Source organism: Heterocephalus glaber, unplaced genomic scaffold (genome assembly GCF_053883595.1).
Source record: "Heterocephalus glaber isolate CG9 unplaced genomic scaffold, H.glaber_assembly_v1.0 deba00001452, whole genome shotgun sequence".
Classification (NCBI taxonomy): domain Eukaryota; kingdom Metazoa; phylum Chordata; class Mammalia; order Rodentia; family Bathyergidae; genus Heterocephalus; species Heterocephalus glaber.
In genome coordinates, this window is record NW_028258302.1 from 19,665,122 (window position 1) to 19,806,893 (window position 141,772).

The 141,772-nt window shown below is 46.6% G+C and overlaps 2 protein-coding genes and 1 long non-coding RNA gene across 38 annotated transcripts in view; 2 read left to right on the top strand and 1 right to left on the bottom strand.

Moving 5' to 3' along the window:
• Positions 1-5,176: 5,176 nt before the first annotated feature.
• Positions 5,177-87,933, top strand: Usp48 (ubiquitin specific peptidase 48). Of its 2 annotated transcripts, none has more exons than XM_013074360.3 (28): positions 5,177-5,538; positions 5,725-5,931; positions 27,848-27,968; positions 29,251-29,407; positions 32,937-33,064; positions 33,369-33,493; positions 34,153-34,261; positions 36,604-36,737; positions 37,842-37,924; positions 43,203-43,382; positions 46,769-46,894; positions 47,645-47,794; positions 52,293-52,490; positions 53,871-53,985; positions 55,677-55,807; positions 60,040-60,111; positions 63,522-63,646; positions 63,805-63,927; positions 64,196-64,257; positions 64,622-64,732; positions 66,597-66,727; positions 67,122-67,228; positions 69,270-69,374; positions 74,208-74,363; positions 78,479-78,604; positions 81,012-81,060; positions 83,823-83,849; positions 85,090-87,933. In XM_013074360.3, the coding sequence occupies exons 1-28, from the start codon at positions 5,525-5,527 to the stop codon at positions 85,110-85,112; spliced, it is 3,195 nt and encodes a 1,064-aa protein (XP_012929814.2). In that variant the 5' UTR covers positions 5,177-5,524; the 3' UTR covers positions 85,113-87,933. The 2 variants fall into 2 exon arrangements, with proteins under 2 accessions (XP_012929814.2, XP_012929815.2); XM_013074361.3 differs by having other exon boundaries at positions 5,178-5,538; positions 46,766-46,894.
• LOC106009886 (uncharacterized) lies at positions 69,378-77,663 on the bottom strand. 3 transcript variants are annotated; one of them, XR_002396961.2, is made up of 3 exons: positions 76,495-77,663; positions 75,675-75,793; positions 69,378-69,634 (listed from the first exon to the last, which is right to left on the bottom strand). It is a non-coding gene; the product is annotated as an uncharacterized LOC106009886 (long non-coding RNA). The 3 variants fall into 3 exon arrangements; XR_001183866.3 differs by having other exon boundaries at positions 76,446-77,663; XR_002396960.2 differs by having other exon boundaries at positions 76,442-77,663.
• Positions 87,934-94,338: 6,405 nt separating the features above from the next.
• Rap1gap (RAP1 GTPase activating protein) overlaps positions 94,339-141,772 on the top strand; it is a 61,400-nt gene continuing 13,966 nt past the window's right edge. For 4 of the 33 annotated variants that reach the window (XM_087215636.1, XM_087215638.1, XM_021263010.2 and 1 more), the window contains exons 1-9: positions 131,742-131,861; positions 134,107-134,142; positions 135,155-135,202; positions 135,897-135,935; positions 136,411-136,596; positions 139,638-139,741; positions 140,010-140,088; positions 140,478-140,531; positions 141,579-141,662. In XM_087215636.1, the coding sequence (XP_087071762.1) occupies positions 131,787-131,861; positions 134,107-134,142; positions 135,155-135,202; positions 135,897-135,935; positions 136,411-136,596; positions 139,638-139,741; positions 140,010-140,088; positions 140,478-140,531; positions 141,579-141,662 (705 nt within the window). In that variant the 5' untranslated portion in view covers positions 131,742-131,786. Of the gene's footprint in view, positions 94,452-108,816; positions 108,982-109,199; positions 109,325-111,047; positions 111,084-127,807; positions 127,902-131,739; positions 131,862-134,106; positions 134,143-135,154; positions 135,203-135,896; positions 135,936-136,410; positions 136,597-139,637; positions 139,742-140,009; positions 140,089-140,477; positions 140,532-141,578; positions 141,663-141,772 lie in introns of those variants that run through there. The other 29 variants (XR_015452811.1, XM_087215649.1, XM_087215642.1 and 26 more) reach the window with 23 other exon arrangements.

Consider the following 141,772-nt stretch of genomic DNA (forward strand, 5'->3'; position numbering starts at 1 on the left):
TTTTTTTTTTTTTTGAGACAAGGTCTCATTATGCAGTTCAGACTGACCTTGACTTCCCTCTGTAGCTGAGGCTGGCCTCAAACTCGGGGCAATCCTCCTGCCTCAGCCTCCCGAGTTCGGAGATTTCTAGACCTGTGTTACCTACCACATCTGGCCCTATCTATCTATCTATCTATTTATCTATCTATCTATCTATTTATTTATTTATTGGTACCGGGGATTGAACACGGGTCCTTGCGCTTACGCAGCAGGCGGTGAAACCACTGAGCTAAATCCCTGGGCCCCTTGTTATTTTTTGAGAAGGATCTTGATAAATTTCCCTGGCTGGATTTTAAAAAATTTATTCATTTATTGGTACATTTTATATATACATATTGATAACATTCATCATAGGGAATTTGTACCTGTACATGATATATCTTGATTCTTTTTTCCCTCCCATCAACCCCTTACCCTCATTTACAAAAGCTTTGTCTCCATTTTTTCTTTTCCTTTCCTCCCTTTCCCCTCTCTCCCTTCCTTGTTCCCCTTCTCATTTGAACATTGTCTTCCCATTTCCCATTATCTATCATACATTTTGGTCCTTATTTACACTTTCGGTTTCTCACACCAGAGAAACAATGTGGTATTTAAATTTATGCCATGCGTGCCCAATTTATCTCACTTAAGAGTATAGTCTTAGGAAACATCCATTTAGCTAAAAATGTCTCAAGCTTATCCTTTTTTTTTTTTTAAGCTTATCCTTCTTTATGGCAGAGTAGTACTCCACTGTATAAAAAAGTCATGTTTCCGGGGATTTAGCTCAGTGGTTGCACACCTGCCTCAAAAGTGCAAGGTCCTGAGTTCAATCCCTGGTACTAAAAAAAAAAAAAAGCCACGTCTTCTTTATGCGTTCATCAGTTGATGAGCATGTGAGGTGTTTCTAAGATTTGGCTATCACAAACTGTGCCTGGCTAGATTCATACTTGCAATCCTCGTGCCTCAGCCTCTCTTAGTGATGGGCTTATAGGAGTGTATGACCACACTGGTTGTTATCTAAATTTTAGAGAAATCAGGAGAATCATATTTGCCGCAAACCAGTTTCAACTGGTATGATGAAACTCTTTTTTAATTCTTATAAAAAAGAAAAAAAAATAACCTGAAGTAACCAGATGTTATCAACTCTTATTTTTCTACTGTTCTGTCTCCCAGTCCCCACCTTGGAAGGATGTAATTTTGAAATGATTAATCGGTTGGGCATGGAGATGCACATCTGTAATTCCTGCACTTGGGGAGGCTGAGACAGGATTGCTCTTAGTTTGAGGCCAGGCTAAACTGCATAGTGAGACCCTGACTCAAAAAAAAAAAAAAAATTAATCCTTTTTTTATGCTTCTTTGAGCCCTTGTCTGTCTATAAAAGCAACTTTCTCTGCTCAACTCCTTTGGAGTACTTACTCTGTTTTATGGAGTGAGGGATTGTCTGATTCTAGAATTATGAATAAAGCCAATTAAAATATTTAAATTTGTTGTAATCTTGTGTTTTGATAGTGGTTTTTGGTAGGGTAATAGAGGCAAGAGCCTGATTTAGAACAGGTTTAAGGAGGAATTGGAGAAAAGGAAATGGAGAAAAACATAAATAATTCATTCTAGGAGTTTTGCTATAAAGGAGAACAGAGAAATGGGACAATAGTCGTCCTTGTTAGTACAGTGGTGAGTATCCCTGCCTGTCATACGGGAGGCCGGGGTTTGATTCCCTGATGGGGAGGAAGCCGCCCTTGCCAGGGATTTAGCTCAATGGTTTTGCCACCTGTTGCATAGGCGCAAGGACCCGAGTTCGATCCCTGGTACCAAAAAAAAGAAAAAAGAAATGGGACAATAGCCGGAGGGGGATATGGGAGTCAAGAGATGGTTACATTTGGGAGAAATTATAGCATATTTGAATACTGATGAGGACTCAGGAGGCTAAGGAGGAGAATCACCTTGAGTTTGAGGCCAATGTGAACTACATAGTGAGACCATGTCTCAAAAATTGAAAAAAAAAAAAAAAAGAGGAATACTGATGCAAATGATCCAATAGATATTGAAAAATTCATAATGCAGGAGCGGCATCCCTGAAGATTCAGGTTCATTTCTGTTGTCCAGACATGAATGTCCTCGACCGGCATGAATTGCAATTTATTAAAAATTTAACTTATCTCCCTTCTATATCTGCTCCTTCATATATATAGTTCTCTATTTCATTTGGCAGAAATTAAACACACACATACACTAGAGATTGAACCCAGGGTCTTCACATTGAGCTAGAGCCCCAGCCTTTTTTACATTTTATTTAATTTTTATTTATTTTTGGTAGTGGTGGTACTGGGGTTCAAACCCATGCTATGCAAGCGCTCTGCCACTGGGCCACATTCCCAGCATTATTATTTTTTTTTTTGGTACCGGGGGTCCAACTTGGGACCTTATGCTTGCAAAGCAGGTGGTGGAACCACTGAGCTAATCCCTGGTCCTATTTTGTTTTTTTGAGAGAAGGTCTCGCTTTGTAGTTCAGGGTGGCCCTGAACTCCTTGTATAGCCCAGGTTGGCCTTGCACTCATGGAGATCCTCCTGCCTCAGCCTCCTGAGTGGTGAGATTCCTAGTGTTTTTTGAGACAGGGTCTCACTAAGCTGCTAAATTGACAGGATGGGCTCAAGCTTGAAATCCTCCTGCCTCAGCCTCCTAGAATACAGGCATTACAGACATGCCATCACACCCAGCTGAAATTCTATATATTTAATTACCCACCTTAGAAAACTACCATATAGTAGTGACAGCAGGGTGAATAATCTTCACAATTTCACCATATGCTAAGTTTAGGCAATGGATGACAAGGAGCTGTGAGCACTGAGGAAAGGTCTATGACACAGACTTCAAGGGCAAATAAAAGAAAGGGTTAGAAATCCTGGCCCTGAGGTGGGATAAAAGAAATAAAAGATAAACAGAAAAAAAACAAGGAAAATCATAATTCAAAACTTGTCCTTTTAGGAAGACTGTAACTTCAGGACACAAAGTTACACAAGTTTATCCTGTAATCCACAGGTTTGTTTATACTTCTTTTCCTCAACTCATCACACCTCAAATCCCTTGAAGATAATATAAATCCATATTAGTTTAGTTGATAAAGGGTAGAAACTTGATGTTATGATAAAGTAACACTATAATCCCAACACTCTGGAGCCTGATGCAAGAGGATCCCTGCAAGTTTGAGGCCAGACTGTGCTACATAGTGGGTTCAAGGGCAGCCTGAATTACACAGCAAGACCCTATCTCAAAAAGCAAAAAAAAAAAAAAAAAAAGGAGATTTCAAAGAATGTATTTAGGCAAACTATATTAGATCACTCATTTTAAAAAACAGGCCAGGCTCATGCCTGTCACTTGTGAAACTAGTCATTTGCTTTCTGTGGGTTGACCATCTTTTTCTTTTCTTTTCTTTCTTGGTACCAGGGATTGAACTCAGGACCTTTTGATTGTGAGGCAGGCGAGGCACCACTGAGCTAAATCCCCAGTCCTGGACCATCTTTTTCTTTCTGTAAATCAAGAGGGAACTTCCTATAATTTCACAAATTCCATAGGTTTTTCACCCCTTCAAGAAAAATAAATATTCCCACCTCCACAAAATACTTTCTCTTGAGTGAATACTTTTTAAATTCTGGCCAGGGATTTAGCTCAGTGGTTTTGCTGCCTGCTGTGCAACCACAAGGACCCGAGTTCGATCCCAGGTACCAAAAAAAAAAAAAAAAAAAACCACTTAAATTTAAATTCTGATTAATCAATCTCTTTTATGCCTCTTACTGATTTGTTGTAAAAATTATTTTCCTGCGATGGAAGTCAGCAAACCTGCAAGCTGACCCGTAGGGGGGTTGAGTCAAGGTTCCACATCTCTGCTTTGGGGACCTTTCTGGACAGTTTGGTGACAGGCCTGGTGGGGTGAGTGGCTGTAATTACAGAAACTTGGGAGGCGAGGGGGTAGGATCACCAGACCCTGTCTCAAAATAAAAACATAAAAAAGGATCGGTGGCTGTAGCCAGTGGTAGAGCACTTGGAGATTATCTATATACATGCCCACAAGTCTGATCAGTATCAAGTTGTAGCAATTCTTCTTCTCTTTTCTTTTTTTGGTACCAGGGATCAAACTCCAGACCTTGTGTTTTAGAGGCAGGCAGCGGAATCACTGAGCTAAATCCCTGGCCCAACAATTCTTTGTCCTAAATACCTTCCAAATTTGTCTCATTCCATAGCTACTACATTGCCCCAGTTCAAGGTTTCATTATTGTTCGCCTGTATAACTGCAACAGTCTCAAGAGGTTTCTGTCTCTGACCTTGACCCAGACCGAAGAATCAATACAAAATTCAAATTTCCATTATATCATTCACCAGCTTTTTTGGGAGGGGGTTAGCTGAGACAGGTCTTGCAATGTAGTTCTAGGTTGTTGTTGTGTTATTTGTTGTGTTTTGTTTGAGACAGGGTCTCCCTGTGTAGTCCAAGCTGGCCTGGAAAGAAGGGCAATCCACCTGTCTCAGCCTCCCAGAGGCTGGGCTTACAGGCAGTGCCACCACACCCAGCCTTACTTCTTGTTTCTATTGCTCACCTCCCCACACTCTTAAGGGCAGGGATGGCTTTTTTATCCGGCCTTCAACTAAAGTCTTCTGAACACGTCCAAGGTTATCCAGCTGGTAAGCAGCAACATCAGAAATTTCTCCTTACATCCCTGCAGGGCGCCCATTGAAATTTAAAGTATCCTCTGTAGCACTGCCCTTTACCATTTGCAAAATGTTTTGATTAAAGATACTCTTCATATCCTGGGGCAAGAGGTACAATACAGAAAGGAAATGTTTTTAAACCCTGGAGCCAAGGAGGAGATGCACAGAAAGAAAAAAAAATCTAAGAAATGATCACACAGATAAGGGTGCAGAAGAAGAATAGAAGAACGCAGGTAAAAAAACCCCTATGCGCAGCCCCGCCCTGACACCTGGGGGTAACCCCCCCCCCAGCACTGCGGCTAAGCCCTCCAATTTCCAAGACTACATACCCCAGCATGCCTCATGCCTGGTGAGTGGCAGAAGCATGCCGGGACACGTAGTCCCGTTCTAGGTAGCAAATGAACCTAGACCGTCTCGTGACGTCAGCAGAGTTCAGGAAGTAGTCGGAACCGACCTAGGCTCAAATTGTTTCACAGAGCCGACCCTGGTTTCTTTGGCACTCGGTTTCTACAGTAAACAGGCCCCACCCTACAGTTCTGGAGGACCTATCGTGTGCGTTGGGTAGCTTCTCGCGCGAATCCTTCTCCGTTAAAAAGAGGAAGTACCGGCAAGAGCAGTCAGCCTTCTGGCCTCTCTAGGCGTAGGCTTTTGGAATAGTGGTACGCAGGGCGCTACTCTGAACGAGCTGAGACTGTTTCCTCCACTGCCGCCTTGAGGACGTGGCAATCCTTCCTCGGACAACCGCTCCTACTTCCTCCGATCATCCGGTTACCCGCGCGGGAGGCGCAGGGACTGCTGGGAACGCGCATGCGTCCTACGAGGTGGGGAGCCCGCTTCCAACCTCCGCGGACCGGCGGGGGGGGGGGGTTGGGGTTGGGGGGGTGGTGGCGCTTTGCGGCCGGTCGTGCGGGCTGGGCGCGGGCGGGCTCGGCGGCAGCAGTGGCGTGTACAGGTGATTGACTGGCCAGCTGGCTGAGGGAGCTCCTCCTGGTCCTCTTCGCTGGCAGGCGGCGGAACCCATTTGGGAGGCAGAGGCAGCAACCGCGGCCGGGCTCGGGGGGCGCTCCTGGGGCCAAGGCCATGGCCCCGCGGCTGCAGCTGGAGAAGGCCGCCTGGCGCTGGGCGGAGACTGTGCGGCCCGAGGAGGTGTCGCAGGAGCACATCGAGACCGCCTACCGCATCTGGCTGGAGCCCTGCATCCGCGGCGTTTGCAGGTGAGGCCCGTGCACCGGACTTTGTGGCCCTCGCCGGCCGGACCTTGGAAAGCTGGGGCGGGGTGGGGGAAGGAAGACGGCGGCCCATTGCGTACATTTGGGAGGCGCGGAGAAGAGCGCGGTGGAGGATGTTCCCTTTGCGCTGTGCGGGCGACCTGGAAACACAGCCTTCCCGGGCTTTGGGAGGAGGTGATGCGGTTGAAAACCTTTTAGAAAGGGTGCTAGTTCTTATCTAGAAGATGGCGGTGGAGATGTTGCAGGTAGGGGTGAGAGCTTAGCAAACGTGGATGGTTGATTTTGGTCGCAGCTCGACATTTTCCTTTGCAGAAAGGGAGTTACTGGATGTGAGATACCTCTTCTACTGGTTTTGACCCCGCAGCCCTCATCATAGTATTATGACTCTTTGGTCATTGGCATCCTTCATCCTTAGCTGAACTTCCCTCACTCTTTGACCTAAGGTTGTGGGTTTTTGTTTTGTGTTTTTGTCCTGACTTCGTACCATTTTATCCAGTAACATGGTTGAGTTGTGCAAGTGCTCTTCTGCTTGGTCCTTGAAGTTTGCCTTAAAAACCTCTTTTAGATAGAATGTCTAGGCATCCTGCCGGTTTTTTCTCCCTTTCCACCTCCTTATGCGGGAAATAGTTTTTGTTGTGGAATGTTGTTGAATTGACTTGGCCAAGCCGGGCATGCTCAGTAGCCGTAGCCGCCTTTTTAAACAGGCATTTAAAAGTACTTTTGGAGTTTTTTACTTTCCGCTGGGGGATCCAGAAGGAATGGAAGTTACGGTCTCGGGCTTTGCAGTTGCCTTATTTGAATAGGGAAACAAGTTGAGAAGTTTAAATAATTCCAAGCACCCGGTACTCTCCTTACCTAGGAGGGCAATTCTGATTACTAAGTGTAATTACCGGAATGACAGAAATGTGTGTAATAGAATTTTTTTCGTGGTTGTTTTTTTTTTGAGACAGGGTCTTACTGATGTTGAACTCAATTATATAGCCCAGGCTAGCCTTGAATTTAGAATAGGCCTGCCCCAGTCTCCTGAGTGCTGGGATTATGGGCAAATGTTGGGATTATAGGCAGGCACCACCACGCCCAGCCTAATAGAATTTAAATGGCTCTGTTGAAATACATTTCACGTGTCATGTGATCCCCCTATTTAAAGTGTACCACTTGGTTTTGCTGTTGCTCCCATATGTAATCCCAGCACTCTGGAGGCTGAAGGAGGAGGATCACCTTAGCCTGGGCTCCCTCATGAGTTTAAGACCAGCCTAAACTACATAGTAAGACCCTGTCTTTAAAAACAAACAAACAAAAAAAGTGGGGCCGGGGATTTAGCTCAGTGGTTCCCCTGCCTGCCTCGCAAGCACAAGGACCCGAGTCCCGGTACCAAAAAAAAAAAAAAAAAAAAGGAACGTGTACTGTCCCATATTTTTTCTACATTGATAAATTTGTTCAGCCATCACAATTTTGGCCCCCTTAAAAGATACCGTGTTGGGCTGGGGATTTAGCTCACTGGGGCCGCTGCGTGCCTTGCAAATGCAAGGTCACAAGTTTGATCCCTGGTACAGAATGAAAAAAATACCCTGTGACCATGTGTGGTGGTGCACACTTCTAATCTCTGCACTCCAGGAGCCTGAGGCAGGAGAATAGGAGGATAAACTTAGCCTGGACAATGTTGGTGAGTTCAACTTTCTGGGTTTGTAGCTCAGTCCAAAGGCTTGGGCTTAATTGCTAGTACTTCAGAAAAGAAAGGAAAGGGAACTCCCTTGTATTTTTGGTTTTTTGAGACAGGATCTTACTTTGTATACAGGATAGCCTTGATATACACTGTGTAGCCCAGGCTGGTCTCCAAATCACAGCAATCCTGCTTCAGCCTCCCAGGCCTGCACCACCACACCGTGCAGAACCTTGTGTTCCTTAGATTAGCATTGAGTCCTCCCTTGTCCCTGTCCTTCACCTTCCTCCAAGCAACCACTGATCTACTTTCTGCTTTGTCCTATTCCAGACGTATCATGTAAATGGACTGATACAGCATGAGGCCTTCTGTGTCCTAGCATAATTTTCCAGAGATCATCTACATTGTAGCAAGTATCACTGATTACATTATGACTGAATAGTATTCTGTATGAATATGCTACATTGTTTATTCATTCTTCAGTGAATGAATATTTCAGTTCCTTTTGGGTATATACCTAGGAGTAGAACTGCCAAATTCTTTTTTTTTGGGGGGGGGGGGAGTACCGGGGATCAAACTCAGTCCTTGTGCTTGCGCTGCAGGCGGCAAAACCACTGAGCTAAATCCCCGGCCGACAAAAGCTTTTAATTTTGATGTTGTCCAATTTGTTATTTGGTTATTTTTTGGTAGTGTAAGAAATCGCACTTCAAAGATCCCCAAACAGTTTTGTCTTTTTTTGGTTTTTGGTTTTGGTTTTTGGTACCAGGGATTGAACTGGGGACCTTATGCTTGCGAGGCAGGGGCGGGAACCACTGAGCTAAATCCCCAGCCCACAGTTTTATGTTTTTGAGACAGGATCTCCTATGTAGCTCAGGCTGGCCTTGAATTTGTGATCTTCCTGTCTCAGCTTCCCAAGTGCTGGGATTGTATCACCATGCCTCATACATTTAAATATCATAGAAGCTCTGTTTTTACTCACTTTCTCCTTTAGTCATTTCTCCTGATTCTGCATTAGGAGATTAAGGAATTAAGCTGGATGTGCTGGTGCTTGCCTATAATCTCAGCATTTAGGGAGGCTGAAGCAGGAGGATTGGAAGTTTGAGTCCCACCTGGACTATTTATCAAAACCCTGTCCCAAACTGGTGTGGTGGGGTACACCTGTAATCCTAGCATTTGGAAGGCTGTGACAAGATCACTGAAAATTGGAGACCAGCCTGAACTATATAGTGAATTCAAAGCCAGTCTGAACTATACAGTGAGACCCTGTCTCAAAAAAAAAAGACTCTATCCCAAAATAAAAGTAAAAATAGGGTTGGAAATACAACTCAGTAAAAACTTCAATTCCTAGTATATCCCTAACCCCAAAAGTGAAAATTTAATAGTATTGTACTGTTTTAATGTTTAACACAATTATTTTTGTTGTCTTTAACTACAATTTTTACGTGATATCAGAGCTGAAGGAAGGAGAAGTTCAAACATGGGATGGAAACAATGTGGACTGAATCCTACAGCCACAAAATCCAGCAGATATTGTGTATCCCCCCACCCCCATGCTGGACATTGAACCCAGGTCCTAGTGCATGCTCTGCCACTAAGCTATATGCACAGCCCTGTGTATAGTATCTTAGTTTTTATGATCAGATTGGTTTGCTAACGGTGAGAATTGTGCTCAGGTAAGTTCCTTGAAGTAAAATTGAGTAGGGGATGTGCAGGGATGGCTTCACTTCACATTCTAGCACTTTTGGGTCTTAGGAATATCTTGTTTCCCCTCCTACCCTCAACCAACAATGTTTTTAATCACCCTTGCCCCAGGCTAGGGATTAAACCTGGGCCTCCACAGAGAGCTGCGTCCCCAGCCCTTGTGTATTTATTTTTAGTGGTTTTTTTGAGACAAGGCCTCAACTTTGTAGTAGTTGAGGCTGGCCTTGAGCTCACTATCTCGTCCAAGGCAGTCTTCAAACTCTCAGTGATGCGTCAGCCTCCCAAGTGCTAGGATTATAGGCATGCACCACTATTTAATTTTTATCTCCAACAGAGTCTTATTAAGTTGTCCATGCTAATCTTGAACTTTGATTCTCCATCTTCAGTCTCCCAAGTAGTTGAGATTGCAGGAGTTGGCTATCACACCTGGCTCTCCGGCTTCAACTTTTATTTTTTCAGGCTGTCCTTAACTGGCTGTGCAACAGCCTGCTGAGTGCTGGGATTACAGGTGTGTGCCACCACGCCCAGCTCACCTTCAGTATCTAATAGCACAGGATAATCTCTTATTTTCCTTCTTGTGCATGCTGTATTTTTCCTTCCAGCCTAATCAATACTATTAGTTTATTAGGTGCTGTGATCCTTATGAAGCCCGTGCCCTGTCTGACCTTGGTCATTGCTGTGGTGATGATCTACCTTCCTCTGCCTTCCCAGTGCTGGGATTACAGGCGTGGGCCACCATGCCAGCTTCTTTCTGCTCTTTTAGAGAAGACTTCATCTTTAACCAATTGTTAAGTGAAAATGAATGCCAGTGAGCTACACCCTTGACTCCAATTTGAATAAGTATTTATTGAATGCCTCTTATGCCTTGTAAATATTTATTCAACAGAAATTTTTGGTACCTACTGTGGACTTGGTCATCTAGTAATCTAGGGAGACTCTGGGATAAAGTCTCAGAAATTTAAAATCCCTCATGTTGTAGTAACAGGTGGGGGAGATAAGCAATGTAGTTGTTTCAAAAAGAGAATGTCATAGCACATATTTTAAGTTGGTAGTATACATTTTTCCATATTAGTGTGTGTAGGTCTTCCTTAACACCTCCCACCACCACCACCACTGAACCCAGAGTCTTGCACATGCTGGGCAGTCATCTACCACTAAGCTTACATAACCACCCCTGCCTTATTCTTATTCAAAAAACAAATTTCATTATGTATATTCAATGCACATTACAATGTTATGGATTCAGACAGTAAACACTAGAAGCACAATGACATATCCACCATTTTACATAATTACTGTTTGTGTATGTGAGGTAAGAGCAGCTAATATTTAATGACACAGCAGGAATACCAAATAATTATCTGCCCTTTTTTCAGTTTTTCAGATCTTAATTGGGTTTATTTGCAATTTTAGAATGAGGCAGCAGGATGGACCAAAATAGTCTAGAATAGCCCCTTTTTATTTTTTATTTTTTTGAGATAGGGTCTCAAGCACATGCCCTACCCCTGAGCTACATCACCCTTTTTTTCCTTTTGAGTCATGATCTCCATATGTAGTTTAGGCTGTCCTTGATCTCTCAATCCTCCAACCTCACCCTCCCAGGTTCTGGGATTATACAGGTGTGCTCCACCTCTCCTGGCTTGCCTTACTTGTTAGTAGCTGTATAATATTTCACTGTGAGAGATGTGTTACACTTACTTAATCATTTCCCTTTTGGTGGGCCTTTGGGCTTCTAGGTTCTGATATTTATTACATGGTGCTGTTATGAATGTCCCTGTAAGTGTGTGTGTGTGTGTGTATATATATATATATTATTATTATTATTATTATTTTTTTTTTTTCTGGTACCGGGGATCAAACTCAGGTCCTTGCGCTTGCACAGCAGGCGGCGAAACGACTGAGTTAAATCCCTGGCCCGAAAAATTGTTGATAAAGGGCATGATGTTAAAAAAAATTTTTTTTGAGGTACTAGGACTGAACCAGGGCCTTCACATTGGGATACCCCCCCCCAGCCCTTTTTGTTTTATTTATTTATTTGGTACCAGGGATTGAACTTGGGACCTTGCACTTGCAAAGTAGGTACCAGAACCACTGAGCTAAATCCCTGGCCCTTTTAATTTTATTTTGTAGGACTGGGAATTGAATCCCTGGCCTTCACACTGAGCTGTAACCTTAGCCCTTTTATTTTTTATTTTGAGGCAGGGTCAGTGAGTTGCTAATTTTCCCAAACTGGGCTTGAACTTGAAGTCCTCCTGCCTCAGCATCCCATAGTGCTGGAATTACAGGTGTGTGCTACCACCATATCCTTCCTTCCCCTTTCCTTTCTTTGTATTGGGGATCGAACTTGCGACCTTGCTGCACCACTGAGCTAAATCCCTGGCCCCCCAGCTTTATCTTTTGTGGTTTTTTGTTTTTGTTTTTGGTACCGGGGATCGAACTCCGGACCTTGCTCTTGCAAGGTAGGTGCCAGAACCACTGAGCTAAATCCTGGGGCCCCCAGCTTTATTTTTTGAGAGTCTTACTTAATTCCCCAAGGTGTGTGTGTGTGTGTGTGTGTGTGTGTGTGTGTGTGTGAGAGTGTGAGTGTGTGAGAGACGGGGGACCACCACTAGGAAGAGCTCATTTTCCATTCACTGAAAAAGCAAAAATCTAAAGGCTTCAGTTGATCCTGATAAACTGTCTTGATTGAAAGGCATAATACCCCCTGCCTCTCAAGGGCAAGGTCCCGAGTTCAATCCCTGGTATCAAAAAAAAAAGGCATAAGAGGATCTTTGAAAAATGAAGATCAGGTATTTTTCTGCTTTAATTTTTTTTTTTTAAGAGTAGTCTCATGTAGTCCAGCAAGACAGGATCTCACTAAGTTGCCCAGGCTGGACTGGAACTTTTTTTTTTTGGTACCGGGGATCGAACTTGGGTCCTTGGACTGGAACTTTTAATTCTCTTGCTTCAGACTCCCAGTGTGCTGAGGATTATAGGCCTGTGCCACTGTGCCTGTCTATTTTTTTTAAGTGCTTTGTCAGCATTTCCCATCTTTGAATAACTAAGAAGTCAAACCATAAAGAATCCCCCTTAGGTTTTAACGGTTAAATATGTCTCATCAAAGATGGGGAAAGATTATTTGCATTGCCAATTAGTATCCCCTTGCCTTGAGTATTTTTACTTACATACTAGTTTTGGAGGTATCTTTTTTTAAAATCTGTTTTGTTTTGGTTTTTTTTGGTACCGGGGATTGAACTCAGGACCTTGTGCTTTCGAGGCAGGCAGCGAGGCAGGCAGCAGGCGGCAGAACCACTAAGCTAAATCCAGCCTTCTGTTTTGTTTTTGAAACAAGATCTCCTTGTGGGTGGCCTTGAACTATGTAGCTCAGGCTGGCCTACTCACTGTGATCCTTCTGCATCAGCCTCCCGAGTGCTGGAATTACAGGTGTGTGCCACCAGTTTGAAAGAAGTAAAATTTTTAAAAAATTCTAATTGTCGTGTAAGATTTCAGATCCATGAAGGTGCAGCATGCTTATTCCATGACTGAGAATACTTTACTGAAGGTTGAAGTATTGCATGAAGTTTGTTTTATTTTCTGTGCCCCTAGGGCTTCAAACATACTTCACACATAAGCAAAATATTCTACCACTGAGCTACAACCCCAGTCCCTTTATTGTAGGCAGCTAAATTATGTAGAAATTAATAAACAGTCAGGGGCTGGGCTCTCAAGTCAGTTGAAAATAAAGATATCAGAATTGTGGCTGGAGGAGCATGTGAAGCCCAGGCCTATGTGCCTCCTTAAGGGATAAACAAAAATGTGGGGTTATGGTAATTAGTACCACCTGGTCCGGTAAGTCTGGATAGGTATCAGTCCCCCAGATGAGTGACCAGAGCATCTGGGACCCATCCTTTTCCAGAAATATCTTTGTTCTTTCCGTGTACCCTTGCTACATGACTCCTTTCCCTATTGTGATGGTGAACAAACTACAACCCAAACCCACTTATTTATGGTAAAATGCCAACACTGCAATTAAACCTGAATACTGAGGTTTTAGTTTAGAAAAAACAAATCCTACATTATTAACATCTATTATTTGAGAAAAAAAACACCAAAACCAACATGGGTGCTGTAGGTTCCCCCGCCATTGCCCTATTGGACCAATATTAGCTAAGCTGCTATACTTATAATCCTATAGGTTGAGTGTAGTTTGACCTATGTTGTACCCACATTGTGACTTTGCTGTATAAATCACCCCTGACAAAGGGCCTCGGAGGCCACCCCATTCAGGACTCCTGGAAATCCAGGAGCTATTCTTCCTTATTTCCAATAAAACTCTCCTAGCTTGTTCCAGTTGGTTTTTTTCCTCGATGTTGTAGGGCCACGAACTTGGCACATTTGACATCTAAGGAAGGGGTTGGGAGGTATATTTTCTCCTGTCACCTTGTCTCCTCCACACTTTTTTTTGGTTTTTTTTGAGACAAGGTCCCACTTTGTAGTTCAGGCTGGCCCTGACCTCACTATGTAGCCCAGGTTGGCCTTGAACTCACAATGAGCCTCCTGCTCAGCATCCCCAGTGCTGGGGTTTCAGGCGTGCACTCCCATGCCCAGCGCTTGTTTTCCGTTTTGGATGAAGACCAGTATAGGTTTCTTTTTTCTCTTTTCAGTTTGAAATCATGACATAAGAAGGGACCCTCAGTGGCAACTTCTGAAACTCTTAATGTTGACCTGAATTCTTTTTTTTTTTGGTACCGGGGATCGAACTCGGGTCTTTGCGCTTGTGGGGCAGGCGGCTTGTGGGGCAGGCGGCGGAACCACTGAGCTAAATCCCCAGCCCTGAATTCTTTTTCTACTAGAGGACTTTTTAATACTGTCATAGTAGTTAATTTGCTTTTCAGATTTTTTTTTTTAAAGACCCCTGTGAAATTGAAAACTTCAGATTAAAGCCTCTATTTTAATACTGTCAGATGTTTTATGGCAGCTTGAATCTTAGGAGATGAAAGAGATAAAAAGTTCCTTATATTTAGAGACTTTTTTGGTGAAAGAGGAAAATCTTGTAACTGCAAAGAAAAGCAGCTATGGGGCCTCCTGCCTGGGACAACTGTATATTGGGGAGGAGGCTTAGCCAAAGTCTGAGGCCCTTGTGTCCTGTTTGCTTTTTCTTTCTTTTTTTTTTTTGGTACCAGGGATAGAACTCAGGTCCTTGCGCTTGCTTGCAAGGCAGGTGACGGAACCACTGAGCTAAATCCCCGGCCCCTTGTGTCCTGTTTGCTGCATGCTTACTTTCTCTCATCCTTTAGATTAGGTCTAAAGTGTGAATGAAATTAGGTAAAGTAAATGACGCATTGTGAATCTTTAGATGCAGAAATTTTCAAATCATCCTTTACTAGTGATTGCTATTCCTTTAAAAAAGATTTTATGGGGCCGGGGATTTAGCTCTGTGGTTTCGCTGCCTGCTGCGCAAGCGCAAGGACCTGAGTTCAATCCCCAGTACCAAAAAAAAAAAAAGATTTTATGTATGTATGTATGTATGTATGAATGTGTGGTTCTGGGGATTGAATCTTGGGGCCTCTCCCATGTTAGACAAAGTACTCTGCCATTGAACTACATTTCCAGTCCAAAAATTAGTTTGTTTTTTTGAGATGCAGTCTTGCCAGGTAAGCACAGGCTGGCCTTGAACTCACAGGGATCCTCCTGCCTCGGCCTCCTCAATGCTGGAATTACAGGCATGAGTCACCACACCCAACTCCCTTTGAGGTATTCTGTTTTCTGATTTGACCTCTGCCTTCTCTGTAGCCTTCTGGGTTTTCCAGCTTTTCTCCAAACCCTCCAGGAGTGCTAAAAGACTTTCCTAGCTTGGCTTTCTTGACCTAGCACTTACTTGCTTCTCAAGCCTTGTCTCTTAAGCTATCCTTTGTCCAAAATGCTCTTTACATCTGCATCACTTAGTTTCTGCATGTCCTTGGAGACAGCAGGGTTGGCAATAATCATCGCTTCCCTCCCATGAGATTTCTGCTGCAGCATTCAGTACCAGGTGCTGTCTTCCCACTTCTTTGCCAAAAGTTGTCCTCTAACCTGTCTGCCCCAGCATCTGCTGTGAGCTAACTTTGATGCCAGTTTTGGAGACAGGGTCTCATGTAGCCCAGGCTGGTCTGAAACTCATGGCAGTATTCTTGCTTCATTCTCCCAAGTGCTTAGATTACAGGCATGTGCCAGCACACCCAGCACTTCTTTTAACCATGTTTTTTAAAAATTTTTTTTTCGGTACTGGGGATTGAACTCAGAACCTTGTACTTGCTAGGCAGCCACCGTGCCACTGAGCTAAATCCAGCACTTTTTTTTTTTTTTTTTGGTACAGGGGATCAAACTTGGGACCTTGTGCTTACGAGGCAGGCACCTGAACCACTGAGCTAAACCCCCGGCCCTCCCTCACCTTTAAAAACTTTAAATCATATATAATTCCTGTACTCAGGAGGTTGAGGCAGGAGCATTATGAGTTTGAGACCAGCCTGCAAGCTCAAGGACAGTGTGGGCTATATATACAGTGAGACCTTGTGTCCCAAAACATTAAATCATGCCTAGTTTTGAATAATTTGGTGTATTACGTTGTGCCATAACTGGAAGTTTATGTATGGCCAACAGGAACAGTGAAGCAGTGAACCAACTGAAGGCTATACAGCCAATTTTTCACACAAAAATGCTGTTTTATTTTGTTTATTTATTTATTTATTTTGGTACCAGGGATCGAACTGGGTCCTTGCTCAATGGAACCACTGAGCTAAATCCCCAGCCCAAAAATGCTATTTTAAAAATTCATGGACTTGGTGTGGTGGCACACGCCTGTAATTCCAGCACTCAGGAGGCTGAGCCAGGAGGATCAATCACTTGGAGTTTGAAGCCAGTCTGGGCTATAGTGAGTTCAAGGTCAGCATGGACTATCTGGTAAGAAAGTTCATGACTAGGTATTAACAAGAAACACTCCCAGTTCGATCCCCCATACCAACAAAACAAACAAACAAGAAACATTGTTCTAGAGATGAGTTCTAAGGCACCATCCTGACTTGCCATAAAAACAGAATCTTCTATCTCAGAAGAGGGAATGTTAACAAGAGGATCAGAATCTTCTGTTTTGGTGGTTTCTTCTGTTCACAGATCAAGTTTGAACTGTCTTTTTTTTCTTGGTACATTTTAGATATATGTAATGATCACATTCATCATAGGGAATTTGTACCTGTACATGATATATCTTGATTCTTTTTTCCCATTCCCTAACCACCCTTCAACCCCTCTTTTCCTCATTTATTTATTTTTTTTAAATTTTTAAAAAAGTTTTTAATTTTTATTATTTTTTTTCTTTTCCTCATTTAAAAAGCTTTGTTTCCACTTTTTCTTATTTTTCCTTTCCCTTCCTCCTTTTCCCCCTGCCCCCACCCAGTTCCCCTTCTCATTTGAACATTGCCTTCCCATTTCCCAATATCTGTTGTACATTTTTGCCCTGATTAACACTTTAAGTTTCTCATGCAAGAGAAATAATGCAGTATTTACATATGTGTGTCCAATTTATTTCACCTGAGAGTATGGTCTTAAGGTGCATCCATTTAGTTATAAATATCTCAAGTTTATCTTTTTTTAAAGTTTATCTTTATTGCTCAGTAGTACTCTTGTATAAAATACTTCTTTATCCATTCGTCAGTTGGTGGGCATTTGGGCTGTTTCCAAGATTTAGCTATTAGACACTGCCGAGATAAACATGAGTGTGCGTATATCACTGTGATATGCTGCTTTTAATTCTTTCAGGAAGATACCAAGAAGGGGAATATAGCTGGGTCAGATGAAATCTCTGAATTGTCTTTCAATTGAATCTTTTGCTCTTCTACCTCCAAAGGTTTTTCTGAGGCCAGAACTACAACCTCATCTTCATTTTCATGTAGAAAACTATAAATCACATTGGGTCTGAGAAGAAATCACATTGGGTAGGAGAAGTGATTATCCTTCATTTTGCAGCCATTCTTTCTCACTTGTTCTCTTCTTTTCTGTCCAAAGAGTTCTTGTCGCGCTGAGCTTCTTTATTGCATGGCATTTATATGAACATCTTCATACTCTGCAGCAAAGACATATCCAATTGCAAAATGTGCCTCGGTGTATTCACATTTTTTTTTCCCTGTACCAGGCATCCAACTCAGGACCTTGTGCTTGTCAGGCAGGGGTGGTGCTGCTGAGCTAAATCCCCGGTCCTGGTATTCACATTTTGAGAGAAAGTCTGAATCAGTAATTCCTGACAATTCCCCTAGAACAAACTGCTCCTAAGATGCCTTCCCAGTACTTTTCATTGTTAAAAGTGGTGGAGCCACCAGGGCTGAGGCCAGATGCTCCCCAGAAATGATATGGGGTAATACAATAACTCCCAACCTGCTAGATGTCTGACAGGCTGAGTTTTGTTTCCCAACATTGAAGAATGAATTATAAAGAACAACGGAGGTTAAAAGTAGGAAATACTGATTGAGAGGAAAGATACAGCTCCCGAGAGGCAAGAGGGGACCAAAAGTGGGTGGCTGAGGACCCCACTTCTCAGGGGAAGTTTTATAGAGCACAACCATGTGGGTACAACATACAACAATTACAGCTATGATCAACCAATCAGATAATAAGTATAGTTGCTTAGGTAACATTGATCCAGTGGGGAAGCAAGTCCTGCAGTAAGAGTACATGGAAGAAACAAAGAATTTTTCAGGAAAAGATGAGTCCGAGAATGAGGGTTTGGGTCACCCATGGAGATGACTGATGTCTTTCTAGGCTTCATTAGACCAGGTGTTACCTCTTATCTTAGGCCTGGCCATTTCCTCTTTTGTGTTTTATTTTTAGTTTTTATTGGTACTGGGGATCGAACTCAGGTCCTTGGGCTTGCACAGCAGGTGGCGAAACCACTGAGCTAAATCCCTGGCCCTAGTCATTTCCTCTTTATCTTGAGGCCTTGCCTCCAACAGATATGCCTCCAGCCACAGTTGTAATGTGTTTTTACCTTTGTCCTGATCTCTGGAGGGCCTGGCCTGTCTGACTGCCTGTAATATTTCTGCCGAGTGTAGCTGTCTAATACTAAAATGGCTTCTTTGTACTTTCCATTGTTACGGTGGTGGAGCCATCCGCTCCCCAGCTACCTAGCTCCCAAGGCACCAGTGTGGGGCCTCCCTCCTGCTGGCAGCATGAGGAACTCAAGACCTCCATCTTCAGCTAGGAAGCTTGTCTCAGGCCTTGCTTAGCTTTAGACCTTTGTTAATTCTGCTGCTTAGGAATCTCTCTGACCTAAAATTGCAGCAAAGGTCTAGTTAGCATGTCATGCTGAACTTTTTGGAATTTATTCCTTCAGCCACTTGGTGTTCTGATATAGTGTAGATGTAGAGCAAAATACTGTTTGGGATTCGTTGAATTCATCCTCATACTGTTTCTTTGCCTCTGTGATTCCATCTTACCTAGACATGTGCCTAGGAGAATTATTGAAATCCTTAGTGTCATTTTTAGAGACATTTTCTTTTATGTTTTCCTAAGAGGGATGTGATACTGTGATTCCTACACTTATATACTGTGTATTTTTGGGCCATGTATCTTTTTTTTTTTTTTTTTTTGTACCGGGGATTGAACTCTGGACCTTGAGCTTGCGAGGAAGGCGGCAGAACCTCAGCTAAATCCCTGGCCCCCATGTATCATTTCTGATACACAGCTCCTAAAACTCTTGGAATCTTGGAAATGTTAGTGTCTTTTTGTGTGCTAATGAGATGACCGTGACTAGGGCTCCCAGACAGCCTCCAGATGGGTGTGGGTTGGCAGGGCAACCCACTGAGTGATTTGGAAGAAGGCTGGAACTTTTAGCTCCAGCCCTTGACCTTGGGGGGGGAGTAGGGAGGGACTGAAAGTTGACTAATTACCAATGGCTGGTGATCTAATCAGTCCTGCCTGTGTAATGAAGTCTCTTTAAAAACCAAAAAAAAAAATGGGGTTCAGAGAGCTCCAGGGTTGCCGAAAGAGTCCACATCCCCAAGAGTGATAGTGAGGGTCCTGTATTCCAATGCTTGTCTTTGCAGTCTCTCTCTTAAAATAAGCCAGTAAACACAAGAAAATGGTTGCTCTGCGTTCTCTGAGCCATTTCAGCAGATTACTAGAGGAGAGTGGGTTACGGGATCCTCTTGAGTAGCTGCTCAGACCAGAGCACAGGAGACCTCCAGTTGGCATCTGAAGTGGGCCCAGTGGGATGCTGCCTTCACTTGTGGAAGTGGACACTCACTGTAGGTGTGTGGTGTCAGAGTTGAATTGAGTGTGTAGGACACATAGCTGTTATCAGAATTTGTCGGGGTGGGAAAAACCCATGCTTTTGGTATCAGGCATGTGTTCTTTCTGTGTGAGCATGTAGGAACAATTTCCTCAAGAGGTTGTACCAAGTTACTCCTGTCCTGCCTGGGTAGTGACTCTTCATTTGGCTCTGGTTCAACATCAAATGTTAATGTTGGATAACTTGCTGATTTGATAAGTGAAGACATCTTTCATGACTGATTGATTGATTTTGGTACCGGGGATCAAACTTGGGACCTCGCGCTTGTGAGGCAGGTGATGGAACCACTGAGCTAAATCCCCGGCCATGGCTGTTTCATATAGGCTTTTTTTTTTTTTGGTACCAGGGATTGAACTCAGGTCCTTGAGCTTTCGAGGCAGGCGGCAGAACCACTGAGCTAAATCCCCAGCATGGCTGTTTTAAATGTGGATTTCTCTGGAGTTGTTTTAACCTGCATTTCTTTGTCTCTCTTTATGTACTGGGGATTGAAGCCAGGGTTTCCTGCATGCTCAGAAAGGGCTGTACCACTGAGCTGTAGCCTCAGCCTATGTATGTATATATGAATGTACGTATGTATTTTAATTTTTCAGTACTGGGGATCAAACTCAGGACCCTGCTCTTGGGAGGCAAGCTCAGCGCCACTGAGCTACATCCTCGGCCCTGCCCTTTATTTATTGATTGATTGATTGGGTACCGGGGATTGAACTCCAGGAATTGAACTCTGGTCCTTGGGCTTGCGCAGCAGGCAGTGAAACTACTGAGCTATATCCCTGGCCCTGCCCTTCCTTTCTTTCCTTCCTTTCCTTCTTTCTTTGCTTGCTTGCTTCCTTCCTTCCTTCCTTCCTTCCTTCCTTCTTGCCTTTCCCTTACCCTTACCCTACCTTCTCTCATACCGGGGATCAAACTTTCTGGTCCTTGCACTTGCGCAGCAGGTGGCGAAACCACTGAGCTAAATCCCCAGCCCTCTGCCCTTTATTTTTTTTTTTGGTACCGGGGATCGAACTCAGGTCCTTGAGCTTGCATAGCAGGCATTGAAACCACTGAGCTAAATCCCTGGCCTCTGCCCTTTATTTTTGACACAGGGTTTCTTTCACTAAGTTGTCCAAACTAACCTTGAACTTATGATACTCCTGCCTCAACCTCTCCAGTAGCTGGGATTTACAGGCATGTACCATGCCCAATTCCCCTCTTTTTCTTCACTGGACATATAAGAAGGTTTGGGGGAGGAGAGGCAAAGTCTTTTTTTTTTTTTTAAGAAGTAAGAGGCCTGTCTTAAGACCAAGTGGATTCATTGTCTGCCTTTGGCTTGCTAGATTAGTAATTAAGCTTCACTGTTAAGCGTATTTGTTAGTATTCCTAGATATAGGAGGCAGAAACTTGAAACTAGCATAACCATAAGGGAAATAGCTCAGTTAAGTAATTTGGGGGAGGATTTTACAACAAATTTTGGATAAATCACAGATCTGGTTGGAATAAGGAGTCATTCGCCATTCCCAGACCTTTTTTCAGCCCTGCTTCTCTGATTATGTGGCTTTACTTTTTGTGGTAGTATTATAGACAGCTAAGTTAGATAGAAATATTATAGGCAGTCAGTAGGGATAGGCCTTGAGAGAGTTAGGGCAGAGGTAAAAAAAACATCACAGCTGTGGCTGGAGACACATCTGCTAGAGACCAGCCAGACCTCTATGCTTCCTCAAAGGACAAACACCGAGCCTAATGCAGCCTAGGTAGGCAATGTCCTTGTTCTTTCCAACCACACTTGTTATGAGGCTCGTTTTCAAATTTGACCACTTAGCTAAATGACTTATACTTGTAATCTTATTGGTTGTTCATAGCTGTAACCCACATTGTACCCACATGGGTTTTGCTTTATAAAATGCCCCTGAAAAGTGGGGTTCCAGTGCTACCCATTCAGGACCCCTCCTGCCTCTCAGGAGGTTTGCTCTTAAATATTTTTCTGCTCTTGACCTCCGTTGTTGCTAGAATTCATTCTTCCATTTTTAGAGAACACGAACTCGATATATTAGACATCTAACAGGTTGGGAGATACAATATTTTCATCTTTCATCTCCTGTATCATCCTGTATCAGTAGAGGAACAGCCAGGCTTCCCAAGCCATTTCCCATGCAAGAACATCTTACCACAGAGGGGGGCAATCCCCTTTCCCTTGGTTCCCATTTGAAATATGAACCTTGTTAGGTTTTACTTTTTTTTTTTTTAAAGGCATGGTCTTGTTATGCAGTGCAGGCTGGCCCCAAACTGGTGGCACTGGCGGCGATCCTCCTGCCTCAGCCTCCTGAGTGCTGGGATTACAGGTGTGCACCACCATGCCAGCCTTGTCTGTTAGAAACAGTCTCCTAGGTTTATCTCCTGCTTTTGTTTAAATTTACACTGTTTAAAGAACACGAAATTTGTTATGGGAGTATTACATTCCATTCATTTTATACTTTGGAAACAAAAACATAGATATATTTTTCTTTTTTTTTTAAGAGTAGGAAAAATTTGAGAGAAAGAAAGCTTCTAAGAGAGACAGAAGGGGGACCAGAATGTTGGTTGTCTCAAGAACATAGATATATTTTTTACTTTAAGGAAGTAGGTGCACCCTTGATTACACGTCTTCAATATGTACAACTTAACTCTGAATGAAGTATAGAACAAACTTGGGGCCTTGGACACTTAATGGAGAGGTTTTCTGTAGGCCGCTCTGAAGCCCTCTGTTGCTGGCCTTCCTCTGTGCTTAGGTTGAGCTGGAAATAGCAGCTTCTAATTGGAAATGTCTTCCTGACTTACACTTCTTACATAGATTCTCCACCCCAGCAAACAAAACAGCCAACACGAGGCCCACAGTATTTAAGAGGGTTAGCTATAATTTGGAAAGCTTTGATCCTTTAGTTTTTTTTGGGTTTTTTTGTTATCAGGGATTGAACTCCAGTCCTTGCGCTTGTGCAGCAGGCAGCACAGGTGGCGAAACCACTGAGCTAAATCCCCAGCCTTGATCCCTTAGTTTTAAGCCCCTTTTTATTGTTGTTTTTCCCTTTTATTGTTTCTCATCAGATGTGTGGCCACAAGGACCCAGAACCATGTGTTTGGGGATGGTGCTTTATCTCAGCATCATCTCACCTGTGCGGTTAATGATTGTGTTTATTGAAGACCTATTCAGTAATACTCAGCAATTCATTTAAAAAGTCAGATGTTGAGGGGAGGACATTACTTGGGGATTGAAATTAGGCCTTCTCCCATGAGCTGCTACTTGAACATTTTTTTAAAATTTTGAGACAGGGTTTTGCTAAATCAGTAAGTTACCTGGGCTAGGCTCAATTTCTCAATCCTCTGGCCTCAGTTTCCCAGGTGCTGGAATTACACCCTCATGCCACCTGTCATTAAGAAGTATTTTAAGAAGAACAGTGCTAGTAGTGTAGGGCCAAATAATGCAGATTGCTTCTAAATGTTCACATTAGCTTTTGAAATCCTTGCTGTGACTTTTAGACCATAGGCTGTATTTGTTTGCCTTTTCTTTCTTTTTTTTTTTTTTTTGAGACAGTATCTCAGAATGTAGTTCAAGCTGGCTTTGAAGTTTTGATCTTCCTGCCTCAGCACACACCACCATTCCTGGGTTTTGTGTTTGCTTTTTTTTTTTGGTACCGGGGATCAAACTCAGGTCCTTGTGCTTGTGAGGCAGGCAACAGAACCACTGAGCTAAATCCCTGGCCCTTGTATTTGCTTTCTGAAGCCAGTTTTAGCACTGGTGAGTGTGCATGATTTTCTTTCCAGTGTGGGAGGGGGAAGGGTAAGGACAGGAGTGCTTGCTTCTTGCTTCTTGCCTGTATTATTTTTCTGTCCATAACAGGAGACTGTTCTGAACAGTTCCATTGGAGCTGTTTTCTGAGAGAACGTGTGTGTTTGATCAAGTTTGTCCACCCAGCCAGGTCTTCTGACAAACTGACTACCTTCCTGTTCGAGGACACAAGGAACAAATGAGACCTGCTATCATCACACTTTGGAAAAGGAGATTTGAAAGAATTAACAAAATAAGTACATACTTTTTTTTGGTATCAGGATTCGAACTCGGGCCCTTGCACTTGCAAGGCAGGTGGTGGCACCACTGAGCTAAATTCCCGGCCCCAATGTGTGTGTGTTTTGTTTCAGGGGAGGGACCAAGGGCCTTGTGTGTGCTGGGCAAGTGGTACCACTGAGCAACACTCCCAGTTCCCTTGTCATCTTTACTGGGGAAAAAGAAAATTTCCTGTAGGATATCCTTGCTGTTGTTTCGAGGAAAGATTTTAAGACATTTATATCAGTCTCTGAATCGTTTGTTTTATAGCATCTTTGTATGGAAGAGAAAATATAATGTGTATGTAAGTAATTTTTTTCCCTTCTCGGCATTGTAACTTTTCTTTTACTAGTCTGGTTTGCAGGTGAATTATAGGCACAGAAACAAAACAGTCTCTCTTAGGGATTCACCCTCCCCAAGTCCTACTTTTATTTTTTTTCGGCAGTTCTAGGAATCAGACCCAGGGCCTTACACATGTTAGACCCCTATCTGCACCCCCTTTCACTTCTTTAGGAAGTTAATTTTAACCTGGTGCTGACAATAGTTTTTAAATTGGCCACACTTTTTTAGGGGGTGAGTGGGAATGAAGATTGAGCCTAGGCATTTACTCTACCACTCAGTCACATCTCTAGTCCCTTATTTGATTTTTTATTTTTTAAAACAGGGTCTCACTATGTAGCCTAGGCTGCTGACCTTTGAACTCACAGAGATCTTCCCGCCTTAGCCTCCCAAGGGCCAGGATTACAGGCATGTGTTACCATGTCTGGTCCATATTTTGTTACTGATTTAAAAAAAAAATTTTTTTTCATATTTGATTTTAAAGCCAGGAAAACAGTGTGTTTACACAAAACATTCAAAGCAGTTACTTTGGGAATGTATGGTACATTGCTCTCTTAACTCTGGACAGTATAAAGAGCAGTGATGACACTGGGCCTGGTGGTGGCTTGCTCCTGTAATACTATCTTCCAGGAGGGGAGCTGGAGGGAGGAAGAAGGGAAGTTTGAGGCCAGCTGGTACAACTCAGGAGACTGTCTAAAAAGGTTTAACTCTACAGCTCAGTGTGCCCTGGATTCCATCCCCCTACAGCAAAAGTGGGGGAGCACAGGGACTCTTACCCTGCCCTGCAGCTACTTACCTGATCTTCTCAGGTGGTTTTTTACAGTGTATCCTTCCATCTACCCAGTCAGGTCTGTTACCTCCATTTGTAAACAAAAGCTGTCAATATGAAATTATTTTGTCCCTCCCCCCTTTTTTTTTTGGTACGGGGGATCAAACTCGGGACCTTGTGCTTGCGAGGCAGGCAGCAGAACCACTGAGCTAAATCCCCGGCCCTGTGCTCTTTTTTTTTTTTGAGACAGTGTCACTGTACACTTCAGACTGGCTTTGAGCCCACTACATAACCCAGGTTGGTCTCCTCGTGGCCATCCTTCTGACTTAGCCTCCTGAGTGCTGGGATCACAGCGTGGAATACAGTGCCCCACCTAACAGTATTCCTTATAGCCAAAACAAAAAAATAAGCCAGACCTGGCAGCCCACGCCTGTAATCCCAGCATTTGTAAACTTGAGGCAGGAGGATCCACAAGAGTTTGAGGCCAGCCTGGGCTACATAGCAAGATACTGTCCAAAAAACCCAAAACAACAACAACAACAACAAAAAACCCCAAGCCCATATATGCTGCATTGTCTTCACATCTTCGTATTCTCTTTTAATCTGGAATGGTTACTCAATCTGTTTCATCACATTGATGTTTTTGAAAAAGTACAATACTTATTTTGCAGAGAGTTTCTCCAATTCCATCTGTTTGCTGTTTCCTCTTGATTAGATTTGGGCCATGCATGGTGGGCTGGAACAAACACTGAGGAAGTGGTGCTGTGTTCTTGGTACCTTCCACCAGCAAAGTGGGTGCTGTCCTTTACAGCCATTACTGGCTACACTGACTTTGATTTATTTCTCTGCTGGAAGTTACTCTATTCTCCTTTGGCAATTAAGTAACTTGTGCTGAAATACTTGAGATATTACAAATATTGTATTTAGTCATTGATGTTCATGTCCAAGTTTTGTGTTCTGATGGATGCTAAGTGTTGATTTTTTTCAAAAATTGTCTTTCCATGTTGATACTGGCTTTCTTCTATAAGGATGAGGTTTTTCTTTCATGTACCTCATCATTAAGCCAGAGACTCTTGAACATTCATAGGTTATAATCATATTGTAGGTTATAATCCTGCTCTTCATTTTGTTCTATTTATTGTTTGTTTTTACAGTACTGGAGATTGAAGCCAGGGGTGCTCAACCACTGACTACGTTACATCCTCAGCTCTTTTTATTGTGAAACAAGGTCCTGCTGCGTATCCCAGGCTGCCCTCCAGCCTGCAGTCCTCTGGGGTCAGCCTCCATGTAGTTGAGAACACAGGCGTGAGCCATGGCAACAACAGCTCAATTTTTTTTTCCCCAAATTTGGCCACTGGGGCCTTAGAAGCTGTAAGCCTTTTTTTAAAAAAACATGTCCACATCACTCTTTGAGTATGTGCTTATGTTTGCTACAAAGTGGGAGGTTTGTCTTCTAATTTCCTTAAGGAGCCTTAGGTACTTCAATGAAGAGTATTTAGAAATTAGGGTTTGGTTTCAGACCTGTTAACTCGCCGCTCTGAAAAAGAAAGCCTCCTTGATGTTTGTTCTTTTATCTTTAATGAGCTTGCTAGTGGAAGTCACTGTCCCCATACCACCTCTTGCCCCCTCATATTTTGTTCAGTTGAAATGTTTTTCACTCTGTCTTTTTTTTCCCGAGTTAAGGTCTAACTGGGTAGTTCAAACTGGCCTTGAACTTACTATTCGCTTCCTTAGTGCTGCGATTACAGGTATACGCCACCACACCTGGCTAAAATTTTTCTCTTTGCTGAATTTAGGAATTCAGCTATCCTTGGAGATTTGTATGTATTGTGAAAAACATTACCATGGCCCCCCAATTCAACAGTGTATGTAGGGGTATATCCAGAAGAGTTTCACATGCCCCTCCTTTTTATCTATTCTAATTCATGCTCTGTACTTAACTAATTCTTACTCTGGTTTGATTACTTTTTCTGCTTGTTTCTTTTTTGCTTAAATGAACAAATCCATGCCTAGTTTCTGATTTCCCCTTATTTCTTACACAAAGAAAAATATACCATAGATCCTTTTTTCACCTTGGTTATTTTTCACTTAATATGTCATGAGAATTATTCCACACTTACACCTTCATATTTTTGTTTTATAGTTGCATAGCACTCCATCATGTAGTTACACTGGATCTTCAGTGAGAATTTTGGTTTGTTTTCAGTATTTTGTGACTAAACAGTTGCAGTGAGAAACTTAATCCATGTGTATTTGCGTTGTTGGAGGTGTATTTTCAGGTTGAATTTTTTTTTTCTGGGTTGAATTTTTAGAAATTAGATTGCTAGGTAGGTCCTTGTGTAGTTTTTCTCAGGCGTTGCAGAAATCATCCATGGAAGTATCAATTTTCTTTTTTTGGTACCGGGGATAGAAATCGGGTCCTTGTGCTTGGGGGAAGTACCAATTTTCATTTCCACCAGCGGTATTTACATGCCCATTTCTCCATAGCTCCACAAGCTGAGTGTATTTGGAGGGGAGGGGGCTGTGAGAAAGGGGCTTGCTGTGTAGCTCAGGTTGACTGAAGTCATGATCATCCTGCACTGGGGATTTATTTCAGTGGTGCTATGCCTGCCTGGCAAGCACAAGGTCCTGGGTTTGATTCCTGGTACCGAAAAAAACCCATGATGATCCTGCTTCAGCCTCCTTTGTCCTGGGATTACAAGTGTGAGCCATCTTGTTCAGTCTGAGTGTCTTGTTTATATAGTTTCTTGGTTTTGCTCATCTTAGAAATGAAAAGTATATGAGAATGACATCTATCTAAAGTTCACAATCCATTGGTTGCTAATATGTTCACCAGGTCGTGTAACTCACCACACTGTTATATACTGCTCTTACTGCTGCTGTTATCATGTTATAATAAAAATGCTAGGGATGGGACCCAAGGCCTTGTGCAGTCTATGCAAATGCTGTACAACTGAGCCACATCTCCAGCCTCACCGTGCAATCAGTTATAAAAAGTTCTGTAACCATTAGTAGCCATTCTACTTCTCTCTCACTTCCACTAGGTACATTAAAACTAAGCAATAACTTTTCTTTTTCTTTCAGACGCAACTGCAAAGGAAATCCAAATTGCCTGGTTGGGATTGGTGAGCATATCTGGTTAGGAGAAATAGATGAAAATAGTTTTCATAACATCGATGATCCCAACTGTGAGCGGAGAAAAAAGGTAAATGATGGGTGGTATTCCTTGTTTTTGTGGCTGTTGTGTCTGAACAGAAACCACTACTGATTTCAGGTAACCTGTGCAGCTGTAAGTTAAGTAGTTAAGAGTTAAATAAAGGCCAACACTCTTGAATTGTAACAGTTCGTAACATACTGTCTCAGTCATTTCTCTCTGGGAATCAATACCTGACACCTACAATTTAAAAACAAGTTAATTTTGGCTTATGCTTTCAGCCTACTGGCTCCAAGGAGAAAGGGCATGGTGGAAGGGCATAGGCAGAGGAAAAGCTGCATCTTGGCTGCCAGGAAGCAGGAGGAGAAGAGAGGAAGCGGGAGGGAGCTATATACCTTTGTAGGTCAGGCTCCACCTCCCAGTGCATTTACCTGCTAAACTTAGTAGTGGACTACTCTGCTGATGAGTATATTCCTTCATGATCCAATCACCTTCCCCCATCTCTGAGCCCAAGGCTTTTGGGGGACATTCAAAGTTTAAACCCTAACATGCTTTATAAGATAACTGTACCTCAGTATATAGTGAGCAGTTTGAAAAAATCCTGATTCTGTATATGCCTTAACATTATATTCTTTATTTTTAACTTAAAATATCTCTAAAGGAGGTAGTAATTCAAGGGAATAAGCTCCTGTAATGATATAACTTCATTTTCTAAGACTTAAATATTTCGTAGAAATCCTTATAATATTTCAGGATTTTTTTTTTTTTTATTTTTGGAGACAGGGTCTCACTCTGTAGTTTAGACTGGCCTTGAACTTACTATGTAGCCTAGGCTGGCCTTGAACTTGAAGCATTCCTCCTGTCCCAGCCTCCTGAGTGCTGGGATTATAGGCGTGTACCACCACGCTTGGCATGAATTTCTTAACCTTTGGAAAAAGTTGGGCCCAGTTCACTAACCCCGTTCCCCATGTCCCAAATCTAATGTCTAGGGCTTACAATGGAACTTTTCTACTGAATGCTAGCAGTTTTAGGAAGAGTGCAAAGGTGTATGTATACATGTTGTTTGAAACTGATCTTTTCTAGAATCTACTGTTCTAATACTAGATGAAGTGGCCAGAGAAGACAGCCTGCCAGTGACAGGCAGTGATGCTCCCTGAAGTCTTCTCCATGCCTGTGGGCAACCCACTGTGGGCTTTTGGGGAAATCCTACCTTGAGCCAGGAGAGACTTAAGGTGGTTATGTATTGTGGATTGTGACAGTCTTACCAATCTGTAATCTGAAAATTTAATTTTGTTTAAAGGGAAATAAATTTTGTGATCCCGTATTTCTGTAGAACTCATTTGTGGGCCTGACAAACCTTGGAGCCACTTGTTACGTCAACACATTTCTTCAGGTGTGGTTTCTCAACCTGGAGCTTCGGCAGGCACTGTACTTGTGTCCCAGCACCTGTAGTGACTACATGATGGAAGATGGTGTCCACGAAGAGAAAGGTTGGTGGGCATGGGCAAGGGAGAGCACACTTCCGAGGATGTTGACAGCTAGAGCCCTTCTGAACCAACCAAAAAGAAGGGAACATGGGTACTCGTTATAAGGCAGGCTGGATGCTAGGTTCTTCCTAAACACAGGATTAACTCCCCTGCATATATTTATCATTTTTGTGACAAAATGGCTGATATTTCAGACGAAGGAAGTACATTTTCTTGTTCTTAGCATTCTTTACAGGTATAATTTGTCTATGTAATACTCCGACTACAGGCCCTTATTTTGGGGTGATAGATAAAATCAGTAAGACAGGAAGTTTTTTTTTTTACCTAGTTTGAGACTTAGTAAATTTTTCAAGGTGACCACAATCTTTGGGGCTGACTACCAAATACATGAGCAGATTTACCTGAAATTCTGTAAGATTAAGATTAAATTGGGCCAGGGATTTAGCTCAGTGGTTCCGCTGCCTGCCTCTCAAGTGCAAGGACTAGAGTTCGATCCCAGGTACCAAAAAAAAAAAAATTAAATTCATTAACTGACAAAATCAGCCATGAAAAGTTCTACTCCCCTTACTATGAATTTGAACAGAGACAATTTCTGTTTTTACTAAAACTTACATATTTTATTTCATGTACAGTGTGGATTGTTATTAACAAATGACATTGCTTTAGAAATCTGAAAAGAAGTTTCCTCTTTGAGTTGGAGATTTCATGGAATGAACCAGATTTTTCTCTTTCTCGAAATGAGAGGTTTCTAGGCCGGGTTGCAGTGGTGCAGGCCTGTGATCCCAACACTCGGGAGGCTAAGACAGAAGGATTGCCATGAGTTTGAGGCCAGCCTGGGCTACACAGTGAGCTCAAGGTCAGCTTGAACTACATGTGTTTTGGATAGTGTGACTATCCAAAAAAGGGAGAGGGGGTTTTCTAAGATGCAGGTCTTTGGGCTCCAAGTTGGGAATTTATGTTTCTTGTCCCCTTCTGGAAATCCTACACTGTAATTTTTCTTTGGAGGCAGGGTCTGAATTGTGTAGTTTAGACTGAGCAACATAGTGAGACTCTGTCTCCAAAATAAAAATAAAAAAGACTGGGGATGTAGCTCTTGGGTTTCAGCCCCCATTAGTGCCGGGGTGGGTTAGCTGTTTGCTCAGAGTTTTCTTCCTACAGATCTGATTTTTTTTTTTTTTTTTTTGAGACAGGGTCTCACTGTGTAGTTCAGACTGACCTTGAACTCACTGTGTAGTTCTGGCTGGCCCCAAACTCATGGCAATCTTCCTGTCTCAGCCTCCTGAGTGCTGGGATTACGAGTGTGTGCCATCATGGTGGCTCTGTGTGTTTAGATTAATGATTGTATAAGTACTTTGAAGTAGATCAGTTTAAATTTATTGTTTTTATTTTTTAATTTTTGGTACCGGGGATCGAACTCGGGACCTTGCACTTGTGAGGCAGGTGCCGGAACCACTGAGCTAAATCCCCGGCCCCAGTTTAAATTTATTAATGAGAGGATAGTAACATAAGTGAAAGCTAGATTTCTGTGTGATAAGATGATATGCCATGGTCTTCATTGGGCATGGTGGCCTTTAATGTATATCTTCAAACAATTAGTTTTATTTTGTTTTTTACTTGGTTTTACTGGAGATTAAACCTAGTGTCTTTACACATACCCAGCTCTTTTATTTTTCATTTTGAGACCAAGTTTATAAGTTGTTGAATTGCTCATGTTGGGGTCAAATTTAAAATGATCCTGCCTCAGCCCCCGCTGAGTACTGGGATTACAGGCATGACCACCATGCCTATTTTAAACTCAAAAGTTTGTATATTTTACTAAAGTCTTTTAAACCATATTCTCTGATAAGAGCACACCTTTCTGATGCCAATGTTAAGGCACAGTGGAAAGGATTTCTAAAAGTTACAGGATCTGAGTTATTTAGGACCTTGCTACCAGTTCAGTGAATGTCACTTTTTCAAAATTCTGGGAACCAGGCATATTTTAGATTTTATTTTCTTGATATAGGGTCTTGCTATGTAGTTCAGGCTGGCCTTGAACTCACAGCTATCCTCTTGCCTCAGCCTCCCAAGTGCTGGGATTACAGGCATGCATCACCACACCCAGAAATATTTTAGATTATAGTATTAAATTATTATTTGCATAGTTACTAGCTCAGCATCCCCAATGTTGAATTCCACACTGCTCCAAAATCCATAATTCTTGGAGCATGCCAGTATCATGCTGAAAAGCGTTTAGATTTTGAATCTTTCTTTAATCTTGGATTTTCCTATTAAGGAAAACTGTGTAGAGTGTTCCAATCTGTAAAATGAGAGTTAGAGTTAACACAAACTTGAGTACCTTTTTCTGTGTGTGTGTGTGGGTTCTGGGACTCAAACTCCGGACCTTGCGCTTGTGAAGCAGGTGGCAGAACCACTGAGTTAAATACCCGGACCTTGAGTACCTTTTAACAGCCTGCAAAAACCCTCAGACCCTGTGAAGCAAGATTTTATTTTTATTTCCCAACTGATAGATGGAGATACTGAAAGTCACAATCAGTAAGGAAAGAAACACTCAAGTCTGTCAGGAGACAGAAACTACACAATTTGAACCAGAAAAGAGTCATAGAGAAATATTGACAGAAAGTTAGAGTGACAGGGGATTGGTTTTTAAGGGTTAAAGAGAATTTTTAAAAAATAGCAGATACCAGGAGCAAACTCTGTTGAGCACCAAGAGAACCTCTCACCCCAGTGGCATAGGCCTGAGATTCCAGTATCTTTGGACAGTGCATGGCAGGGACTCCTAGATAGGAGAAAAGGGGAGGAGATGCCTCACGGGAGGTCCTTGCTGGAAACAGAGGGTGCTGGGCCCGTGAACCCCCTCTAGAGTTACCCGAGAGGGAGTCCAAAGGTGACCCACTCATTCATTGGTCACTGAGGACACTGGTTGAGGTTGTCAGAGGAGGTACTCCGGGAGGCTGTTGGCCACTGTTCACTGCAGGAACCTGGAGCCTTGGTAAAAACGGATCTACAGGAGGCTGGCAGTGCCGTCAGAGTGGGTACAACTCACCCCTCCAGTACCATGCACTGACAGAGTTGACCTCCTGGTAGCTGGCAGCAGATAAACATTTGCAAAACTCAATCTCAGCATAGAGCAGACAAAGAATGGTAGATGGCAGTGCTTGACACTACCTATTGTTACTTGTTTGGTTTGTGGCAAGCCACGTTAATGAACGTACTGAATCACCTTATGCAGAGGGCAGTGTGGTTTTCATTACAAGAATGATGTTCAGTATTTGGTATAAGGGGTTATAATTGTGATAATGCACATACATGTACAGTGTGTGCAGCCTCTCATCTGTAGATATAGTGTATAATGCAGCTGTGGAGGCTCCACTTTAGAAAAGATGTTTGCTAGCTCTTTCTCACAAAGTCTTAGAACCATGTTAATACGGTACAGTTTGAGTGTAAGGGTGTTTATTAATGTTCTCATATGAAAAAGAGGTAGGAATTTTTTAAAAGTAACAACTTTTTAAAAACATTTTTCTTTTGATAGATTATGAACCTCAAACTATTTGTGAGCATCTCCAGTACTTGTTTGCTTTGTTGCAAAACAGTAACAGACGATACATTGATCCATCAGGGTTTGTTAAAGCCTTGGGCTTAGACACGGGGCAACAACAGGTAAGAACTTTCCTTTAAAAAGGAAAAATTTGAAAGATACTCAGGTCTTACTTAGAATATTTGTAAAGGGAGGTGAAATAAGATCTTTTAGGAAAAGTATTTTTCTGTTCTGAGTTATTTGAGCCTTTATTTACTATCTAGTATATTTTACATTATTCTCATCTTCATTTCTGAGAATTCATACATGAACACAGAATGCCTCAAATTACCTGTAGTCTTTATTAAAAAAAATGCTATGTTGCAAGTACAAGTAGTTTCTGGAAAAGAGCTACACCTTTTCTTTCTCATTAATCCAAACTTGTAGGATGCCCAGGAATTTTCAAAGCTGTTTATGTCTCTATTGGAAGATACTTTGTCTAAACAGAAGAATCCAGATGTACAGAACATTGTGCAGCAGCAGTTCTGTGGGGAATATGCCTATGTAACTGTGTAAGTCTACTTTAACTTTTTCATGGTACATTTTACTCTAAGATAAGTTGCCCATATTACCTAGTTTTCAAGTTTGTTCAAAGTTACAGTGTTAGTGGGTTATCAAGGGTCCTGTAATATTTATAGTGATGCATTTCCATGGAAACATGTAAATAACCCAGCTTGATCATTGCATTTGTACCCATCCAGATGTTGGGAGCTATGTTTAGTTGAACTCTTGCCATGTACTTTATTTCTGTGTTGTGTGAGTTGAAAGAATGAGATTGGAGCCAGCATGAATACTAAACAGCACCGCTTTGAAAATTTCCCAGTTATAAAATAACATGGTCACACCAACAACTGTTAGTTTTCATTTTAATATGTAGTATAAATGATTACCAAAGAGGACCATCAAAGGTTTGTATTTTTTAAATTTATTTTGTTTTTTTAGACAAGGTCTCACTATGTAGTTCAGGCTGGCCTTAAACTTAACTATGTAGCCTGGGTTGGCCTTGAACTTGCAGTGATCCCAGCTGCCTCAGCCTCCTGAGTGCTAGGATTACAGGTGTGTGCCAACTAAGATTTTACATGCTTTTCCATCTTTGTGGGATGTAATATAGTAGAATGTGATGGCGTTTTTTATTCTGACTTGAATTTATTTTATCACTCTTTTATTGTAGTTGCAATCAGTGTGGCAGGGAGTCCAAGCTGTTATCAAAGTTCTATGAACTGGAGTTAAATATCCAAGGCCACAAACAGTTAACAGATTGTATTTCAGAATTTTTAAAGGTATTTACATTTTAGAATATGTATTATTTCTGTTCATTAATAAATGCTGTTCTGAGTGGTATTTGTATGTAATGTAGGGCTGGAGATTTAGGTCAGTGGTTCTGCCGCCTGCTTCGCAAGCAGAAGGTCCCGAGTTTGATCCCTGGTACCAAAAAAATAAAAAAAATAAACACCAGTTGCTGTATGTAATGTATAGTTCCACTCTTTCAGCATTTCTGTTGTAAGAATTGTATCTATAATGATTTAAAAGAAAATTACTCAGACAGGTTGCATCTTTGTTTTTGTCAGTTGCAGGTTAGCTTATATATGTTAAATTATGTGTCTATATGATTAAGAACAGTAGAGTAAGGGAATCTAAGGTCTGCTACCATAAAACTAATTCATCTTTTCATTTTAACGAGAACTCTAATGTATTAAAACTGAAATTTTAATGTCAGTATGTTCATTTTAACCCTATCCACTCGGTATTTTTAGTTTCTGCATATTTAGATTTATACAGAGATATAGAAGTGGTTCTCTTTTGTTCTGAGTGCTAAAAGGAAACCTTCGTTATCAAGTTTGAACAGACACATAGCATAAAGGCTTAATACACAGCTTCCTGCCATAAAATGTTTGTGCTTGTCCTGCTCCTAGCTAGCCATTAACATGGTTGAAGGAGACATCTGTTGATTGATTCATCTGAACACTTTGAGTGCTTACTTTGTATCAAGCACTGTTTGAGCTGTTGAGGATGACAAAAAGATAAAATAAGCCTTTATGGGTACAGTGCAGTCTTATGGGTACAGGGGAAAGTTGATAGAAAAAAATGTATAAAATAAATAGTGTGTCAAATATAGTAAGTACTGTGAGAGGAATAAAGCAGGAGGGGGGGGGGTTGTAATAACAAATAAAATGATTCAGTGCAAAAGAGTGAGGAGCGAAACAATCAGGAAGAAGAGTTCCGAGCAGGTGAAATACTGAATACAGAGCTTGACATGAGGATGTGCCTATGGTTAGAGAACAGAGGGGAGTGAGTATGTCTGAAGTGGATAGCAAGGGAGAATGCTAAAAAATGAGTAGTTGAGGTAGCTAAGAGCCATAGCAGACAGACCTAGAGTTGTGAGAGGTTGACTTTTACTGTAAGTGGGATTGAGGTACTAGAAAGGCTGTAAACAAGGAACTATGTACAGTCTGCCTTAACAGGACAGTTGTGGGTGCTGACTTCAAGACTGGTTGAAAAGGAAGGACGAAGGGCAGACAGGAGTGCATGGTAGCCTGAACTGAGGGTTAGTTGAAGCGCTAGATACCATAGTGTTTGGCTCTAAGATACATATTTTCAACATAAAGTGTGTGTGCCAAGTAAGAAGGGGAAGAAGAGTCAAGGATTACTAAATTTTGTGGCCTAACAATGCAGAAGAATGGAGTTGCCATCAGGATTGGGGAGGAGTTTCAAAGTTCAGGCTAAGGGTGGGTAGCTCAGTGGTAGAGCAAACGCCTATCCTGTGGGAGACCTTGTGTTACATCCCCAGCACTAGAATGAAAGAGAAAATGTTTGGCTTTGAGGATGTTCCACTTGAGAGGTGAAGTTCAAGGAGAAGTGAGAGCTTTAACATCCCCAAGGGAATGGGGAAGGACAAGGGGCAAGCACTGAGCCCTGTTCGAATCTTAGGGCGATAGGAACAACAAAGGGAGTGGCAGAGGAATGACCAGGGAGTTAGGAGAAGACAAGTGTGATATCCAGGAAGCCAGGCAAGAAAGTGATGGTACATACTGTATAACTTAGAATAACAGCTACTATTTATTGGTACATTTTAGATATACCTAATGATAACACTCACTCAACATAGGGAATTTGCACCTATACATTATACATCCTGCCTCCTCCGGCCCCGCCTCCACTCCCTTCGCTATGTACAAAAGCTCTGTTTCCATTTTAGAAAGGAAAATATGTAAAGAAATCATTGTCAGGGCCTCAGTGGTGCCACCGCCTGCCTTGAAAACGCAAGGTCCTAAGTTCGATCCCCAGTACTCCCTAATCATTGTCAGCTATTCCACTGGATCTCTCTATGCTCTTGTAGCTCATGAGTGTGGTTCACTAATTTAACCAAATATACACATCTCTATGTAGTTTCTACCCATCTTTTCTTTGTTTTAAAATTAATTTTACATAAAAGTATGCGAGATTTCTTTTTTGAAACCTTAACATTTCTAAAAGCATACATTTTGGAAATGAGCACTTTAAGTGTTATATACAGTTTAGGGAGCTAGTTATTAAATGAAATTATGCCTTCAGCGGTTTTATTGCTTGTTCTGTGTCTTCCATCTTTTGCTTTCCTAAACTAATGTGTCTTATTCCTGATCAGGAAGAAAAACTAGAAGGAGATAATCGATACTTCTGTGAAAATTGTCAAAGCAAACAGAATGCTACAAGGAAGATTCGGCTTCTAAGCCTTCCTTGCACTCTGAACTTGCAGCTAATGCGCTTTGTCTTTGACAGGTAAATTTGTGCATGTAGTAGGGCTTGTTGTCCATCGTGTACTATAAAATGTATAGATTTGCCATATATGAGATGATTAGAATTTGAAACTCTAGATTTGAGAAAGTGATGGATAGAGCCTATGATTTGAAATGTCAGTATTTCATGATTTTATTATAAAACTGCTAAGCCAGCACTACATGACTGAGAACTAGAAAAGTAGGGAATTAACCTAAGAAATTACTAAAAACTACCATGACATTCTACATTATTATATATTCGAAGAAAAATAAATTTGTACTGATTTCAATGTTTGCGTCATCATAGGAGTATATCTTTTTTTTTTTTGGTACTGGGGATCGAACTCAGGTCCTTGCGCTTGCGAGGCAGGTACCGGAACCACTGAGCTAAATCCCCAGCCCGAGGAGTATATCTTGTTTTTGGCAGTGCTGGGCATTCTGCATGCTGGGTATGGGTGAGCATGCTACCATTGAGTTACACCCCTAGCCCCCATATATCTTTAATTTTGTAATTAAAAGCAATGGCAGGCTGGGGATTTAGCTCAGTGGTTATGCTGCCTGCCTTGCTGCCTACCTCACAAGCGCAAGGACCTGAGTTCCATCCCTGGTACCAAAAAAAAAAAGCAATGCAGTTTTGTACTTGTGCATATGTTCTGTGGTTCTGAAATAGAATTGTTATATTTTATTCAAACCTTTTAACCTGTTTATTAATGTTACCAATCATAAAACAGTATTGTTTACTGCTAAGAATACAAGTTGGGTTTTTTTTGGTACTGGGGATCGAACTCGGAACCACTGAGCTAAATCCCCAGCCCAAGCATACAAGTTTTTACATAACATTACTCAGTGAAGTCTAGCTTCTGTTGAGTTTATTAAAAACTGAAATCCCAGTACTCTGGATGCTGAGGCAGGAGGATCACTGCCAGCTCTGAGGCCATCCTGGGCTACACAGGCTGTGTAGTTTTAAGGCCAGCCTAAACTATACAGCAAGGGCCTGTCTCAAACTCTCCCCTGCAAAAAAATATAGTAAGAAAAAAGCTGAGAGCTTACACATTGTTTTCTGATTGTTTTAAATAGAAATATAATGGCCTTTCCTCTTAAATAGGCAAACTGGACATAAGAAAAAGCTGAATACCTACATAGGCTTCTCAGAAATTTTGGATATGGAACCTTATGTGGAACATAAAGGTAATATTTTTATGAAACAATTACATTATAATCTTCAAAAATAAAAAATAAATTAAAATGTTCAAGACTAACCTGTGATCTACTTGTGATGAACATGGAATAGCAGTTCACTGCTATTTCTGTCTGTTAATCTCTGGGAACAAAAGGGGTTTTTTTTTTGGTGAAATTAGATATTTCAATTTTCTGTGAATAAATAGCAAAGATTAGACAGTTTTTCAGTGTCTTCATAATGAAGGGTATAAAAATAATCAGCCAGGGATTTAGCTCAGAGGTGTTGCCTCCTGTCTCGCAATCACAAGGTTCTGAGTTCAATCCCCGGTACCCCCCAAAAAAGAAAAAGAAAAATCAGAAAAAAAGATTTTACTTTACCTTAATCCATACTTGTTACTTATCTGTGATTGCTCGTAAGAGTTCTATCCTACTTCTGTTCACATTTTGTTTGTGCTTCATGGGCCTCACACATGCTGAGTGTGCTACCAATGAGGCTGCACCCCCTGCCCCCCAATTCACATTAAAGAATTTTTTGTCATAAACACTGGCAATAACTATGCTATAATTCTTTTTTTTTTATTTGCAATCATCTATTTTGTTCTTTTTTTTTAAATTAAATTCTTTTATTGCTACATTGTAGGTATACAACACAATTACATTTCTCATTGGGAATTGTACCTTTACATAATGCATCTTGGTTCTTATTTTTTCTGCATTCCTAGCCCTCCCTTCACACCCTCCACCCTTCCCTATTTACAAAGACTTTATTTCCATTTCTCATCATTTTTCCTTTCCCTTCTTTCCTTTCTCATGCCCCTCCCACTACCCCACCCCTTTGGACCTTTTCTTCCTATTTTACATTTTCGATTATTCATTCTAATCATTGGTACATTTTAGGTATACAATATAATGACATTCATCATTGGAAATTTGCACCTTTACATAGTCTCTCTTGGTTCTTATTTTTCACCCTTGTCCAGCCCTCCCTTCAACCCCTCCATTCCTCCCTATTTACAAAGATTTTGTTCCTGTTTTTCCGTTTTCTCATATTAATCCCATTCCCTTCTATTCTTTCCTCTAGCCCTCCCACTTCCTTCTCCTTTGCCTCTTTTCTTCCTATTTCACATTACCTATTATACATTTAGTCCTTATTTACACTTTGTTTCTCACATCAGATAAACTATTCGGAATTTATTCATGTGTGTCCTATTTCACTTAAGAGTATCGCCTCAATGTGCATCCACTTAGCTATAAATAGCTCTAATTTCTCATTTTTTATGGCTGAGTAGTACTCCATTTTATAAAAAACCCACATTTTCTTTATCCAGTCTCTAGTTGATGGACATTTGGGCTGTTTCCAAGTTTTAGCTATTACAAACTGTGCTGCTATGAACATGGGCGCACATATATCGCTGTGGTATGATTCTTTTAATTCTTTGGGGAAGATCCCCAGCAGTGGAATAGCGGGGTCAAATGGGACTTCCAGTCCTAGTTCTTTAAGGTATCTCCATACTGATTTCCACAGTGGTTGCACCAGTCTACACTCCTACCAGCAGTGGAGCAGGGTTCCTCTTTCCCCACAGCCCCGCCAGCATTTGTTATTGGTTGATTTCATGATAGCAGCCATTCTTTATGGAGTGAAGTGGAATCTCAGCGTTTTCATTTGCATCTCTCGAATGACCAGTGATGTTGAACATTTTTTCATGTATTTATTTGCTATTTCTACTTCACTATGCTGTAATTCTTCATAGTTATTCTAGGATGCTGTGTCATAGGCTTTTTTTGCAGTGGTAGGGAGGGTTGTTTGGAGACAGGGTCTCATTATGTAGCTTAGGCTGGCCCTGAACTCAATATTAGTCCAGGCTGGCCTCGAACTCAGTCTTCCTGCCTCAGCTTTTCAAGTGTTAGGATTATAGGGTCTAGTGAAATAATTACTACTTTGCTGGGCAAGTACCACCTGCCTGTAGTCTCAGTACTCTGGAAGCTGAGGCAGGAGGATTGCCTGGGAGCTCAAGGCCAACCCGAACTACATTGTAAGTTCAAGGTCAGCCTGAAGTACATAGTGGAGACCCAATCTCAAAAAAACAAAAAACACTGCTTTTTTGTTTGTTTGTTTGGTTTTTGTACTGGGGATTGAATTCAGGACCTTGCATTTAACCAGCACCACCACTGAGCTAAATCCCGGCCTTGCTTTGTTCTTTTAATAGTCTTCATTTTACCAAAGAGGCTTACTTTGTTAGAAAAATCTTGTTCTTAGCTGTGCATGTTGGCACATACTTGTAATCTCAGAATTTTGGGAGGCTGAGGCAGGAGGATTGTACATTCAAACTGGGCAGCTTAGTGACATATAGTGTCTCCAGATAAACTGGTATGTACCTCAGTGCAAAGGCCTCAGATTCAATCCTCACTCCCCCGCCCCATCATTATTATTTGCATTTTTTCTGCCCTGAGTAGAAGATCTTTGTGCCTGCCCAGTATGCTCTTACTGCTGAGACACACTCCTAACTCCTGTATGTATTATTGCATTATTATTATTATTATTATTATTTTTTGGTACCAGGGATCGAACTCAGGACCTTGCACTTGCAAGGCAGGTGCAGTGCCACTGAGCTAAATCCCCAGCAGTCCTGTATGTATTATTATGTAGGGATTTTGTCCTTTTGCTTAACTGCCTTCTGAGTCTAAAACCATGTGCAACATGTGTATTACTTGTTGAAAAAATGATTGGTTCTAACACACAACTTACTAGTTGCAGTTTTTGTTTGTTTTGGTACTGGGGATCAACTCAGGACCTTGCACTTGTGAGGCAGGCACCAGAAGCTATTTGCAGTTTTAAGAAAATGCACGAGCCGTGGTTGTCCAATCCCTATAATCCCAGAACTCTGGGGAGCTGAGAGCCCAGCCTGGGCAGCTTAGCAAGACCCTGTCTCAAAATAAAAAAATCCGAAAGGGGCTGAGAATGTAGCCAAGTGCAAGGGCTCTGGGTTCAGTCATCAAGACTGCTCAGGGAGCAGAAATAGTGATGAAATAGTTCAAGTCATGTGAAGATTTTTTTTATTGCAAAGGTGGTAATTACCATGTATATCGTCCCCAAATGTTGGTAGTTTCAATACCTATTGCTAGTGAAGTGATTCAATATATTCTGGCTGTTCAATATTGTCAGTATAAATAATTTGTTTGAGATAGGTGTTAATGATGTATTTCTTAGAAAACAATGCAGGTTTCAGTTTTGGTAGTGGTCATGTGGAATTAATTATTAACGGAGTCATACCCTGCCTCTGCCCACATTTTGAGCCTGGGCCTCATATATGCCAGGCATGCACTCTAACCCTGGGCAATACCACAGGCCAGTTTTCTTAAAAAATCATATGTAGTAGGATTGATCTCTTGCACTGGTTTGTTTTTGTTTAAGGAGGCAGAGTCTCCCTAATTGCTGAGAGTTGCCTGGGCTGGGCTCAACCTTTCTGTCTTCCCCATCACTCAGCTTCCCAGAGTCCTTCCATTATAGGAGTGCTCCACCACACCCAGCTTGTTTTAACTTTAGACTCTTCATAAGAATTTTACAGAGTTTATTCTGGGTATGGTGGTGCTATAATCCCAGCACTGGCAAGTGCATACATAGTGAGTTTAAGGCTAGCCTGAACTGCATAGTGAGATGCTGTCTCAAAATAAAAATATTTCTTTCCAGAGCATAAAACATTTATCTGTAGTTGTTTGTTCATCATTGCCAGTATTTTGATGTGTGTATGAAGTGTTACTTTGGTAAAGCACATGAGTGATATGTAATCTGTGATTTGCAGGCTTTTTAAATTTAAGGTGGCACTAGGATGTAAAGTACTTAAGCCAGGCATGGTGGTGCATGCCTGTGATCCCAGCACTCTGGGATGAAGCTGAGGCAGGAGGATCACTGAGTTCAAGGCCGGCCTGAAGTACATAGTGAGGCACTGTTTCAAACAAAACAAAACAAGCTTACTAAGAAATCGAAGTATGGAACCCTTCTAGATTTTTAGGATTATCTCTCCTAACTTTTTTGAATTTTCTTACCTATGCCTGCATTTTCCCCTCAGCTTTAATAAAGCATAAAAGATGAGGAAAATGGCATGATCTTGAGGTATACACAATCTAATATATATGTGTCTTGTGAAATGATTTATGGCAGTGGAGGTAGTTTAAAGTGTCTTCATAAAATGGAAGTTTGTACCCTGTGGCTAACCAGTACCTACACCTTGCACCTGTGTTGTTGTTCTGGTTTTTATTTGCCACATGGGGCATTGAATCTGGGACCTTTGCACTGAGCTGTCTCTGCTCTTATTTATTATTTCAAGAGAGCCTTGTAGAATTGTACAAGAGTTGTACCCTTGGCTCAGGGTTCTTGTCTTTTGCCCAGAGGCATGGGCTACCATGCCTGGCCTGGGCATCAGTTTTGAAAGCAGTTTTTCTTTTTTGGGGGGCGGGGGGCAGATACCTGGTATTGAACCAACTCAGGACTGTGCGCTTGTGAGGCAGGCACGGTGCCACTGAGCTAAATCCCTGGCCCTGAAAGCAGTTGTTCTTGATGACTTAATTCCCTGCCTTTCCCCCCAACCCCTAAATTGTCTATTGTTCTTTCTCTAACTACAGTAGCTTTTCACTTTACATTCATCTGTTTAGTGTGTATAAATTATAATTAATTTGGGAGAGGGTTGAGACAGAGTTTTGCTATGTAGTTCAGGCTGGCCTCAAACTCACAGCAATCCCCCTGCTTCAGCCTCATAAGTGGTGGGATTGTAGTTATGCACCACCACGCCCAGCTTTTCTTGGTTTTTGAGACAGGGTCTGGCAGTGTAGTTCAGGCTGTCCTTGAAGTCACTATGTAGCCCTGCCTGGCCTCAAACTCGCAGCAATCCTCCTGCCTCAGTCACCCGACTACTGGGATTAGAGGCATGTGCCACCATGCCCAGCATCATAATTAGTTTCTGTAACAGAATATGAATTGTTGATTCTTGGTGAATGTATGGCTCAAATAGTTTGTGCAGGACTGAGAATGTTCTAAAGTCAGGTTACCACCCAGTGCCGAAAATTACTGTATAGTTGCCTTTAGTATAATTGTGGAGGGGATGGAGATTCAATATGATAACCTGCTTCAGAGAATGCTTCTCCTGTATTTTGTGAAACTGAAATTTTCTGTTTTAGGTGACATGTTTTGAATTCTATCCGGTGTGGAAAGAATTGTTGTTACTTATTGTTTATTTTCAGGATATAAGAACTATTGTTACCTACAGTTTCCTTTCCATTCTCTCTCCTCCAGATGGGTCCTATGTGTATGAACTCAGTGCAGTCCTCATACATAGAGGTGTGAGCGCTTACTCGGGCCACTACATTGCCCATGTGAAAGATCCGCAGTCTGGCGAATGGTATAAGTTTAACGATGAAGACATTGAAAAGATGGAGGGGAAGAAATTACAACTAGGGATTGAGGAAGATCTAGGTAAAACCTTTAAGTTGTGAGTGACCTTTTAAAATATAAATTCTTTTAACCAGAAATATTTATGATATATTACTATGGCCCATGATTGCTCCAGGGAGTCAAAGATATGCATTTCTTAAACACACAAAATTATTGAATATCTTTTATTAATAGTGCTTGTTTTATTGAGAGATGGTTCCATAATGTTAGGCTTTCAGGAAAGCATGAAGGCAAATAATCAGTTTCCATTTACCAGGTTTATTTTTCATATCAAAGGGGAAAACATTGTCATTAAGCAAACAAAATGATAGTAGTAGATTTCATCTAACAGGATTTTTTTTTTTTTTTTTTTGTACTTGAGATCGAACTCAGGTCCTTGGACTTGCGCAGCTGGCAATGAAACCACCGAGCTAAATCCCTGGCCCTAACAGGATTTTTTAAAAGATTATTTTAGAAAGGATCTCACTATGTAGTTCACGTTGTCCTTGAACTCACTATGTAGCCCAGGCTGGCACTGAACTCATGGCAATACTCCTGCCTCAGGCTACCGAGTGCTGGGATTACAGGCATGCACCCTCATGCCGGGTGGGTTTATATATTGATTCTTCTACACCTAGCTCCTTATGGTCCACAGTTTTTTTGCAACTCGTGCCTACTGTTGCTTCTGTTAGCCATGTTTAAAAAAACTGTTAAGCAGTACCCCATTATATGAACAGAATAGGGTTTTTTTTTGTTTTTTTTGTTTTTTTTGGTACCAGGACTTGGCACTTGCAAGGCAGGCAGTGGAACCACTGAGCTAAATCCCCGGCCCAACAGAATAGTTTTTTAATGGACATTGGAACAGAACACCATGTTATTTTTCAGTGAGAAATGTTATAAACATCCTGTTGTCCCAGGTAGTGGGGTCAGTGGGACCAGCCTGTTACCTTCCTACTAATTCATGTGGCATTCATTCTTAACTAAAAACAAGGTGAAGAAGTGTGACTTGGTGACTCTGGTGGCTAGAACCTCTGGTTATCAGAGAGTGATCAATCCTTTAACTGCCTAGAAAGGGTAATGGCCAGGGATAAAGACAAAAAGATAATAGAGACTTGCATAATTTCATGATATATAGGGGGCTGGGATGTCAGTGCCCCTGAGTGGTCAAAGACAAAGATAAGCTGAGCTAGCCAGTATTTATTGGGTTTATGCACTAATCGGAGGGAGTAAGGATCTTAGGCTGATGAGGAAAGTGAGATGAGCAAAAGCATTTTTATACTGGTGGGAGGTGTTAAACTGATAAGAAATTTGTTTCTCCCCAAGTGAAACATTTCTCCTTTTTAAAATTACTACTTGGTTCTCAAAGAACCTGGATATCTTGTCCTTTAGCATCACAGCATCACCAGATTGAGGCTTCGGCTGTGACCAGAGACAAAACAGTCGTGTTTCTGCATGCTGTAGCCAGCTCCTCCAGGGCAAGGACATTAGGCCTCAGGTAGCCCTAATCATAATTTAATTATGAAATGATTTTTCCCTAAAATAATGGAGAATCGCTCCCAACAACTGGTGACACAAGTTGAATCTATCACTTTTATTGGTGTTTTCAGTAGTAAAATTAATTTTAAAAAGCCACCCCATGGTATAGTAGTGCATGTGTCACCGTCAGTGACCAAAGCCACCTAAGAGTGAGACAAGAATTAACCACCCTGCTGTGAGTGTGTTAAGTAGTTCCACATAATGTAGTTTACAACAATGGAAATGAAATTAAATACACACATGTCACAGGCTGGGCTAGGTGGTAAATGCCTGTCACTGCAGTGCTCCAGAGGCAGAGGCAAGAGGGTTGCCACAAGTTGAGGGTGAGCCTGGGTTAGGTAGTGAGACTGACTCATAAAAAGCTGTGAATGGTGGTGCATGTCTGTAATCCTAGCACACAGGAGACTGAGGCAGGAGGTTATTAAATTCAAGCCCAGCTGGGAGCAGCTTAGTAACCCTCTCTCAAAATAAAATTTCAAAAGTCTGCATTCAATCTCCAGTATCTCCGGCTTCTCACCTCAAAATAAGACCTATGTCTTTTTTTCATAGTACAGTTCTTCTTCCTATCATTTTTGGTACTGGGCATTGAACCTGGGACCTCGTGCATACTGAGTCTGTGTTCCACTGTTGACTTACTCCCTCAGCTCCCGTAGGAGTTTTAAGAAAAGTTAAGAAATGTTTCTTTAAAAAAAAGAAATGTTTCTTCTGCACCAGGCTTTGCTTATACTTAACCCTAGAGAATTTTAGTCTAATATACTAAAATTTCTGTGCCACAAAGCCCTAAAGATAAAACAGTTCTTTAGTATTGAGTGTTGTAAGGATTTAATAAAATACTAAGCGAAATGAAGCTCTGAGAACTGATAGCCCTAGACCTGCTGATAAGTACTCAAACCCAATTTGAAAATCCCTTTCATGTGATGGGCTTTCCATCTTAATATTTTCTACTTGCTACTGAATTTGTAAGGAGTTGTAGCTAATCACCTTGCTCCTTGGCATTTTATGAATACACTTTTATTTAAGGCAGTTTGTCCAGATTTATTCATTTTCTTGACTAAGTTAAATGACTTTTATTTACTGAAATGATTGTCAGTCTAACTTTTAAAATTAAACATCTACATTGTGTTCTTTTACAATTTAAAAACAGTACTAAACCATGTGCTTGTTTACCAAGCTACTCATTAAGAATAAAGCATTACAGGGCTGGGGATTTAGCTCAGTGGTTTCACGGCCTGCTGCGCAAGTGCAGGGAACCGAGTTCGATCCCTGGTTTACCCGCCCCCCCCAAAAAAAGAATAAACCATTACAAGGGTTATAGTCCCATGTTCTCTCCTTAATGATTATGTTAGTCTGAATTAATTCTTTTTTATTTATATTTTTGGTACCAGGGATTGAACTCAGGACCTCACACTTGCGAGGCAGGCGCTTTGCCACTGAGCTAAATCCCTGCTCCTATTAATTCTTCAAATTCGGGACTACTATTGAAATCAACTCTGGAAATGCAGTACTTTTTATCTTTTACAGATGGGATGTCCAAGGCTGTGTGTTTAGCTTAGTGGCACCACGCCTGCCTTGCAAGCACAAGATCCTGAGTTTGATCCCTGGTTAAAAAAAAAAAAAGAAAAGGATGTCTGGGCCAGGGATATAGCTCAACAGCACTGCACCTGCCTGGCAAGTGCAAGGTACTGAGTTCACTCCCCAGCACCAGAACAAAAACAAAAACTGAACAATGGGATGTGTCTGAAAGGGGTAGCCAGTGAAACAGTTTGATAATTGGGTCCCTGTTAAAGTATCTCGGCATGTATTTGGATACTGCTTTTTATCCTCCACCCTCCCCTAAAATGAAATTGTGAGCATTTTAGTTAAATTTTGTTTTGATTTCTGTATTTCAGCAGAACCCTCAAAGTCGCAGACGCGCAGACCCAAGTGTGGTAAAGGGACTCATTGCTCTCGAAATGCATACATGTTAGTTTATAGACTGCAAAGCCAAGAGAAGCCCAACTCAGCCGTGGAAGTTCCAGGTAGTGTATTTTTCAGGATGACATCAGGCAAATATTTCAGCATACCATACTTGAAGGCTAACCACAAGCACCAGATTGCTTTTGTTATGACAAGTTAATAAATACTAATTGGGGCCAGGGATTTAGATCAGTGGTTTTGCTGCCTGCTGTGCAAGTGCAAGGACCCAAGTTTGATCCCTGGTACCCAAAAATAAATAAATACTAATCACAGATTTGCTTTAAGGTAGTGAGCTTTTGAGATAAAGGAGCCCTTATTTCTATTTCTGGAACTATTCCATTTCTTCACCCAAAGAAAGTCAAACTTAATTTTTAAAAAGCCCAAAAGTAATCAAGATATTTGATGTCACTTTGTTCAGTTTATATGATGAAGACTTACACTGGTAGTTTGTCAGTTTACCCAGCTTGCCAGTGTTCCAAGCTCTGATCTGAAATGGTGTTTCTCAGCCTTTGGATGGTTCTGGGTGACTGGTTACGGAAAGCTAGGCAGTGGGAGCAATAACCTGGTGTTACTTGATAGGTTTTTATCTACTACCTTCGTGCTGAGGGTATCCTACAGAAGAGAATACCATATTAAAAATGTGCCACCAAAAGCTTAGCCCACATGCCATGTGATTGAGATAGAGATAAGCTGTTTTTATTTATTTATTTTTTTTGGTACCGGGGATCGAACTCCGGACCTTGCGCTTCCAAAGCAGGGGGTGAAACCACTGAGCTAAATCCCTGGCCCTGTTTTTATTTTCTTTTGAATAGCCTTTCTTCAAGAGCTGGTAGAGCGAGATAATTCCAAATTTGAGGAGTGGTGTGTTGAAATGGCCGAGATGCGTAAACAAAGTGTGGATAAAGGAAAAGCAAAGCACGAAGAGGTTAAGGAGCTGTACCAAAGGTTACCTGCTGGAGCTGGTCTGTAAGATATTCTGGGACAGCACTGTTGCCATTAACTGCCTTGTTTGTTGTGTTCACAAAAATGTGTATGGACAAAACTTTTCCTACCCTTCCTTACAGTCCACTAAAGGAAGCGAATACATTATAAAATTACTGTGTAAAAACAGCAATAACTTGGTGTGTAACATTCCACATAATTTTTGCTACAAAGTTTTAAAAATGGGATGCTGTTATAAATTATAAGGCTTACCCTAGGTTACCACTCTGCATATATGAGCTTTGTAGATTCTTATACTTTGTCAGACAATGATTTCTTTCTAAGGACAAATATGATTGGATCATAATGGGAGCAACTTGCCCGTTCTGTTTTCTTTGCATAGTATTAACTGCCAACCTTTTAAAGAAGTATAATTTTGCTACTTTCAGATTAACTTGATATTTAGTATCAAGTGTTACAGTAAGAGTAGAAAAACTATATATAGCCTATCCTTGATTCCCAGGATTATCCCACATTCTTTTAATGTCTTTATTCAAGTTTATCAAGTGTTTCCAAAAGAACAGCACCAGAAACCAACCAGTATTTTTAAGGGTGATTTATCTTTGGTTGCAATAAATTGTCATTTCACAGGCATGAATTCCCCATATATAAGTCTTATTTACAAAAGAGAGGCAATTTAGACCTGAGTTAGGTAATAAATATTCAAGCATAAATGTACTTGTGGTTTTTGTCTCTTTGATATCTTAATTTTTTTATTACTGGTAAAACGTTAAACCAAACGTAAGTGTAAGTTGCTAAATATGTAAGCATAGCTTTTAGACATTCTTTTTAAGGGCTGAGGGTTTAGCTTAGTGGTAGACTGCATGATTAGCATGCTTAAGGCACTGGATTCAATCCCCAGCATTATAAGTACTATGGAAGGAAAGGAATTCTCTCCAAATAGATTTGCAATTAGACTCTGACCCTTTGTACATTATTACTCTAATTCTATTCAGGGGTTGAAATTATCCCCCAAAATTAGACTGACCTTAATGGGAAATGATTTGGAGTTAACCCGTGATTCACATCTTTAGACTTGTAAGCCTTTGTTCAGAGAAATGGGGGCCTAAGAATCTGGTTTCTTAATTTTTGATATTTTATTAGTAGTGTCATGCATTGAACCCAGGTTCATCCCACTGAGTTACATCTGCGGCCCCTTTGAAATATTTTGAAGGTAATCTCCTTAGGTTGCACAGGGCTTGAATTTTCGATCCTCCTGCCTTAGCTTCCCAGACTGCTGAGATTACAGGCATGTGCCACTAAGCCCAGCTATTCTTTCTGAACTTTATTCACAGTTTCTTATATTCTGCACAAGAGAAAAAGGATTTCATGGATCTCAAGCAAAATACTGCTGTCAGGGCTGGTAGTAGATCACTTTCCTATCTTGCACAAGGCCCTAGATTGGATCCCAGGGCTGAAGGAACGCAGAGAAACAAATGCTCCTGTGAGCTATATGGTCCAATGATGTTTCTTGGCAAATTAACACTGGGCTTCTGGTGGCCTTTTCATTGTATAAGAACCCATGCTTGTGTTTATAGAACATTCTCATAGTATATTTATACTTTTTTCAACTATGAAAATTATATTTTTCAATCTATCACAAACTTACCTCATAGGAAACCTGTGTTGTCCTGTTATAAAATTTTAGTGACCATATTGTTGAGGTGCCAGTGCTTTGATGATGCTTTTTCTAAATTTTGTCTTGTGAACCTAGGTAAAAACTCTTCCTAAAATCTTACCATCACTGGGAACACAAATCCTTTTGGCCTTTCATACTTATATTGACACATGATTCACTTGTCTCTAAAGTGTTTCAAATATTGAGACCATAACTGTCCTGATTTCATAGCTTCTAAAGAAAGTTTGTGTGTTTAAAATCCAGGCTTTTTTTGCAGAGGGGTTGTTTTTTGAAACTGTGATTCACAGTTATTTCTAATATTTCTTGTTGGAAATATTAGTTGCTTTTCTGGTTCCTCAAACTGAAGGTTCACACTATTCTCTATCTCCATTTGGAAACGATAGAGTTCTCCTACCTGGTAAATGCCTACTATGCTTTTGGATAGCAATGCTTAGGTTGTTTACTAAACACTAGGGGGCATGTTGGATAACCCTGCAAGGAGTCTTTCTATAGAGCAGAAACACCAGCAATGTAATATTTTGCTACAAGTAGGGCCTTGTGCTCCAACCCCATGTTCTCGGGGAAGTTCTTCGAGAGATCCATGTAACTATAAGGTTCACATAGAAAGTGGAAAGAGAGACCTGTGTGGCCGAAGCTACTGTTCGTTCCAGGAGTCTCCCACCAAGTGTTATCTGGAACAGTGGTTGATTTAATAATGAGCATGATATTAGATAGAATTATGGACCCAGTCTCTGCTCCCATCTTTCCTCTTACTGTAAAATCAAACATGATTTTTCTATTCCTTGTACTTTGATTTCAGAGGGTGGTTTTTTTTAGCCTGCTTCAAAACCAAAAACAACAGGTTTCACTTGGAAGTTTCCATGTAGAACTCTAATGGGACTGAAAAGTGTTGAATTTACCCACCTGTGAGTCACATTGTTGCTCAGTGGACAGGCTTACGTGATGGCACCCTTGGCCTTGAATTCCTGTACCTGTCATTGGTGAGGAGTGTCTTCTGCCTTTTCATTTTCCTACATTCCTTTTTTTATAAGAGTGGGCTTGATAGGGTTTATTTTTTCAGTTAGCATTGACAGGTATTGGCCTCTTATTCACTGGGGAAACACGAACACCTAGTGAGTTACTCTTGTATATTGCTGTTTCATAACCCTATTTTCTGACCTTTGGGAGTCTGCAGGTTATTCCTAGTTATAATCTATGTCACTGTACTCAGGAAAAGATTTGCTAAGTCTTTTATGTTTATTCTCAGATAGGGGTCATTTATCGTACAGATTTTCAGACACCCAGTGCACTCTTTCCTTGAAGTTTAAACTTGAAAAGTGGCAAATAAAATCGGGACATGTCTTGAAAGTAATTAACAATACCATGAAATAATGTAAGATGCCACAACCTTGTTTCCTGTACTGCATCTTGAAGTTTCCTCTTATGTATATCTTAATGTATAATTAACTTTTTCTGTATCTCTTTTCTTTCAAAAAGCTCAATGCTTCCCTTATCTTTTATACTCATCAACATTCCCTGTGAGGTAGGTAGAAGGCAGGTATTATTATCTTCATTCACAGATAAAAAAACCTTAAGCATAGAGTTTTAAGTGACCTTGCTCAAGTTCAGTTCTTGGTGGCAGAACTTGGGTTAGACATTGGTGTCTTTGGCAGCTCTATGCTCTTCCTGTGAGACTCCCTAGAGCTACCCACCTGAGGGCTCTTTGATGTCCCTTTCAGCCCAGGCATGGGATGAGAGCTCCAAATTTTGACTAGTAAGAATTGAAATGTCTTCACTAAAAGGAGAATGGGAGTTTTGTAGATGTGTGACTCTCAGAGTGTAAAATGGGTCCAGATGGGCTGTGCACTAAAGTGTCTGTCTCAGAACTCATCAGAAGTAGTACATAATATAAATACACAAATTCAACCTCTGTATGTTTTCTTCTATGTTTTATGCTGGGACTCACTGGAAATCTTTGTAAGTAATCAAAGCTGTCCCTTTATCTTTAATTTTTGCTTTTAGAGAACTCTGGGATTCCCTTTCCCCCTGTTAAAACTCATCTTAAAGTGTTTAGTTTTGTTGTTTAATTTTTGCAGCTTCTGAATAGGTGGTAATTCAGTTCTAAGGTGCTGTATCTCGGAACTGGTCCAAAATAAATAATAATGAAGTGACTAGATCATGGATTGGATTTGGGTGAGGGTATAAATACTTAATTGACATCACATTGCTGGGCCTGGTGGCACATACCTGTAAGGGAGGCTGAAGCAGGAAGGTCAATGAGTTCTTAAAGCCATCCTGAGTGACATAACGAGACCCTGTCTGGAAAACAATGACATCCTGATCACGTTGGACACAAAAGTTTTGTGATTGAAATGGGAAGAAATGATGTGGTTTCAGCTGAGGCAGTTAATTTTAAATGTAGATCTCATTTTAATTTTCCAGAGGTATGTCATATGTTTGTGGAAAGTGTTATTGAAAATAATTTATGACATAAATGTGATAGGAAATGAGATTGTGAGATTCACGCGCCAGTGTGGAGTGTGGGTTGTACTTAGCCAACACGAGGTCATGATCGAAGCTCTGCTATGCTGTCCAGCAGGACACTTCTCTCTCCGGACATGTCTTGTAGAATGTGGTGTGTAGCACTGGCCCGTCCTGTAGGGCACTGTGCAGGCTTGTTTGCATACACACACCCCCTACACTCAGTGTGACTTTCTGTCACATGCATCAGACATCTTCGATCAGTGGCTCTTCTGATTTGCTAACTTTGGACAGAGTTTGCATTGTCTGAGGAAAATGACTGTCACTTGGTCCAAAAACTATAAAAATACATAGTTTCTTTTCATCACTGTCTTCTGCAGAGCCCTATGAGTTTGTCTCTCTTGAATGGCTGCAAAAGTGGTTGGATGAATCGACACCTACCAAGCCTATTGATAACCATGCTTGCCTGTGTTCCCACGACAAACTTCATCCAGACAAAATCTCAATTATGAAGAGAATTTCTGAATATGCAGCAGATATTTTCTACAGCAGATATGGAGGTGGTCCAAGACTAACTGGTAACTCAAAATCTCCACTTCTCTGACAAAAAGAGCAATGCATGAAGTCATCATCACATGGTCTTCATGAGTGGGCTTCATAGTGCTTTGATGCAAATCCTCGTGATTAGACCAATATTGGTATACTTTGCAAAAAGGATTTGCTAAGGAGAGTAGAGGAGGAGCATTTGTTTGATAATATTTATTGAGGATTGGTTGTTTGCAAACACACTTTTTCCCCCCATATACAAAATAGGACTTGTCAAAGAAAAACTATCTGTTGATGAAACTATCTGTTGGTGTACACTCCTCAAAGTATTCAGATCTTCATTGATTCCAATTTTGGCTCTGCCATGGTCGTGGGGAACTGGAGCAGTGTATAACTGACTTGCAGATTGATATAAACAAAAGCTGCTGTATTCTGGATTCTTATCTTGAATAGATATAGCTATATATAACCACAAAGTATCTGCAGTCTATTTGGTTCTGGCTTCCTGTCTTCATTTTATTTTATATTATTTTATTGTACTGTATTTTATTTTATTTTACTTTATTTTATTTTTTTTGCCGTACAGGGATTGAACTCACTTGCCAAACAGGCACTGTGCCACCTAGCCACATCCCTGACTCTGGCTAACTGTCTTTAAACATATTTTATGTTTAATGAACAACTAGCAACACAGGTCTCTCTTCAGTCTGTAGAGGAACTAAGGAAATTCCGTGTTCCCTCCACCATCTATCTCCAAAGTTAAATACTTTTTTCTGGTTCTGTATAACTCACCTACCTCAGTAAAATTGGCATTTAACTACACATGCTTCAACGCTTTTCATGTATAGTTTTGCTTTCTAAATTTCTGTTCCAAATTCACAGTAAATAAACTATGCCTTAGGAAAGTTTCAGATTATAATTTTATATGATTTCTAGAGCTTCTGTGCCTTTCAGTCTTGCCCTTCAGTTTTCTCCCCTACTGTTCTGTGCTTTGAGGATCACTTCCACATGAAAGTCAGTACATTTATGGTTGTCTGGTATTCTGGACCCCCCACATCTTAATTATTTGATTCCCATCTTATAGAATTTTTTGGTACCAGGGATCGAACTCGGGTCCTTGCACTTGCAAGTCAGGCGACGGAACCACTGAACTAAATCCCCAGCCATCTTATAGAATTTTCATGTAGACTTTATAATATATTGGACTTTATGGTATAGCTTTAGTATATCATAACATTCTTTCTTTTGTGTAGATAACAATATTGGTGTCTAAGTCACCAAAATAATTTCAGATGTATACCATTTTGCTGTATTGTCATTGTATGAGGTTGTTTGAGCACTTGTCTGTTTTTTAAGTACTAAAACTGGAAGTCTGTGTGAAGGAAGCATAATTTACTTTCTTTTTCCTTTAGTGAAAGCACTGTGTAAGGAATGTGTAGTAGAACGTTGTCGTGTGTTGCGTCTAAAGAACCAACTAAATGAAGATTATAAAATGGTCAATAATCTGCTAAAAGCAACAGGAAAGGGGTATGTTGCACATCATACATTGTTAATGATAAACTGGAAATTTTTAAAGAAGAAGCAACTTAGAATTTATTGAAACTAGATTATTGGGATCTGTCGGAAAGGTGATGAAGTGGGTGGTAAAGCCACAAATAAAGCCAGCCTTACAAAAATTTTTTTCTTGGGTCAAAAAGAAGACTGATTCAGTTCTTTTAAGTGCATTTTATCCAGTAGAGAGGAAGAAGCAGAATGTGGATCTGATGTATGACCAGATTAAGGTAGTGTGACACTGCTCTACCATGGAATTGTGTGTTTTAAAAACATCATGGCGAGCCTGTGGGTGCCCATTGGTGAGGCTGAATAAAGTAGGTGTGTTAACAAATGGAACCCACTGGAATGTCCTGATCAGAAATGTCCAGGGAGTGTGGAATGCAGTGAACCTCCTCAATAGAGTACCTACAAACTCAGGAATAAATGAGATTTTTCTTATCTGGCTTTAATTTACTTATTCTCTCTAAAAAAGGTAAATAAAATTGGCTATTTTGGACAATTCCATAAACAGCCTCCTGCTGTTTATGGGATACATGTGTTTATCTTGAGCATCGCTGTGCCAAGCTAAAGGTACAACTATATAACCCAGCCAAGGTGCCACATGCTATAGCCCCAGCACTCTGTAAGACTGAGACAGAAGGATCCCAAGATTGAGCTCTGGACAACTTAGTGACTTAATAAGATTCTTTTTCATATTGTTTTTATTTTTATGTTTATTTTTTTTTAGTACCAGAGATCGAACTCGGGACCTTTCACTTGTGAGGCAGGCACTGGAACTACTGAGCTGAATCCCTGGCCCTTCATAGTGTTTTTAAAAAAGAGCTGTTAGGGATGTGGCTTTGTGAGAAGGCCTTGGGTTCAATCCCATGAGAGAGTGTGGGGCGTGCTGTACGTAATTGTGGAATAGTAATCAAGTGAAATAAGTGCCCATTTGATGGGTGTGGCTGCCATGAATGAATGTAAATGATTTTTTTTTTGGTACCAGGGATCGAACTCAGGTCCTTGTGCACTTGTGAGGCAGGCAGCAGAACCACTGAGCCAAATCCCTGGCCCTTTTGAATGTAAATGATAGTAACAGATACAGGATAAGGTTAAGGCTGGATACCGAACATTACATATCTTCTAATGTCACAATCTGACTACTATATTTTTCACCCCATTGATTGCCAGGGACAATTGGGCTGATCTGGCTGGCTTTGTGGCTGTCCTTTTTTAACCCTTGCCACTCTGTATTTCATTGTCGTTCAAAGAGGACAATCTTCTTTCATCAAAGGTACAGGAGAGTAGCTGCTTCCCCCCCACCTCCAAACAAGCACTCAAAATGATAGATACCTGCAGTTCAATAGTGAGAGTGAAAATGGCCACAGCCAGAAAATGGGTTAAAAAAATCGTGTGCCAAAAAACAAAACAAAACTGTTGCTGGGCGTGGTGACACATACCTATAGTCCCAGCACTCAGGGGGCTGCATCAGGAGGATCAGGAGGATCGCTACAAGTTCCAGCCCATCTTGGAATACATAGAGAGTTCAAGAGCAGCCTGAACTACATAGGGAGACCCTGTCTCAAAAAAACCAATTTCATTTGGCTGTGGTCTTTCCATGGATAGAAGGGAGGAGAACATTAGGATACATTACTTGTATGCTTTGACATTCCTCTCTTCCATAGTGATGATGGATTTTGGGTGGGCAAATCATCCTTGAGGAGTTGGCGCCAGCTAGCTCTTGAACAACTAGATGAGCAAGATGGTGATGCAGACCAAAGCAATGGGAAAATGAACGGCAACACCTTCAGTAAAGGTAACTTATGTGTAGAAAATTTACCATGAAGTTTAAAATTATTTGTAGTAAATTGGTTTTGCACCTATTTGTGTAGTTATAAACACTTTTTATTAAATCAAAAGCTCTCAAATAGCTAAAGGCAAATAGAATTTTTTTTCTTTCTTTCTTTTTTTTTTTTTTGGTGCTGGGGATCGAACTGAGGTCCTTGTGCTTGCACAGCAGGCGGTGAAACCACTGAGCTAAATCCCCAGCCCAATAGAATATATTTTTAAGCTACTGAAATTCAGCAAAGACTGTGCAGCTCCCATATGAAATTCTCCTTCATTACTAGTCATTCTCTGGGCCCAAGCTCTATCTAGTTAATCATATGCAAAATTAATATTAATTCTACTCCAGGCTAAACCTTTGAGGAATGGTGAGTCTGCTGCAAACCACAGTGTATTGCAAACTCAGGACTTCTACCCGCACTGACAGGCTGAACTTCTACATGCAGGTCAGGTGCATCCATCGCATATCACCCAGGAGGGAGGGGCATCTTTGGATAACTTTTTCCTTGCAAGTTATTTGGCAATACCTGAGTTACAATGCCTGAAGCCCTGCTTTTGGATAAGAAATTGTTACTATGAATTAGCTACTAAATTTAGGTTTTGTTTTTTTTTTTTTAGTGCTCACAAATTTACATTTTTAGGTTTGATAATAAATTTAGTTTTATAAGGTTATTTTAAGGTATTAGAAGAAATTAAGACATTAAAATTATTTTGAGATTTAGAATGGAGGGCAGTGGGCCAGGGATTTAGCTCAGTGGTTTCGCCACCTGCTGCACAAGTGCAAGGAACCGAGTTCGGTACCCCCGCCCCCCAAAAATAAATAAATAAAATGGAGGGCAGGGAACATAGCTTAGTGGGAGCTAGTGTGAGTGAAGCCCTAGCTCTATCCCCAGGGCCACAAACAAGATTTGAAAGGCAGACCACTTATTTCCTTTGATGAGCCTTAGTAATTCAGAGGTTAGTTACCTCTATGCATCAATCCTGTCACTCCTAATTAGTAATCCGTAAGCATGTATCTCACTAAAGACAAAATTTTCCCTTTTTTTTTTTTTTAATTCATTCATTCTCTCTCTGTCACTTTCTCTCACCGTTGACTACGGTGGACCCTTGACTTAGGAACTCAATTGTTGCCTGAGGGCTGGTTGTACCTCAAGTTGGTTATAAGTTAATATAGCTGAGATCTAGATATTTACCTGGGTTTATGCTATAGATAACCAGAGGCAGATGAAACCTAATTAACCTAAGTTGTTTGTCAGGCTCTCCATTAGTTGAGGGTCCACTGTATTCTCCCAGCCCTATTGGCATTTACATGCATATATTATTTTATTTTGCTTGGTTGCTTCCTTCCTTATTTCTCTTTCTCTTTCTGTCCTGACACTGGCCTTCCCTCTGAGTTATATCCTCAGCCTTTTTTTGAGACCTTGGTCTTAAGTTGCCCAGGCTGGGCTCAAACTTTTGAGATCCTCCTCCCTCATCTTCTCAGAGTGCTGGGATTAGAGACCAGTGTGAGCACACCCAACTTACTTTATTTTTCTTTTGTATGTTTGGTTTTTTTGTTTATTTGTTTGTTTTTTGGTACCGGGGATCGAATTCTGGACCTTCTACTTGTGAGGCAGGCTTGGTGGCACTGAGCTAAATCCTTGGCTCTCATTTGTTTTTTGAGACAGGGTCTCCTTATTTCAGGCTGGCCTTGAACTTGCTCTGTAGCTCAGGCTGACTTCGAACTCACAGCAATCCTCCTGCCTCAGCCTCTCCTCTATTTTACTTTATTTTTATTTTTTTTTCTCTCCTGTATTTTAATATTCCTAACTTTTTAAAGTATACTGTGTTTTTTTACACTTCAGCATTTTATGTCTTATATATTAAACGTAATTATTGGGTTTTGACCTTCCCTTGTCATCCCCCTTCTTTTTAGAAAATTAACACACCCCGAGATACCATTAATCTTAAGCTCCCTGAGCTGTGTTCTTGGTTTGGTTTAGTGCTAGAGATTGAACCCAGGGCCCATGCATGCCAAGAGTGTGCTCTACCATTGAGCAACACCCTTAGCCCTCTGAGCTATGTTTTTAGGTCTTCAGGTTAGTAGATTTTCCTTAATATTTTGTTATACTATATATTTTGTGAGCCTAGCAGTATTTTCAGATTATTGTCTTATTTGAAAAATCATACTGCAATTTTAGTGGTATCGTATGGGCTAGTACATGAAGTATGTATTTGCTGCAGTTTAGAGCCTCTGTGTGTTGGTGTTTCCTCATTTTAGGTACAGTTGGGTGCCATAAAAGAAAGTGCCTTGATGTTGGGCCAGCTTAAAAATATTTTTCATGTTGTTTTGGGGATAGTATGCTTCTATTCTCCTTTGGTCATTGAAAAGTTTTAAAAGCTTCAAGCTGCAGAAATGTAACAATGCAGAACTTGAAAGCCCTCCCAGGAGACAATCCCTGAATATAGTTAGTGGCTTTTTATAAAGGAGCTCATACTGGCACAGCTTTGCATCTCTCTCTCTTGAAATGTCCAGCTACATTTTATTGTGTGGATAACCCACACTTATTTAAATGCTATTTTCAACCTGTACAACTAGTATATGTGGCTCACATTCATTGAGCATCCTTGGGTGTTCTTGAGGGAAGATACTGGATTATTGTCCTTTCATGCTTGTCTTTTTTTTTTTTTTTTTTTTTGGTACCAGGGATCGAACTTGGGACCTTGCGCTTGCTAGGCAGGTGCTGGAACCACTGAGCTAAATCCCTGGCCCTCTTTGGGTGTTCTTACATCTACATCTTTGCGTATTTTTCAGATTATTTCTGAGAGGTAAATTCTTCAAAGCTGTGTCAGACTTAGATAATTTATAATCGCTACATACTGATAATCATTGGTGCATATTGATAAATTTCCTTTAGAAAATACATTAGGAGCTTATTTTCTTCATGCTTATATCCATATAGAGTATATCAGTCACCAGTCTTTATCACTCATATGAAAATGAATTAGCAGTGCTGAGACCTAGGTTTTCCAAAACTGTTGAGGTTATGTCCTCATTTGAGAAGTTACCTTTGTTTGTGTATTGACACAGGCAGTGGTGTGACAGTTTGGCCACATCTTGTTTTTTGCATTACTGAGAATTTAAGTCCTTGCACATGCCAGGCAGGTACTTTCCCAGAGCTACAACCCCAGCTTTAGTTGAGCTGTTTCAGTGGTTAGTAAATGCTGTTTGAATACATTAATTCCATTAAAGATGTGTTAGGTTTCTTAATCTGGAAAATCCACAGATAACTGCCCTAATCTCCTGATAAAAGATTTTGTTATTTGTTCCCCATTACACACAACTAACAACAAATGGCAATGGCATGCTAGAAACATAGGAAAAGCAGAAAATAGAAATGCAATGTGAAAAGCCATATTCTTATTATGTGTGGTATGTTTCACATTAAAGTTTTAAGTTCTTATTGCCTTAGAGCTTCTTCTTCTTTTTTTTTTTTTGTATCCGGGATCGCACTCAGAGCCTTGCGCTTTCAAGGCAGGCATCAGGACCACTGAGCTAAATCCCTGCCCCTGCCTTAGAGCTTCTGTTCAGCCTCTACAAGAGTACGTAGGTGAAAATGATACAACATGAAGATGACTAACTTGGTTTATGATGCAGTGTTCTGAATACTTTGACTAGAATTAGTAGAGCGACATGGAAATTATTTTTCAATTTGCAAAAAAGGGTCACATTTTCTTGCATAACCTAAATCTTTATCAAGTTAAATGTCATACAGATCCTTTTCTTTCCTTTTAAGGGAAAAAATGATAACACTTGACAGAAGCGCAGAGGAATCATCTGGATCTAACTTTTGTAATTAAAGTTTTCTTTATTCAACATTGTACAGAATATCTAGGTGAGGTGGGGTTCGCAGGTGATCCCAGCACACTGAAGGGTGAGTTAGGTTGATGTCAGTTTTCAGGTCAGCCTGAGCTTTGAGACCATGTCTCTGAATGAATACCAAAGGAAGTTGAACATGGTGGTGCACAGCTGTGACCCCAGTATTGGGAAGGCTGAGGCAGGAGGATAGACAGGAGTTTAAAGTTAGCCTGAATTTCCCAGCTAGACCCTGATGAAACAAACAATAAATAAATACCAAAGAAAAATAAATTGTGGAGTAATATACCTGCTACTTGAATTTTTAAATACAATAATTAGAGCAGTTACCATTTGTGTTTCTTTAGATGAATCAAAGGAGGAAAGAAAAGAAGAGGAGGAAGAATTAAACTTTAATGAAGACATTCTGTGTCCACATGGTAAGCTGGAATCATAAACCTGTTGTTAGTTGGGCTGTAGCATGTCATAAATAAACATTTTGTTCAATTTTGCCCTTTCTCTTAGGGACTAACCCTGAGTGGGAGCTGGGGAGAATTGGTTTTATGTACTGTGCTGTGCTTGGTGTTTCCATTTTCTTACCCCATGTAACTGTTAGTTTCTACCACCTGGTGTCTTACTAGGCCCTCACACCTTCTTACTTTGTTTAAGATGATATACTGTCTCTCCACTATTTAGAGGAATTCATCAGAGAAGAAACTTTCTACTTGTGACATTGAATTCTGAATTTGAGGAGAATCAGTTGATTCCCATAACTATGTGTCCTTCTCCAATTGGAACATTTTGGCTCTAGCTCTTATATTACTAGGGCTGTCTATACATCTGATTTCTTAGGCATTTATTGACAAGCTTACAAATACTTTATATGATAGGAGGCAATGAAAATAAGTGGTTTTTGGTTTTTTTTTTCAAGACTGGGGATTGAACTCCTAGCCTCCTCACTGTGCTACATTCCCAGCCCTACTTTCTATTTTGAGATAGAATTTCACTGAGTCTCGGGGGGCGGGGGGGCAGGCTGCCCTGTGATCCTTGTGATTGACTTTTTTTTTTTTTTGGTACTGGGGATCGATCTCAGGTCCTTGCGCTTGCGAGGCAGGCAGCAGAACCACTGAGCTAAATCCCCGGCCCCATTGTGACTGACTTTTGAACTTGTGTTCCTCCTGCCCCAGCCTCCCAGAGTGCTGGGTTTATAGGTGCATGTCTCCAAGCCCCACACAAATGTAATTTTAAAATTCACTTCTGGCAGATGGGATGATATAGCTCAGGGATACAGCATTTGCCTGGCATAGGTGAGGTTCTGAGTTCTGTCCCTTAGTGCCTCACACACCACCACCACCACTTTTATCTGTAATTCTTTTTGGTCTGTGTTTGTGTGTATTGTGACTGTGTCACCCAGGGTGTTAGCAAACTGCTTAAGCCAACTTAAGCAATCCTCGAATAGCTAGGAATACAGTTGTACAACAGTTTACCTGGCGTTTGAAAATCCTTGTTTTGAGTTATATTTTTTATAACAAATGTGCCATGTATTTACAAAGCCCTATGTCTCTTTAATATAAGCACAGATCTTTTTTTTTGTACTGGGGATCGAACTTGGGACCTTGCACTTGCGAAGTAGTTGGCGGAACCACTGAGCTAAATCTCCGACCCAAGCACAGATTTTTTACAGTTCCTTTTTGGATACTCTGACCTAATCAACTGCATTTTGAACTGGATTTTGGTCGTAGAGGGCCTGTTTATCCAGAGTCTGAACTCATTGCTAAGTTGATTTTTCTGTTTACTGGAAGACTTTTTGAGTATGAGCCCATCCAGTTACATTTGGTGAATTAAAGCACTCAAGATTGGTTTACTCTTATATTTTAAGACATTGTTTATTGGGTGAATTTAAATTGGTTTTCTCTTCTCCAGTTTATAAAATGTTATTTATTGGGAACAGTTCTAATTTCTACACATTCATATGTGATAGGTACTTCCATAATACTTGTGAATTCTCTGCAGATTGGGTGGAAGGCAGTGCTGGGTGTCCAACCCAGCTATGCCAGGCAAGTACTGTACCACTGAACTACCATCCATAGCCCCTCTGCTGATTTACATATTAAAGCATGTGTGTTTGTGTTATTATTCCCTTCATTTTCTCTCTTCTTTGAACCAAATGGGATTTTCTCCCACACATATAAAGAAAGAGTCCTTTTTCCATTTTTGCAGTACCAGGAACTGAACCCAGGGCCTTTACACTGAGCCACATATCCAGCCCCCTTTAGATGTTTTTATTCAAGATCAATTCACGAAGTTGAATGGACTGCACTTGAAATTGAGGTCTTTGTGCATCAGCCTCTCTACAGTTATGCTAGGAAAGTGCTCTGCCAGTGAGCAACAACCCCAGCTCACTGCTGTTAGAGAAAAAATAAAAAGGTAGACTACTCAAACATTATATAGTAATTGCCTTGGAGTTCTTTGAGCTAAATCAGGTCATGAAAATCTACCTATGGCTACATTGTAGTTCTCCAGAAGGATGTACTCGTTGGGGTTTACGAATCCAATTAAATTTCTTTCCTTTTTTAATGTCTTACTTATGTCTGAGGATAGGCACGTTGGAGTAAGTGTTCATGGCTTCCAAGGAAATTTAAATGAATAGCTTTAGAAAGAAAAATTCTTGTGACCCACATTTCTTTGGTAAAGTCTATTAAGGTAAAAATAATCTTTTCTTGAGATTGTTCAAACAACAGTAAGAGGTAATAGTAAAAGTTAAGAAGCTACACTCTACTGAGGCAATAGAAATTATGGGGGATAGAGTAAACAGACCGAATTTCATAAATCAACTTTTTTTTTTCACCTTTTGGAGTGATTCTGAACATTCATTATTTTGATTCTCAGGTTATTTATTATGTGCAGTGAAGTTCACTGTGCATAAGGTAAATAGTAAATCAACCTGGCATGGTGGTGCACGCCTACAATCCCAGCACCAGATGGCCACAAGTTCAAGGCCAGCCTGGAGTACATAGTGAGATCCTGTCTCAAACAAAAAACAACAACAAAAAACCTATATAGTAGGGAGGTGCTACTGAGATTGTAACCTGGTATGGTCTTGAATTTCCTGAGACAGTCTGAGAATAGACTAGGTAGCCATGAGTAGTAGTATTTTTGTCTTCTGGGAGTTTGGGATACCCAAACAATTTGAAAATAGCAAAGAAATTGGACCTTGACTGAAAGTGGTTTTTAAATTGATTGGTAGATTGCATTATTGCTGAACTTTGAATTGATAAAGATTTGTGGGATCTACACAGCCTTGAAAATATTATTTCAGTGCACGGTGATTTCAGTAAAAAGAAAACGGTAGGCCATAAAGTCTGCAGGGAATTGTGACATTTGAGTGTGGAGGTGGAGGAAATACTGTGAGCCCTGCCAGGGCTGGGCCACCCCAGGAGCCCTGGAAGCCCCGGTGTGCTGCTATTGTACTGGCAGGGAGGACTGAAAAGTGCGTGGTTCTAGTTATTGTGCACTTGGTGTTATCTCCTGAAATTTTTCAACCACAAACTTAGATTGAGAATTTAAGATTGAGATTGATGGCTTTCTCCTTTAGAATTAAAATGAAATAAGACAGGATTTATTTTCTGTATATGTGTGCTCGCCTACATCTATGAGGAACTAGGAGCAAACCACAGAGATTATAGGAAATATGGAGAAAAAGAATGCTTAAGGACTTTTCATAAATTTAAGAAGGTACTATGCAGGAAATAGATTTGGGGAGTTTTTTTTTGTTTAAGAAATAAGACATAGGTACTGACTTTTTTCCCACCCATTTTACTCATACAATTTATTGCCTTTTTAAACTCAGGAGAATTGTGCATCTCTGAAAATGAAAGAAGGCTGGTTTCTAAAGAGGCGTGGAGCAAACTGCAACAGTACTTCCCAAAGGCTCCTGAGTTTCCGAGTTACAGGGAATGCTGTTCACAGTGCAAGGTACTGAACTCTGTGCCGACACCATGAAATAGCACACCACCTCCCTGAGGTGACTTCCCAATAGAGTTATTTATCACTGTGCTCTTGATGGGGGTGGAGGGAGGTGCCGAGGCATGTACTGTCAGCAGGAGACAGCTGATTGCTTCATTTTCTCTCAGATCTTAGAAAGAGAAGGGGAGGAAAACGAAGCCTTACATAAGATGATCGCAAATGAGCAAAAGACTTCTCTTCCGAATCTGTTCCAGGACAAAAACAGACCGTGTCTCAGTAACTGGCCAGAGGTATAATGATTCCCACAAAGGGAAGAAATCATCCACTTTTAAAAAATGACTTTGCCAAATTCCTGATGAGTTTTCAGACTAGCCAAGAGCATCTTATGTGTTTAGCTACCTAAATGGGGATTTAGTGCAGCTTTCTAGGCCTTGGTAGAGTGCTCTATTTCCATTGATTACAAGATTTGACTGAGGAAAACCTCATATATCATAGGGAGTGTGTGTTAATTATGGAGACAATTAATGTGTTCCTTTTTGTGATTTTTTTATATTCCAGGATACAGATGTCCTCTATATCGTGTCTCAGTTCTTTGTAGAAGAATGGCGGAAATTTGTTAGGTAGAAACGAGAAATTTCTTATTTTGGGGGCTGACTTTAGTTTTTTCTAAGAATTCATGGATTTTGTTTGTAGCATTCTTCTTTGTTATCTTTTTTTTCTTTCTGGTAATGGGGATTGAACTCAGGACCTTGTGCTTGCCAGGCAGGCACGGTGCCACTGAGCTACATGCCTGACCCCCTCCTCTTGGTTATCTTAACTAGCAGTCACTGAAAGCTTTCTTTTCTATCAAGCTAAACAAATAATTCCCAGAAGAATTTAATTACTAATATCCCTTTATCCATATCTCTAATTTTTAAATAATTATTTTAAAAGTCTTCCCTTCTTCAATAGTGAGGTATATTTATCTTTGTCTCATGTGCACAGAAAACCTACAAGATGTAGTCCTGTGTCATCGGTTGGAAATAGCGCCCTTCTGTGTCCCCATGGGGGACTTATGTTTACATTTGCTTCCATGACCAAAGAAGATTCTAAACTGTGAGTTTCGTGTGATTTTCTGTTTCTAATGATAAGATATGCTCAGAAGAGCCCCCCACCCCCCAATATAAGCAGTCCATTCTAAGAATGTAGTCATTCACTAGATCAGGAGCTTTTTTTCCCTTTTGTGTGCTCTACTAGAGTGAGTACTTATCTTTAACAGACAGCTTCTGCAGACAAGGGATGAGACTTTGATGCTCATTCCTTGTCATTCATATTGACCAGACTCAGCCCCCTTTCTCTTCTCAGCCCACTGGTGGACAGCATCATGTCTATAGGCAGACCTCTCTGTTCCAGAATCACATAATCAACATAGTCTTGGTTATAGTTGTTTTTTTCTGGATCTGCCAAGCCTTAGAAAATAAAGAGCAAGAGAGAGATATTGAGCCAGTCATCTGGAATTCTAAGGTCTTGAAATTTCATTCCAACCCTCAAGTCTTTCCAGAATGACTCCTCTGAACCTTACCCTCAATGTTGCCATTTTTATCATGTAAAATAAGTTTTTTTTGGTACTGGGGATCAAATTCTGGACCTTGCGCTTGTGAGGCAGGCGCCAGAACCACTGAGCTAAATCCCTCGCCCTCATGTAAAATAATTTTATTTATTTATTTGTTTTTTAGAGGGGAAGGGGTTTATTTGCCTTAGTTTGTAGAGGTTTCAGTCCATAATCAGCTGGCTCCAAGGCAGGGTGGCAGAGGAAGGCAGCAAAAGCAACAAGAGGAACAGTTTATGGAAGTGGAAAACAACAAAAGATCTTTTAAAATAATATTAAAGCAACTGTAGAAGTATTCTTTTTTTTTTTTTTGGTACCAGGGATTGAACTTGGGTCCTTGCGCTTGTGCAGCAGGCGGCAAAACCACTGAGTTAAATCCCCGGCCCGAAGTATTCTTTTTTTTTTGCCTCCAACATTGCTAGAAAGACGTGGAGGAAAAAAGTAGAGACATAGATATTACCAGGCTGGAGGTGTAGTTCAGGGGCGTAGATTACTTGCCCGGAATGTGTGGAGCCCTGGGTTTAATCGCCGGTGCTTAAAAGGAAATAATTTCCCTTTGGACCAAGCTCAATGAGGGTTTATCATTCATATTTCAAAACATTAAGATCATTTAAAGAAACAACAGTTAACATAAATGTTCTTCTAGATTTTTTGCCCAGCTCTTGGCCATCCCTCATTCCCCTCTTTCCGTTCTTCCTTTTGGTGTTATTGTGAATGCTGTACATTCAGAAAAGATCTCTAATAAACAAGTAAAGGTGTGCCACCAGTTTTTTTTAACGGTGACAGAATTCAAATTAATTGAAGGCTCCTGAATACTTTATCTTCCCATCCACTCTTACCTTTCTCTCCCTCTGTTTATTTTGAGACAGGGTCTTGCTATTACTTCAGGCTGGCCTTGAACTCAACTGTGTGGCACAGGCTGGAATGCGCAGCAGTCCTGCCTCAGCCTCCCAAGTGGGATTACAGACGTGCGCCACCATGGCCAGCTCCTCTGTTTCTCTCGAATTAACCACTGTCCTGAATTTGAGGATTATCAGCCTCAGAAAACAGTCCTTTAAAAAGAAACACACAATAATGTGTATACTAAAACTTTATATAAATGGCGTTATGTTGTATTTATCTTCCAGCTAACTTATTTTATTATCAACTTATATTTTTGTATTTAATCAGGCCAATTTATTTAACTATCCCTTATTTTTAACTACTGCTCTAACATTCCTTTGTATGAAAAAGTCCTTGTTCATGCTGATGTCCCCTCCAGTATCTTTCCATTGAATATTGTCATTTACTGTTTTGGTTTGGGGTGCTCATGGATTAATTAGTGTTCTTAATTTCCCTGTGTCTTAAGGCATGTTGTGTTTTCTTGCACAGTATAGCTCTGATATGGCCCAGCGAGTGGCAGATGATACAAAAGCTGTTTGTTGTGGATCATATAATCAAAATCACAAGAATTGAAGTAGGAGATGTAAACCCTTCAGAAACACAGTATATTTCTGAACCTAGTAAGTTTTAATATTGTATCTGGCTTCTGTAGTTAAAAGTTGACATTTAAGCTGGGGGAGGAAAGAGTATGTCAATATTATATATTTTTTTGCTTAAAATTAAAGCTCATGAGGCTGGGGCTCATATGTAATAGAGCCTGTGGTTAAGGCCCTGGGTTCATCCTGTAGCACTGAAAAAAAAAAAATCATCTCTTGGCAGCCCGGGCTCCCGAGGGAGGAACTGCCATATAGCATTTGCACAGTGAATGAATCTCTTCATAGTTATCATTTGCACACAGGAATAAGACAGTTAATGTAATAGCTCAATGAATGTGCACTTGTGACTTTGATATATGTTTTTCCACCTTTAGTTCTTCGACAGTGATTCCTCAGCCCCTTGTGCTTTATTTTTTAGAGCTCTGTCCAGAGTGCAGAGAAGGCCTGCTGTGCCAGCAGCAGAGGGACCTGCGGGAGTACACTCAGGCCACCATCTATGTTCACAAAGTGGTAGACAATAAAAAGGTACTGGTCCCCCTTGTGGCCCTGGCTAGGAATGATTGCTCTTGATATTTGACTTGCTGTTGTATTTTCACTGGACTGCTTGGGACTGAAGTTTTGTTTTCTTAGATTTAGAATTGGACAGTTGAAAGTGAATAGTTATATGATCTGTGTAAATTTGGCCTGTCTTTGATTTGATGTGTACTTCTGAATGTCAGCTGTGGGCCAAGAATGGTCTTGATGCTGGGGTTACAGTGATGGACATGACAGACGGAGCTCATCCACTTGTACAGTGATTTCACACGGGTACAAGTATGTGAAGCACATCTAGCAGGGTAGAGCGAGAGGCTGATGGAAGTGAAGGTTGCAGTGCCAGAGAGGGAGTAGAAAGGGAGGTCATCATAGAGGAGCAGATTATCTGAGCACTCAGGGACGAAGCCTGGGACAAGTATTCCATGAAACAAAGGCCAAAGAGGTAAGCCTAATGTGCTCAAGCAGCATAGAAAGAATCACAGAAAAGTCACCCTGGCCAGGTGTGGTGAAATGGACCTGTGGTTCCAGCCACTTGAGTGGCTGAGGCAGGAGGATCCTAAGCCCAGGGCTTTAAGACCATCCTGGGAAACATAGCTAGACTGGACAGAAACAAAAGTTTGGTAGGGGTGACTACAGATGTAGCTCAGTGGAGAGGACTTGCCTTGAGTTCCAACGTTGGAAGTGGAGTGGTGACTTACCATTGAGCCTGGAATTGCCGAGGCAATAATTACAGGCCTAAGAAAGGACAGTTTAGGCCAGGGATTTAGCTCAGTGGTTCTGGCCCCTGCCTTGAAAGCAAAAGGCCCCGAGGTCAATTCCCGGTACCAAAAAAAAAAAAAAGAAAGAAAAAAAGGACAGTTGAGAGCCTTGTGCATTGATCTGCAAGGGTAGATGAAACAGATCAGAACCTAGGATATCTTCACTGTATTAGTGTTGGCTATTGAAGAGATCTGGATGTGGATCTCTGGACGTCTCATGAACCACAGGGTTTTGGGGCTTAAAAACAAAATAGAATACATTCTATTTGATGCTGGTTATCAATTTTGGAAAGGTAAGTTAAAATTATCCTGTAGGCATCTAGAGTTCGGTGGCACTATAGGCCTCTGTCTCCTAATTTGGTGAGAAAAAGAGAAGTTATTGAATACAAGTGTCTTTCCCCTAAAGTTTCCTTAAATCTTTCACACCTTTTAGTACAGGTATTCAGTGGTATCTCGTATGAAATAGTATCCACTTTAGCTGATGTTTCATTATTTTTAATTTAACATCAGTACCGCACAATAGTACAGGAAAACATTCCTTCATTGTTCATTTCTCTTTTCTTTCTTTTTTTTTTTTTTTTTTGCAATGTGGAGGTATCAAGCCAGTGCTTAATGCTTGAAAAGCAAGTGCTATACCTCTGACCTACATCCCCAGCCCTTTTAATTTTAAAAATTTTGTGCCAGAGTCTTGGTACGTTGCCCAGATTGGTCTTGAGTTTGAGATCTTGCTTTAGCCTCCATACTAGCTGGGATCACAGGCCTGCACCACTGTGCCCAGCTTTCATTTCTCATTTAAGAAGCTGTGACACCCATCACCTGAGCAGTTTTAGGGCTTGATTGAAAAGGCTTGACAAGGTGTAGAGTGCCTTTGAATTTCTGCAACAGAATGTCATTGTACAAACCTTATAATACTTGCTCGTCAGAGACCTCTTACATTCATGATGAATGTATTAACTGAACACACAAGTAGTTACAGGGCTAAACTAACATGTGAAAAGAATAAAGAACACACCATAGGATTCTTGGTCCACCCTACCCACCTGTCATTTCCCCATGAGAAAGGTGACTTCTTCACACAGGTTGCAAGCCACAGGTTGTTTTTTTTTTTTTTTTGGTACCAGGGATTGAACTCGGATCCTTGCGCTTGCAAGGCAGGCAGCAGAACCACTGAGCTAAATCCCCGGGCTGCAAGCCACAAGTTTGTGCCTCCCAGTAGCCCACCTTCCTGGGTGCTGACCCTGACCTGGTTCTCTTTCTGGTCCTGGCACATTCAGGTGATGAAGGATTCAGCTCCGGAGCTGAATGTGAGCAGTTCTGAGACAGAGGAAGACAAGGAAGAAGCTAAACCAGATGGAGAAAAAGATCCAGATTTTAATCAAGTATGTGTGGAAGCTGCTTTTTATTCAGAACCAGGAGTGTGTGATTATTCATCCTTTTGTGGTACCTCCCTCCAGGCCTGTGCACATCTCTGTGCCCTCTGTGGGCTGTTGCTTCTCTGCTCCTCTTGCTTTTCCTTTTTCCAACCTTAGTTTCGGTGACATGCTACAGCTCTCCCGATTCCTCATGAAAAGCCACAGACCATATTTCCTCCAGAATTAATAGATTTCTTCTACTTTTTTCTAAGAATTGCTAAAATTCACTGTAAGAAAATTTACAGAAAAAGAACAGTAAAATAAGTCATATCTTGCTATATTTTAAAATCATAGAATCTTTACATATGAAGAAATTTATTCAACTCACATTCTGGCATTACAAAATAAATGGTAGCCTTAGTATTGGAGTATATAGAAGAGACTGTTGTCTCTCTGTGGTGTTAAATGACCAGATCAGCTGATGTGTTAGTCTTTTTCTTTATATCAACTTTACATTTTCTATTAAAATTGACTGTTTGCTGTTAAAATTTTCTACCCCCTCCCAAAGAAAATTGTCCTGAAAACAGGAGATAGGGTGAGACTGTGTTTCAATAGTCTATGGTATAGCTATGCCTCAGCATCTCAGAAAGTCAGACATTGTGTTCCTGACATATCCTTTAGATATTTTAAATTCATAGTTTGGCTTCTCATGGGTGAAATACCTTTCTTTTTTTTTTTTGTACTGAGGATCGAACTCAGGACCTTGTGCTTGCGAGGCAGGCACCGAAACCACTGAGCTAAATCCCTGGCCCTGAAATATCTTTCTTATCCCTACAGTAAGGTAGACAGATTATGGTTAGCATTCTTCCTGGAAAAGTGTCAGGATGGCCATCTGGTGTGTCTGTTACTGAGCAGACATATCTGAGCCTTTTTTTTTTTTTTGTTACCAGGGATCGAACTTGGGTCCTTGCACTTGCACAGCAGGCGACGAAACCACTGAGCCAAATCCCCAGCCCCAAAATATACATAGCCTTTTTTTTTTTTTTTTTGGTACCAGGGATTGAACTCGGGTCCTTGAGCTTTCAAGGCAGGCAGCAGAACCACTGAGCTAAATCCCCAGCTTGAGCAGACATATCTGTGCTTGTTAACCTGTCTGTACTCCCTTGCACCCTTACTTCATTTTCAGCATTAAGAAAGTCATGACCCTTGGCCTTCCTAAGGTAAATAAATGTTCCTTGTAGTTTCCCAATTGCACTAAAGGAATATGTGAACATTTGTTTTCTGTGTGTTGGAATTTCTTAAAATAACCTTAGAACACCTGTAAAAGATCAAAACTGAGCACTTTTATGCACCAGTCTGCTGGCGGTTATCATTCACTTGGGTTCAAGTTGTCCTACCAAACTTGAAATTGATTTGGTCAAACCAGGTGAGCCCTTGCCTGAAACTCCAGCCGAATCTATGCATTCTGTACAAATGTAGATTTTTCAGTCTTGGTGGGCAGTCTTGTACTGTGTTAAGGGATGTCTGCATGTTTTCCCTGAGGTGAAAAAATATTCTATTATGTCTCTTTGGTTTTATGAGACAGGACCTCACTGCATACTGTAATTCAGGCTGGTTTTGAATTAACTATGTAATCCAGGGTGGGCTAGAACTCAAAGTGCTTGTCCTGCCTCAGCCTCCTGTGATTACAGGCATGTAGCCACCACACTTGCCACTCTACGTGTCTCTCATAGGAGTCTGCAGGCACAGCTTTGCTGCCCTTGAACCTGTTGCTGCTTTGTTTTTATGTCCCCATCTCTATATAAGCCATATTCCAAACTATGTATTTCAAAGAAGGTTATTTGCATTTTTTAGTTGATATTTTAGGAATACTAGGCGTTCACACACAGGATTGCATACCCATTTTTGATGAAAATAACTTCCTCATCTTGGCTCACAGTGCCATAATGATTTAATTACTGTCACTTGATAGCATGGTGGGTTTTTGTTGTTGTTACTGGGGATCAAACTCAGAACCTTGCACTTTCGAGGCAGGTGTGGTGCCACTGAGCTAAATCCCTGGCCCGATATCATGGCGTTTTTTTTTTAAGGCCCGTCTCACTGTGTAGTTCAGGGTGGCCTTGAACTCATTATGTAGCCCAGATTGGACTGCAATCCTGCCTCAGCTTGCAGAGTGCTGGGATTACAGCTGTGTACCACCAGGCCCAACTGATAGTGTGTTTTAAAAGTCAGCTGTGAATCACACACCTCTTTTTTCTCATCTTTTATTGCTAATTATTACTAATTTATTCTCCATTCTTTGTTAAATTTGGTTAAGCTCCATATGGTTTTTACTCTCTCTCGTTTCTTTCAAGCTGTGCTTTTCCAGTTTTCAGAGTTCTTTAGAAAATAACTGGGCGTGGTGGTGCACACCTGTAATTCCAGCACTTAGGCAGGAGGATTACTTGGAGTTCCAGGCCAGCCTGGGCTACATAGTGAGATCATGTCTCAAAACCCACCTTCCCACCCCCTAGAAGGAGCTCTTATGCCTTACAGGAACTGTGGATGTTGCTCAGAGGTAAAATGCGTGCTTAGCATGTATGTGGCCCTGGGTTCAATCCCCAGAATTCCCCCTTGCCCAACGCCCCCCCTAAAGACCTTTACATTTTGAAAGGATAATTGTTTTGAATGTCTGGTTTTATTCGTCGTTACCATAACCACAGCCATGTTTTTATAATGGATGTGGAATTATTCTCTTCAGTTGTGGATGACAACAGTTTTCACATTTATAAATATGACAGAGAATGTTGGGGAATGTTGCTTTTTATGCTGCAATTATATTTTTTACTTTATAATTTTGCTTTCTCTACCCTGCCCTTATTTGGATGTTATAAACTCTAGGATGTTTTAAATATTTTTGGTTCCCCCCCCAAAATATCTCATCTAACCTTCTTTGTGTAGAAGAGTAGATAGTCCCTGAAGAGCACCATGCTTCTTCAGAATGTTACCCTCCTCTCTCACCCTTTTCTTCATAATATGTCAGAGTTCTCAGAACATAAACAACAGCTCCTGTAATTGCTGTTGTAAATCCCTGTAATACAAAATGATGCATTTCTGCTTGTCCTTAATGGAGTTGAACAAATCCCTTTCCCTCTCCTCAGCTAGATCAACCCACTTCTTTTGATGTTATCTAAAATTTAGGTTAATAATACACTCGGTATTTGATATCACTTAGGTAATTGGAATCTCTCTAAAACCAGTGGGCTGGTTTTTATCAGTTAAGTTGGATTTAAATTCAGTGGGTTTAATGGAGAATAATTCCAGGAAAAGCCTTTAAACACATTTAGAATCGGTCTTTAAAAATTATCTTCCTTGATGTTTAGGGCTTTGGTTTTCGGTTGTATTTTATACTTCTAAAATAAAATTACATCACTCTAGATATTTTTCCTTTTTATTCCCAATTGCAGAATGTGGGTTCAAGTTGACCTTTTCTTTTTAGCAGTTAAGATTTGAGAAAAATAATCAATTAAAAAAATTTTTTTTAACTCAGTTAACAATTTCTTATGAATCAGCCTCACAACTATGTAAACTGGGGCAGAGCCTTACCAAGGAACAACTCCCAAACCAATGTGCTTTTGTGTCTGCGTCCTGTCAGCTATTGTGCAAACTTGTGTGGAGCTCTACTGCTAATGAGCTTGGGGCATTTGCATCCACGGTGACTCTGAACCACTCTGCTCATCACGCTGACACTCAGTGACAAGTGTGGGAACCAGAAGGAGGCCTTGGAGTTACTTCATCTAGATTTAATTAAGGCAAAGAAGATTTTATTTTTCAAATCCTGTTTTCATTCTCTGTCCTGGTTAGAAGAAGAATCTTGACTGTCAACCTCTCACAAGAGTGTTCTAGAAGGACATTTGTCCCCTAACCTGTCACTCCTAGAGATTGACTTGGAGAACAGTTTGATTTCTTGTAGATTATTCCATGTTCTGGATTCAGCTGATTTCCTCCTCATATAATGCATTCTTAACTCTCTTGCCCAGTGCTCTATGTTCCAGTTTCTAAAAATTGGAAGTTGAGGCTAAGTGTTTGATTACATTCAGTTCTAACGTTTTTTGCAAGAGTATTCCTTAGGTGAAAGTGTATATTTCACTAGTATGACAAGAGGCAATTTTTGGGTTTTTTTTGGTACAGAGTCTCAGTAATTCACTCTGGCCTTGAACTCACTATGGAGCCCAGACTGGCCTCTTCAAGACCAGCCTGGACTACACAACCAAGATCCTGTCTCAAAAAACAAAAAAATCTCAACAGTTCATACTTGTCATTCTCAAATAGTAAAAATATGTAAACAAATTAGAATTCAGATTACTCATGAACTAAGTTTATTAATTATAAAATTTCACTTTATTGTGTCTTTGGGTTGAATGTCACAAGCTTTCTTTTCTCTTTTCCTTTCTCTTTTCTCTCTCTCTTCTTTCTTTCTTTCTGTCTGTCTGTCTGTCTTTCGTAATGGTAGTTAAACCAAGGGCCATGTGCATGCTAGTCAAATACTGTGCAACTGAGCTACATCCCTAACCCATTTTATTTTGAGACAGGATCTTGCTCACTGGCCCATCCTGGACTCGAATTTAGGAATCTCCTGCTTCAGCCTCATAGAGTTGTGCTTGTCTTATTTTGCTTACAAATGGTTAATGTAACAACCATCTAAACTGGTTGCATGAATTTAGAGGTGTATTTCACTCATCCCTTTCTTTATTCAGGTAGATGTGAGCCTTCTAAGAAACCGTAGAATTTCATTGTTTACATTGAATAATTAAGGTCAAAGTGCAAGGGTCACATTGTGGATAGTTTCAGAGTTTTCTTTGTTTTGGATCTTTATTGTAGAGCAATGGAGGAACAAAGCGGCAAAAGATATCCCATCAAAATTATATAGCCTATCAAAAACAAGTCATTCGCCGGAGTATGCGACATAGAAAAGTTCGCGGTGAGAAAGCACTTCTCGTTTCTGCTAATCAAACATTAAAAGAATTGAAAATTCAGGTGAGGAAAACCAACATTTGTTCACATCTGCTCAGGACTTAGGAGAGCCTGAATGAATTCTTGCTTTCTGCCTGTATTTATTTCTGTATCTGTTTTCTCCCAGCCTGACCTTTTAAACATCTATCTGTGCATAATATTATGCTATTGAGAGAGGGCTCTTTTGATTTTAGAATTATATTCACAGGGCCCCCAAATTAAAATAACTCTTTCTTTAAAAAGACTTGGTTTCAAAATAGGAGCATTTCTATGAAGATGAAAGTGATTTTTGGATTATGAAACCTTGAGCATGTTGAGTAGCTTTTCTAATGAGAAACATTGAGAACCATTTAATTTGTCACATGTCAAGGTAGTTCGAGGATAATTGGTCTCTTATTTGGTGCTGTATAATTTTTCTTTGTCCACCTAAAATTTGAACTCATTACCAAGATCTGCAGTGAAATTTATGGAAATTAAAAACCAGGCCCTTGGGCCGGGGATTTAGCTCAGTGGTTTTGCCGCCTGCTGTGCAAGTGCAAGGACCCGAGTTCAATCCCCAAAAAACAAAAAAACAAAAAACCCAGGCCCTTGGAAGCCTATTTACTTGGATGAGCCCCGTAATATTTTTGGTGGCAGATAAGCCTATTTGGGAACATTTTAGCATACCTTTACCATTCTTTATGCTGTGAGATATTTCCACATTGCTAATAGAGGTTCAGTTTTGATCCCTCCATTCTGCATAACTTGCAAATCAATTTCATGATTGTAATGCGGACATTATGAAGATGATTTATATATTTTCACTTCTTGGTATCAGACCTAAAGCACTGTAATCAAGCATCTCATTGGCATATCTCAAAACTTAGGCAAAAGATGTCGCCAGTCTGTTTTAGTCACTGCTGACTGTCCAAAAAGTTGACCAAATTCTCCTCTCTGCTCCTTTTTTGTGTCATGGTTACTACTTATGCATTTTTCTTGTTGCTGATATTTATCATTGTAATTGAGGCAAAAGTACAGTGTGCCTTTGAGGGTGTTATGTGTGCCACATTGTCCTGAGAACAGTATTTCCCTTGGTTGAACCCACTGTTCTGAAAATATTGGCACAGTATCTTTTCTCTGTTATTGTACCCTTTACATCTAAGAAGGCTTGTTTCCACCAGTGGCTTTCTGCCTGTCAGTGGTAAAACCTCGAACATTCAAAACCTTTAAATTACAAAAAGAGCCCCTGTGGGTAAGGACATTTAAAAAGCCTCTGCTGCTTTTATTATGGGATACTATTTTTGAAGGATAAATCAGAGGCCAAGAGAAAAACCTCTCCATTTGGGAGCATGTTACCTGCATGGATGAGCTCCCAGAAGACAGGAGTTGTTCAGCAGAAACCCCCAGATGTGCTTTTCTTGGCTCTTCCTTTGCCATTTCTGTCATCTCATCTCCCAGCCTTCCTGCCAGGACCACTGTGAATTAAACAGGATGAAAGAAAGGGCAGTGGAATGTAATTTTCCCCTTGGTGCTCAGTAGTGCAGCTTTTAAAGCTTCACTTAGATCTGACCCTTTTGCCTGGCAGCCTGGATAGCATGGGAGTTTGTGCTGGGCATGTGTGTGATCCTTGGAGGTGGGAGTTTGTTTGAAAAGGGTGTGATCTTCTCCTTTTTTTTTTTTTTTTAAATATGTTGGAGCCTTTCCTTTGAGGCCACTATACTTCGAAGTTAATGGGATGACAGCCTTTGGAAAAGTGTAAATGCTGGATTCTGGACATATTCACCACATAAAATTACTTGAAGCCATAAGAAACTTGCTTTCTGTAATTGTTAACCAACTCTGTGATGGCATAAAGTAAATGAAGTTTAACCCATTTATTCCTTTTCTCCAAAAATGCACAGCGTTTAATTATGACCAGTCCTGAATTGCATTATTACTTTCCAAAAGATAAATTTGCAGTTGGTGGTACTGTAGCTTATTTTAGGAAGGGGCCATTTTGGTGCCGAGATTTAATACTCTTCCTTTGCTCAGCCCAACCTGCCATAGCCAGCAGCTAGAGCTGTTATGGTAACAGCAGGGTTTTCACTGCTCCTGTTCCACTATATAGGTCAGTAATGCTGTACCTACTCCTTGAGCAGCCCTGTATCATTCATGTTAATCACACTGAAGCTCTTACAGTTTGTGAATTACTGCACTGTGGGCCTCCATCACTGGCAGTTCCAAGATTGAAATGCCTCTTTGTACCTACCTGAAAGCCCTTGCTCATCAGTCATGGAACCTCTTCTATGACAGCTCTCTTAGCTGAGGTCATAGAAGCGACTCCTTTCCTCTGTACTCCCCAGACCTTGTGCACACCTTCTGCCACCATCTCCATGACTTTGTCCTACCCTCCCTCCTGTGAACCCTTGCAGGGTGGGATTGTTCAGGTTGATAATTCCAGAATCTAGCACAGTACTTGACACATGGTCACCTTTTTTTTTTTTTTTTTTTTTTGTACCAGGGATCGAACTCAGGTCCTTGTGCTTGCACAGCAGGTGGCAAAACCACTGAGCTGAGCTAAATCCCCGGCCCCCACATGGTCACTTCTTAATAAATGCTTAATTAGTGCTCAGTGAAAAGCGTGAATGTCAGCCCTTCCACCCATGGTGCTCAGGTCTAGAACTGCTGTATTTGGTGTTTATCCAATCTCTTCAAGGACTCTTAAGACTGAGCATTTAGGGGAGCAAGAAAGTATTGTTCATTCAAGAGGCTGTGACATTCCCCTCAATAGGTTAGCATCACACATCTCCTATAGTTCAGCTTGTGTCTTCACAGCTCCCATTTGCTAGCCTAGGGCTGGATGCTTCTGCTTGATGCTGTTTTTGTCCTGGTCTGGTTTTGGTGGAGCTGACCTGCCAGTACATCTTCCATGTGAGGAACAGGCATATTGCTTCATGAAGTTCATTGATGATGCCAGTGACATTGGCATTGTTAGCCACAGATCTCTATGCAGTCACTTCTTACTGATCAGAGGCTAATGTCTTTCTGAGAAGTCCAGATAAGATTCTGTTGTTGTTTTCCTTGTCCTTTCTTACCTTTGTGCCATTAGTAAAATTACGTTCCTGGTCACTACTTCTGCAGCCCAGCAGGCTCTGTTACACACTGTCAGTTCAGAGCTGATTTGCTGGACTCATTTTCTTTCCACACACAAGGAATAAAAGGCAGAGAAAAGTGGAATGGTCTTCTCATGCATCGTGGATGTCGGTGTAATTAAGATACATGTGATACGGCATATCTGATGAATATGTCACTGAATTATAAAGCAAAATAGAATGAATGTTCCTGAATTGGTCCTGTCAGTTTGGAATTAAAACAGTACCTGTGTTTGGTACCTCTGTTTGCCTTTCTGTGTTTGTAAAAGGTGTTTGTAGAAGGTACCTGTGTTTGCCTTTCTGACATCAAGTCTTTATTGCACTCCAGAGGTAATTACTATCCAGAAATGACAAATGTAAACCTTTTTTTCTGATTTCCAAAAGGCATTAAAGTACTATCCATAACAGTTCTTTGGAGTATATTTAACACTTTGCCAGGATGCTGGACCTGGCCCCAACCCTCAAGAAATTATTATTGTGGTTCCTAGAGTCAAGATTCAGTCTAAGAATATTACAGTCATAAGGACTGAATTACAGACATAGTCCAAATCCTTTGCTAAAGGAGTAAACACAGAAGGGAGAAAAGTCTGAAGAGGTTAAGTTAGGGTAATTTAGGGATGTTTAGACTTGTCTGTGAAAGAATGTGGAGCCTGGGAGTGGTGGGGTGCCCCAGGCCTTACAGCCAGAGTTTGGAGCAGCAGTGAACCAGAGGCCCAGCTCTGTTTTTGCCTCCCGCCTTTGGCTCCCCGCCCCCAGCTCTAGGGTGGTGGTAAGGTACAGAACAAAAGGATCTGTGTGTACAATTATTTCTGTTCTGCAGCAGCCTCCTAAGGGTGTTCTGGCTCTGTCAGGGATTATAGGCTCAGTAGGAATGTAACAAGTGGGCTGACTGCAAAGACCCGTCTTTTGTACTCTGAAGCCTTTTTGCCTGTAATTTTTAGAATCCATGCTTTATTTGTTTAGATAGGGTATAGGTCTCAGTAATTTGCTTTATACAGACTTTTGTTTTTTTGTTTTAAATTGGCACAGATCATGCATGCGTTTTCAGTTGCTCCTTTTGACCAGAATTTATCAATTGATGGAAAGATTTTAAGCGATGACTGTGCCACCCTTGGTACCCTTGGCGTCATACCTGAATCTGTCATTTTATTAAAGGTAAGTAACAGCTCCCTAGCTCAGGAACTCTAGGTTTTAATGATGTGAAATAGTGGTTAAAGGATGCTGGGGCCTCCACACAGGCTGCAGTAAGCCACCACTATGAGCCTTATTGCCCCTGGGATGCCCCAACTCTACCTGAGCCTCAAGAGACTTAGAAGTGAAGACACTTTGGGGCTTTCTCCTGGTTTTCATAGTAAGCTACTGTGACACAATGTCAGCCACTGTCCACACCATAAGGAGATGAAGTGAAGGCTTCTGCTCAAACCCTGAGGTGGTAGATGGTTGTAGTGGTGCTGTTCCTGTTCTCAAGGGGCAGGCCATGGTGGAAGCCCTTCAGCAGCTGGGAGACTCACACCACATTTCTTCTTGTTGAATCTCTGTGACAGGGCCCATCTCTTCCAGATACAGATGTGTTTCATTCTTCTTTCCCTTCAGGCGGAGGTCAGGATGCTTGGGTCTCTCTGAGATTGTAGGTTGAGTGTTGGCCCTGGGAGCAGTCACTGGGGGTTTTCCTGGGCCAAGTGGGTAGCCTGGTCTCTGTTCACAAGCCCCCCCCCCCCAACCCATGCCTAGCTGAGAGGTCTGTCCTTAAAAAAATGACACAGATGCCTTGAACTTACTTCGAAATGCTGCCCCTCACACTCAAAATGAGTATGTGATCAGTGTGGATAAGTAACTGACTTATACTTTAAAATCAGGATTAAGAAAGTTTCAGTGAAGACAGTAGGGGTTTTCATAATATTTATGAAAAGTAATAGTTCTAGCAGGCATGGTGGCCCTTGCATATAATCCCAAATACTTCAGAGGCTTAGGCAGAAGGATTTCAAGTTGTAGCCTAACCTAGGCAACTTGGTGACTTGTCAAGACCTCATCTCAAAATAAAAAGGGCTGGGGATGTAGCTCAGTGGTAGAATGCCTGCCTAGTGTGTGAAAGGGCCCTGGATCCAGTCCCTAAACTGCAATTAAAAATAAACGGGGGTTTTACATTCATCTTCTTCCTAACCTTTCGCATAACTTCTGGATGAGTGGAATGCCATAGTAGCTCTATGAGAGTAGCCTCTCTTTTCCTCTAGGCTCAGGAGTGCAGGTTTTATGCCTTACCTGAAATGCTTGGGACTAGAAGTGTTTTGAATTTCAAATTTTTCCAGATTTTGAAATATTTGCATATACATAATGAGATGTTTGGGGGATAGGACCCAAGTCTTAACACAAAATTCTTGAGTTTCATATATACTCATTATGCACATAGCTTGGAAGTAATTTTATACAATATTTTTAGTGCATTCGTGTTCTGATTGTAAGTGTCACATCAGGTCAGTATGGAACTTTTCACATGTAACATCTTATTAAAAGCTCAGGAAGTTTCAGATTTTGATCTAGGGTTGCTCAGCCAGTCAGGCTGAGACACATACACAAGACACAAGGTTCTATCACAAAATCAGAATTCTGACAGTTTAGTGTGATTCTTGTCCATGATATGGTAATAGGCTTTTGATTTACTGGATGTTGAAGATATTTTAGAAAGTAGGGGCTGTTAGCCTGATCCTCCTTTCAGTACCATCTTGTTGCTTGCTTTGCCCACTTTGTTTCTTGGTGGCCAGAAGGACCCTCACTGTGCCAAACAATACTGCATAATGCAGTAGTGTAGTTTTTCAATTTCTGAACTGTGAAATCTGTTTCCCAAATTCTAGATTCAAAGTGAGGTCATGGCACAGATTGACCCATACCCCCCCCCCCCCATGATGTACACACACTACTATCCCACATTCACCTCTTGCCTTTGTTTACCTTTTACTTTTCCTGGAACTGTAGGATCTGTGCAGTGGTGTTGACAACCTGTGGAGTTGCTGAACCCTAATGCTCCTGCCTAGACTCCCAGGAAGAGCCCATATTACTAAAGGGTTTACACTGCAGATGGACAGTATCTCAGTTTAAGCCCAGACTTAGACTCAACTCTAAAACGAATTGGGTGTTTGGTTCTTGATGGTGAAGAGGGTCAAAAGTGTAATTGTAACCGAATTAGTATTTTGAGAAGAGCTGTGTATTACTTTTTCTACTTCTCAGTGTGGCCACTAGCATCTTAACTCATGATGATCAAAGCAGCTTTTATAACCTCAGGCCATGTAGACATTTAGACATTTCCACACCTAAAGGTATCTTTAGAAGACAGAAAATAGTGCCTCTGCTCCTCCACATTTTCTTTGAGGTGAGTCTGACCCATAGTTGGGTATCCACGAATACATCTATCACTGGCTGTGGCTCAAACTGAGTTCTCTACTGGATAGGGTTCCTGTGTGTTTTGTACCAATATCATGGGCCATACTTCAGTGTGATGAGTAGCTGGGCCACTCTTCTGTAGCTCCCATCCTCTAGTTGGTCTGAACCATTTCTGTTTGTTTCCTAGGCTGATGAACCAATTGCAGATTATGCTGCAATGGATGATGTCATGCAAGGTAAAGATAAACTCACTGTGGGAGTTTGTTGTTAGAAGGAGGTGGGATTGTAGATGTTGAGGCCATAGTGTAAAGTGCTTTTACTTTTTTAACTGAACAAATACCTTCTGCATGCTGTTAAGATGGAAGCGTACATTTGTCTTAAATTTTTTTAGAAAGGGGGAAAGATACAAACAATTTTGGAAAATAGAAAACAGAGAGAAAGATAGGAATTAGTTAACCTGAGGAAATTAAAGTGAATGTTAACCAGCAGAGTGAAGAAATCCATAAGATGCAAAGCTAATTCAGATTGCAGCTCCCAGACAGACACCCAGGATGCCTCTGGGTGTGGGAATGAGGTGGAACTCCCAAAAACAGGAAATTGGGTTGGAAATCTATGAGAAGCAGTTAAGGCAACTCCCTCCCCCTACATCCACATCACCACCCTTCCCCACCTATGCCGCATATGGGCAGCTAAGAGTGTGTGTGTGTCAGCACTTTGTAGAAGGTAATTTAGAAAGTGGGAATAAGCCTGTCCCATTGCTTGCAGGAGATAGTTTCCAGCCCTCTGTTCAGGTGCCTACAGCCCATGTCTTTCCTCCCGCACAGGAGGGAATGGGATTCCTCTCCAGGAAATGGGCCAATTCAAGAAAATCACCTACAAATATATGCTTTTAAAAAGATGGTTAGTCTACCCATTAGTGATGCCCACCAGTGCCTGCTGAACAGATCTTTCAGATACCCTTTTAGTAGCTCAGAATTATGTAGGTGGAAGTAGCAGCCAGGATCACCAGACAGCACTGATAGCATGGAGTCAAGAGATGTCTGTCAATAAACAGAAAAGAAGGTAGTGGAGGAAGCATAAGATAGCTTAAAAACAGCCTGTAAAGGCCCAGGAATTTAACTCAGTGGCGCCATGCCTCTCAAGCACAAGGTCTTGAGTTTGATCCCTGGTACCCCCCCCAAAAAAGGCCTATATATAATGGCAAAATAAACAATAGGGCCTATATAGAAGGGCCAGTTGGAGAACAATGAAAAATTCATAGGAGCTAGGAAGTGGTTCAGTGATAGCACACTTGGGTAACATACTCTAGGGTCTGGGTTCCATCCCCATCTCAAAGAAACAAAACAGAAAACAAAAGAAGTAAAGAATCTGATAGTCATTGAAAAACTAAAGAGAATCCTGCCAGGTGTGGTAGCATGTACTTGTAAGTCCAGCTGCTTGGAGGTTGAGGCAGGAGGATCACAAGTTCAAGACCAGCCAGAGCAACTTAGCAATACCCTGTCTTAAAAAAAGTATCTCGGGGATTTAGCTCAGTGGCACCATGCCTGCCTCACAAGCACAGGGTCCTGAGTTTGATCTCCAGTACCTAAATAAATAAATAGGTAAGTTAAAAAGGTTCAGGGTTTACCTCAGTGGTCGTGTCCTGCCTTGTGGGAGACCCCCTGGGTTCAGTCTCCCACATCAGGAGAAAGAGTGAGAATTCTAAAAATAAAAACCAAGCTCCTAGGACCAGGAGTCAGGAAGGTATGTAAAGGAGACAGTGTCTATAAGACCCTTGCAGAACATGATTTTCAGTCTACCCTCACAACTGATGCCTTTTCTATTGAAAAGTTTATGCTCTTAAGAGTGAACCCAGAAGGAAACAGGCAGTGGAACTGCTAATGTATCCAGTGTAAGACAGGATATCCTGGAAGTAGGTGAAGAGAGAATCCAGAGCAGATGTTCTCCAGCAGGCAGCCAGGGCCTGGTCCAGCCCGGCTTCCTGGGACAATAGTGAACTGTTGGGGAGAATGAGAGCGATGCTGAATGCCTCAGCTTCTGAGTCCTTGAGATAGGTAGAAAGAGACACTCAGTTCATACTAGCAGTTCAACCAGAGCACACCAAGGGTTTCAACTGCAAGCAGTATGAATGCAGGCAAATAACGCTGATGGAGGCTTAGCAACAACCATCCACCCTGTCAGGGATGGGACAGGCAGGGTCTAGGAAGTGATAAAGGAGCTGAATTTTGGTCTTTCGTCAAGGAACTTGTCAAATATTATGAAATAGCAGCATAAGCATATTATGTAGAAATAAAGAGGCTAAATACCAGAAGGAACTGCTACAAGAGTCAACAGTGCATATGGCTGGGCATGGTGATACAGGCCTGTAATCACAGCACTCAGGAGGCTGACACAGGAGGATTGCCATGAGTTTAAGGCCAGCCTGAATTACATAGACCCTGCCTCAAAAAACAAACAAAAAAACCAAACAAACTTGTCTACCACTTTTTAAATGCATTCTCCCCAAGTACCTTTGTCAGAAAATAAAAACCACCTTGGTTGGAAGAAAAAGTCAACAGTAGCTTCTTACAGAAAATGAGAGAGGAGCGAGGTCAAGGATTTAGTTCAGTGGCGCCACGCCTGCCTCGCAAGCACAAAGTTTGCTCCCCGGTACCACAAAGAAGAAAAAAGAGTAGGGGAAGAGACACAGCTCCCAAGGAGCCAGTCACATCATTTTCTCAGGGCCACTCCCAGAGGTGCAAAATGTGGCCCTGTTGACACACCTTTTTCCATCAGTAATTGACTTTTAAGATGGTACATATATGTTGCTTTGATTAAAAATAAGCACAGAAAGATCATCATCAGATTGATGTCACCCATAAGTTCAGAAATAATCATTACAGGTGACGAAGATAGTTAAGTTATTTTAAACTTTCCATCTTAAGGCATTGAAGAGATCTTATTATATCTAATGTGACAGTCTTTTCAACTTGGAATTCTTTTTTTTTTCTTTTCCTAGTTTGTATGCCAGAAGAAGGGTTTAAAGGTAAGTTCCATTTGTCATGTTTTGTTCATGAATGTCAGAATCATGCTGTAATTTTCTGTTAAAGTGAAGGCTATAACTTGATTTTAAAATTTAATCCAATCTCAGCCTCATGGCAGGAATTAATTTTAACTAAAGGCATAATTTATTCAAGCTTGTTCATTATTATTTGCAGCACTCAGGCCTCAGATGCAGCCCATGTGTTAGAACTCTCTTCTGCCAAATGTCCATTTAACTTCCGCTTTTTCATTTCTTAGGAGGTTGGGAACTTAGCTACTGGCATTTCAAGATTTATTTACATTTAGCCTTTTTCTAGTTCCTCCTATCAGTCCCTCTTAGAACAAACCCCGTTTGTGTGCCTGGCTTGGTGGCACATGGCTGTAATCCCAGCACTCAAGAGACTTGACAGGATTCCTGTGAGTTTGAGGTCAGACTGGACTACACAGTGAGGCCCTGTCTCAAAAAACAAAAAAAGAAAAAAAACCAGTTGTGTAACTGATAAGATGTAGTGGTAGAAGAATGTACTGAATTATGTCAGGTCTAGTGAAAAGGTTTACTTAATGTACTTAGAATCCAGGGGTTTAGATTTTTACTTCAGGTGGAGACATGCCGGTACCTTGTCCTGCATCTTGGCCACTATTGTTGTACACACCAATAATGCCTATTGATCCATCATTTATAGATGTTTGACCTTTACAGATTTAACTTGGCCATATTGATTCTTTTGTGGACCACTCCGGAGGTCCATGACAAGGAGTGATTTTTCTGAAAGAAATAATCTGAGTAAAATACCAGGGGTTCTTTGCCAAAAGTATATAAGTGACAAAACTACTACAGTCTTCTCAGTGTGCCTGTATTATCTGTGTATTACCACAATAAAGGAGCCCCTGATACATGATCAAAGCAAAGCAAACTGTCTATGAAAAATGGCCACCCTGCCTCACAAGTGCAAGGTCGTGAGTTCGATCCCTGGTACCAAAAAATGAAAATAAAAATACAGCCACCATTAATAAAATGTGATTAACTTGTGTGGAGACAAATATAGGAAGCACATGGCTTTCTGCAGAAATGTGACTTGGCCTGGAGTCAGCCAAGTTTTTTCTTACCCTTCAGTGCCAAGGGGCTGCTGTGTTCAGTATTACATTGGATATTCCCTGTTGGTGGTGCATCTTGGCAAATGAAATACATGAGCTCTTACTGTGTAGTTCACAACTGTACCTCCACATGTGTTTCTTTTTCTCAGGTACTGGTCTACTTGGACATTAATCTTTGAACACTTGCTGACTGCTAAGAAATCACCAGAGGGGAAGAGGATTTTGACATGTTAGGGCATTAAAGAAAAGATGGATTTAAGAATTAAACCATTACATGACTCTTCCACAAGGCAAAAATCCATTCAAAAGTGACTGTCCCAAATGCCTTATGTCAAATAAAGCAGATTGCACTGATGGACATCAAACTTGAAGGAATTGTTTCAAATTATATTTAAGGCGAGTAGTCGGAGGAAAGGGGGGCAAGCAAACATTGAAATAGTAGCAGTAACGTTAAATCATGTTTACATATGAGATTTATAGTCATGGAAGGGAATAAAGCTCTGTTATATTTCCTTGCTTGAATTTCATACCAGATGCACTGGGCCATAAAGGATTTGTATCACAGTAGAAGGGACAGCAAGCATTCTATTCTGAACTAAAAGTGATTCTTTAGAGACATAACCTGCTTACCCGTACCTGTCTTTGACTCATATTCTACTTTCAATAAAGCATGAAAGTGAAGAACTTGCCATCGTTGTGGAAAAGTGTCTCCAAGCCAGCTGCAACGTCACCACCATGCGTGGTGCCCAGTGGTCTGTGTGTCCATGGTGGGCAAAGGAGGGGCACCTGCGTGTCTCCTGCAGTGAGCAAGGGGTTACACTGCTCACTTTGGCCTTCAGAGTTTCACCTTGGTGCGTTTCAGAAAAGATGGAGAGTTTTTCCTACCAATGATAGCAGTTTCCTCCAGTTTTGCTATTGATCAAAATTGGGAAGTGTTTTTTGCACATTTGAAAAATCTGACCACCTTACTGGAAGAGTATGTTGGACTGACATGCATTTGAATAATGTTTTTTCTTCCCATTCTCCAAGTCTGCTGTTTCTTCTATCATGCTTCTCTTTTTGAAAGCATTCTTCTGAAAATGCCCTAAAAGGACATTTTGATCACTTTGCTTGTGAGGGGAGGAGTATATGAGTATAATGTGTCCTTTTTTACAACTCAGGATTGTAGTTATTAGCAACAAATAATCAGCAATATTCTTAAGAATATTGAAGGATTTTTAAATGAAACTTAAGGTTGGAATCTGTTCCTTTTTTTGTCTCTGTCTTTTGAGTGTGTGTATGTATGTCTACAGCCTGGATGCTGACACAGGCATCTTGTAATTTTTTCATGGCCTCATATTTGTGCTGGGCTCCCCCGACCCCAACCCTAATCTGAACTCAAATAATGGAGAGAGGAGGCAGATTTCAGTTTTAGTACCAGTAACATTAGCAGCATCCCATTTGAATAGCTTTTTATCAGAATAATTATGGCTGTGTACTCAGCCTGTGCCCCCTGAGGAAGTGGGGGTGTTTAATGAGCTGTGTGAGGTGCTGAGAGCAGCTCACAGCCTCCTCAAAACTGTCCTAGGGGCCAGGCATGGTGCATGCCTGTAGTCCCCCACCAAGGCTGGAGGATTATGAGTTTTAGGCCCTCCTAGGCTACATAGGGAGAGCCTGTTTCAAAATCAACCAATACTTGGAGCAGCAGCTGAGAAACCACACATGGTTCTGGCCTTGACGTCAACATGGGGGAGGACTTGAACTCATGGGGAGCTAATCCTGATATTTAGATCTCAGTCTTTTACTTAGCTCCAAAGAAATGAAACTAGAACTTAAAAGTCATAACATAAGGTGGGGATTTAGCTCAGTGACTCAGTGCCTGCCTGGCAAGCTACCTGAGTTCCATCTCCTGTACCAGGAAAAAAAAAAGTCATAACACAAAGGAACTTACTCTTTTCCAATTCAGACTTGTTTAAAAGTTCAGAGTGGGGCCGGGGATTTAGCTCATTGATTCCACCACCTGCCTCGCAAGTGGAAGGACCCGAGTTCAATCCCTGGTACCAGAAAACAAAAGTTCAGAGTGCTTCATAAAGCAGCTTCCTTTTCTTTAGAAGTTTTTTTTGAGGGGTTGGGGGCGTTGGCTATAGGTGTAGCTCGGTGCAGAGTGCTTGCCTAATAACATCTAAGGCCTAGGGTTCCACCCCCAGGACTGGGAGGGATAAAAATCTTTCTGGGTGTTGAATTAAACAAGTAAACCCAGAAATGTATTATATTTTTCCCAGTTTGTTACTGATGCTAGTTTTTGTTTTTTGTTTTTTGGGTTTTTTGCTAGTTTTAAAGTTTGTTATTTGGGTACTTTGTTTTTTTTTCAGTTATGCAGTGGTTTAAAATATGAGTCTTTTAGGCAGATACCTATTCTAAGTCCTGGCTTTGTTAACTGCTCTGGCAGTTCAGGTGGGATGGTCCCATAGTGAGCAGCCAAGGCTCCAGACATGTCAGAATCGGAATCTATACTCACACACCACTGCTGTACTCTTGAAGTCTGAGGAACCCTGTTAGGTGAGTTACAAAGAAATTCGTGCTGAGAAGCTTCAGCTTCGCAACCACTACCACATTGTGTACAGGGAAACAAGTCCGATGATAACCCAAACTCCATTCTTGTGTCTGTATTCACAAATAGGTGAAGTCCAATTGTCTTGTGGGCTGTGAATACATTAAGGTATAGACTTTGTTAGGTTCAGATGCTGGGTATGTGCACTTTTTAGTAGACCAGCCTCCCATAGAAGTTATGAAGCTCAAGGTTTCCCCCCCTTTATATTTCTGGTCATTCTTTAACCTCACATGAATGTATACAATATCTATGCTTGGATAAATTGCTGCCTTTACTTAAAATGTAGGTTGCCATTTGGATGTCTTTGTCCCCCTGGGGGGGAAGTATGTTTGTGTATTTACAAACTTTGTTTAGAATTGCTATTACCTTTCTGCCTAATTAAAAAGACATAAATGCCCCTTTATTTCTGTGGAATCATAATCCAGAGTGTTTTTATCCTTTTCAATGTCTGGCTGGTTGGTCTGTGTGGTCCTAGGCTTGTTGATCAGATCCTGGTTAATATTAGAAGGTAATGATTGGAGTGATCTCTTTCTATAAACAAAGCGCTGAAGTAAACTGAACAGAAAAGCCTGGCTTCCCTGTCACAGACTCCTGGAGTGGGTTACCCAAGTAAGCACCATGTTCAGTGTACAGGATGCTGAGGACAGAGGTCAGACAGATGGGCAGCAGTGCTTTCATTTTACAAAGAGCCTCACCCTTGTGCCAGCAGCCCCCACCCCACTAAGGCACAGGCTAGCACCACCACTCTCTCCCTGGAGATTTGTATGGGCTTAAATACTGCCCAGGGATCAGATTGTCCACATTATTGGGACCCTTTATTCATTAAGTTCTGGTTTAATTAATGCTTGTGATAGATGTTTCCCTGAGCAGCAGGTCTGTAGCAAGTCGTGTGCGCTGGGGAAGCAGCCAGTCCTGAGGCACAGGAGGCCACCTGTCTGCCCGAGATGCCCCAAACCTGGATGACTTTTTCAGGCTGGCTGTGGAGTCACTTAGGCTGAGGCATCACCTAGTCCTTCAGCGAGCACACACCCATGTAAGAGGTGCTGTAAGATCTTCAAAGTTGAGTCACCTATGTTCCAAATACATTCACCGTTTACCTTGTAAACCAAAAGTTACCTAATCTGGTTTTGTCTTTCTCTGTTCTCTGAACAACAGTATTTGCTTCCTTGTTCACCCTAAGACACCAAGGACTGAACAGTAATAAATATTGTGGGGTAAATACTTTGCATTATTCTTTGCAATTAGAAAGGCTTTCTGTAGGAAATGTGGAATCTTCCTACAGTGTTCAAAGATAGAGGTCTTGCCTCACACTGAAGCCCTTTTCCTCAAAACTTCAGAATGGACTTCTGGAAGCCCTTCCAGTCCAGTGATGGCCGGACAGGTGTTCCATCAGCCTACTTCCCGAGTCTTTCCTTGAGCCATAAGGATACACAGCCAGTGGCCAAACCAGCAAGCCTGCTCGAGTGCCTGTTTATTTCCAGGGTCATGTTGAAAGGTGTTCAAAACACGGTTAGAATATGTGTTTGAAGATTTATGCCTTTATGATGGACAGTTCCTGCCCCAGAGGGGCAGCTTCAATTGTTTTGTCATTGCCAAGAACATTAGGAACAAATGCCCTAAATACCTGGCCCTGGAGGTAGGACTATGCGGGCACTCAGTGGCACAAAGCAGTGCTGACGACTATGGCCAGTACCTAGAGAATACTTCCTGGCCTGGGAATCAGATGTTTATTTGTTATTTACATGTTGAGGTTTAGTGAAGAATGTTGGTCAACAGAGGACACAAAACAGGTATTTCCTGTGGTTTCCCCTCCCTCATCAAATAAACCCCCAGAACCAGTTGTCTCAAATTAATCCAGCACACTGCTAACCATACCGCACAATATATGGTAAGGTTGAAGTATCATTTTTGAGTGTTGCTATACTTTAGGAAGAAGGAGGTTGCCAAAAATTGTATAACCTCTTCAAGGCAACACAGGGACCCATGCCAACTCTGCCAGACCTGGCTTTTGCCATGTCCTACCAGCAGAGGTAAGATCAAGGCCATTGCACAAGCACTGCTGCTCAGCAGCCTCCATCCCACAAGCCCTTGGCCTGTTGGTCCTCATATGGTGAGTCCTCAGCTCTCCTTCATGAGCTGTCTGCATGCTGTTTGGAGACAGCCTGAAGCTTCCAACACAATTGCTGTATTGATCTTGAATAGAGAACATCTGTTCCCCACCCCTCAACATGCTCAAAAGAAGAGGGAAGAAAGCCCTTGTAACTTCAAGGCTTAGCTACGAATTGCAGGTCAGGGTCTTTGAAGTGAAATTGCTCTGGGACAGGGAGGGAGCCAGTCTGTAACAGCAGCTGGAATGGCTTCCTGGATTCCAGATCTGCATTATTGCTGCCAGGCCCACCAGGCCCTGGGCCACAGGAAGTGGGGAACATCGAGAGAAGCCAAAGGCCTAGGCAGCCACTGCCTGGTTTGGACCAGTGCCGACTGGCATATCTGATGTTTCCTCCACACCCTACTTGCTGTCTGGTGATTTGTAACCAAGGGAACACCAAACTGCAACTAGCAACCAGCTAGTTTTATGATCCTGGACAAGTCTGTTCCCCTTTCAGCTGAGATAAGTTAGATGTACACAAGTTGTCAAACTCCATGGAAGGAGACAGAGACCTGGTGGCTTCAGAGCTGCTACTCCCACACTAACCCACTCCCCTGAGGATCCTCCAGGGAGAGAATTTGGCAAGTCGCCAAACAGAATTGCCTCTGCCTCTGAAGACTTGTTTCAATCTATGAGTTGCCGCTGGTTGATGTCTGGAGTTTTTGTAGCATCGGCTCAGATATCCACAGCATGTCACTGGTTCTCCGGATAAAAGAGGCACCAAGTCATGCTAGAGTATCTAGAATCTTGAAACAAAGACTTACAGCTTATTTTTTGAACTGGGAACCAGAGTTAGTGCTGGACTGGATTTTGTTTTGGTACCAGGGATCAAACTCAGGACCTTGCACTTTCAAGGCAGGCACAGTGCCACTGAGCTAAATCTCCGGCCCCCTGGACTAGATTTTATGTCTATCCCCAAAACTCCCCATCCCAGAAAACCAATCAGCCTAGGTAGTGCAAGATTGATCTAACTCACCGAGAGCAGGGCTTTGCCCTGCTGTGAACACATGGTGTGATCTGTGGGGGAAATGAATGCGCACTTCAGGGTCCTAGAAGTTCCTTTGTGGTAGCAAGACCCCCAAACAGCTCTTCCTAGGGTATGACCAGAGCTGTTCCCACTTTTTGGCATTTCTTTGTCCTCAAAACAGGTACTTCCTATACTTAACATCCATGACCCAAAAACCTCTGTAGCCCAAGAGTAGGTTGCCCACAGTCACATCATTTCTGCCCTGTCTACATCACCAGCTTGGCAGCCTCCTTCCCAGTCTGCGATCCTCTGACAGCTGTGCCCTGGGGCCGACTGCCATTCATTTTACCTTCTCTGTCTGCAGTGGAACTGCTCTCCTGGTCATGCCTGCTGCAGCCCACCCTCTCATCTAACCTTTCAACCTTTTCTGGTTCCCTGTGGACAGCACATACAACTGGTGGACTCACAGCATGTGGGTTTTCCCCAGATGTGGGTTCTGGTGGGCAATCTCTGGCCCTTCTGCTTGGAGGGTGGGGGAGGCAGAGGTAGGGGAGTTATTTCCAAGGGGCATCATTCCCATTTCAGGACTCTCCTGCTCCCAACAGCCTTGGGCATCATTCAGAGTTCACTGTTGTGCTGCACACATTTTCATTCTCCAGTCTCCTTGGATGTCAGAATTTTTGAAGCCAGCTTTCATTTCCCAGCAATTGGGAAGGCAGGGTTGGTGGCTGGGTCACAGTGTATTAAATGTTTGAGAAAGAGAAAGTTTGTGCCCAGAGGCAACCATGCGTGAGTGGTCAGTCCTGAGTGGTTTGGATTGAAATAGGACAGAGAAAGCAAAGCTCCAGGGCCTTTGTCCATTCTTCCTACTGTGCCAGGCCCTGTGCCCAGCCCCCTACAGCACATGTTGCCTCCTCCCCAGAGGCCCTGACAGTCTCAGAATGGTGCCCCATAGGACACACCCGAGATTATGAGCCTCTTGTTGAGGAGCTTTTCTGTAAAGGGGAAAATGCTGTGATTGAAAAGCTTCTTGGTTATAAAGAAAAAAACAGGAGCTGGCACAGAAGAGGCTGCATTTTTTTGTCCACTCAGGCAGCACTGGACACTCAGTGCCCCTTCCCCATGTTGTTAGGCTTGGGGACCTGAGTCTGTGAGTTCAGACCCTGCCAGGGTAAGGACCTTGGAGGAGGCCACACAGCTGAACCCCTTGGCTTGGTGTATTTCCACACCACACTTCCTCTGCCCCTTCCTTCTGGCTCAGGTGGGACACCTGGAGTGGACCAGCAGCCAGGCCTGCTGTGTCAGACTCGGGAAGCTAATGGTCTTTGTCTTGTGGCACGGAGGAAGCCTATTTGGGGAAAGGAGTTAGGGAAGCCGGAAGAGGCACTGGGTTGTGCTCGGAAATGAATTGAAGGCTCAATCCAGCTCAGTGTACAAAAAGCCAAAGGATGGGTTGAGATGGTGCTTAGCTTCCTGGAGCATGGGCTTCTGAAACAGGTGAGGCCAGCCCACTGCACACTCCTCACCAAGGTCTGCAGTGCTCATTTCCCAAGAAGGATTTATTTCATGAAGGATTTCTAGGCCTGGTGCTTTGCAAAACGTGTGTCAGGAACAGTTTCTACACCAGCATCCCCATAGTCCCTTCCCCAGCATCCCCAGAAGGGCTGTGACCAACTTTACTCAATTTCTCTCCTCTTTCTACAGCTTTGAATTAATCCTATTGTCCCAGTACCTCCCTAGACAGGGAGGCAAGGTCTCCAGGGTGATGCTCCAGGAGTCTGTCTCCAGAGTCTTCGTCCTCCTGCCATGGAAACTGGCTCAGCTCAAAATGGCATCCAGGGTTGGGGATGTAGTTCAGTGGTAGAGCACTTCTCTAGCACGTGTGAGGCCCTACAATCCCCTATACCACCACCATCACACACACACACACACACACACACACACACACACACACACACACAGCCATCCTGGCCTGGTAGCACCAACAACACTGCAAAGCTGTACTGCAGCAGATGCAGGAACTCAGGCCCAGACCCTCTGAACTGGAGTCCTCATCCTGTAGGGTGTGTCCGTCATCTCACCCACACACCGGGGAATTGAACTCAGGACCTTATGCTTGTGAGGCAAGCACAGCTCCATTGAGCTAAATCCCCAGCCCCTGTTTTGTTCCGTTTTGAAACAAGGTCTCACCATGTATATCAGGATGGCCTTGAATTGCTACGTAGCCCAGACTGGCTTCAAACTTGAAGTGATCCTCCTGCTTCAGCCTCTCTAGTGCTGAGATTACAGTTATGTGCCCCCACACCTGGATTCTCTTGTGTTCTTAGAAGTGTGAGATCCCCTAAGCTCTGGCCTCTTTCCCACTTGGAGCTGGGGAGCATAACCAAGGAAGAACCTCACACAGGAGAAGCAGGAGTGAGTGCTTCATCTCTGCTTCCCCTCAGCCTTTTCCAGATTGTGGGTGGGTGGGATGAGGCATTTCTGGTCACTCACCCTTTCTCTATTCTCTTCTCCCTTGCTGAGAGTCTTAGCTAAGAATCGTGGCCCTGGTCCCCAGCTCCTGTGGGACTGGGCTCAGGGGCCTGCATGCCTCAGATCCTACAGAAGCTGATGTAAGGGTTGCTGAAGACTTTAGATCTTTGCCTTAATGAAATGCGGTCTCTGGGGTTAGGAAAATAGACTGGCGTGGGACTGACACTCATTGTTAAACATACACTCAAGTGCTCAGTAAGTACACTGAATACATGACGATTCCTTTTACCCTTTTAAGTTCTGTGAACTTGGAGCACCAGATCGGCTTGACCACGAATTCCATGTGCTCAGTAAAACACAAGTTTGTCCCCACCCCTTTTGCAGCATCAGTTTCCCAAATTATCAGAACAATGAGGTGAAATCTAGAAATCTCAGATCTCTAACATTAATGTTCTGTGACTTGGCCATGATGTTGGGACTGCTGGCCATACCCTCACCCACTGTTCGCATGGCCGCATCCTTGCAGACCGCTGCCTCTCTAGCGTTGTCCCTCCGACGGGATCTCAGGAAAACAGAAAGGGGAGCAGAAAGGTATCCGCGCGGCTGTTCACTTGCTGCCTGACCTTGGGCAGGTCTCTTCCCGCCCCTCGCCCTCAGAGGTCAGTCTGTTTGATCGCTGAAGTCCTTCCTGCCGGGGTTCGCCTCTCGTCCTGACCCCACCTTCCTCCCGCTGCATTCGCTTCAGGTCACCATCAGAGCGTGGCCTGCGGCTGCCCTCCCAGGCTCAGCTGGGGCGGAGACGAGTCCCCAGTCCCCGAAGGAGGAGGAGAGCTGGCAAGGGTCAGGCCCCGGGGCTTGCGGCCTGCTGACCCTCCCCTCCCAGCTACACCCGGACGCTTCTCCCTTCCTCCTCGCCCCGTCAGGCAAGGGAGCCAGTGGGCACCTAGGCGTATCCTCCACCTCTCCCGTCACCTCCACTTGCCCCAGAAGTTGTCTCTCCTCCCGTCGGCTCTTGGGCTGTTAACTAGATCGTTCAGGCCCTGCCGCTGTTTAGCTGTAAACCCGAGCTACTTCCTGCCGCTCTGGTCCTCAGTTTTCCCACCTGTAAGAAGGGGCGCGCCGCAGGGTGGAGGCCTTCTTGCGCTCCCGGCCCGCGGCCTGCTCCGCAGTGAGGGGGAGCGGCGCGGGGAGGCAGCGCTCGGGGTCACGTGACGTCCCCCTCCCCGAACTGCGGCGGCGGCGGCAGCGAGCGCCGACTGCGTCCCGGCAGAGCTGCAGCGGCCGCCGCGGGCACCGGAGTGCCGAGCCCAGGAACCCCGGCCCAGGCCCGCGGGTGAGTGCGCCGCTGGAGGAGGGGCTGGCGTTGTCCCCGGCTGCTCTCGGCCGGCAGCCGGGACCCGGCACGGGCGGCTGAGCGGGAGGGGCGAAGCGGGGACTCGCGTCGGAGGGGCGCAGCCGGCTCAACCGCGGCCGCAGCGGAGGGGGAGGCCTGGGCTGCGCTGCGGAGATCCTGCTTGGTGGTGGTGGTGGTGGGGGGGCGTCCGGGCCCAGCTGGGGTCTCGGGTCCCACCCCCTGGGTGGGTGCAGAATCTGGTTTTCTGCTTACGTTAGAGAAAGGGCGTCTTGGGTTTCCAGGAGGGTCTGTGGAGAAGTGGGCGCTTTTCCTACACCCCAGGAAGGGGCCCCCGGCCCTAGCAACCTCTGGAGGGAGGCGCCTGGGTCCTCAGCTAAGGAAGTGGGAGTCAGGGTCCAACAACCCTGAGCCAGGAGGTCCTTGTATCCCCAGCGGCAGAGCGTCCCTGACCCTCCAAGGAGCAGGGCACACACGTCACAGGGTCGGGCGCCCCCTCGTCTCCTCCCTTGGCTCCAAGATCTGAGGGCTCCGTGGGAATTCACAGGTTGGTCTCCGTGCTCGGCAGACGCTCTGGTGCCAACCTCCAGGCCCGGGGGTCCGGGGGGGAAGCCTTGTGTACACACACCCCAAAACAGACCCGAGCTCAGGAGGTGAGCGCACCCACCTTCACCCGTAGTAGTTTGAACCCAGTGCTTGACCCCTGCGTCCTTGTTGGGATCATAACGCAGGACTGAGGGTGGATTCAGAAAGGACACCCACCTCTCACGTGGCACATTGGCATCTGTCCCTGCCCTTTACTCCTCTTCTGGGCAAAGTCAGAGGGCTGGAGGCCTGATGGCCATCAGGATGGCACAGAGAGAAACAGGCCAGGTTGGAAGCAGGAGAGAGAGGCAGAGAGAGGAGGCAGGTGAGGTGGTAAAACCTCCTCCCTGAAGGCGGCTGGGTTCCCTGCTCCTGATCCCCAAGCACAGGGCAGTGACCCCAGCTTCCTGAGAGTCCCTTGGGGGAGAAACTGCAGCAGTGGTGGCCCAAGGTCTTCTAGTTAGTGCAAAAGAACTTGAGCCACAGGTGCCACTGGAAGATGTCTAGGCTGGCACAGGACTCAGGGCAGCAGCTGAGTGGGCGAGGTGGTGGTCAGGCCCTGCTGGCCCCAGAGTTTCCTCTCCTCCTGCAGGACCTCTGGCTGGCTTAGACCCCACACACAGTTTCAGGGTCTGGGCAAGGGGTGGGCATGCCTTAGGCCTTGGAAAGGGTTATCATTACCCCTCAGGGTAATCATTACTCCTCAGGCAGCTTGAGCACCTTCCCCTCCACAGCAACACTGTGAGACAAGCACTGCGGTCTCCATTGCATAGACCAGGAAACTGGCTCAGAGAGGCTAAGTAAACTGGCCTAGGTCACTGAGTTGCCTTCTGTCCATGCTAGAACCCCAGTTCTGGTTGGGACTGGAGATCTTGTAGGGTGAAGGAGAGGTCAGTGACCACGTGGGTGTCATAGTGACCTGTTCACTTTTGCTGACTGTGTGTGTGGATGTGGGTGGGGGTAGGGGCCTCTGGATGAGGTGGAGAGGTGGGAGGGCTTGGTGGAAGGTCCAGAGTCTGGACGCTTTGCTGTCCCTTTACATGGTTGTGCTGTGTCCCCAACCTGGATCCTTCCCAGCTCACTGCCTTTCTTGGCCAAAGCCTTCTCCTTCCCTCACCAAGGAGTCCACCTGGCAGGGATCTCAGAAGACCTCTGTCCTGGGTCACAGTAGGATTCTTCCTCAGGCCTCTTAGAGAGCACAGGTCTCCTTTTTATCTTGGTGGTGGGGACTCTGCTGGTTGGGCTTCAGGTCCCTCAGGAGGGTCTACAGGCATGGGGAGAGGGAGCCCTGAGACCCTGCCCGCCTCCTCCTCCTCCCTGTGCCCTGCTGTCAAGTTCAGGGCTGAGAAGCCCTTCAGGGACTCCTGAGGCAGCTCTGTCTTCCCTGCCACCTGTGTCTGCAGAGCCTTTGTCCTGCCTGTCAGGTTACGAGCAGCCAACACACTGCACAGACAGCCAAGACCCATGCACAGCCAGACAAAGATGCAAACATGGCTTGACTCACAAGTACCCTGAGACCCACATGCGACACACGACACACACAAGCCAAGACACTGGCCTGACTCTGCCCAATGTAGGCCCCTGTGGACACAGAGATAGGTGGTGTGAGCAGAAGGACAAGTCCCTCGGAAGCCCTTGTTGGGCCAGAATCTGGCTCCATGGCCTCCTGCATGTGCAGGTCTCACGTTCACTATCTCAGCTTCCTGCGTGTGGGATGCTAGTGCCTCTTCATCCCAGGGTGTGGCAGAGGCCTCAGACACCCTCAGCAAAGCCCTGCCTTCCCCCTTCGTGTGACCTCAGTGTGGCTGACTGTAGATCACTGGGAAGCTCCTGGTGCTTCTCCCTTAGGAGACCCCCCCCCCACTGTGGGGTGGTCATAGAATCTCTCCTGGCTGCCCTTGCAGGTGCCACCCCACAGGTCCTGCCCCAGCACAGGCTTCTGGGTTCTCTTTCCTTTGCTGCTTTTGCCAGATGCCAGGCCAAGCCCTAGTTTCTGCTCTGCCTTCCCAGCAAGGCTGGGACCAGCTGCTGTGAATGGAGGGCATCCCTTGGAGTTGTCTGCTCACCTCCTTATGTGGCAGAATGTCTGCCAGGCTGGACCCTGGCACCCTGGCTGTGCCTCTCAGAGATTGGTACCACTGGGAAATAGCAGCCCTGAAATACTTCTGTGGGCTTCAACGAGGCTGCAGAGCAGACTGATACTAAGTTGGGGGCAGAGAGGGGCTCCAGCTTCTGGCTTCCACCTGCTCCGGTGCACCCTCACCCCAGGTTGGCCAGTCTTTCTGGCTGTGTGGCCCAGGCAAATCATTTTCCCTCTCTGGGCCCAGCTCCAGCTCTGGGAGACAGCTTAGCCCAGTGAGAGTGAGGAAAAATCAGTGTAAGGTGGTGGCCCTGTGCCAATAGGGAAAGGAAGCTTGGCCCAACTGAGCAGTGTGGGGCCTGAGGGGTCCCTGCTGAGGATTCCTACAGCCTGGAAACTCTAGTCCACATGAGGCCAAGCAGGGATTGCCCAGCCTGGGACTTCCTGGAGTGGCCACTCTGGGTCAGACCTAGGAAGAGGGTGACCAGAGGGCAGTGGCTGCAGTTATAATTTTCATCTGTAGGTGTTTTGGTTTTTTGAAACAGGGTTTTGCTATGTAGTTCAGGCTGGCTTTGAGCTCACTGTGTAGCCCAGGCTGGCCTTGAGCTTGTGGTGATCCTCCTGCCTCAGCCTCCCAAGACCGTGGGCGGTTTTTATCCCTCCAAATGTACTCTATTTTTAGGGCTAAAGACTGGCACTTGCAAACAGTGACTCAGAGAGAAGGAAGGGAAAAGCAGAAGGGTGCTGGTGGGGAGACACCTCAAAACAGGGGGACCCAATGGGAAGAAAGGAAACAAAACCTACAGTCTCCCTGCTGTAGGCCGACAGTGCCAGCAACCTTGGCTGCGTACTCACTGAGCATGTCAAGAGCACATCGTGTGTCCCGAGACTGACAGGCAGTGGGTACAGAGATTGCTAGGAGCAGCATCCTTCTTCCCCTGCCACCACAGTGTGGGACGTGTTACTGTAGCTGTGTCTCAGATGAGGAGATGAGGCCGAGAGAGGACTGGTGACTCTCCTGTTCTGCTAGTAAATACTATACCTCTGCCAAGGTGAGGCTGCCCTCCACTGTGTTCTCTACTGGAGGGAGCAGACCTGAGTTCAATTTCTCTTTTGCCCCTGACTGAGTGTATAACTTGGGACAGGTTACTCTGTGTCCCTGAGCCTGTTTCTTTATCTACAAAGTGAGGATCACATTACCTACCCCATGGGTTGGATTTTTGTTTTTGTTTTTATACTGGGGATTGAACCCAGGGCCTTCACACTGAGCTACATGGTCAGCCCTTTACAATTTTTAAAAATGTATTTCGAGGCAGGGTCTCTCTAAGTCACTAAGTTGCCCAGGCTGGGGTTGAACTTGTGATTCTCCTGCCTCAGCCCTCCAGAGTGCTGGGATTTCAGGGGTGCACCACCATGTCTAGCTCTGGATAGATTTGTTTAGAGGATTAGGAAGACTGATGTAGGGCTGGAAGTGTGGCCTAGCAGTAGAGCCCTTGCTTAGTATCTGCGAGGCCCTGGGTATTTCAATCCCCAGCACTGGGGCAGGGTGGGAGAATAATGTAGACAATACCTACAGCAGTGCCCTGCTCATCATAGGTATCTGTCTGGGTCCTTTTTCTTTTTTTCTTTGTTGTGGTACCAGGAATTGAACCTAGGACTTTGTGCATGCTAAGCAAAGCTCTCTAGTGCTGAGCTACATTCCTAGCTCTTTAATTTTATTTTGACACAATGTCTTGCTAATTTGCCTAGGCTGTCCTCGAACTTGTAGTCCTCCTGCCTCAGCCTGAGTCACAGGTGTCTGGTCTTAAGGGACATGGGCTGGGAGCCATCAGAAATCTGAATCCAGACTGCTGTGTGGCTTCATACAAGTCATTCACCCTCTCTGTGCCCCATGCCCTTGTGCACAGAACAGTGGGGATGAGCTCCTGTTTGCTTGCTTCCCTGGAAGCGTTGTTGTTGAGGATCAGACATCATGGCTGGGAGCTGCTTTGAAAAACACAGAGCTGCACTCAGAGGAAAACACAGAAATGCACAGAAGTAAAAACAAACACCAGAACAATCTGGGAAAAAAATCTTTTTTAAAGACCTCAAAATTTTCTTTACAGTAAGAAAAAATAAGCCTTTTCTACAATGTTTTGAGGTAGTGGGAATTTTTTCCATTACCAAGGCAATTGGCTGTGGGGCAGTTTTCTCCCTTGAGAAGTCTGCCTGGTGCATAGTAGGTGTTCAGTTCATGGCAGTGTGGTCACTAGTGGAACCATGAGTTGCACAGTGAGGAGTAAAGGCGTTCCTGGTGGTGTGACTACTGCAGTGTGGGCAGAGGCTGCGAGGTGGTGGACAGGACTTGGTTTGGTTTCAGTGAAAGGTGGGGGTAGGGACGAGTTGAATCAGTTCATTGAGGGCCCTGATGCCAGGCTGAGGAGTTTGCATTTCCCCCAAAGTCGCTGGAGGGCCCATCAGAGGAGCCAGCTGAGGCTTCTGTGGCAGACCTGAGGGTCTCTGACCAGGCCCACTAGCCAGGACAAGGAGCAGCCTGGCACAGTTCTCTGCCCTGCTCCTCTGGGTAAGGGTGGCCCGGCGCCTGTCTCCCTGATCCTCATCTCTGTGTGCAAAGCAGAGGCTCTGGCATCTCCTATCCCCGGGGCCTGCTTGAGTACCCAGGCACCAACCATTTGGGAACCAGGTCACTGTGAGTGGGCGGAGCCAGGCTGCCACCTGTACAGGAAGGCAGGACCTCATGTCCCACCAGCTTCAGGCCATGGCCTAGCCCCTGAGCCTCCCTGTCCCTCTGTGGCATGGATGGGTGCAGCTGCCCCTTTTACAGCACAGCTCCCCCGAGCCAGAGCTCGTGGCTGTGTTGTGTGAGCCCCAGGTGTGCTACCTTCTGGGGGAATTGAGGTGTTTCTTGCAGCTGCCTGTTCCCTAGGCTCCCCTGAGAATTTGGGCTGCTCGCAAGATTCTGGGGGAAAGTGAGCGAGGATCAGGCTCCTAAGCCACCTGAGAGGCCACTGGATCCCCATGCTTGCCCAGAAGGCTGCTAGGGGAGTGGAGGAAGGGGCCCCAGCTGTCTGTCCAGGTCTGGGAGGGAAAGTTGCCCCCTCCCAGATGGAGAAAATCCCTCCCCATGGCCCCCTTCTTGAGTCAGGGCTCCAAGGTTGGGGTGGAAGTGACTGAGGGAGGGTGACCTTGAGGACTTCTCCATTCTCAAAGTGGGCAGTGTGATGGTCACCTTCCCCCACCAAACTCTTGTGCCAGCCCAGGTATCAGGCCAAGGTGCCACAGAGCAAGGCTGGCAGAGCCCCTAGGACAGAGACCTCACCTGTCCCAGGGCACAGCCCCCTGGCTGGAGAGCTGTAGGCCTCTGTGGTCCTCTGAAGGCCAGAGACATCTGGGGCCTGACCTGCCCTTGCTCTGTCAGGCCTGCCCCGTGTCACCAGGGTGGAAACTGCACAGCTGGCTGGGGAAGTTAGTGGGGAGAGAATACTATGGGGCCAGGGTGGTAGGATGCAGCTGGGACCTTAGTGTTCTGGGCCCTGTGTAAGCACTTGTTATGGACCCATCTCATTTACTCCACAGAGTGACTCTTTATTAGCAACTGTGAGAGGCTCAGAGAGGTTACACAGCCTGCCCAAGGTCACCCAGCTGGCGAGGGGCTGGGGCAGAGACTGAATGAAGGCTGTGGCTCCACTTTTAGCTGCGTTGGTGTGCGGCATGCACAATGAGGTGGAGAGGGAGGGCGCCATGCAGAGAGACCCCAGGGAGCAGGAGCAGTTCTGGGCATGGTCACAGGGGGATGGGCTGCCCCAGGGAGTCTGAGGCCCTGCCATCAGCTCTGCCATCACCCTGTCAGTGCCAGTATGGAGGAGTGGGGCTGTGTCCCCACGACAGGGAGGAAGACGGGCATCATGGGGCATCCCAGAACCTCACCTGTTACTTGCCTGTCCTCACTCGGCCCTCTCGGAGATGGCCCCACCTGGTGCACTGTGCAGCTCTGTGGCCACATCAGTTGGGGTTTAGGGTGGTGCAGTGGGCCTCAGGGAAGGGACTTAGGTTTGGGGCCTGGCATCAAGGTCAGCTGCCTGCCTCAAGGACCCTGTCTGAACTTTTGGTTTCCTCAGCTGCAGAATGGGGAGAGTTTACAACCACCAAGCAGTCCTGCCAGCCCCAAGGGCTCTAGCATGCAGAGGCAGCCCAGATGTGAAAGCCCTGTGGGAGTTGCTACCAAGGGGCATAATCATAATAATTAGTATATGTAAAATGAGGGGGTTGGACCAGCTGATCTCCTCGGGCTCCTCTCCAGCTCTGATGCTGAGGATTCTCAGGTTTCTGAGCTGGGAGTTCACATGGAGGGGGAGAAGTCAGGGTCAGCAGGAGCCTCTGCCAAATCTCTGTTCATCCCCTTCCCCCATCCCAGCCTGGGGTGCTGGGCCCCAGGATAGGCCAGGAGAAGGGCTCTGGGGGCTTAAGGGCCAGGCCCTGGCCTTCCCAGAAGGCTTCTCTGCCTGCCGTGCCCATGAAGACTGGCTGCTCCCGAGAATTGGAGTGAGCAGAGCCCCAGGAGAGAAGGGGATGGGGCCCCCAGAGAAGCAGGGACCTGCCAACAATCACACTGGAGCTTAGGGCTTGCTTGACTCAGTTTGTGGCTGTACCAGCACATGGTGCCAAAGTAAGAGTATTAAAGACCGTCTCCATTTATTGGTGCCTACTGTGTCAGGGAAGAGCACTTCACCCTGAATCCTAGAAACAACCCTGTAGAGGCAAGTGCAGTTATTATCATTATCATCCCTTTTCCCGAGGCTTTGAGAGGTTATGAGAGTGGCCCAGCCAGGCGTGGTGGCGCACACCTGTAATCCCAGCACTCAGGAGGTTGAGACAGGAGGATCAGCATGAGTTTGAGGCCAGCCTGGGCTCCACAGTGAGTTCAAGACTAACCTGGACTACATAGCAAGACCCTGTCCCCCAAACGAACAAATGGAAAGGAAGAAAAGATCCCCAAGTCATCAGCCAGGAGGTGTCAGAGCAGGGATTCAACACAGATCCATCAGATTCCAAACCCATGCTAATGCCAGGCCCTGTGTGTTGTAACAGGAACAAAATGAATTTGTCTTTCTTTTTGTCCATAGCTGATGTAGCATACCATTCATTCACTCACTAGACATTTACTGAGTGCTCATAATAATGAATGGACCATGGGTGTTGAGGGGCAGAGATGAGGCGGTGGGCAGGGGCTCTCCAGATGCCCTGCTGCTGCCTCTCCTTCCTATCTTCAGCCCAGCCCTGCCCTCCTGTGTGCTCACATGGACCTGATTTACCCCCAGGAGAAACGGGGGCATGACTCAGCAGGGCTCCCAGGCCTTCTTCATCTCAAAGAGGACCCTGGTGGCCACTGTGTTAATAGCCAGCACCATGTGAACCCTTCGTGGGCACAAGGTGCCCTGCTAAACTCTCTGGGGGCATCACCTCGGTTAACACCATCAGCCTGCAAGCTCAGAGCTAGTGTTTCCCCATTTTCCAGCAGCAAGAACTGGATCCTGGCTCTGCACAGCTCTCAAGGCTGTGCCCTTGCCCACTGCTCACTCTGCCCTGCTCTGTGTCTGGCTTTTTGCCCACCTTTGTGCCCAGGCTGTGTGGTTATGCACGGAGAATATGCACTGGTTCCTGGAAGGCAGAACATTTTCCAAAGTAGCAAGGGTCTGTTAGGCACCTACTGTGCATCTGGGGGTGGTGCCTTTGAGGCTTGGGAGGCTGGGGAGACTGTGTGTCCTCTGAGAGAGACATGGGGGCCTTTGAGGATGCCAAGGCAGAGCAGTGTCTGCGGTTTGAAGTGCTTGTGTCATGGCAGGAGTGTCCCTGGCAGTGACGCAGAGCAGTGTGAAGGCCTCAGAGGGTCTTTGCAGCCAGTTCTACCCCCACTGACCCTTGAGCAAGCCACGCAGCCCCCGGGGACCCTGGTTTCCAGATCTGTGAAATGGGAGGGGTGATGGAACCTAATTTACAGGGAGGACATAAGATCTGAGTGAAAATGTCTGCACAGGGCCTCGGAAGCTGGTAGCTACTGTGGTTCCAGAGCTGGAATGTGTGTGGTGCGTGATGGGACTGAGTTCTTGAGCGTCAGGGGAGCCACAGATGTTGTTTGCTAGCCTCAGTTTCCCCATCAGTCACGGCAGACATACTGCTCTAGCAAGATCTGCCTCATGGGGCTGTAGAGATCACAGAAGTCCCAGGGGGCGTGGGTGCGGCTCTGTGATCTGCCCAGCGAGGAGCGACCGCGCAGTGGGAGCCGGGCAGAGAGAACACGGCGGCGGGCGGCAGCGCAGGTGCCGCCATTGTGGAAGGAGCGCAGGTGTGCCATTGTGGGCCTGGAGAGGCGCGGGGGGCGGCGCGGGGAGAGGGAGAGAACGGGCTCTGGGGCCGCCTCCGCACAGAGGAGGGAGAGAGAGGGATGCGAGGGCGCGGCTGGGCACGCGGGCGCTTCCTCTGGAGACTGGGGTCCCCACCCTTGGCGGTAGAGGCGTCTGGGGCGCTGTCCCTGGTCCTGGAGCTCACCGGGCTCTGGCCTGCAATTCTTGCGATGACCAGCTGAGGGCGCCAGGGACCGCGGCGCACTCCCAGGCTCTTTTTAGAACATGTTTTGAGAAACATCTTTTATTTTCCACATTCCTACATGGTAAGCCTACCTACATACCTAATTTCAAAAACCAATGATATACTGCCTAAAGAAAAGTAAAAAACCCTCTACTTGCCTAGATGAATACCTGGCATGGTCACACCACTGGAGTTAATGAAGTAACTAAATGCTTGCACCTATGTATAAAACACTTAAGACTTAAGAACAGAAAATCATACGGCTGTTCCTAACCTCGAGCTCAGAATGGATATCTTGCCTACCTCGGGCCCTTTACATAACAGTGGTAACGGCATGGTCGTGCACATCTGTAATCCCAGCACTCTGGGAGGCTGAGGCAGGAGGGTCACAAGTTCAACCCCAGCCTGGGCAACTTAGTGACTTAGAAAGACCCTGTCTTAAAATTAAAAATAAAATAAGGGCTAGCAATAAAAAAAGGGTTAGGGATTTCGCTCAGTGCAAAGGCCCTGGGCTTATTTCCCAGTATTGCAAAAGGAAAAAGAAAAGACAGTGGGGACCCAGAGTAATTGCTGAGGATGAAAACCACCCTTGTGTATTCCCCTAACATCCTCTAGGGGACAGAGCTTCTGCCAAAGTAGGGGCTTTGTGGGATGAAGGGGGGTCAGTCTAGGAAGGGCTGGCTGAGTGGGAGGGGGTATCTTAAGGAACTGGGGGAGCCCCTCTGTCTTCTTATAAATAGACCAGCAGACACAAGAGTGGGAAGAGGCTTGTGCTAGGAAACCCAGCAAGTGGCTGGCAGAATCAGGGACCATACCTGGGTTTCCTGGCCCTAATGCAGGGCTCAGCCAGCCTGGCCGCCCTGGGTGAGCTCTGGGCAGCAAGCGCAGCTTTGTCCTTCTCAACTCTGTCCAGCTATCCCTGAAAATGGCCAGGAGAGCCATGCCCTTAGCAGGAGGGGCAGACTGGCTGGATCCCAGCCCCTGGTGTATAAGATGGCCTTTGCCTCCCCTCTTTACTCCCTTGAGGATGCAACAGTTGCCCTTCTCTGATCCCCAAAGATCATCCTGTCTCCTGCTCTACTTCTTCACAGTAGCTAGCTGGGCAGTGTGTGTTGGTGATGTGAGACCATGCGTCTTGTTCCTATTTTGTTACCAGTGCAAGCAGTGCCAGGCATGCAAGAGTTGCTCAGTGATGGATGGAAGGAAGGAAGGAAGGAAGGGCATATGTATGTGTCTGTGTCTCTTGAAGGGCTTTGCTCCCAGAGACTCTTGAGGCACATGGTCTATGTGGGACCAGAGAAACAGGCTCAGTGGTGGAGTCCTGAGTGAGGACATTTATTCTGGCCAGGCCAGATTGTTCCAGTCCCTGATGGGACACTTTGAATTTGCAGGGGTCTCAGGACCCCATGGAATGGGGTAGGGGCTCTCAACCAGGGAAGAGGGTGGCTGGATTGGTATGTCACTGGGCAGCTGCTTGCAGAGGGAATGTGAGCCAAGCCACACCCACTCCTCCCTCCTCTTCCAGGGTCTGAGGACCCCCGCCAAGAGATTTCTCCAGGACCTTAGGGTTTTCAGCCCCTGGGATTGGGTGGGTCTGGTGTGGTGAGGAAAGCTATGGGCTAAGTAAGGATAATTGTATGAGCCTGTGGAATTCTCTCAAGGCAAACACATTTTTCCATTGTTATGTCTTTAACCCAGCAGAGTGAGAGGGGGTGTTTAACAGATGAGCAAACTGAGGCCCAGAGAGGAAAAGCAATTAGTACAAAGTCACACAGGGGCTGCCTGGACCAGGGCAGGAAGCCCAGGACAGCCCTGTCTTCTGCTCAGAAGGCCCAAAGCAGATATCCTGAATGGGAATGACTCAGGAGGGAGGAGCTTGTCTGGGACCCTGGCAAGAGTCAGCCTCACCAGCCCCATCTTCAGCCCAGGCCCGAGCTCTTCCCAGGGGCTGCCCCTCCCTCTGCCCTGACTTTTCTCTGGTGAGGTTTGGAAGGGAAAGCTGGAGGCACGTGGGTGGAACTCCCAGAGTTCAGTTCAAGGTGAACTTGGAAAGGGAACTCTGCAACCCTCCGCCCCTGCTCACTTCTCTCCTGTTCTCACACTGTGGCATGTGTTTGAATAACTTGGGTGCAAATCTAGGAGGCCTAGAAGGGGAGAATCCCTGCCAGAGGCAAGGCTTGGACCCCAGAGGACAAGCTGGTCTGTGAGAAGCTGGAGGGAAAGGAAGAAGAGGGCTCTACCATGCCCCTAAAGATGGCAATGACTTCCAGGGCATACACTCAGCCTGACTGGACAGTAGTGAGCTCCCGTCACCTCACCATGGGCTGGTGGAGGCAATGCCTTTGCAGAGTTAATGTGTTTGTGGTCACAAAGCTAGGGAGCATCAAAACTTGCTCCAGGACCAGTCCCTTATTAGCTGCTCTGAGTGTGTGTGTGTATGTGGGTGCGTGTGTGTGTTTGACTGTCTGTCTGTCTGCCTGCCTGTCTTGCGGGTTGTTCCACATGCTCACATATAGATCCACCCCATTCTTTCCAACAGCTTTATGGTTCTGCATGATGTAAATGGGATATAACTTATTAATCGACTTCCCCCTGCATGGCCATTTAATGTGTTTAGCAATTCTAATTAGTAAATCTTTGCTAGCCTGACAGAAATGGCAGTTTCATAGAGTTCAGCCTAACGTAAATGGTGCTGCAGCAAAGGTTTTATTTAAAAAACACATGCTAAGTGGCAGGTACTGTTCTCAATGCTTTATAATTCAAAATTTGTTTAACCCTTGGCAAAACCCTTTGAAGTAGGTACTGATATTTGCATCACCAACCCCACTCTTCAGGTGAAGAAACTGAGGCACAGAAAGATTAAGGACCACAGATGACAAGTGGGAACACTGGGATGGGAACCTTGGGAAGGACCACAGGGGTGAGGATAGCAGCACATCCCTCTCCACATGGTGTGGAGCAGGGTGTAAATAATTCTTCTCTGCCGCCTCCTCCTTCTCATTTTTGGTCTTTTATTATTTTAAAAAAGGCTTCATTTTTTAAAAACTTAGCTTTCTGACTCTTTCCTGTGTCTTTGACACTTTCAGGGAAAGCGTGCTCCATCCAGTCATGGACATATTTAGCACAAATGCAACCACCTCGGGCTTTGCCTGAATCTCTCTCTGTTTTAGACAGTCTCCTAAGATCTTTAGGTCTCACCGCCTGAACCCCTTGGAGTTGGCCTGGACACACACCATGTGCAGACTTGGGTGCCTGCCCCACTTCCTTGTTATAAAAGCACATATCTCTATTACCATGCATTTGGGACAGCCTGGTTTTGTTCCAGGGTGCATTTCAGGAAAGCTTATGGCAGATGTCAAATGCTACACCACTCAGTGCCTCCAGACGCCATCCCCGAAGAGCTAGGGATGATCTTGCAGGTTGAGTAGGTGTGTTTGGATTCTGCTGTTGTGTGAGGGACCAGGAGTCAGCCAGGGAGTGTCCTGCTGCATCTCTGGCCCAGAGAACATGACCCCCACCAGCACCCTACCCCCACCCCTTGCCAAGGAGGCAGCTGCAGCTGGTCAGAGCCTGGAGGCTGGAGCCCACAGTGGGCTCTTTGTCTTCGGTGGGAACCCTGCAGCTCCCATGGCCCTTCTCAAGGGCCCACTGTCCTAGTACCAGTGGGGCCTCCTGGGGGCCAGGCCTGGCTGGGAAACTTGGCACAGTGCAAGCTCCTTAGCTGCCCTGCCAACTGGGCATGCTGAGCCCACTCAGGAATCATTCACCCTGAAATGGGACTAGGAAGGCTGAGCTCCAAGGCCGAGAGGGTGCAGCAGGCAGAAGGGGCTGGAGTCCTGGGCCCCAGCAGGACTGTGCACACCCCATGCAGCCAGGCCTCGTTCCTGGTTTCTCTTGCACCCTGCCCCCAGGGAGGAAGGGAAGGAAGAAAGGTAGGAAGGACTTCCTCCTCCTCAGGTGGCCTGGAGCTCCCAGAGCCTCCCCTTACCATCCCCAACCCCGACTTCCCTGTGCAGAGTGGGCCTCCCACACCCAGCGACCGTCCACCCAGGGGCCACAGCCCAGTGAGGAGCAGGTATCCTGCCTAGGGGAAGCCAGAGCCTCTGAGGGCCAAAAGCAGAGCCAGGCGGGTCTCTAGGGTGAGGACTAGTGTTGGCCCCACTGGGTGCTGAACGCTGCCTCTGGCTCCGGAGGTTACTTGGCCCACAGGGAGTGCAGAGAGGAGGAGGGTCTGTGGTGGGAGCAGGGGGCCCTGGGGCGGCCCTCAAGAGAGAAGTCACTGCCAGCAGAAAGTCTTGTTACTGCTGGTCTGGAAGGGGGAAGCCACAGTACCACCCAAAGGGGCCCCAGCCTGAGGCGCACGTGTATCCCTGTCACCCAGGAGTCATTCCCAGGGAGAGGTGGAGCTAAGCGAGTCCAAGCCCAGTTCCTGGGAGGCTTTGGAAGAATCCTTGCCCCTCAGTTCTTTCTCCCTCAGCCTCCACTGCCTCTGTCCCTGCAGGTCTTTTAAGCAAAAAGCCTGAGGGAACCCTCAGGGCTCTGGCAGGTCCCCTGAGTGCAGAGATGGGGGACTGAACCCTCCCTCTGTGGGGTGGAGTCCTGGGGCAGCACCAGTGCCCATGTGGGCTGACGCGTCTCCAAGTGGGTCAGAGCAGTGGATCTGGTGTCTGGGTGAACTGTGTGCAGAAGAGGGACTTAAGAGTGTTTATTGAAAAAGTGAGTGACTGGCTTCAGGACTCAGCCAGTTCCTCCTCAAAAGGTGGCTCTGTGAAGGAACCTGAACTGGAAGAATTTCCAAGAGGTGGATGGGAACCGGGTATCCAGCACTCTGGGAGGCTGAGGCAGGAGGATGGAAAGTTCTAGTCCACCCTGGGCAACTTAGCAACTTAGACTGTCTCAAAAAATAAAAGAGGGCTGAGGATGTAGCTCGGTGCAGAGGCCCTGGGTTCAATACCCAGTCCAGGGGGCAGCGGTGGCTGGGACTTCGGCACCCTTCCCCTTTGCTCAGCCTTCTCACCAGAGAAGTAGGGGAGGGGCGTTTCCGGGAAGGGGAATGGGGGTGAGAGCTGGCACAGGCGGCCAGGGAGCCTCTCTCTTCCCTTTGAGCATTCGCTGGGCTGAAGAGCAGAGCGTGTTGCCCCTGCATGGGGCCCTGGAGCTGGCCCTTAATGGGCGTTTGCTGTGTGCCAGTCCCCGTCTGCCCTAACTCTGCCCCTCATCTTCAGGGCTGGAGGAGGTCGCAGGCGCAGTCTCATTTCGCAGGTGAGAACTTCGGGGTCTCGCGCACGGTGCAGACCGCTATGACCCGGCCCGCGCTGCTCCCTGCCTCTGGGTGACCGCTCGGATCTCAGGAGGCTGTGGCTCCCTGGGGCACAGAGGGTGTTGACCCCGCTAGCCCCGCCTGCCGTCCAGGCGAGGGCGGCGCGAACAAGCGGCCCTTTCAGCGCTGGGGGCAGCTGGAGCGCGGCCGCGGGCGCCCACTTCCCGGCCGGCGGGCGGGGCGCGTTGCCGAGGTGACCCGGGGCGGGCCGGACCGGCAGGCCGGCGGCGGCGGCGGCACCATGAGCGGCCGGAGGCGCAGCTTCACCTTCGGCGCCTACGGCGGGTAGGTGCGCTGTCCTCCTGGAGCTAGCGGTTCCCGGGTGTGCCTTCGCGCGGAGTGTCGGACCCGGGAGTGTGTTGCCGGGTCTGGGTGTGTTTGCGCGTGTCCCGTGTGTCCTGCTTGGGTGTCCCTGTGCACGTGCGGGGATCCAGTGTAGGGTGGGATTAGTGGGCGCGTGACTAGAAGCAGGACCGCCGATGCACGTGACCTGTGGAGCCCGGCTTGTGTGTACGTGTATGTGTGCACGTGCGTGTGAGTGCATGGATGGGTGTGTGGGACCCCGGAAGCAGTCAGGTGAGGCGCTGCCGGTGCCCTGCTTGGCCTCTGGGGCTGGTGGGTGCCCTCTTGCACCCTGGGCACCCAGGCCGCCTGACCTCAGGCCACATCCTCTCAGGAGCCCCTCCTGCGTGAGCTGCTTGCTGCTTGGGCCCTGAGGCATGACGAGTGAGAAATCAGAGTGGCAACTGGCCCATCCTAGTGTCACTGTCCCTCCTAACAGCTGAGGGGGTGCAGAGGTGGGATGGGGGATTCTTGCCCTAGGAGAGGTTTGGCAAATTGGAAAGATGATGGGACACACAGCCTGGGTCCAGGGGCCCCCTGGCTACCAAGGGCTTTGTGACTTTGGCCAGGCCCTGACTCCCGGAGGGCAGAGGGGACAGCGCTGGGGAGTGGGGCCTTTGGGTCTTGGACCTGGGTGTCCCTGGGGTGCAGTCAGTGCTCTCTGGGCTGTGGGCCTTGTATCCAAGGAGCCTCTCCACACACAGGGCACTCAGCCTCTCAGGACCCCAGAGAGGGACGAGTGGGTGGGACACAAAAGGGCTTCCTCCCTGTCTGGGGACTTGGCTATCAGGTGGAGAGGGGAGCCTGGCCCAGGCCCCACTTTCTTGTCAGCTGACACCGAGGGGCAGCCAGAGTGGGGTCCAGGTCTATTGTGTGCCCTTGGGTGAGCCTGGCCTCTCTGGCCCCTTTCCTGCCTGCAGAGCTAACCTTTCTCCTCAGCTGACGTGGGACGCCCAGCCCTACTCCCAGGGGCACCCTCCAGCTGGCCCAGGGTTTGGCTCCCTCATTCCCTTCTTGCCTAGGGGCAGAAGGCAAGGGTTATTTGTTGTCCCAACAGCCACCCAACCTCTTGGCCCCCTGCTGGGCAGGAGGGTGGCGTCCCCCAGTCCACCCAACCTCAAGGTGCCCTTGGGCAGTGGGGGGGAGACTCTGGGGGGGGCACTGTCCACACTCTCCTGGGGGTGGGGGCTTAGGTATGTGGCAACGCAGTCGGGCACCCCCAGGGTCTTGGGGGCAGAGACCTGTGTGTTGGGGTCGGGTAGCCAGGGAGCTCCTTGTGAGTCTCCCAGTTTCCAGGCATTTGTCCCCCTGGCGCCTGTGAGTGAGCTCCAGTGCTGGGACTGGGGTGGCTGTGAGCGTGGGAGCGAGTGTGACCTGCCTGCCTCGAGCTGGAGACACCCAGCACACCTGGGCCAGTCCACTGACCCCAGTCTGTGGGAGTCACAGTGCCATGCTCCACCTGTCCCAGACCTACCCTACTAACCCCCCATGGCCCCTAACCTTCACTCTGTGACCCTACATCTTCCCCTGTCCCTCACCCAACACAAGGCCCTGTGGCCAAGGGAGCTGTGACTGCAGAACCTGCTTGGCCTCTGAGGGGCAGGGTAGGTCAGGGCCAGGATGGTGAGAGGGCATCCCCTTACCACTGCCCCTTGCTCTGTTTCAGGGTGGACAGGTCCTCCTCCCCTCGACGGAGCCTGTGGTGAGTACTGGGGATGCTCAGGAGGGTCTGGGGACACCTTCAACCAGCTCCCACCTCCTATAATGCCAAGCTAGATCCACCAACCTTCCATCCCCATCTCTGAGTACAGGTGTGGGGGACCTTGTCCTCAGCCCCCACACAGTTCTTTCTGGAGCTCAGCCGTGGAGCCAAACAAATCACGTTCAGAACTTAGCCCCACCACTGCCTGTGTGGCCCTCAGTGATTTGTTAACATCTCCAGTTCTCAGCTTTCTCATCTGTGAAATGTGGATTGAGATGCCCTTTAATGCTGGGTGTGGTGGTGCAAGGCTGTAATCCCAGCTTCTCCTACTCAAGAGGCTGAGGCAGGAGGATTGCAAGTTTAAGGCCAGCCTAGGCAATTTAGCTGAGTTGTTATCTCAAAATAAAAAATAAAAAGGGATGGGGATGTAGTGCAGCACGCCCTAGGTCCAATCTCTAGTACAAAAAAAAAAAAAAAAAAGCTTGTTTAATGGAGTATTCGTTTGAAAAATCAAGGAAACAAACTGGCCTTTAAAAGTTTCCTTCCTTTTTCTCTTTCCACGTCCTTCCCACCTCAGGGTAGCCTTTTCCCTGACCCCCAAACCTATAGGCCACCCTCAGACCCCCTCCATAGCCTGTGTCTGATCCACCCTCCCTTTGGAGGAGGGAGAGGGAGCATCAGTGTCTGCAGCTTCCCAACACCGAGAGGCAGTGAGCCAGGGGCGACCTCAGCCCTGCTTCCCTGGCACAAGCGTCACGCAGGCCTGGCCGGCAGCTCCTGCTGCCACTTCCCCTGCAGCTGGAGAGACCCCCAGCGGCTCCAGCTCCTGCTTCCTGCCCTGCTGAGGGCTTCCTGGGGGCAGTGGGCCCTGTGGTGCCCCCAGCTGCTGGAAGACTCCTGTCTGCCACCAGAGCCCCACCAGAGCCCCTGAGAAGCCACACCCAGGGCAGGAGCACATGGGGTGTCCAGGCTGAGCCTTTTCATTTCCCTTTGATGTTCCCTGTGCAGCCTGGGGCAGGCTGCTCTCCCATTCTGAGCTGTATCTGCAGCCACCTCACCCAGTCAGTCTGAGTCTCTCTTGCACACAAGACTGTGTACTGTGCCTGGAGCAGGGGTAGAGTGGGGAAGATAGAGACAGAGGAGGAAGACGCTGCCCTTTCCCATAAGGACCTCAGTAATATCACCAACAACCACAGTGGTCACCACCTGCTGGGTACTGTTGGGTGTTTGGCATGTGCCCTCACACATAGCCTCGACCACACCTCTGAGTCAAGGACTCTTCTCTCCAACTACAGGTCACAGTAATGAGGCACAGACTGGGAAAGTCACTCGTCCAAGGTCACACAGCACAGGGCTGAGATTTGAACCTTGATGTTCTAGACTCTGTGCACAGCCTGACTCACCTCATTTTATCCCAAGGCCTCCAGGCCACAGGAAGGGTCTGAACAAGGGCTGCACTTGAGGGAAGACTTGGAGTTGGAGAGGTGACCCAGAGGTCCACTCTGGAGAGCCCTAGTACTCCTTTGGGCAGCTTATATACTAAAATTGGGAGCCCTGGACCAAGAGTTAGAGATAAGGGCTGATAGTAACTGAGCAGCTGTGCGATTTTGGGTAAGTCCCTTTCCCTCTCTGGGTCTGGGTGGACATCTATGAAATCAAAATCTGGAGTCCTCTAGACACTCCTGTTACCCACAATGCCTGGCTCTGAGCCCACCTCCCCAGTTGCTGTCCAAAGTGCTAGCCCAGGGTCTTCCCTTTCTGACCCAGAAGCCAATTGTTCTGCCCTAAGCCTGTGCCCTGGGTCTATTTATTGCTCAGTAAATGGTGGCCATTTTGACCAGTAATGGCAGTCTCCCTGGCACTCAAGGCCTGTCGTCCCCTCCCTGTCCAGTGGGGGCTCACTCCTCTGTGCCTGAATGGCCGAGGGGTCCCAGCCAGTAGGTCCACTGTGCTTTTACTCATGTGCCCTCCTCCCTGGACACCCCTCCACTTCTGCAAGCCCTGCCACTCCCTGGCCCCTTACTCCCTGAGCCCACATCCCCTGTTCCAGACCTTTGAATGCCCTCACCAGGCTGGTGTCGGAGATCACTCCTGGGGAGTCTGACCCGTGTGGACTGAATCAGCCTCTGTCACTTTTTGGCTGTATGACCCTGGGCAGGTCATTCCCCCTCTCTGAGCCCCCTTGATGCTCTCCACTGTTTGTGCATTGGCGACTTCAGGGAGGTGACTAAGAGGAACTGGGTGTGTTCGTATCACCTCAAGACATGAGGCAGCTCCGAGAAGCACGGCTGCCTGGTTGCTTGGGGCTTGACCTCATGATGCTCAGCACAGGTCCCCTCTGCCAGGCTATGCTCTTCCCTTTCTCTGCCCTCAGATAAATGGCTCTTGCAGAGCCCAGTAAATGCTTCATGGCTGTGGAATTGAATCGAACGTGTTCAGAAAGCAGAGCAGCGAAACTTTGTCAGTAGTCTGGGACAGCTTCCTGGAGGAGGTGGGAGTCACCCCACTCACTGCCTTTTGAAACAAAGCTTAAGAGGTTGGGGCTTGGATCACAGGAGCAGTGAGACTTGGGAGAGGCCAGAGGTGATGGAGGCTGCGTTCCCCCACTCCCGCCCCTCAGCTAGGCACTGCAGGAGAGGGGAGCTCAGAGCAGGAGAGCACAGGGGATAGAAGGGCGGCCCTGTGGGAGGTGGGGGCTGGGGGGGAATTCTGGTTCTGTAGCCCTAAGGACCCGAAGTCCAGAGAGAGGGCCAGGCTTTTAGGCTGGATCTGGAGGCGGAGGTGGGAGGTGAGGGAGTGGCAAGCTGGGCTTTCCCAGAGCAGGGATCCCTGAGAGCACCTCTTGGAAGAGGAGAGCGGACTTTGGCCTTCCAACTGGGTGCCTGGGAGGAGGAGACAGGACCTGGCAAGGGCAGGGTGTTGGCCATGACCTCAGCCCTCCAGGTTGGCCCAGTGTGCCCACTTGGGAGGCCAAAATCAAAACTAAAACCAGTGAAGGGTCTGGCCCCAAATCACCCAGCTGTCAAGGGCTGGATTTGAATCTGTCTCTTGCAATGATTGTGCTTTGGCCAGAGATGGGGGAGGCTTTGGTTATGGGTAAGGGAAGAGGAAAGTGATATGGCCTGGAATGCCCCAAAATGGCATAGTCACTGCCCTGCCCATGGGATCACTGAGATATCCCCTTGTGACAGTATTAGTACCAATTGCTCCCCTATATGGGACACGTCCTATGTCCTGGGCCCCGGGCCAGGTGCGTCAGTGCAACTGTTTCTCCATCTTGACACCAGCCTTATAGAATGAGGCTATCTCTACCCCTTCCCATTTTACAGGTGAGGAAACTGAGGCCCAGAGCAGGGAGGTGGCTGCCCCTGGCCATGCTGCTAGTGAGTGGTAAACCAAGACTGTCAAAGGGCAGCCTGCACTCAAGCCTTTGAAGCTGCTGTCCTGAAGCTGCTGAGCTGAGTGGTGGGCTTAAGGTGGGTGGCCCTGTCCTCAGGTGACTGCTCTCCTGGTCATGCAGAGGCCCTGGGGGCCTGTGTGCTGCTGCAGGAAGCACGAGGCTGGCCTTATTAGAGGCTCTGAAATGCCAGGCAGGCAGGGCCCGCTGGGTCTCCTCATCTATTATGCATCTGGTGGGCAGGCCCCCAGCGGGCAGCTGGCAGAGCACAGACCAGGGAGCTAGCAGCTGCCTCTCGAGTGCACACCTGCCACTACCTCTGGGCAGGAACCTGCCAGGCAAATGCCAAGGCAGCACCTGCCTTATTGCCCCAGCCCAGCCAGAATGAGATGGTCCCACTGGGGACTGGGGCATGGATGCTGGTCCCAAGCCCCCTGACCTACCCAGCCTAGCAGCCACTCTGAGAGGGGCTGGGACTGTGGTTGAGTGTCACCTACTCTATGTAGGCTTAGTTCTCAGTACTGCTGAGCCAGTGGTCAGTGAGACAGGCCAGTCCCTCTCCCCAGGGATCTTGCTTTGGCAAGTACTTTGCCTTTCTGAGCCTCAGTTTCCTTATTGGTAAACTGGGGATTTGGGAGATACACCCTCAGTAAATAGGCAAGAAGCCCAACTCGAGTGGGTGCCTGAGTATTGAAGCAGGGCTATGTGCTTCCAAGAAGTGGTCCTTCCCAAGGGTTTACCATGAGCCAGGCTGAGTTCCAAAGCATTCTGCACACATGGATGAATTTCATCATTGCCAAGCTAGTACTATTGTTATTCATGGGTAAGAGTTGAGGAAACTGAGGCAGAAATCCTAAGGACCAGCTCAGGGTCTCTTGCAAAGCTTCCATTTGAACCTAAGCAGTCACTCCAGCCTGCCTGTCACCTTGTGCTGGGTGGCTGCAGGAGGAGGGAGTCATCAAAGGCTTCTTAGAAGGGGTATTTGCACCAAACTTGAATGAGAGGAGCCAGCCATGAGAAGATGAAGTGGGGGTGGGATAGGAGTGCCAGATCAGGAATAGCAGGTACAAAGGCCCTGAGGCAGGAATGAGTTCAGTGTGTATTGGGGGTAGTGAGAGACTATAGTCAAGTGAAGTAAGAGGTAGATTTGGAGAGTGGGAAGGGGACCAAATTGGCCAGGGTCTTGCAGGTAGGATAGGAGTTTAGCTATGTCAGTGACTGACACGTAGAACCACTGAGTCTCAGACTGACTCCTGCCTTTATAAAATCTTAGAGAATTTGGACACCCTGGAATCTTTGGAGATGAAGAGGCCTTTGGAAATGAAGAGGTACCCCTTACATCCTCCCACTTAGAAAGGAACCCCTTCTTTCGTTCATGACCCTTTAAAAGAAGCCAAGAAAAATACTTCTTCATTTTCTTTTCTTTTCTTTTTTTTTTTGGTACCAGGGATCAAACTTGGGTCCTTGCGTTTGCACAGCAGGCACGAAACCACTGAGCTAAATCCCAAGCCCCCTCTTCATTTTCAGTGACTTCACAGATCTCTCGGCATCCAGCATGCTGAGTTGAGCCCAGCTGCTTGACTCCCTTGTGGCAGGAGCTCACTGTCCCCAGTGGAGCCCATGCCAGTGCTGGGCAGCTCAGATGGGTGTCAGTGCTCTTTCTTCCGAGAGCCAGTGGCCTGAGCCTCAGGGCCACCGCCATGCCCTTGGCCCCATGGCCTTCCTTTCAGGAGCCCAGAGTGGAGACCATGTCTCCTCAGGCCCGCCTTTCCTAGGCTGTGCATCGCTCCTGCTGCCTTTTGCCTTCATCCTCTGTCTAGCCTGGCTGTTGCCAGCCCTGAAGCCACAGCCCCTGTTGCTGTCCCTCCCTGTCCACCCCTTGGGTGGATGGGGGCTCCCCTCTGCCAGGAAGCTTTCCTGTAGCTTTGAGAGACCAGAGGAAAATCCCCTCCAGGCAGGGCTGGTCCTGGGGCTGCCACTCTTGCTGTGTGGCTTTGGGAAGCGGGTCCCCATCTCGTTGTGCACAGCACTGCCTGCCCATCCTCAGCCATGAAGAATGGGCTCTTGTGCTCAGAGGTCCTGGGCTGAGCTCTTGCTCACCCTACACCCTGCTGATGCCCAGGCTCTGGGTGGTACATGGGGAGATCTGATGTGCAGTTAGCTAGATTGGAGTTCAGATACCCACCCTACCTTTCCCTCGCTTGCTGTGTGCCTTACACAATCTCCTTTTCCTCTCTGAGCCTCAGATTGTCCATAACCATGGAAACAGGATTGCTTAGAATGAAATGAGTTCAGTGTGGGCCTTGGGAAATGTTCAGTGCATCTTGAGAGAAAAGACTCATTCATCTAAGAGTGACTCTGTAGTGGTGGAGTGTTAGGCCCCACGCAGCTGGTTAAGGAGGGTCTTTCCAAACATCTCAGACCCAGGCAAGCCTTTCCTGAGCTCAGCGTCTTTCCCAAATAGTTGTTCATTTGTTCAGCAAATTAATTCAACAAGCATTAGTGGGGGCAGCTCTGAGGGCCAAGGCTGTGTGGGCATGGGGTGGGATGGTAGAGAAGGTCACCCCCTCGTGGAGTCCTCATTCTAGAGGGCGAGCTGGAGAGAGGATGTTCTCTGGCGGTGACAAGTGCTGATTGGGGACATAGGAGGGGTGCTCAGAAGGGCATCCTCCTCCATGCCTAGTAACCTGGGAGGCTTCTTGGAGGAGGTGGTCCAGTGGGGGCAAGTGACATTGAGAGAGAGAGAGCAAGAGATCCAGTGCAGGAGAAAGCTCCAGGATGGGATCGGAGCAGCAGGTCAGCGGCTTGGCTGGGGAAGGGGAGCTCAGCCGGCAGGCAGGCAGGCAGGTGAAGGCAGCAGACAAGGTCCCGCCCCTGCCCCCTGCTGTCCTCCCCCTTCCAGGACAGGTTGCATGACACTGAGCCAGTCAGAGTTCCTGGAGCATTGGCCCTGCCATCAGCAGTTGGGCAACTTTTCTGGGCCTCAGTTTCCACGCCTGCAAGATGAGGATAATACATGTGCCACCTTGAGGACTGATGTGGGGGTTAAATGAAACAATGTGTGTCAAGACCTAAAACCAGGGCCTAACACAGAGCAAGTGCCCCATGGATGCCAGCTTTTGTGGCTTTGCCCTTGTCATCACTGTCGTCCTTTTGCTGCATCTGCAGAGGGTGGGTGAGACTGCAGGTGGCGAGACTCCTGTGTGGAGCATGCGTCCCACTGTGGCGCTGGGCACTGGGTGGAGAGCACAGGCTCCAGAGCCTGGCAGGCCTTGTGCCAAGTTCTGGTCCTCACCTTGCTGGCCTTGGTTTCTTCCGTTGTGCAGTGGGTACATGAGAAGCCCCTACTGCATGTCGGGGGAGCACCAAGGAGGAGGAGCTTTGAAAGGGCCACCACAGGCCACCACTGCAGCTTTTTCAGACTGAGGATTGCAGGAGGGGAGAAGGTGGGGCCCAGGTGACCTGGAAATAAACTCTTCCCAGTGGGCTCTGACACACTGTGATGTGCTGTGTTCCTAGTTAGGCTAGATCAATTGGCCTGGTCGTGCTGTTTGTCATGTGGCTTTGGGCTAGAGACTTAACCTTTCTGAACCTTGGTTTCCATGCATGCAAAGAAAGGTAATATTCACCTCATAGGATTCTTTCAAGGTGTCCACTAGACATTTGTTCATTCAGCAAATACTTACAAATTCCAGTCATATGCCAGGTATTCATCTGTGAAGGGGGGAGACTGAAGGGGACCTGGTGGGCATGGCCCCTGCCTGGGGCAGGCCCCCTTCCAGTGGGGGAGACAGGTGTAAACTGAGCCCACAGGGGTGGGTGATTGTGGAGGGGAAGGGGAGTGAGTGCCAGGTGGTGTGAAGGGCCTGCCTTTGCTGAGGCCTGAGTAGGAGGGACCTGGAGGTGGGCACAGTGGCTGGGCAGAGGGCAGAGCATGTGAGGGATCTGAGGGAGGGGTCTGGACCATGTGGGCCTGTGGGCAGCATCAGGAAGCTGGCTGTGCAGGCAGAAGCTGGCCCTCATGAGCTGGGGGAGCCACAGGGTTGGGTCCCACTGCAGGCAGAGCCAGGCGGTCCATCTGGAGCCCAGCTGGCTTTCTCGGCTTCCCAGAGGGTGCTGTGGTCTGGCACAAAGTCCCTGGGCTTGTACTAGGGGGAGCACAGGGTAAGAGGGCCGGGAAGGGTAAGGCCTGCCCTCCTCCAACCCCTGCCAGCCTTGGGCACTGGGCCCTGGAATGCCTCAGCTATTCCCAGCCCACCTGTCCACGAGGCCAGAGGTCTGAGATGACCCCTTACACATGCATACACACACATGCATGCCCATGCGTGCACACACGCATTTCCTGCTCACACTCACAGGCTTGGTGCTGTGCAGACAGCTCCATCCTGAGCATAGACTTGCACACATGTGTTCATTTATGAACCAGATCAGAATTGAGCCTTGACTACAAGCAGACCTAGTCCTGACCGGAAGCCCCATTTCTAGAGTTAGAGACTGATCGTGGTCTAATAATCACACCACAAAATGTGCAAACCAAGCTGATAGGTCCGTGCTGGCTTCTGGGAAAGCTGATGTGAGTGTGGGTTCTCCCAGTGTGGGGAGGGGGCTCCGGAAAGACTGGAGACAGAAGTAGCATGTGAGGTGTTTTGGGGCAGGTGGGGAAGGTGTGACCCATGCTCTCAGTGTATGCAAAGGCCTGAAGGTGAGGGAGCAGATGGGGAGGGAGCCAGTAGGCCATGGATGAGGTGGGAGAGTTGGGCAGGGTGGGGTAGACACACAGGGCCTCATGGGCCACGTGAGGCCCCCTACCTTTGCCCTGCACGCAGTGGGAAGACATCAGGTAGGCGGGTGGCGTGATCAGATCCAAACACACGGGCGCACAAGCCCACACACAAGCCCCCACACACCCAGACACGATTGCTTTTGCTCCCACATCCACTTCCGTTCTACCAGGCCTCCCTGAACATCCTCCCACGAGTCACACCCCCTGTTGCACTGCCAGGCAGAGCTGCTGCTGGAACCGGGAGCTGACTCCAACAGGTGGCAGTTGCCCACCGTGCTGCCTGGTGTTTCTGAAGCTGGCCCAGCCCTGGGCCTGACACTCCATACACTGGCCTGGGGGCACACAACCCAGCTCACATGTGCAGTCACAGCCTCCTTGCTGAGTGCCTGGAGGCAGTTGGTGCTGTCATGTGCGCTCACTGAATTCTCCCAGCAGCCTCCAGGGAGGAATTAGCACCACCATTTTACAGTGGAGGAAACTGAGGCTCAGATGTGGAAGAAACTTGCCCCGGGGCACACATCTAGAGCTTGACACTGTCAGGACTCGGGGTCGGGACTTCTGGGTGTGTTCACTGGCCCATGAGGTACACCCATCCCACATCTGTCCAGGCTGTCATGGAGACAGTGTCTGTGCCTGTGACAAGTGACCTTTGAGGCCAGATTCTTCTGAAACAGGTTGATCTGGTTGAAAGTTATTTAGAGCTTCGGGGAAGGGGCTGGCCCGGGCTACCTGCCTGTGACCCTGGGGCCTTGAGGGTAGAGGTAGGGGTGGGGCCGGTCGTCTACCAGCCTAGGGCAGGAAGCTGGAGCCTGCGTTTGCACTCACAAATGAGGTGCACAGCCTTGTTCCCCACAGGTGAGCCTCAGGTGGCCTGACTCCCATGACTGCTGAGGTCCAAGGACACAGCCCTGTGCCCCCTGCCTGTGCCATTCTGTCCTGCCTGCCCTCTTCCCTGCCCCACAGAGCAGGCTGACTACTGTAGGCGAAAGCGTGGGGACTCAGGTCAGCCAGAGCTGGCGTTGTCACTGCTGCCTAGAGGAGTTGGTCAGGCTGTTTGGGCTCCTTTGGTGTCAGCTTTTCTCCCCTGGAATCAGGGGTGAATAATCCATCCCTGTCAAGGTAAAGGAGTCAGTAACCAGCTGAGTCATTGTTTTTGTTTTTATTGGGGAGATATATATGTGTGTGTATATATACACATATATATATATATATATATATATAATTTATTTATTTATTTATTTTTTAAGAGACAGGGTCTTTCTGTGTTTCCCAGTCTGGTCTTCACCTCCTTTGGTCAAATGATCCTTCTGCCTCAGCTTCCCCAGTAGCTGGGAATACAGGTGTGTGCCACTGTGCCTGGTTTTGAGGGTTTTGTTGTTGCAGTACTGCGGATTGAACCCAGGAAGAGCCAAACACTATCCCTAGACATTTTTTATTTTTTATTTTTTATTTTGAGACAGGGTCTCATGAAGTTGCCCCGGCTGTGCTTAAACTCATGATCCTCCTGCCTCAGGCTTCTGAGTAGCTGGAATTACAGATGTGTGCCACCATACCAGGATTTAAGGTGTTTTGTTTTGTTTTATGGTACTGAGAATTGAACCCAGAGCCTTCATACTGAGGTGTATCCCCAGCCCTTTAAAAAAAAATTTTTTTGAGACAAGGTCTCTCAGTAAGTTGCCCAGGTTGGGCTACAACTCTATCCTCTTGCATCAGCCTCCCAAATAGCTGGGAGTAGAGACATGTGCTTTCCTGCCCAGCTGCTTCAGGGTTTTTATCTTGTGTGTGTGTGTGTTTGTTTGTTTGTTGAGACAGGGTCTTGCTCTACAGTTCAGGCTGGCCCTGAACATAGTGGCCCTCCTCACTATGTAGTCCAGGCTGGCCTTGAACTTATGACAGTCCTCCTGCCTCAGCCTCCTGAGTGCTGGGATTGCAGGCATGAGGCACCACGCCCAGCTACTACCATCTCACTTTGCAGATGAGAAAGCCAAGGCTCAGAGAAGGGAACAACTTGGAGGAGACCAAGGTCCCTCCACAGGGAAAAGTTCTTCTCCGGGACTGTTTCTATCCAGGCCTTGGTGGACCCAGTTCCCAGTTCCTGTCCCCCCTTTCACCCTCTGTAGGATGCTGGAGCTGACCTTCATGTCATCTGGTCTGAGACCAGATTTCCAGCGGAGAAACTGAGGCTTGGAGAGGTTATGATGACTGAATCCTGTGTAGATGTGACTTAGAGGCAGTGCCGGGACTTCTTATTGTATTTAATTATCCCCCTCTCCAGGAGTTTGGCTTTGGTTACCCAGCAGCAAGGACTTGTGCTCACCAGCCTGACCCAGAGCCCTGGAGAAGGCAGTCCCAGCTTTGGCCCCAAAAGGGGCTGGTGCAGAGTGGGAGGGATGGATTAAACAAGGCCTCAGCACTGGAGGCCTCAGTCCTGGGTGGGTATCACTGGGGCTCTGCTTTGAGGGGAGCAGGCCTGGGTCACCCCACTCTGAGGCTGACACCCAGCACCATTGTCTGGCCCTGAGTGGGCATCAAGACACAATGTCTTGGGGCGGGGGATTTAGCTTAGTGGTTCTTGCCACCTGCCTGGCAAGCGCAAGGTCCTGAGTTCGATCCCCGGTACCAAAAGAAAAGAAAACAATATCTGACTGAATGAGCAGAGGAATGGAGAGCAGGGGCATGGGTGGATGGAGTGAATACACAGCAGAGGAATGTGGCGAGCTCAGAGAAGGGAGAGTCCAGCTGTGGAGGCTGGAGGCAGGGAAGGACAGCAGGTCAGCAGCATGGGGGGTGGGCAGAATGTGCAGTGGCTGTAATGCCATGTGTGGGTGACGGGTGCTGGAAAGGGCACCCAGTGCTCCTTGCTGAATGGAGGGAGGGTGGGGGCAGCACGTGACTGCCCCATCAGTGGAGCTGACATGGCTGGAGTGTCCTGGGCCCCAGTGGGTGGGAGGTGGAGGCCAGCTGGGCTTGAGCTTTAGAGTGCAGACCCTGTCACCTGCCCTGTGTTCCCAGGGAGGCGCCGGGAAGCTTATGAACTGTGGAGTGCAGGGTGGGCTGAGCAGATGTATTACTCCAAAGTAGGAAGGGGCCCTGAGGCCGGGTCACCAAAGCTGACCCCCTCCTCCCTGCCCAGGTGTGGGGAGGAGCTGTCCACTAGAGTCCATAGGGCTGTGGGAGGGTCAGCCACCTGGGTAGGTGGGTGGCAGGCCTGGTCCCCAGGTGCTGCTCTGGGGTGGGGCCATCCTGTGACCTCCTCTCTGGGTGCCAACAGGTTGTTTGCTCAGGAGGCCACCACCTGGCCCAGCTCCGGGATCCGGGTGTCTGGGCCCTCCGCCAGCCCCACCGGCCACCTTACACTCACCCACTTTGCCCAGGTTGGAGTCCCAGGCTCCTCTTCCCCTGTCCCTGTTCGACTCTGACTTGGGGGACTATACCAGCAGCGTCCCACCTCCTGATTATTATCTTAAGGACTAAATGACATCACAGCTTCCATGTAACTAAGTTGCTCCTGTCCCTTCCCCCACCCCATCTACACAATCACTTCTATCCTGGCTGAGGTCAGCAGCAGAGCCTGGGCCTGTGTCCCTGGGGTGAGGGGCAGGTCCTAGGCCTTGCTTTGGAAACCTACTCACCTGGCTACCCCTGGCCACCTTGCCTGGTGCCTCGGCAAGAGCAGCCACAGGGAGGGCAGTGCCAGATGGTTGAGCTCAGAAAACAATGGGCCTCTGTGACCCCCCAGGACGGGCCAGTTCCAGGGCAGTGCCTGGCTTTGGTTTCAGATGAGTCCCCTCAGACCCAATGCCTGAGGCCGGTAGCTGGAGATTCCAGCCACCTCAAGTCCCGTCTCCGGGAGGAGAGAGCAGGAGTGCACCCTGTACTCCCTTCCCACCCTCTGTGTACCACCAGGGGGTGGCACCAGCTGGCCTCATGGGGACCAGGGAAACCCAAGGGACCTGGCCCTGGGCCTCCCCCTCCTGACCTCTGCTGATCAGTGCGAGGTCCTCCTGAGTCCCTCAGGCCACTGTCTTGGGATAGCCCCCCACAGGTCCTTCTTGGTCATCCGTTATTGGCTGGCTGGCCCCTTGTCTGTCCTCCAGACAGACCACCTATGTGTGCTGGGACCCAGTCCCAGTCTTTCAGCCCTGCCGGTCATAGGTCACTGCACTGGCACCAGCATTCCACCTGATTAAGTTGCATTTCAAAGCATGGATGGTTCACCGGGCAGAAAAGGAGGCAAGGGACCCCCTGTAGAGGGGACCCAGCAAAGGCTTCTCTGTTGAGCAGCATGGCACCTCTGGAGAACATGTGTAGCCTAGAGAGGCAGGGACACAGTGGCAGGGGCAGGACAGGAGCAGAGAGGCTCAAGATCTGGGCTAGGAGGGGGCCAGGCCCACCTGGGGACCTCCATCGGGTAGATAAAGGTCTAACATGGGACAGCCCAGCTCCCTGGCGCCCGGAAGGCTGGGTTCCCATGATGGTGTCAGACAGGAATCACAGCGATGGCTGCTCAGTGCCTCATAGCCACCCTGTGAAGAGGGCCCATGACCTCTCACTTCACAGATGAGAGGAAAGACAGGGCCCTCCCATTGCCCTCCAGCTGGCTCACTGGTGGGAACGCCCCAGGGAGTCATAGGTCACCCACCCTCAGCATCTCCTAGCCATATCCCCCACCATGCCTGGGTCAGGGCCTCCTGTTTTGTCAAATGTGAAGCCCCCTGAGGTTCCCTGCCCTTGTGCAGCCTGGTAGAAGCCCTGGGTTCTCATCTCTGACCTGCTCCCCTCTTGTTGGTCACCTCCAGGTAGTGGTTTAACCCTTCAAGCCTCAGTTTGCCCTACTGGGAATTGGGGATCCTAGTCCCTGGCTTATCTCTCACTCCAGTTCCCATGAGAGCCCCAGGAGAGAACAGATAAGGAGGGCTTTTGAAAAGTACAAAGAGCTGCACTCATGAAGCAGCAATTATTATTGTTACCTTGATGCAGAGATAAGGGAGGGGGAGGAGGCCCAGTGACAGTTGCCAAGAAACCTGGGAGCTGTCAGCAGCGGCTTCCGCCTGGCCCAGCCCACTCAGGAGCGGGCCCTGCCCCCATACTGCTACCTCACCCTTTCCCAGGGAAACCAGGGTGCTCTGGGAGAGAGGGGAGCTGGGCCAGCTGGCTGGTGGCTATAGGGCCACAGGGGCTGGAGGTGACCCCAGAATTTGCCTGGCACAGAGTCCAGCTTGGCTTCGGCTTTCTTTGTGACCTTGGGTGAGTCACCTCTGGCTGCTGCCAGAGGTGGGCAGGTGTCCAGACCAGATGGGGCAGGATCGCTGCCGGACTGAGGGAAGACCCTGGTGGTGGAACCTGGGGCTGTGTTAGGGAGGTCACTGGGGGCAGAGATCAAGTGACAAGTCTGAGGGCCCGAGTTGAGAGCAGCTGTGATGTGCAAAGTGAAAGGAACCCCCGGCTAAAGTCCAGCTTCAGCACCGCCCTTTCCCTGGTGTGACCTTGGGCTTGTTTAACCTCTGTGCACCTCAGTTTTCTCATCTGGATAAGAAGTCGATAAAGTCCCATCTCCAAAAGCCACTACAGTAATGGAGTAAGACGATGCCTGCATAAACTGTAGAGTGCTGGGCAGATGTGACTGTGGTCATGGTGGGGGTGGGGTGAGGGGACACCTCTGCCTGTCCTGGCGTGTGCTGGGCCTCTCCCTGCTGCTGCAAGTGGAGGAAGAAGGCAAAACATTTTAAGCTGAGCTCTGCCATAAAGTCAGGAAGGGTTTGAGGGGAAGTGGGGAGGGGACGTTCCTATGTGAATGGAATGGTAGCAACCAGGAGAGGATAGGTTGGATTAGGAAAGAGGGTAGGGATGGAGGGGTTCTGTTCATGAAGAGGGAAGGCAATGGCCAAGTGGGGGTGGTCTGCAGAGGCCAGAGGCAGAGGGGACTGTAGTAGTGGGCTAGAAGGGTGGGCCAGGGGGCTTCGGGAAGCAGAGGGAGGGAGAGGCTGAGTTCAGGCATCACTTCAAAAGTTTTATTAAGCAACTCCTGTTTACTAAGAGCCAGTGTAGTGCAGTGTTAAGGGGATGGCATCTACACTGACATGGTAGGAGTTCAAATCCTTGGACTTACTGCGTGACCATGGGCAAATTACTTAACTTCTCAGTGTCTTAGTTCCCTCCTTTGAAAATTGAGGATTTGGTGAGTGAATACAAGTAAAGCCATTAGAGCAGGGCCTGTACCTGAGGAGCACGCACAATAAGCAGCACCTGCTGACAGCGCCCTTGTGACTGGTACTCTCACCCCCTGAGCTGATGGGCTGGGAAGGCCCCATGTGGCTGGTCCACAGGGTTGGCCTTGCAGTCGACAAACCTGGATTCAGAGGCCTGCTCCCTCTTATTAACTGTGTGACCTTGGGCAAATGAATGCCCCTTTCTGAGCCTCAGTTCCCTCATGTGTAAAGCAGATGGATTCTGAGCACCACCTGCCTCATTGGGAGGCTGTGAGGATCAAGTGCAGGCACAGGGTGGGCAGTGGCTCTGGAATCACGGTCCTTCTTGTTGCCCTTCAGGGCTGGGCATGGGGTTTCCTCCTCTGTTCCCATCCTTGAGCTCTGCCCTTCCCCTGCCCTTCAGGCCTCAGCAGTGACATTTTAGGTGGCTGCCTGGCAGGGGCTGGGTGCTGCCTGGGGGGACAGGACTCCGGCCAACAGGAACTAGAGAGCCAGGAGGCTGGAGACAGGGTCCCGCATGGCCACTGGGGCCCCTGAGCCTTGAGAGGCCTCCCTGGGCCTGTGCCAGAGTGACTGGTCCTGGTAAAGGGGACCTGGGGAAGAGAGAGGCCACTGTGCACCCAGCCTGGTCAGGGTGCCACCTGCCACTCAGCAGCCAGGGCCACGTCAGGACTGCAGTGCCCCACCAAGGGCACCCAGCCTCACCCAGGGTTCACCCCTGGGACTTCTGGCCCTGGGCAGCCTCTGCTCCCCACCCACGGCACCACCCATGTTCCCTCAAGGGCCTGTGCTTTAAATTCAGGCTCTGTCCCCCACTGGTTGGGGAAGAAGCTTTGCCTCACCGAGCCTGAGTTTGTCCATCTGTGAAAATGGAGATGAATAATACCAGCCTCCTGGCATGGCAGTGACGGTGTAATATGTTTGACCTAGTTCCAGGCACACAGGTCTCAAGAGAGTCCACATGGAATTTACCTGGGCATTTCTGTGCGCCTCTCTCTGGGAACCTCAGCCCCCATCTCCAGTTTCTCCCCACGTCAATGAGTCTTGCAGTTTTCAAGAAACTGTTCAGGACACTCCTTTACTCATGGACTTTCAATGACTCCCTACTGTCAACCTTCACTCATTCATTCAACAACGATTTAATGGGATGCTAACTGGGGCAGCCAGAGTTTACTGTGAATGAATACTGAATACATATAAAGGTATTCACTGAAGTGAATGCCTACAAGCTGCCCAGTCTCTGTGAGGAATTTTTTGGAAACTGAGGCTGAGACCCGTGCTCACATTGCCAGTCAGCCTGAGGGTATCTTGTCCACCTTTACTGATGCCATGGGCTTGGAATGCCACTGCCACCAGATCCATCCTTTTGGGTCACTGTCAAGTGTAGACCCTTTGTTTAGGGTGCCAGCACCTCCAGGAGGTGGAGGAGCCCCCAGTGCCAAGCAGGTCTGTGGATGGTTCCTCTGGCTGGGGAAGTCAGAGGGGATGAGAACTCCTTTGGCGTCTTTCCTGGGCAGGTTCCTGTGGGGCGTGGCATCCCATACTGCCTGACTCAAACCTGCCACAGGCCACTGAGCATCGTCTGGAGGGTGACTCACCCTCGAGGGACCAGCCTTACTTGATGGGTGCTGGGCGGAGGTGCAGCCACGTCAGGGTGGCCCTCGGCAGCAGCGGAAGCCGGCTTGCTTGCCCAGCCCCGGGCTGCCTGGATTCTGGGAACTAAGGGGCACTTCCTCTTTTGACCCTGGGGGTGGCCTCAGGAAGCTTTCTAGGGTGCCGGGTGCTAGCTTTGCCCTCACCAGACCTCTGTCCTAGAGAGCTGTGTGGGCAGAGCTGGAGGCAGTCAGGTCCCGTGAAGATGCCAGCTCTGCCTCGGGCCAAATGTGTGACCTCTGTTAAGACCATCCAGGTCTTAAGTGGGAATTCCAGTGTGGTGAGGAGACAGTGTCCTCAGGCTGGATAGAAGGCTCTGCACAGACCTAGCACATCATGGGCCCCATGAGTGGCAGTTACTGTCATCAGTGATAGCAATAGCTCGGTAGCCCGAGGAGTCATCGTCTTGGGCACCCTGTTTGTCTAGAAGTCTCGGCCTTCTGTGGACATCCTCATGGCTAAAAGCTCATGGAGAGTGGGGAGAGACCCTGTCCACACCTCTGATCTCTGGAAAGAGGGTCGGCTTGGCAGCCCTGCTCAGGAAGCCTTTCCTCCTCCTCCTCCTCCTCCCAGGGAACCCTCCATGACATCTATTCCCCTTCACCTCAGCAATGACACTTCCCCCAAGAATTTCATACCTCCCAGCTTGGGGCTCTCTGACCTCAGACTCTTTCTCTTTCAGGAGGAGTGATGGGCAGAACCGGCACATCTCTCAGGCACTAGACCTGTCACGAGTGGACTCAGTTCCCTCCCACACTGCTTCACCCTACCCTAAGGTAAGTGGCCTCCATGCCACCCCTTCCCGTGGGCTGGGAGAGGTGGCTGGGAGATGTGCTGGGAGGTCCTGCTGGGGGCTGGACTGCTGCACCTGGGCCCTGGGTGGTCTGTGCAGTATCGGGGGACCCAGGAGAGGGGTAGGGCTTTTCTAGGAAAACAGCTGCCCGTGGACTGGCCAGGCCACCCTCTTCCATCATCGTCTTCTTCAGTGTTACCATCAGTGTCCTTCTCTGTAAGTCAGGTGTGATGACAGGAGCTGCTTCGCAGGCCATTGTGAAGACTGAATGCAAAAGTGCCAACCAGACACACTCTCTGGCCCCAGGGAAGGGTCCTATGTGTGTGGTTGCTCTCATTGTTCGCCTTGAAGTCCAGGTTTTTGTGCTGAAACTTTGGCTGCCCTCAAGGATCCCTAGCCTGGAAAATTACTAACCAATTTACACAGAATGTCACCTGCTACTAGTGGCCACTTGGATTGCCTTGGCTTTACTGCCTGCCAGCCGAGGACTCAGTGTTTTGCGAGAGGTATCACATCTCATACTGCAGCTCTGAGTGCTGTAATAGTCACTATTATTAGTCCCATTTTGCAGATGAGACAAGGTTTGGAGAGGTTCAATTACTCACCCAATGTCCTGTAGGTTGGATATGGTCAGAGTGCCCAGTTTAAAGCCAGGCATGGTGACGCACACCGGTAATCCCAACTCTCAGGAGGCTGAGGCAGGAGGATCACCATGAGTTCAAAGCCAGTCTGGGCCACACAGTGAGTTCAAGGCCAACCTGAACTGCATAGCGAGACCCTGTCTCAAACAACCAAAAAATAAATAAATGAATACAAGAGTGCCTGGCTCGTGCCTCTCTAGCACAGGGATAATAAGCACTCACCTCTAGGGTGTGCTCTGCAGTTTGTAAAACACATCCATAAACATCATGCTTCTTGGTCCTTTCATCAACCCTGTGTGGTAGGCATTCTCCAGATGAGGATTCACATGCTCAGGGAGGTAGAGGTCTGTCCAAGGTCACACAGCCAGGAAAGAGTAAAAGCAGGATCTTCTTGGCTCCTCCTGTCGGGCTCTAGCCTGGAGCAAGGGCTGGGGACCTTTTCTGGGCCAGGAGAGAGGATGTGGGACTTCCATCTGTATGAGGGTCCCAAGTGGTGGTGCTGGTGGCACCTGAATGGGGTTCCTGAGACCCTCTCTGACTTTCTCTGCTCAGGCAACACTGCAAGACTGTGCCGAGTGGGTCCTGGGGCTTGGCAGGAAGGGGTGACTTGATGGCAGCAGCTTGCCAGAGAAGCCAAGGTCATGAATGAGGCACCCAGCCTTCTCTGCCCAAGCATTCGGGGATAGTGTTCCCCTCCCAGGGCCTCAGTATTCCCATCTAGGAAGAGGCTCTTCGGCCCTTGCCCTGGGTCCTGCCTGCTCAGGCAGCCTGGGATTGGTTTTCCTGGATTGGTACTGAGCTGTCTCCCCTGAGGCTTCCTGGCCTCCCCCCAGTCTGGCAGCCTCCTGGCCAGTGCAGCCCTGTGGGCTTCACCGCCCACCCCTAGACAGCCCACCCCACTCCAGAATCAAGACCCAGGCTGTGGATCATTTTCCTTCAACAGGGAAGGAAACCAGCCTCAGAGAGATGGAACAGTTCATCTGGGGTCCCCAGCCAGTCAGCAGTGGGCTGAGGGAACCCAGGCTGGGACACATTCTCCATCTCTCCCCCAGCACCCCCAAATCTGTACATTTATGATCTTTTTTTGGGGGGGGTACCGGGGATTGAACTCCGGTCCTTGAGCTTGAGCAGCAGGTGGCAAAACCACTGAGCTAAATCCCCGGCACAGCATATTTATGAGCTTGATGGCACCAGTCTGAGGGACAAGTGACCTCCCTGTGCAGTGAGCAGATCGATGCCCTTCCCTGTCCTGTTTCCTCATCTGTAGCACAGAGCTTAGAGTTCCGCCAGCTTGCAAATGGGTGATGCTTTTAAAAATACTTTGGAATGTAGAAGGTAGAAAGCTAACCTGTTATAAGCACCATTGCATTCCCAGGGCTGGGTAGAACACCCAGAGGGAACACTCCCTTCTCTTTGAACAGACACTGAGCTATCGAGCACCCCTCCCTCTACAGGCTTCCCCCACTCAGGAATTCAGAAATCTGTACACATGCACATGCCCTGCCTACCCACACATAGTATAGGACATAGTCACAGACACAAAACACATGTTTGTGTATGCACATATGCATGAGATGTATGTGTAAAAGGCAAAAATATAAGCTGGGTGTGGTGGTGCACACATGTAACCTCAGCACTCAGGCTGAGGCAGGAGGATCGCTGTGAGTTTGAGGTCAGCCTGGGCTACATAATAATTGCAAGGCCACCCTGAACTACGTAGTGAGACCCTGTCTCAAAACCCCAAACAAAACCAAAACAAAACCCACAAAAACACACCTACCCAGGCATCCTCCTGCACACAGAATCACAATAGCTCTACAAGCACACAGCCACATCCTACATCCTGAAGGTTTCACCTCCTCCGGGGCTAGTGTGGGAATGATGTTCCTCTGGCTGCATTTCGATGAGTGCCCGGAAGTGTGCAGGCCTGGAAGTGGCTCTGTAAATCAATATTTGCTGCTGTTAATTATTAAAACCAAAGCTGCTACTCTGTGTCTGGAACTCACATCTCCAGAGTTCCCACCAGCTCTCCAGACCCAAACCTGACCCAGGGCCAGGTGTGGAAAGAGAGGGGGAAGGAAAGCACAGTGCCTTTCTTCCAGGAGCCCCTGGCCCTAGGGATGCAGGATGGAGTACGGCTGCCAGCACCTCTTCTGGGAAGATGCAGAGAGGTCTGGCGCTGAGCTGTGAGGTGGCCGTGCCCTACCCGTGTGTGAAGTAGCAGGGGTTGACTTGGCCAGAGCTCAGGAGGCATTGCCACTCTCTCAATATGTCTGGAGGAGGGGGCGGCTAAACCTGGCCAAGACACACCAGGGTCAGCAGGAAGGGGCTGCAGAGGCCTTATATTTTACAGATGGGGAAACCAAGATCCAGAGAGGGGGCAGAGACTCACTTGTACCGATCAGCAGGTTGTAGCAAGGCCAGAGCTAGAACACGTGCCCTGAAATCTGCTTCAGCCCCTTCTTCCCTACCATGGGGCCCTGGCAGCCTTCACCACCTCACCCCCCAGGCAGTCTCCCTGGGGTTGGTGGCAGTCAGGGCATGGGGAATGCAGGGTACAGGCCAGCCCCTGTCAGGCACTGGAGTGGGGAAGGGGAGGAAGGAGAGAAGAGGCTCAGAAGTGTAGCTCCAGGCTCTTTCCTGGATTCCCGTTTTCCTAGCTGTCTAGGGCAAGCCATTTCACTTCTTGGAATCAGTCTTCTCATCTGTATAATGGGGATAACATCTGTACTTCTTGGGTTGTAACATGATGAGACATGCGAAGGGGCCCAGCATTAAGTGTTGAAGAAGTCCTGTCTCCAAGGTAACCCCTCTTCTTCCTGGCCGGCCCCACAGCCTATCCCAAAAACCTCATCTTTGAGGTCCCGAGGCAGGGCATGCAGAGTCTAGGAGGACACAGAAGGCGAGGTACTCCGGGGAGCCCGAGGAGTCTAAAGCTCCCAGTACACCGGCCCGAATACGCAGGCGCAAGGTCGAGGCCCGCAGCGGGCCGGCCGCCCGGGGGCGGGGCTTCAGTGTCCCCGCCCCAGCCCCGCGGCCCCGCCCCCCGCGCCACCCGTACCTGGCGCCCCGCCCCCTCGCCCGAGCCCAGCCGCCACCGGGGGAGCCCGGAGCCAGGAGCGCGGAGCTCGGCGCTGCCGGGCCCTGGCCGGGGCGCGCGCGGGCCAGAGCGGGCCGGGCCAGCTGAAGCGCCGCCGGGGCGGGGGCCGGGCCGGGCCGGGCTCAGGATGGCGCAGCCGCGGCCCCCATCGCTCCCCGGCCGTCCGCGGAGGGGCTCGCTGCCCGCGGGGGGCAGCTGGCAGGTGAGGACCCGTCCGGGGCGGCCTGGCCGAGGGGACCCCGGAGCCGGGCAGCCCGACTTTGCGAGCGCGGCAGGCAGCGCCCAAGCCAGGGCGGGTGTGTTGGCCTCTGGGTTGACACCGGGCGGCGGCCGCAGGGTGCACCCGCCCGGGGGTCCGGGCCTTGGGCTCTTTCAGCAGCTGTCCACGGAACCGACAGGCGGCTGCGACTCTGGGCTACAGTGGCACCATGTGTGTGTGCCGCCATTGGGACCACTTTCTGCCTCCTTGTCCTGTCGGCTGAGTGCCACACTGTAACTTTGTGGTGGTGCTGCCCGAGGTGTGGGGATCCCCTCATCTGGGCCACATCACTCCCAGCCTCCTTTTGCCATGTGTCTGGTCGTCTGCTGCTGGCTGTGAAGCTGTATTGTGGGTGTTACTTGTTGCTGTGTGTACGCTCTGGGTGACAGTACCGTGTGTCAGTGTTTATGTGGCTGTGATTCCTGGTGCAGCAAGGGATCGTGTTTTGTTCTGGCTGTTTGGTCACCTAAGTGGAGTGTCCCTGCTACTGTGGCTCATAGGAGGAGCAAGTTGGAGGCTGTCCCCTCACCCCAGCAGATGCCAGTGTCGCTGTCACACTGTGTCAGGTTGACATGTGTGTTTGTCTCCCTGGACTACAGGTGTGTGTCTGCAGTGTCTCCTGTAACTGCCAAATGGTATTGTCTCTTCCAAACTCACAGGTATTAAATGTGGCCAGATGTGACCATGATGGACCTTCCAGGGTGGGTCTTATTCTGTGGACAGGCCTCAGAGTGTGCACATAAGGAGGCATTTGTGTCTCGTGACCTTCACTAGGGCTGTGTGTTTATATGTGTGTGTGGTGGTTTGTACGCAGGTGAAGGTGACATATTGGCCTGTGAGGATTGACGACTCCTATGTTGGCCTTTTCTTAAAATTTGTCATATTGTGAGAGTGTTTGTTGTGGCTGTTACACAGTGTGTGTGTGTGTGTGTGTGTGTGTGTGTGTGACCCTGATAGAGAAAGGGGGTTTGTAGCTGTGTGTGGGGGGGGCTCTGTGTTTGTTTTGCTGAACACCTGCCTGTCCATGGGAGTGTGTGGCCGTGTGTTTCAGAGAGGAGAGTGGTTTTGTGGTGTTTGTGTAACATTGTGTACGGACCTGCACAGGTGTAGGTGGGTGTTTATGTTTATGTGTCTTTTGTGGGTGAGTGGGTGTGCTGTTGTATAACTCAGGACACCAACATTTATATTTGTTGGTGTGTAGCTCTAAGAATCATAATGCATGAACCCCATGGATTTGTGTGTGTGTTTCTTAATACTTAAAATGTATGTATGGTACAGTGAGACTGTTTAAATATTAGTATGCAAGCCTCTGTGTGTCAGCAGGAGAGGGGGTCTGTGTACGCACACGTGTGTGTTTCCTAGTGCACAATCGCCTAGCACATGTCTGTGAGCTCAGGCAGTGCCCCCACTGGGCAGCAGGAACCGCCTGAATTGAGCCTTGGAAGGGCTGGGGGAGGGGCATCATCCTGGAGACTCTGGGGGCTTCCCAGGCCCAGCCCCCAGCCCCGCCAGCCACCAGCCAGCAGGGATGCCGCCTTCCAGGAAGGCTTGTAGGGAGTTGGCGCTGGAGAGGCCCATGCTGCCAGGCAGCTGGCAGATGCTGGATTAACCCTGTATGAGTCCTGGCCAGCTTCAGGACAGGCCGTCTCCAGTGTGAGACCCTGTGTGTGGACTCATGAATGTGTGTGGGGCCAGTGGGCATCCCTCTCACCCAAATAGCCCCCTGCCTGGGGGAGGGTGGGTTGCCTGAGCAGAGGCCTGTGGCCAGGCTAACTGGCTGGTTTCCAGGGGAGAGAGGTGGAACCACAGATTCTTGACTTGTCCTGGCTGGGCTTATCTCTAGAGTTGGGACCAGGGGCTCACCTTCAGGGTCTGTGTGCTGATCCAGGCACTGCCGACCCAGTAGTGCACTGGGGAGATCCAGCTCTCCTCAGGGCAGCAGACTCCTCCCTTCAGGGAGGGGTGGGCTGCCTGGGACCCAGGACCCGGGCTGTGGGCTCATGTTACTTGGCAGCAGGTCCAAGTATGGCCTCTGTTGCCCAGAACCCAGTCCCATACTGCACCTTTATACTCCCCTTGCTCCCTGGTACCTTGATGGCTGATCTAGGCTGGGTGCAGATCCCTCCAGCTGGGCACGGTCAGCTGGGCCACCTCAGGACTGACCTCAATCTCCCCACCTCTGTTGCAGAACACAGATCTGTTTGCGATGATTGAAAAGATGCAGGTGAGGAGGGCTAGAGAAAGAAGTCTTTTCTGGGGAGCCACAGAGCTAGCTGGGCTGGAGGTGGGGGCCCTCTCAATCCTCCTAGCCCCACACCTCTCTGAGGACAGGCTGGGAGCCTTCAATACACCATGCCAGGAGAAGAGAGTGGCAGCTTGCTATTTACAGTCCTCTGTCTGGGTTGGGGTCGAGGAGGGGACTGGTAGTTCCTGCCTCTTCTCTGACCTGGAGACCCATGCAGGCACCCGCTCCCATCCTTGTGTAGGTCCCAGCAGAGCTGTGGTCACCTCCTCAACTCACTCCCATCCCCGCACATGTCCCTACCCAGTGAGAGGCATCACAGGCTCTGCAGGACCCCCTTGCAGAATGGAGGCAGGGAGAGATGCCAGGCACCCAGAGGCTGTGCTGAGAGTGGGGGAGGTATTCATGAGCCAGGCAGCCTGGGGTGCACCCTTGCCCCACACCTCACCCCTGGTCCTCTCCCCACCCCAGTCCTGCTCTCACAGGCCCTTGTCTGTCTGTTGCATGGGTGTGTGTCTGTGGGCAGGGGGTGTACCAGGGGTGGGAGTCTTGCAGAAACCTCAGGGGCTTTCCCTGATGTCAGCTCTCCCTCCCAAGCCCTGCTCTTGCTCCCCCCTTCCTCCTTCTCTCTCAACCTTTCATGCCCCCATCCCCCTCTTGCATATCTGCATTGGCGCAGTAGCCCCCTCCCCACATGCCTTGCGCAAGCAGGCATGCACACCACACCTGCCCCCACTCTCAGCAGCATGTGCGTCCCACACAGAGCCCCCAGCCCCTCCCCGATGCTGAGGGCCAGGACAGCGGTGCTCCAGAGAGGCCTGAGGAATGAGCCCTGCAGCGGCCTGCCCCGGGAGCATTCCTACATCAGCCATTCCCACATCAGCGGGCCCTCCTTGGGCTTTCCCTTCTGCACAGCAGGGGTGCAAGGCTCTCTGGGGAGCGTGCCTGGCAGCAGGCCTGGGAGGGTGTAACAGTGTGCTGCTTTCTCTTTCAGGGAAGCAGGATGGATGAACAACGATGTTCCTTCCCACCACCCCTCAAAGTAGGTGGACCAGGCTTGGCTGCTGGAGCAGACTCCATGCTGGGGGGTGGGGTCTGGGAAGTGACACAGCTGCCCCTTCTGAAGTCTTCCTGTGGCCTGTATGAGCAGGGTGTCTAGGTCCAGGTCCCAGGAGCTCTCAGATAGGGAGAGTCTCCCGCCATACCTGGGCCTCAGGCCAGCTTCTCCCTGCCTGCACCACCATACTCTCGTCCCTTGCTCCAGGTCCCTCTTCTCAAAGGCAAAGCCCTTGTCCCTCAGGCATTTTCCCTGGGACCTGTGCCCTCAGTGGGAAGGCTCATACCAGGACCTTGCAGTGAATGGGTTCCTGCTCTGGAAGCTCCTGTCTGGGGCCAGGGGTGTACACAACTCCCCAAGATGGGTATGTGATTCCTGGTGATTCAGGACCCCAGCAGACTAGCAGTTGGTCCAGAGAGGGGTGTCAGTGAGCCTCCTTTCTCCAGGCAGAGAACACTCCCAGAGAGCACAGCCAGTTTAGCCTGCCCCTGCCCAGCCTTGTCGGGGGCACTCCAAGGCAATCCCCCACTTCATGTAGAAATTGGGGGATGAGGCCATGGTCCTATCTCTATTCCCATCCCCCAGGACTGGAGCTGAACAGTGTGTGCTGGGGAGCCTAGTAGGTGTGGAGGGTGAGGTCCCCACCCGAGCTGTGCCTCTGCCTGCTTGTATTTTGCAGACGGAGGAAGACTACATTCCTTACCCGAGCGTCCACGAGGTACCCAGCTGGACCCTGAGCCTACCCTTCCCTCTGTCCTAGGGAGGTCCTCATGCAGGCTATCTGGACACCCAGGTCCTCCTTCCTCCCAGAAGCCTGACTGCAGGCTTTGCCTTGAGGGCTGGAAGCTCAGTTTTCAGGCTAATACTTCAGAGCCTGCTGGAATCCTTAGGCCTTCTGAGCCAAATGTCAACCTCCTGGGCCAGGCGACGCCCCCAGCTCTCCCGTCTGCCCCCCCCACCACCATCTGTTGAGGCTGAGGCAAGGGGATCAGTGTGTCTGGGTCTGGGGGAAAGGGCTGTAGCAGGTACCCCCCTGGAGGGAGGTAAATGTGAACCTTTGGGACAACATGGTGCCAGGTTGTCCTGTGGTACCACTTAGCCGTGGAGGAAGCGCCCCAGGTCTGAGTTGGAGGATGTCCTGGGGTCCCTAGTGGGGTGCTGTGTGGAGTGGCTTTCAGCAAGCCCCCCTTTAGGTCCTAGGGCGAGAAGGCCCCTTCCCCCTCATCCTGCTGCCCCAGTTTGGGGGCTACTGGATTGAAGGCACCAACCATGAAATCACCAGCATTCCTGAGACAGAGCCACTGCAGTCGCCCACGACCAAGGTGAAGCTTGAGTGCAACCCCACAGCCCGCATCTACCGGAAGCACTTTCTTGGCAAGGTGGGTGGCTGGCTGCGGGGGCTGGGAGGTCACAGTGCAGCCTCCTGGGAGACAGAAGAATCCTTGGGCAGGACTGAGGGACAGTCCCAGAACCCCAAGTCTCACTTTGGGGATCATGCATGTAGATTGGCTCATTCACTCATTCATTCAACAAACATTTATTGCAAAGGCAGTAGGATGCCATAGTGGTTAACTGCAGAGACTACCAGTTTGAGTCCTGGCTTAGCCACCCACCACATGAGATATCAGGCAAGTTGCTTCAGTGTGCCTCAGTTTCCAATTCTGAAGAAATGGAGATAATGACACCCTTTCTGAGGTTGCTGCAGGGTTCTCATGAGACCATACTTGGAAGATGTTTGGAATAGCATCTGCATCAGGGTAGTTGCTTATCAGGATGAGCAAATAATGAGCTCCAGCTGTTTGCCTGGCCCTTGACTAGGTAGCAAGTATACACAGCAGCAAACACAATGGACCCAGGCCAGGCTTTGGGCAGCTTGAGGTGGGGGCTGGGAGGATACAGGCATGTGATTTCTTGACCTGGATTGATGTAACCACCAGCCCTGAGGCAGGAGCCCTGCCTAGTAAAACTCCCAGGATCATCACCCAAGGGTATTCATAAGAATTAATGTGGGAGCCGGAGAGGAGATTCCATGCCAGGTGCTGTCTGTGTCATTGACAACCAAAATGGGGGAGTATAGCATGAGTTTGGGAGCCTCATGGCCTAGGTGTGAATCTAGGCTGTTCCTTCCAGTGACTGATATCCTAGGCAGGTTATTTAACCTTGAGCCTGCTTCCTTGTCTGTCAAACTGGGGGCTGTCAAAGTACGCATAAAGCATGTAGAACCACATCTGGCACATAGTAAAAACACAGTTAGCCATAGCTGTTATTCCATCCTCATAATCCCTCTGTGACAGCAAGATCACCCTGCTTTCACAGAAGAGGAAACTGAAGCTCAGAGCAGTGAAGTGCGTCAGTCAAGGTCACAGTTACTGAGCCTGGACTTGAACCAGCTCTGGCTGACGTTCCATTAAAACATGCTTTGGGAGGGCCGGGGATTTAGCTCAGTGGTTTCACTGCCTGCTGCGCAAGTGCAAGGACCTGAGTTCGATCCCCGGTACCAAAAAAAAAAAATGCTTTGGGCCTGGGTGTGATGGCACATGTCTGTAAACCTAGTACTCAGGTGGTTGAGACAGGAGGCATTTGATGCCAGCCTGGGCTACACAGTGAGTTCAGGATCAGCTTGGACTACACGGCAAGACCCTGTCTCAAAAAACAAAAACAAAGAAAACATGCTCTGGGAGGATTGGGCTGTGTGTGTGTGTGTGTGGTGTGTGTGTGTATTGGGAGGATAGGTTGGCTCCTTGTGGGGCTGGGAAGCCATGACCTCAGTCTGGGGCCTGGCCTAACCCTGGGAAGTACTAATGCTAACCACTGGGGTTGGGGGACACATTGTGATGAGGACTAACCCAGCAGGTCCAGGTTCAGGAGCCATTGCCTGGGGACAAGCACAAGCATGACCTGAGATTCCATCTCCTCACTGAGCCCTATCAGTGAGGAGAGACCTGTGTCCCAGGCACCCATTGTCCAAAGGCCCACTGGGTCTGGCACATGGTGGACTCCCAGGAACCATGTAAGCCCAGCACATAGTTGGCACACAGAAAAGTTTGCTACGGAGTGACAGTGACAGATGAAGGTGGTAGGCCTTGAGCATGGCAGGATTTGAGGAGGTACAGGTTGAGAGTTCAGAGGAGACATGATGACCAGGGTCAGCCTAGCAGACAGAGGAGAGCGGGCCCCTGTGGCTGACAGAGAGCAGGGCCATTTCAATAGCCTCCTAGGGAGGCTATTGGCTCTGTTCTGGCAGGAGGAGGAGGCGAGAGTGACTTTGGGGATTGACATCCTGGTTCCTGAGCCCATGTCCCACTGTGTCCTTTGGGATCCTCTGGGCTTGGGAGGAGGGTTCAGGGAAACTCTCCAGCTCTGGGACTTCTTGCTAAATGCTTGCCACTCCTCTGTAGGCAGTGCCAAGCATTTGGGGGTTTCTTCCACTATGTGCCCAGGCAGGTCTGAGGAACTCTCTGCCCCAGGTCCACTCAGAGAACCCCTGAGCTGTTGATTTGTGGGCACATCCTCTGGCTCCCACCTCTTCTTCTGGCGGGCCTCTGAGCACAGGTGTTCCTGTTTAAGCAGGATTTTTTTCCAGGATGATTCCTGGGATGGGCGTGGGTGAAGAGCCAGCTCCACTCCCAGGACTGGGGCCAGCAGAGGGAGCTCAGGACCTGGCTAGAGTGGCTTCTCCTTGCATTTCAGCCCTTGGCTTTGGGACTTGCCTGGCTGGAGGTGCCAGGCCTGGGCTCCCATCTAGGGGTGCTGTCCTTGCCACAGCCACACTGTAGGCCTTGTAGAGTGCCTCTTCTGGCCCCTGGGCCCTCTTCTCCAGGTGAAGCAGGAGGGCGGGAACCTGTCTAGTCAGCACCTTGTGTACTACTAGATGTTTCACTTCCTCTTTCTCACGAGCCTTGGCATCAGGGGCCACAGCTTGGGCAATCATCTGGTCGGCTCACGGTCTGTCTCTGCCTGTCTCTCTCCTAAGTACTGGGGCTTCAACCCAGAGCCTCACACATGTTACATGGCCTTTTCCTACTGAGCACCTACTGTGTGTCACATCTGAGGGGGCAGAGGCTAGGAGACAGCTCTGCAGGTATACATGTGGCCCTGACTTTGATGAGGAGGAGAGAGCCAAGGCTACTACAAGACACTTACTGAACACTGCATTGGTGCCAGGCACTTTACCTTTTTCAGTCTCTGCCACCATCGAGGTAGGTGTCCTCACTCCCATTTCATAGACTAGGAAAGTGAGGCACAGGGAGGTAAGGTTCCCTTCCCAAGCTGCCCTGCTGAGAAGTGGTGGATCTACCTGATGCAGAGCCTGCTGTTAGCCAGGACACTTGCTGCTGGCAAAGATCTAGGGGTGAGCTGGCTTTCTGGTTTCCAGAAACCCCATGCTCAGCCTCACCCTCCTCCCTGCCACACCACACAGGAGCATTTCAATTACTACTCACTGGACACTGCTCTCGGCCACCTGGTCTTCTCACTCAAGTATGATGTCATCGGGGATCAAGAGCACCTGCGGCTGCTGCTCAGGTGAGGGTAGTGTCAGGGGGACCTCAGGACAGCAGGGAGTGCTGAGGTCTAAAATCTGAGTGTCCACCTCATTCTATCTACTCTCCTGACCGAGGCCTGAGGAGTCAGGATTTGCCTGAGGTCACTCAGCCAGTTATTGCCTGTGCCAGCCCTGGTGCCCATTGTCACCTTTGGCCCTCCCTGTGCTTTGCCCCCTCTGGTCTTTTTGTGGAAGGACCCTTTTCCTTTCTACTGCCCAACCCCTCACCGTATGGCTTTCTACTCCCAGGACCAAGTGCCGGACCTACCATGATGTCATCCCCATCTCCTGCCTCACTGAGTTCCCCAACGTGGTTCAGATGGCAAAGGTGAGGTTTCAGGTCCTACCAGCTTCCTGTGTTGGGCACCCTAGGGGGCTGTGGCCTGGGCTGCAGCTTGGCCCCAGCAATCCTCATCTACAGCCACAAGCCTGTACCCTGTATGTCACAGCCTGTCTCTGTGGCCCTGCCTGCTACTTGTTCCCACTGTGTGTGCATGCCCTGGGCACCTGTCCCCACCTCGGTCCTTTGACACTCTTTATGGCACTTCAGACCCAGGGGACCCCAGTTCTCTGAGCCCCGTTCTGAGCAACAGCCTCTGCTGTTCCCAGCACATCCTGTCCTCTTTTCTCCTGCTGTCCCCGGACTTAGTCATTGAGGCCAGGAGGCCTCTCCCCTCCCCTTGCCCCCCTCATCCCCTCCATGGTCTCCTCCCACAGCTGGTGTGTGAAGATGTCAATGTGGATCGATTCTACCCTGTTCTCTACCCCAAGGTATAACTGGGTCTGGGCCCTGCTCATTGAGGGCGGTTGGGTAACTGGAAGGCTGAGCACATATTGGGCTCTTGCTGTATGCTGGGTACTTTCCCTTAGTCTCTCATTTGATCCTCACAATAACCCTGCCAAATCCACAGTCTGCAGAAGAGGAAGCACAGAGAGGTTCTACAGATGCACAGCAGATAAGGAGGCCTGCATTTATACCCAGGGGTGTCTTTCTCTCAGACAGGCCTCATCAGGTCTGGAAATTGAACTCTGCCTGGGGATCCTCCCAAGGGCAGCTATACTCCAGACCTTCGCTGGGTCATGTCTCTTTCCACTGGCTTTGCCTTCTCTCCTTAGAGGGGACCTGGGAAAAAAGCATGAGATGAACACCTCCATAAATGCCACACTTCCAGCTCTGGTGCTGCCTCCTGGCTCCAGACAGAGGCAGTGTGGGAATAGTGGCAGGGGCTTCTGTCTCCAACCAGCCAAGGGAGAGGTGTTCCCAAATGACATCTAAGCCCATGTGGCCCTGGCTGAATTGTGGAGTAGAGTGAAGTTCCTGAGGGGTGTTTGGGACCAGAAAAGGTGTTCTGAAGGAAGAGTCCTTCAGATGTCAGGCCCCACCTCTTGGTCACAGAGGGGAAACTGAGGCCCTGGGGACCCTGGGGCAGGTTCCTGGAGGCCTGCTCAAGGTTCCTCAGTAAGTTGGTGGGACTTGGCTGGTCTACTGTGAAATGGGTTTGCCGAATAGTGAGCTGGGTGTTAGACTGGAGTCGGGGTGGCCTCAGCCCTGGCAGGCCAGGGGCTCAGGGCCCGCTCAGGGATCCAGCAGGTCTGGGTTGTGTCCCAACCTTGCAGACACTTGCAAGCGGGTGACCTGAGGCAGGTTGCTGAAGCTCTCTGAATCCAAGGTGCAGAGGGGACAACAGAGTATCTCCCCATCCCCACTGGGCTTGCTCAGAGGGTCGAGAATGATCCGTACAGTGCTGGGCACACGAGGAGAACTCAGTGAACGGCAACATCCAATGCAGTGTTCCTGTAACCTGTGCTGTCCCACAGGCTTCCCGGCTCATCGTCACCTTTGATGAACATGTTATCAGCAATAACTTCAAGTTTGGAGTCATTTATCAGAAGCTTGGGCAGGTGTGCTCCTCCCCACCCTACTTCCACCCCACCTCGCCCTCTGCCTGGCACTTCAGACCTTCACAGGGTAGAGTGCCTGCCAGGGCACTGTTTCCCAGGAGCCCTGGGGC

Bases quoted from the DNA above. Each gene is read 5' to 3' on its own strand.
- Usp48 (XM_013074361.3), top strand. The intron at 47,795-52,292 runs GTCTGTAAGATA...TGTCTTCTGCAG, and splicing joins AAGGTTACCTGCTGGAGCTG to AGCCCTATGAGTTTGTCTCT. The intron at 74,364-78,478 runs GTGAGGAAAACC...AAATTGGCACAG, and splicing joins TAAAAGAATTGAAAATTCAG to ATCATGCATGCGTTTTCAGT.